Source organism: Arvicola amphibius, chromosome 3 (genome assembly GCF_903992535.2).
Source record: "Arvicola amphibius chromosome 3, mArvAmp1.2, whole genome shotgun sequence".
NCBI classification, from domain to species: Eukaryota; Metazoa; Chordata; class Mammalia; order Rodentia; family Cricetidae; genus Arvicola; species Arvicola amphibius.
This window is the reverse complement of record NC_052049.1, coordinates 187,622,416-187,766,288: the sequence shown is the minus strand read 5'-3', so window position 1 is coordinate 187,766,288 and position 143,873 is coordinate 187,622,416. Positions and strand designations below refer to the sequence as shown.

The following is a 143,873-nucleotide window of genomic DNA, read 5'->3' as shown; positions in this document are numbered from 1 at the left end:
ATGACAGAGTTAGAACTAGGAAAACAATTAGCTTTGTATCCTCTTCCATACGGCCCGCCCGTGACCTGCATTCGGCCCTTCCTCATCCTGAGACCAGCTTTCCACGTTCTCATCTGCGAGCTGGACTGCACCCACGTGGATATCTGTGGCACTTTAAACTTTGTGGGACAGGTGAGAGTAGCATTTGGGTCTTCTTTAACGATTTGTTAGAGTGTGGCAGTGAATCATTCGGTCCTGGTTTTGCTGCTTGGAATACATCTGTTGAAGCTTTCATATCATTTTTCCTTCATTTTAGTAGGACAGATTATCTAAGACTTTTTCTGTTTTTCTAGATTTTACAGGTTTTTTTTAAACATAAATTTTCAAAATATTCCCAAATGACTTTTTGGTTTCATTTGAATTTATTGATGCTTTTTTAAATTCATGTTTAATTTTTTTCAATTGAGTCTTTTTTTTCTCATTCTTGGGGTTTGTTTTTGCTAAGAATTTTTCAGTCTTTTTTTTCCCCCAAAGCAGCAGCTCTTTGTATTCTTGACTCTAGTTTGCTAATATCTTTATTATTTCTTCCTGTCTATTGTTTGGAGGTTTGACTGGTTCTTGTGTTCTCAAGACCTCGAGCAACATCATTCAGTTACGTATTTGACATGGATTCTTAGGTTTAGGTTCGTGATCATGTCCCAGAGTTCCTGGAATTGTGGTCATGCTGGTGTTTGCTGTTGCTGCTTGTTTTTCCCTTGACCTCGTTCTTCAGTCCTGGTATTCTTTCTTCTGTTTATCTGATGATGATTTCCCCCGCCCCATTTCTTAGAAAGTTTCACTGATTTTTTTTTATCCCAGACATTAGTACTTTTTTCACCTTCAAAATTTTAATTTCCCTACTGACTTTCTTATTCATGTTGCAGGCTTTCTTCTTCGTGCCCTGAATTGATTTGCTTGCTTCATTTGTGTTCTTATTTGTATCCTCTCTGAAGACATTGATAGTTTTACAAGTAAAAATTTCAATTCCTCATCTGATATCTCACCCATTTCGGTAACTTCGAACTTAGAAATTTAGATGTTAGCAATATTTAGCTAAAATTCTGCTTGCTTGATGTTTCATTTTTTCCTCCCTCCCTTCCTTTTTTTCTTGTTGGTTTTTAGAGATAGGGTCTCTCTGTGTAGTCCTGACTGTCCTGGAGTTTGCTCTGTGGACCAGGCTGAGCTTGAACACGCAGGTATCCGCCTGCTCCACCTCCGAAGTGCTGGCATTAGAGGTGCATGCCACCACACCCAGTGATTTTTTTCATTTTTTAATGTGTCTGTGCATATGTTATCTTGGATATCCATTCTGTGTTTATTTGGGAATTTTTCTCAGATAGCAGTCAGCTCTTCAGGGATCAGCCCCTAAGAATGCTCAGATAGGGCCAGGCGGTGGTGGCGCACGCCTTTAATCCCAGCACTCGGGAGGCAGAGGCAGGCGGATCTCTGTGAGTTCGAGACCAGCCTGGTCTACAAGAGCTAGTTCCAGGACAGGCTCCAAAGCCACAGAGAAACCCTGTCTCGAAAAAACAAAAAAAAAAAAAAAAAAAAAAGAATGCTCAGATAGGAGAGAGAGTATTGTAACAGCAGCAACACTGACCAAATACCATGTAGAAGTATACTCTGTGTCTTAGTTACTTCTCTGCCACTGTCACAAAGACGGTGGTAACTTACAAAAGAAAGGGTTTATTAGGGCTTATGGTTCCAGAGGGTGAGTTCAGGAGTCATCATGACTGGAAACATGGCAACAGGCTGGCAGATATGGAGTTAGAGCAATAACTGAGAGCTTATATCTGATCCATAAGCAGAAAGGGTGGGGAGGGAGCAAGAAGCAAAGTTAAATAATAAAAGGGAAGGGAAGAATGAGCATAGAGAAGAATGCAAAGGAAGGAAGGGGGGGAAAAGGTTTCCTGATAATGAAAAAGGTGCTTAGACAAAGTTAGGTAACTATAACAAGAGGAAAAAAATCTAAAACACAGAAGCTTTAAAAAAAAATAAGATGAAGTAAAAAAAATACCACTAAAAGTATAATAAAAAGAAAAGGGACAATCAAGTGATAAAGGCATTACCCAAAAAGAAAAAAAACAGTTCCCCAATAATGATGAAATACACAGCCTCAGGTAAATGTGAGAGAGGAGATAAGCAGTAAGAACATGAAAACTTCAAAGAATAAGAAAAGGCCAAAATACCACTAAAAGTATATTTAAAAAAAGAAAGAGGAAGGAAGAAGGAAAGGGAAGCACAGTATGGAAAATTAAAGACGATGTTCTGGAGAGGCCTTCTCCCTAATCCTCCAAAGCTGGAACTGCAGGTGCATGAGATGGCCTGGCTGATAAAGGTGCTTGTTGCACTCAGAATCTGAGTTCTATCCCTGAGACCCATGGTAGAAGGAGAAAAATGACTCCTAAAAATTGGCCCCTGACCTCCACATTCATGTGAACCACGGCATGCACATGCCCACACTCTGGTACAACATACACACACATACACACACCACCACCATCACCACCACCAGCAGCAACAACAACAACACATAATGACTTGATGAAATTTGTTTTTTGAAAATAATAGCACAATTAGACCCTGTTATGTGGATGTGTGTGGGGCCTCATTTGAAGCTGTAGACTTGTCTGTCCTACGGTCTGTGCTGCTGCCGCTGAGCCTGGACTGGAAGAACACAGATGTCCTCCAGAGCCGTCTTCATTTTAGTAGCTTCTTGCCTTTGAGTACCAGGGGCCATTGCTGACCAACCTTAGCTTCGCAGTCTGTGGCCTGGACAGAGTCTCCCACCCTCCCAGGATCCCCACATTTGTAAACTCTATATTTAGCTTTGTGTGTGTGTGTGTGTGTGTGTGTGTGTGTGTGTGTTGGTTCTAGCAGGAGGAACAACCACAGTTGAGATCTGTCTGAGCTTGATAAACATTAGACACCATGCTGGGGCACGCAGCTGTGCACACCTCTGGAATGTGGGAGCTTTCAGTCTCTGCATCCGTGAGCCTCATGACAGACAGGCAACTTCAGAGTCTGCAGCTGCTGACCTCAGGCTCACACTATCAAAGTCCAAAGTTACTCTCAAGTGAGGAAACCAGTCCCAAGCCATTGCCTGCGCAGTGCCACCAGCACTCTTAGGCTTCTCGGTGTGACATCCTCCTCCTGGGATTGTCTCTCACTGTGGGACTGTGTGAAGATTGACCTCTGGCTCCTGGCATTTGTGACTATGCCTGTTCTTAAGCCCTTGGGGTAACTAGGTTTTAAACAAAAGATTCCCACTCAAGATGGCACCATGACACTGTCCTATGAGTCATGGGTTATAGCAAAATAGAAATCTTCTCTCCTGATGACCCAGCCCACCTAAAGAGCCATTGCTTCACCAAAACCTGCAGCCAGATTTGAGGTTTAAAAAGCTATGGGAAGAATTTCCAGCATCCTTTTACCCAAGCTGTCTGGCTTAGCTTTTTGGGGGGTGGAGTGGGAGCCGAGACAGGGTTTCCCTGTGCATCTCTGGCTGTTTGGGAACTCACTTTGTAGTCCAGGCTGGCTTCGAACTCACAGAGATCCACCTACCTCTGCCTCCTGAGTGCTGGGATTAAAGGCGTGTTCCACCACCACCCAGCCCTGGCTTGTTTTGAATGAGGCTTCTGCTACCATCTGCCCACTAGGAAGCCAAGCAATTATAGCTGTGTGTAACATTTCTTTTCCCCCATGTTGTTCTGTTTCTCTCCACCCTCTGATTTATTAGCCCCTGGCAGTTGTACGACTCTTTCACTGTCAGAGATTTGGTATCCTGACTCACACTTCACTGTCATCTGGAGACAGCTTCAACCCCTTCGTGTTACACAGAAGCCACAGCCGAAGTCCTTTTAAAAAAAGTTTTTAATATGTGTTTATTTTGTATTTGATGCATGTGTGTTGCCTGAGTGTACGTCTGTGTACCACATGCATGCATTGCCTGCTGAGGCTTGAAGAGGGTGACAGATCCCTTGGAACTAGAGTTATGGATGGCAATGAGCTACCATGTGGGCTCTGGGAACCCAACTCTGGTCCCCTCTGCAAGAGCTGAAAGTGTTCCTAACCACTGAACTCTCTCTCCAGCCCCAAGAAGAATTTAAAACAAAATAGGGTCTCACTGTGTAAGCCTGACTTTCCTGGAATTTTCTGTGTAGATCAGGCTGGCTTCAAGCTCACAGAGATCTGCATGACTCTGCCTCTGCCATGTTGGGATTAAAGGCGTGGTCCCCACACCCAGTTTAGAGTCTTTATTGCTTGCTGCTGCACTGCAAACGTGTGGGTTTGTTTATTAGAGGCCGGCCCTGAGGGGAGCGAGGTGTCTTCTCAGTCTCCAGTCAACATCCCATGTTCTGTATGATTCTGTAGATGAAATAAATGTACATGACCAGAGTGAATCTTGAGGTAGCGTAACGTCTTCAACTAAGACATGCTGGAGAACTTCACCAGCCACTCCAGACCTTCCCCTGTGCCTCTAGTATCTATACAAATGTAGGGACAATCTGTGTGGGAACTTCCTGTCTTTGCCGGCCCACCTGCCTGGGTTTAGAGTCAGCATGGGTCTTTCCTGGGTCTGCCTGTGAGGGTCTTTTCAGAGGGGTTTAGCCAAAGAGGGAAGTCTTGCCCTGAGTGTGAGCAGCACTATTCAGGGAACCCCCCGGGGGGTGGCGGGCGGGAAAGAAAAGGGGCAAAGGATGTGGTGTGGTGTGCACCTGTGATTCTGGCTCTCAGGATGTGGTGTGGTGTGGTGTGCACCTGTGATTCTAGCTCTCAGGAGGCACAGGTACATGGATTTCTGTGAGTTAAGGCCAGCCTAGTCTACACAGGACATTTTAGACCAACCAGAGCTACATGAGACTCTATATGTGTGTGTGTATGTGTGTTTGTATGTGTTATTGTATGCACACACACATAAAGTAAATAAAGCATAAAATGAATCTCTTTTAAAAGGCGGCTGCTTAACTCTTCCTGCCCTTCTGTTACATAAGCAGAGGGCAGCTTTTGCAGGCAAACACATCTGCTCCTACCTTGACTGCTGTTGTTTGTAAGTTACCTAGGTGAATATGTTTTGGACTGTGACTCAGTTAAACCTGTTAGGGAAAAAATATTCAGGATAGGAGCTAAACCTGGCTAAAGCAGAGGACAGAGCTGGTATGAAGGGAGTAGCTGAAATCCATAAGGAGATTGACACTGTTGGGAGCTTCCAATTTTGCAATGGTGAATATTAAAGAAGGCAAGCTGTGCCTCACCTTCTCAGATGGACTATATCCCCAGGCTCCACGCCAAAATAAACCCACCCTCCTGTTAGCTGTTCCTAGTAAGTATTTGATAACAACAGAAAGAACAGTAACAAATAGACTTGGTTTCCAAGTGTGTTGTAACAAAGTAGCCAGGTTCCTCGTCTCATTGAAGTGTGTTGTTACAAAGCTGTTGCCTTTCTTGTCGCTTCCACTTACTAACTGTAGACCAAAATGAATCTCTTTCTTTCCAAACTTGTCCACCTCATTTTGTTGTAACAATGGAAGCTGAGCTAAGGCAATATTAGAACAGTCTTTCATATGTATTGCAGGCTTTTAAAATGATTTTTAATATGGAAATTATGGACATAATTTATAACCAGGTTTACTGATATTTTTTGTAACACTTCTTTTTCTGTAGTGACTTGTTTAGAAAAGCCTTTGATTCTAGATAATATAAATATTCAACTGTTCCTTCTTTCTAGGAGCTATGGTAAATCCCCAAATCCCTTCTAATCTTTATTGAATTATAATTTATAAACCACAAAATCTCCCCATAATGTACTATACACAGTGGTTTTGATTATCCATGGAGTTACACAAATGTCAACTTCACCTCATTTTTAGATTTGTGTGTATTATTGCTGCTGGTGATCCATCCAACCCTAGGTGTGTGTGTGTGTGTGTGTGTGTGTGTGTGTGTGTGTGTGTGTGTGTGTACAATTTTTTTCTGGGCCCTAGAACAGTGATTCTCAACTGGTGGGTCATGACCCCTTTGGAGTCAAATGACCCTTTCACAGAGGTCACCTAAGACTATTGGAAATATACAGATATTTACATTATGCCTCATAACAGTAATAAAATTAGTTATGAAGCAGCAACAAAAATAATTTTATGGTTGGGGGTCACCACAACATGAGGAGCTGTATTAAAGGGCTGCAGCATTAGGGAGGTTGAGAACCACTGTCCTAGAATACTTTGGTTCTGATGCTACAAAACAAAGCAAATCCAGCAGCAACTTAAGGGAGGAAATTTATTTGACTTATACTTCCAGGTCACAGTTCAGCATTGAAGTAAGTCAAGGCAGGAACCTGAAATCAAGTGTACTTGCTATTGCACACAGCAATGTCTCTGACTAGGGGACTCACTCACAGCCAAAGAAGCTCAGAGAAGGAAGCCATAGAGGAATGTTCTTGTGGCCTTGCCCACTGACTAGATCAGGTTCGTGCTGTGCAGCTTCCTGTGCAGCCCAGGACCACCCGGCCAGGGAATGGTGCTGCCCACAGAGGACCAGATCCCCTTACATTAACAGTCAAGACAGTGCCCTCACAGACATGCCCACAGAACAGCCTGGGTAAGTTTTTCAAGTTGACAGAGAATGATAACCTTAACAATTTCACCACCACAAAGGATACATTTAAATCTGTGGTTCATTTTGGGTTTTGTATTTAGGATGTTTGGAAGTGGTCCCATTTCATCCTTTTGCTTGTGAATATCTACTTTGAATATCACTTCTTGAAATGCCTACTTTCCTTTATTAGATTGTGTGGGCATTCTTGTTGACAGTCATATGCTGTCAAGCATACAGGATTCTTCAGGAGCCTCACTTCTATGCCCCTGCTCTATAAGTCTCCCTGTAGGTCACTGTTTGCTGCTTAAAGTTAGAAACCAGGAACTGCGAACCATCTACCTTTGGCTTTCTTTTGAAATATGGTTGGCTGTTGTGTCCTGGTGAAGATGCAGAGATAAGGACACTTTTGTCTTGATAAGAGTGTAAACTAGTCCAGCCATTATGAAAAACAACTCAAAGAGGCCTATAAATTTTGTTGTGAAATGTTAGTTTAAGATGTGTTAGATCCATTCATGCTGTGGGATATTTGTTTAATGATGCAAAGACGTGTTGCACTCTTTTATGTTGCATTTGTTTAGCTCTGTAAAGCTGTGTTACTTTGCCGGCCTAAATGAATGGCCAATAGCGAGGCAGGAGAGAGAAACAGATGAAGCTACCAAACAAAGAGAATAAACAGGAGGAGAGAAGAATGATGCTGGGGCCAACCACACAGCCACACAGCCAGCCATGGAGTAAGAAGGGAAGAAAGATGAAACTAGAATAAAGAAACATTAAAAGCCCAGAGAAAAAAATGTAGTTAAAGAGAAACAGGGTAATTTAAGTTAGAAAAGTGTCTAGAAAGAAGCCAAACTAAGGTCAAGGCATTCATAAGTAAGAATAAGTCTCGGTGTATTTATATGGGAGCTGGGTGGCAGGCCCCAAAAGAGAGAAACAAAACAAAACACAAACTGCAAGAATTACCATGAGACCCAACAGTTCTACCAGTGGGAATATATCTGCGCAGTACATGTTTATTACAGCACTATCACAACAGCCGCTACACAGGGTCAGCCTCTATGCCTACCAGTGGATGTACAGTTAAAGAAAATATGGTAATACACACATGAAATACCATCCATCCGTAGAAGAACATCCTGTCAGCAGCACTCACCTGGATGGAGCAAAAGGTTACAAGCCCCAGCATGGTAAGTACCACATCTCGCTCACTATGCAGTGTTAATCCAAGAACTGAATGGAACAGTGATGACCAGCCCCTGGAAGGGCAGTGAGGAGCAGAGGGGGCTCAGGAAGGGGTTCCAAGACCCTAAGGAGAAGAACAGCTTCTGGTTTTTCTGAAGCACAGCAGAATAACGTCAGTTCAAACCCTCTGTAATATTTTCAAAGTGACAGGGAAATGTTTAAAATTCCCAACACAGAATGACTGGTGTCTTGTGACAAGAATTATGGGTTAAGTCTTAAGAGCCAGTTAATAATAAGCCTAAGCTAATAGGCCAAACAGTTTATCATTAATATAAGCCTCTGTGTGTTTCTTTGGGACTGATGGCTGTGGGACTGGGTAGGACAGAGACTTTTGTCTACAGGTTTGGTGATCTGATACCTGCACACAGTGTGTAATTGCTAACCCAAGGGAACAAACCCTTTCGCCCTTTAAGACATCAGACTGGTGACTGCATCTCTGCCTTTCCTCTTCCCAGAATTCTCTTGGTCTTGTCGCCCCGCCTCTACTTCCTGTCTGGCTACTGGCCAATCACCTAGACTTCCTGTCTGGCTCCTGGCCAATCAGTGTTTTATCAGTGACAGATCTTTACAGTGTACAAGAGCATTATCCCACAGCATCTCCCCTTTTTTCTTTTCAAAACAAGACCCTGAATCTAATTTTCTTTTGTTTATCTTTTTTCCTGACCATTATCCATAACAACTTGTAAACAACATACTAAACAAAGACAGACATCTATAATCCATTTTTGGGGGGAACACGGGTATAGTTTTCTAGGCTACTTCCTGCTGACTGGGGGCGTTAATAATCTTATGGGAACCCAAAGAGAATGTAAGACTTTGGTCAAATCCTGACTGGAGTATTCTGTGAGGCTGAATCATCTCAGCCAGTGACCTTAAAATGTTTTGGATGCAGAACTCAAAAGAAATTGCAACAGAAATACTCTGAAAACATTGGGTCATCTGGGCCATCTGCTCCTATCAGAGATTTTGCAATGGGTCTTCCTTGATCAAACCTGATTTTTCTTAACCCAGAATAAATCTACAGCCTCTCATTTCCTGTGGAAACAAAAGCAAACCCTCTTCTCCAAAGTAACATATATTTTGACTTAAATTTTTGAAGTCAAGGCATTTTCAAAATATATAGGTTAGATTAATCCAGCAGCATTTAAAATCAAATGTCTTTTAGCAGCTATTGCTCCTTCCTCAGCAGTCAAACAATCCAAAGACCACACAATAACATACAGTGTCCATATTCTCTGTGTATTTTCCATTTTTAGGTGACTTTTTATTTACTCTTTTATTTTTAGTTTTTAATTTTTGGTTTTTTGAGACAGGGTTTCTCTGTGTATTTTTGACTGTCCTAAAACTCACTCTGTAGACCAGGCTGGCCTCCAACTCACAGAGATTCTCTTGCCTCTGCCTCCCAAGTGCTGGGATTAAAGGCGTGCGCCACCACACCCGACTACTCTATTTCTTTTTTTATTTTTAATGGGACTTTTTCTATTTTTCTTTTCTCTCCCAAGTGTACACATATTTTTAAACACACTGTAAACTGATTAGAGGGTTTTTTCATCTGAATCTGTCTTTATTGTATACTCTATTTTTTTTCTTTAATATACTAAGCAATATGGCTAGGATTAAAGCTGCAGCTTTGGCAGCTGCATCCACCCCCATTCCTTAGCTTTTTGAGAGTCTAGCTTCATGGAAGAGGTACTGGCAGGAACCACATTTGGTCCATGCCACCACTAAGAAGCCTAATGCCATCTGCCCATAAACACCATTTAACTATTTGGTGGGCAGAGCCTCTTAAAAGAGCTGAGAGATTTTTGCCACTAACATGGAGTCAGAAAGTCTCTCTTAAAAAGAGTTGCACCTCTGCTTGCTGCAGTAAACAGAGCCTACCCGAGAAAAGACGGTTACCAAGAAGCTGCGCTTGACTCTGTTCTTGTCTGTCTAGAATCCTTTTAAAAAATAAAAAATAAAAAATAAAGCTTTCTCAGGTTTTATGTGGAAATTCTTGCCAAATGTTTGGGTGCCATTTATATCTCATACATATGTAAAACACAGGCTCAGTAAGAAAGGAAGTTGAGCCAGGTGGTGATGGCGCACGCCTTTAATCCTGGCACTCAGGAGGCAGAGACAGGTGGATCTTTGTGAGTTTGAGGCCAGTGAGTCTACAGAGTCTGTATGGTCTATAGAGTGAGTTCCAAGACATGCTCCAAAGCTTACAGAGAAACCCTGTCTTGAAAAACAAACAAAAGGAGGTTGCCTCTCCAGAGTCCCTCTCCCCCATTTTTCTTATGAGTCTTACAATCTGTTTCTCAGTTTCTATAAAACAGGTGACTGGGGATTCAACAGATATTGCATCAAATCTATAGATCAATTTGAGGTATTGACATCCTGGCATTGCTAAGTTTCCCGACTTATGGAAGTGGGGTATCTTTCCTTTAAGACCTTCCTTAAAAGAAACACTGTCTAAAGCAGTTCACCCCTCCTCCAGATCCCCCCCCCAGCCCTTCCCCACTTCCAGTTCCCTCTCAGCCCCCAAAGAGCCAATGACAAAGGCAGGAAGTGACTTATCAGGAAGGACACTGGGTTTGGGTTCTTGCTGCACAAAAGCCGGGGTACAGGATGGAGTGTCCCTGGGTGTTATAAGTGCCTGGCAGGAGGCTCTCGTAGAATGGCTTGGAAGGGAGATTGGAACCTTTGTAATGGTTCCGTGTGTGCAACTCAGTGGGCCAAGCCATCCAAAAACCTGTTTGCTGAGAGTGATGTTTTCCTTCTGTGAATTTCATCATCCCGCCTATACCTGGGTGCGACCCTGCACCCCTCTGTATTTAATGATACGGGCAGAAGAAACCTCTTGTCCTAGATATTTCACACCCATCTTTTACAAGATCAACTCTACTGCTTGTGCCACACAAACCCTGTCCCCTTCAGAGTGGTGCTGACTGTGCCCAAGCTGCAGTACTCCTCTTAGAGGAAGCATTTTGTATGATGTCATGTCCTGATGCTGTGGACTTTGCATGCTGAACCGGCTGGCTTTGTGTGTCAACACAAGCTAGAATCATCAGAGGAAGGAACCTCAGCTGAGGAAAAGCCTCCATGAGATCCAGCTATAAGGCATTTTCTCATTTAGTGATCAATGGGGAGAGGCCAGGCCATGGTGGGTGGTGCCATCCCTGGGCTGTTGGTCCTGGGTTCTATAAGAAGGTGGGCTGAACAAGCCAGGAGAAGCAAACCAGTGAGAGTTCCCCTCCATGGCCTCTGCATCATCTTCTGCCTCCAGGACCCTACCCTGTTTAAGTTCCTGTCCTGACTTCTTTCAGTGATGAACAGCAATGCCGAAGTGTAAGCCATTAATTAGGTTTATTACAACCCTCTCCTCCCCAACTTGTCTTTAGGTCATGGTGTTTCATCGCAGCAATAAAAACCAAACTAAGACCCAGGAGCTTGTGTGCCAAATTAATAACTCCATTTTAGATTTCTGTTGGCCAGTATTAAAGCCTGTCACTTTATGGACATTTATTATTTGTAGGCTCAGGTTGGGCAGAAAGAATGAACTCATTGGAAAGACACCATGGATTGCCACTTCACCCTAAATTTCCCTTGATTTCTCATCCGTCACGTCTAGTATCACTGTCCTCTCCAAAGTGCCATCCTGGGAAACAGACGGTAATGGAAAGAACTCGTGCTTGATGGCCCATCAAGGGCAGAAAAGAGTGTGAGGCACACTTCGTGATTCCTTCTCCTCGAAGGAGGGTAAGGCTGTGGAAGGAGACGGCAGGATGAGAGTGGGCGTGGGGCAGGTGACTTCTTCAGACACAGTAAGTTGCTGACGTATTACATCAGTGCTGGGACAACACACAACCCACCAGATAACAAAGAAGAGAACCTGAACTAGCAGGAAGCCCGCAGCCGGCTTACGATGCATCCTGAGTGCTGCTGGGAGAAGCTCTGAACAGCCTCAGACCCTAACAAGAATGGTCCAGGGATTTAATTCTTGACTGGGAACGTTTCCTGGAGCCCATCTTAGTCCCTGCCCCAAGCCTTTTGATGACAGGCTTACTGTCAATCGGTTCTTTTAAAACGTCTACAAAGGTGATTCTTTACAGGTTTGTCTCATCCCTGTCAAGTTACTGTGTGTTGTTTTTAGGTTTCTTACCGTCTCTCTCTTCTGATACAAAGGCACCAGACTCAGTGTCTTTGATTTTTCTCTTTAAGTCACTTGGTGAGTTTCCTGGGTTTCTAAGTGTTTCCTTTCAGCCGCTCTTTCCCCCACATTGCACACATAAACCCGTTCAGGTTCTCAAAATGTTTCTGGTGCCTCCCACTCCCACCCAGGTCCCACCCTACCAGGTTTCCATAGTACCTGGCGAGTTCTGCACCCTCCCACCTATGCAGGGCAGGGCGCTTTTGTGACATTTGCAGTCTTCCTGTAGGTGTTTACATCCCAGGATGATGTTTATCTATGTGAGTGAGAACCTTGTGATGCTATTTTAAAATTACCCCTTAGATCATTACAGAGGGGTAGGTTTGTTTGACTCACAATGTTGGACCGGTTTTCCAGCATGTTGAGCAAGGAAGATGCTCAGTTGACAGTACTGTCATGAATGTTTGTGCACCGTGTGCATGCTGGTGCCCCCCCCCCCCAGAGGCCAAAAGACGGCATCGGATCACCTGGAGCTGGAGTCACCACAGTTGTGAGCCACTAAGTAAGTGTTGGGAAACTGGATCTGAGTCCTTTGCAAAAGCAGCCAGTGCATCTTAAACCCCGAACCACCCCTCCAACCTCTATTGTAAAAATAATTTTGGTCTTTTATTCACTATCCTATTACTGTGAAGAGACACCTTGACCAAGGCAAGTCCTACAAAAGCGTAGTTGGGGGCTTGCTCACAGTCTCGGAGGTTTATTCCATTTCTCATTGTCGCAGCATACGTGTGCTAGAGCAGTAGTCGAGGGCCACATCCTGGTCCACAGATTGTGGAGGCTGAAAAGTGCAGCCCCTTTCCACCTTGTCTGCAGGTCAGAGAGTTTGGAGACTAACAGGCTTAATTGCACCTCCTAACTCAGGAGCTGGTTGCCCGGCTCTTTTGGAGTTAAGATAGCTCGATGCCATCCTGAAGGATGGTCAGGATATGCAAATGTACTTCTGCTCCTTTCTTTTGTAGCTATGAGGGTCACTTAGGGAAGGGCGGTCTTCAGCTACATGACTTAAAGCACCTTAGTTACCTAGACGACAGAATGCTTATGATTTGATGTCTCAGAGTTGACTGTGTGAGTTATCCTTTTGTATCGTGTTAAATAAAAGTCTTTTGTTACCCTCTCCCCCAGTTTACATTGGGTATAAAACCTGTGGAAAAATAAACATGGGTGAATTTCAGGATTTCAGTCACCGGAAGGCCCTACCGATACTTTGTTTTCTGTCTTGTTATTTTTATGTGTCTTCATATTCTTTACATAATTCCCACAATCCCTACCCTGGTAGAAGTATTTTGTCATGACTGGTCCTCGACAACAGATAAAAAGAGAAAACTAGATCTAGCACGGGCTTTTGAAACTTCAAAACCCCATCCCCAGTGGCACACTGTCCTCCAAGAAGTCCACGCCTCCTAATCCTTATCAGATAGTGCCACTTCCAGTGACCGAGCACTCGGATATATGAGCTTATGGGGACCATCCTTATCCAAACCACCACAGTCAGGGGAAGAGTTAGAAGCTAAAAGCAGATTTATACTGTGCCTTATTCGGATTGGATTCACCTCGGCCCTGCTCTGTGTTATCAGGCTCATGGACAGTGCTTCATCCGAAAGGCCTCATGGGGCTTTGAGTGTTTTTTATAAAGCAGGTCTGCTCCTGATCAAGTCTCTAGGTTTTGTTCATCTAGGAGAGTCGCGGTGAAGGAGAATTTAATTTAATTTATTTAGAGGATTGTACTCTATCAATAACTGGGACAACTTCAACTATTTAAAAGCAGATCTGATGAATGTAGACCTGAGGTTCTAGAAAGGCACACACTAGATGAGAGAGGGCTGCTCAGATTTCAGCCTTGTGGTCAGAATGTAGTGTCTTTCAGAGACAGAGACGGGTGATGGGGAGGCAGCTGGTGTCCCCAGACGGGTTCCAAGTGATGCTTGGTGTTAGCATGAAGTGCGGGGCTTGCGGGTTATTTCCTGTTTGCAACACACTCTGAACCACACCAGGTGAAGACCTTGGGGCGCTGGTGGCAGATTGTTTCTCAAGCAGAAAACAGCACCTCTGACATCCTGGGAGGCTTCTACCTGGCACCTCCGAGGAAGGGCCTGAGTTCCAAAAGTCAGCCATAAATCACGACCAGAGCTGTGCACACAGCGAGTGAGCTAGGAGGATAATCAGAGAAACTGAATAAGTAGCCAAGACTCTATAATCACGATAAGTAATCAATAATCCCAACTTTCAGAGAGGAATGTGCCTACACAGGACTCTCTCTCTCCTCATTGGCACGCCCCGCTCCCCGCCCCTTTCCTTTGCTCTGTAAACGTCTTTTGAAGATTTCAGGGAAGAGCCCACAGTACTATTCCGATAGACAGTTGTGTGCTTGTGACCCCTGGGGTCAAACTCCAGCAGGTGTACCCAAGAGAGGCTTAGGACAACCACTTGGGTGGGTGACACACATATGTGTGGGTGTGCATGCGTGTGCATGGATGTGGAAGCCAGAGGAGTAACCTCAGACGTCATTCCTAAGAGGCTGCCCACTTTGTTTGAGACAGGGTCTCTCATTAACCTGGAGCTCACCAGTAGGTCAGATCTGTCGGCTCCACTCCTGGATCTCTCCTGGTCTGCTTGCCACCCCCACCCTCACCCCAATGGCCTGCTCAGTCTGCTGGCCCTTGTTCACTCTGGACCCTCCAGATGCCCCTGACTGTGCTCTCCCTCCTATTTACAATAAACCTCCTCAAACCACACCTAGGAGCAGTAGTGACCCTCATTTTTTCCCCTCTAGCTACAACAATCTGTGTATCTTCCACCCCCACCCTATCTTGAGAGGCCTCTTTACAGAAGTCTGGCAAGGTGAAAGACACATGGAGTCCCCACGAGGGAGGCAACCAGCCATAAACCTCCCTCACACACAGGAAAATGTCTGAACCACATCATTTCCAGAACCCATTTTTAGATTTAAGATGTGAGCACACAGCAGGGCCTAGAGGGAGAAGGGAGGAATTAGGTATTCCCACTGAAAACGCTTCTCTGCGGAGAATGGGGTGTGGGAGTGGGGGGGGATGAGAAGGTGATAGGGTTTGACAAGGGACACCTCTGAATCTGGTTCCTTTCTGCTCAGTTTTTAATGTGGGCACTGTGTAACATTTCACATATTCGCAACTTAAAAAGATAAAAATAAATCCTAAAACGGAAAGCAAACTGGTCCGAATGAGCCTAGCTTCATCTCAAATGTGGCAGTTAACAGACAAGCCTTGTTTCAGAAGTCTCATTATGTACCCTCGGTAGGGGATGGTCTAAGGATCAATGAAAGTCATGGCATTTCTGCTGTTTATTATTAACACAGTTAATATTACACGTAGTTCTAAACTATTATGGAAATATGTAATTCAGAATGGAAGAATGTTAGATATCATAACCCCAGATTATAAAACCAGATTTGTAAGGGGAAACAAATGCCAAACAGAAATATTGGGGCTGGGTGAGAATAGCTTGGCAGGTGAAGGTGCTGGCGGCCAAGGCTAAAGCCCGAGGTTCAGTCAAGGAAACGCACATGGAACAAACTCCTCAAGTTGTCTTCTGACTTAAATAAGCATAAAATAAAATAAGCCATTATTTGATGAAATTTGAATTGAGTCATTCTATAACAAACCATCTTTATAGGCTGTTTGCTTTTCTCAGATCTGTCTACTGGAAGGACCGGCAAAAATGACACCACGGGGAATATTATTTTAAGATGTGTCCCTTTGTTATGCTGGCATTTGTTTAACTCTGTGAAGCTGTGATTCTTGCCTGTCTAAAAAAACCCAATGGTCTAAGAAAGTGCTGAATGGCCAGTAGCAAGGAGGAGCAAGGATAGGCGGGGCTGGCAGGCACAGAGGATAAATGGAAGGAGAAATGGGGATGAGGGGTAGCAAGAGAACAAGGAGAGGAGGACATCAGGGGCCACCCAGCCACACAAGTCGTGAAGAAAGAGGAAAGTTATACAGAAATGAGAAAGATAAAAGCCCAGAGGCAAAAGGTAGATTGGGATAGTTTAAGTTAAGAAAAACTGGCTAGAAACAGGCCAGGCAAAGGCCGAACATTTATAACTAAGATAAGCCTCTGTGTATTTATTTGGGAGCCGGATGGTGGGACCCTCAAAAGAATAAACAGAGTACAACAAACATCGACAACACACCTCATTCCAGATCTTAATATCAAAGTATCATTCCTTGCCAACAAGGAACATGTCCCCGCCTGTAAGAGATGTGTGCAGAGCCATTTAGGACCAGTTTCCAGTGATTCAGCTGCACTGTGGATATGGACAAGTGGCAAGCAAACCCAGCCCATGTCCTGTGTTTGGTGTAACCTGAGCTGGCACAGGGACCTGAGCTGCACACCACTCCCTTATACACACGGGCTCCTCCTGAAGGTAAAGCCAAGAGAACACTATGGGAAGATCTAAATGACTGTGTCCATCCACTCCTTAAGATATAGAGATATTTTTAATTAATTTTATTTTGATTTTATTAGTGTTGGTGTTTTGCCTGCATGTCTGCATACCACATGCATGCCTGGTTTCCACAGAGATCAGAGAGGGCATCAGATATGCCCTGAACTAGAATTACATATGGTTGTGAGCTGCTGTGTGGGGGTTGGTGAATCAAACCCAGTCCTATGGAAGAGCAGCCATTGCTGTTAACCACTGAGCCTCCTCTTCAGCCCTGAAAGGCAGAGGCCACCAAGGTGAGCAACTCCAGGCATGTGCTGATCTGCTAAGGACTATTAACATCCTTCCAATGAGTTATTTTAATAAACCAGTGCCACTTCAGCCTTGTCAGCGGAATGCTTCATCGAAATACCATTTTCTCAGCATTTTTAATTTTTCCTTTTGTTTCTCTGGCTACTGTGGGTAGAGAGCTTTGCATTAGCTTTGCAGTGACAGCAAAACTTTACATAAAGGCCTCTGTTTGGGGATTGGGAAACACGGATGTCACGGGCCCTGTGACAGGCTCGTTCCATAGATTTAGGGAAAGTCCTTGCCACCTTTTTGGATCTTAGTTTTTCTACATTAATTATAAACTGATTGGCCCATTAGCTCAGGCTTCTATTAAACTAATTCTTATAACTTACATTAACCCATAATTCTTGTCTGTGTTAGCCATGTGGCTTGGTACCATTTTTCAGCAAGGCAGTCACATCTTGCTTGCTCTGCTGTGTCTGGCTTCCTCTGCAGCTGGGTGACAACTGCAGACTGACTATTTCCTCTTCCCAGAATTCTCCTTGCCCCGCCTCTACTTCCTGCCTGACTACTGGCCAATCAGTGTTTATTTAGAATACAAGTGACAGGGTGACCATTGTCCCATAGCAATCTATCAAACATAGGTGTGAGAGTTAATCTTCTGCCTCTGAAAACAGTGATTTGAAGCTTTCTCTAAGTAGGGCAATATGTCTGTCAGTAACAGGAGCAGCAGGAGAGACTATGAGATTGTGTCTGCAGGACGAAAAGAGCCCTGTGGTCCAGGTAAGCTCAACCCATGCTCCTTGATTTAAAGGACAGTGTTGAGGGAAGAATGGTGCTGGAGACATGGCTCGGCGGTTAATATCACTGCTTCTGTAGAACCTGAGTTCCGTTCTCCAGCCCCCACATTTGTTGCTCACAACCACCACCTTAACTCCAGTTCCAGTGGATGCAATGCCCCTTCTTCTGTACTCCAAGGCACCTTCACTTGTGTGGCACTTAGACTCAAAGACCACCATGTACAAATAAATAGAAATAATTTGTTTAAAGAACAGTATTTTGGGTATGTATTTATAACCGTTCTTAAATTCAATCACTAAGTTATTTCAGCTACTATTAAAATATTGTACTTTTGAATTATGCCTTGTAAATAGTTATTTGTTCTTGACCTCCCAGGGCAGAGATGGGTTCTGGGTGGCTCCAGCCATTCCCAGCTCCCTGTGCCTGATACTAGACATGGTGACAACAGCCATGTCAGAACTGGCTGAACTGTATTACAATCTCAGATGACACCATAGCTGCGCCTCTAAAACATAGCAAATCTGTTTACTTGCATGAACTGGGAATTAGACAACCACCCATGACCATCCCCATCAAAAACCTTAGGATCCAAAACTCAGTAAGCATGAATCTCATTGAGAACTGTTTCATTCTCTTAATCATTCATTAGGTTTCTCGAGTCGGACAGACCTTCAAGGTCATCTCTTGAACATTATCATTGTAATGTGGCAATCAAATAGGGAAGCATATTTTGGAAAAGTTCTGATTTGGTAGAATGCTACTGATAAAAGAATTCATGTCTTTATTGAGTGACTGTGAATTTATGTTTTAGTACAAACTGAAAAAATGGGAAACAAACCTTATAGAGTCTTTTTGACACTTGGTATCTCTGCCAGCCTTTAAGAATTCCTGTGCAGAGACCTGGAGGGAGAAGTGCCTGCTGACTGGGTTGTTACAGAACATGGTTTTAACTGTTATATTTGTTTATGCTGCAGAATATTACTTTAACGTTGTAAAGGTGTGTTACATTTGTTTCACCTTGCCTGCCCAAGGCATCTGATTGGTCTAATAAAAAGCTGAATGGCTAGACAGGTGAGGGATAGGCAGGGCTGGCCAGTCAGAGGAAATAAGTAGGAAAGAGAAATCTAGGCTCAGAGAAGAAGGAGAAAGAATGAGAAGGAGAAGGGACACACCTGGAACCAGATATTCCAGGCAGCCATCATCCAGTCAGACACTGAAGGAAGCAGGAAAGTAAGACATACAGAAAAGGAAGGAAGGGAGGAAGGGGGAGAGGAAGGAAGGAAGAAAGAAAGAAAGAAAGAAAGAAAGAAAGAAAGAAAGAAAGAAAGAAAGGAAAGAAGAAAGAAAGAAAGAAAGAAAGAAAGAAAGAAAGAAAGAAAGAAAGAAAGAAAGAAAGAAAGAGGGAGTAAAGTAAAAAGCCCCAAGGTAAAAGGTGGATGATCAGGTTAACTTGAGTTAAAGAGGGCTAGCCAGAAATGAGCCTAAGCTAGGCCAAGCATTCATAACCAACAAGTCCCAGTGTCATGACTTGGGAGCTGGTTAGTGCACTGGGGTGCTGATGCGGGAAGTGGGATAAGCTGGAGCCTTTGCAGGAAGTACTCTGCCCTCTTCCAAGGGATTTTCTGATTCAGTCAACAGTGACCAGATGCCTCTGTCTGTGCCGTGTTCTATGCTGTCTTGGAAACACCACAGTAGAGTTACCGAAGCAGTGGGAAGCATTAAATTCTTCCCACAATAAAAGCTACGGTACACTTTTATCTTACATATTCTCTCTCTCTCTCTCTCTCTCTCTCTCTCTCTCTCTCTCTCTCTCTGTGTGTGTGTGTGTGTGTGTTCTAGTTTGCTTTCTGTTACTGTAATAGATAACAGATCAAAGGGAATTTTCAGATGAATTTATTTCAGTTTACATCCTCAAGGGAAACTGAGGCAGGAACCGAAAGTAGAGACTGTGGAGGAACTCTGCTTAATGGTTTGGTTCTTGTTTACTTAGGCAGCTTTCTATATAGCCCACACCCACCTGCCTAGGGATGGGCGGCACTCCTGTATCAATTAGCAATTAAGAAAATGCTCCACAGACATGCTCACAAGCCAACCTGATGGGGGCAGTTCTTCAGTTGAGGTTCCTTCTTCTCTGGTAGGAATGTGTGAAGGTCCACAGATAGCCGAGGGTGTTGGTGAAGCTTCAGCCAATGGCTTACCTTGAGGTGCAGTCCGAGATGCTTGTAGGCTTCTGTAAATCCTCTCTTCTTGTTGCTCCGCTCTGTCCTACCGCACACTGTTCTCAGCACAAGGTTTGTTTAGGCCAATGACACCTCCATGAGTTCAACCACTGTGTCGATGATAACATCATCTGTAGGAACAGGGCTGCCATGGCAATGCCTCCTGTTCAGGGAAGCCCTGACACATCAGATTCTATTTTATGGAAACAGAGTCGTCTGTGCCTTCAGCGCACACCAGATTCCTTAAAGAGGCGTGGCCTTGGGGTCTAATATTTGAACCATGACCCCTGTGTAAATGGAGCCTGCTGGGTCATCTGTGTTGGGCTGTCCTACCTTGCAGCCTTGATTCGAAATGCCAGTCTTTGATGCTCCCTTCAAATAATGGAGCCCTGGAATGTGGACTGGACTTAGTGATTTGTTTTTACCAAAGGGAAAGAGGCAGAAATGATGGTGCGTGACTCGAAGATTAGCTGGTGACTGAGAATTAGCTGATTCAAAAGCATTACCACTGCCAGAGCTGCTCCCCTTCTCTCCCCTCTCTCGCCCTCTGCAGGGCTGCTATGTCATGCGTGCCCAGTGGCCGCTGAGACCTCCTACCAAGTCATGTGTGTCCGCCAGTGTGCAATCAGACCCCACAGCCTTCTGCGACTGCAGCCTCAAGTGACAATCTGAGTGGGAAAAACTCACCCCGAAGCACCAGGCTGAGCCACCCTGCCCTGTGTTTCTCAAACTCCGTAAAGCAAGCATAGATGTACTGTTTAGTTGCTTTACCTAGGAAGACTTTGTAAAGCCCCAGGAACTCTTTGGAGCGACACTGTGCTCACCTTTCCACTTGGGGGCGCTGTCGTACAGCAGCACAACCTATGAATGCCTCCTCACCAGGCTGAGAAATCCCTCCATGGGACTCACGCCCACAAACCATCAAATTGTCACTGGACACTTGAGAGTTAAGTACTTTTACCTTGTAAATATACAATTCAATTTCCATGAATAGTAAGGTTTGTCACAATATCCCATTCACATCCCATCGAGCAGATTGAGTATCCCACATGACATGTGTTAATTGCTTTGATTTTTGACAGCTAAAAATCACACCACAGTGACATATGCTTTCAAATGAGTACTTATGATTCAAAATTTCTGATTTGTAGTCCTCCTTATTAGCATGGTATTAAAATATCACAAGCAAGCTTTTCCCTTAACTTTCTCCTCAATTGTGATCAACAAAAATTTACACACACACACACACACACACACACACACACAAATATGGTTTCAGCACACACCACTTTCTTGCTGGTGAAAAATGAATGTTGTGGTGAGAACCAGAAGGTTATGAACAAATACTTTGTAGTCCAGTTAGCTAAGGATTAGTTAAACGTTTCATTTTAGAAAAGAAACCATTCACACCAAGCATAATTTGAGCTTGAGTTCCAAAAGTAACCTCATTAATAACTTTAAATGTATAATGTAATTGGAACAAGTGGCAACTCCAGGCTTACCAGCCAATGATGCTGATTTTATCTTTTGTTCTGTCATTTTTGTTGACACAAAGGATAAAAACCAGTAGATGCAGGGGGCAGCCGAGCTGGTTTAGTCCCACAAAATGGGGCATCTGAGAGTCAGTCTCTTACCACTGACAGAGTGTGTTTCATACTGGGAGGAACCACTTCACCCCGGTTCCCAATGAGAGTAAAATGCTGGACCTCTCACCTACCTTTGCCCTGATTCTCCGGCTGCTCTTCTGGGCAGGGGCCCCTTCTCAACCCAGACATAAACCAGTTGTTTTCAGTTTTGGGGGCTCTCGATAGCAGGGGAGGGAGAGGTTGCCAGAGCCGAGAACACAGGGTTAGAAAAAGCTCAGGTGTTCCGAGTGCTTCAGGCTGGGGTTCAGATGCTCAGGGAGGTTCAGGGAGACAAGGAAGGTAGTCCCAGTGAGAAGGTTGCCCAAAGACTGAGTAGCTCACCACAGGCTCCAGCTCCCTGCTCTCTTGTGGTGAGAATGTTATCCGAATGCTGAGTAGCTTGCCAAGGCTCCCGGCTCACTTGCAATAAGAACATTGACAAAGGCTGTGTAGCTTGCCACAGGCTCCCTGCTGCTTACATGCCCAGGAGAGAATCCCTGTTCCCAGCACCCACTTTGAGGTCCTCCCTTCCTCACCACCCTCTGCGGACACATACTGTGTGCCCTTCCTCTTACTAGAATGGCTGTATACGCCCCAGATCCCTAGACCAGACAGTCTGTGTGATTGTGTGATGTAACTCTTCTCATTAAGGGGTCATCAGAAGGGAATGAAGGAAATCCAAAGTCTGAATGGAATGGGTAGAAGGCAAGAGGAAAACAGTGGCAGATTGCCCTTCATCTTCATTAGTTAAAAAACAGAACAAAAAATCCTAAGGTGCACTCGGGAGGCAGAGGCAGGCGGATCTCTGAGTTCGAGGCCAGCCTGGTCTACAAGAGCTAGTTCCAGGACAGGCTCTAGAAACTACAGGGAAACCCTGTCTCGAAAAACAAAAAAAAACAAAAACAAAAAAAAAAATCCTAAGGTGATGGTCTGTCAGCTACTTTTCCTGTCACTGGGTAAAATCCCTCCCACAAAGGCAACTTAAACTGCTGTCAAACCCCAGCATCAGCCTATCAGCCAATCATATTTCCTGCTACTGAGTTTTGTTCTATGGCTAAAAACCATGTAATTTTAAAAAAAATTGAAGCAACTTAAGAAACTTTGGAGCTCAGTCGAGGGTACAGTCCATCATGGTGGGAAGTGATGGTGACAGGAATGTGAGGTACTGGTCACATTGTATCCTGAGGTGCTGGTCACATTGTATCCTGAGGTACTGGTCACATTGTATCCTGAGGTGCTGGTCACATTGTATCCTGAGGTACTGGTCACATTGTATCCTGAGGTGCTGGTCACATTGTATCCTGAGGTACTGGTCACATTGTATCCTGAAGTACTGGTCACATTGTATCCACAGTTAGGAAGGCCGCTGGAGGATTGGTGGGGTCGGGGGATACAAATGATGATCCTCTCTATTCCTCCTTTTTATTCAGTGAAGGACCTCAGCCTTGGGTTGGGGCTGTCCCCGATTTGGGTGGGTTTTCCCACCTCAATTAATCTGCCCTAGATAACCCCTTACAGACACACTCAAGGGTTGTCTCCTGTAGGACTCTAGAGCCTGTCAGTCATTTCTTGAGCCTTTTTAAATTTTAATAAAACATCAACTTTGCTTCCCACTGGTTAATTCTGCAATTCTTTTCTGCTTCAAAGCCACAAACCCCAGTTTGCATTCAATTCCTAAAAGAGAAGTCTTCTGCTGAGGATGACAGCACGGAACTGTGTGTCTGTCCATGACACAGCCAACAGGATGACCACGAGAAGCTGCCTAGATGCTCTTGGGACCCTGTGGGCAATACAGGAGCCACTATCACAAAGCCCCTGGTGACTGCCACCAGCAAAGTGAGACAATGTTCTTAGTCTCTGACCCAGTTGTCTGCTAGTGATTTTGGGCGGCGTCCATGAAGCAGAGACAGACCAGCTTCTTAGCTCACAAGTGGATAAAATTCCAAACGTTGTGTGGTTCTCAGCCCTACTGATAGCCGACTCTGCTAGTTAAGTTAGGCACTGAATGGAAACCTAGCATTGACCATGTATGTTTCTCCTCAGGTGAGCTATTCCAGGGGATTCTATCACTTCAAAGGCACGTGTTAGACACAGTGAAGATGAGAAAGACCTATGAGCCATTTAGCCTGTTCCCTGCTAAGATAAGAAATTGAAAGGGCAACTGGAACCAAACTGTGTCTCTGGTTATTCCACAGGTGAGAAACAGTCTTCACTCTATGTTAAAGGCTTTTAGTCAAAACACAGCAGAACCAAAGGAGCACATTTAGCCAGACAGTAGAGATACCTACATGGTACAACCCCATTCTAACAAAGAGGGCGCAAAGAATTTACATTCTTTCTTTCCAGACAGATGGAACAGATCTTTAAAATATGAAAATAAGCTCATGCTTTTTATTCCTCAACATCGACATGCAAAACATCACAAAAAAAACTTAATGAAAATTTAAAGGTCATTTTCTTTTCCACTTATTTCTATTTGATCTGTTGAGACATTTTAAACATTGTGCAAAATATTTGACTATAATTGATTCGGTTTAAAGGTTACTGTGAGATGTTACATTTTAAATGTAAATTTGTATAATCAGAATGGTAAATCTCCACCAACATTGCTATTTATATAGACTTTTTGTCCATCACTCTCTAGAACATTTTTTACATTGTGTTTTATGTGTGTGTTCATGTTCATGTGTACACAGATGCACGTGTGTATGTGTGCATGTGGAGGCCACAACCTGAAACATGGTTTTTGGAAATGGAACCTCTCACTTGCCTGAAACTCCATCATGGTACACTGGTCATGGGCCAGGATCTGCTTTTCTCTGCTTCTTTGGTGCTGGGATTACAAACCCACAACAACAGGCCTGGTTCTTTTCTTTTCTTTTCTTTTCTTTTCTTTTCTTTTCTTTTCTTCGATGTGAATTATGGTAATCAACTGGTTCCTCACACTTGACAGTCACGTACTTCACTGACTGGACTGTGTCCCAGCCCGAATTCCTAAATCCTCATGTTAAAGTGTACTGATTCTTAAGTGTGTGTGTGTGTTTGTGTGTGGGTGTGCTAGAGGAGGAAATGGGTTCCCTGGAGCTGGAGTCACAAACTGTTGTGAGCTACTTGATGTGTGTTCTAAGAACCAAACGCTTCTGCAGAGTGTCAGGTGTCTTAATCACTGAGCCATCGCTCCAGCACCAATTTCTACTTTTAAAAATATTTTCTTGATGCCATCCCAAGATTTTCAAACATAAATACTCCAATGGAATTCTATGTCATATCTTAGTCATGTGGGGAAGAGTTCTGTAAAAACCACAGAACTACGTGGAGAGGTCAGAGGATGTTCAGGGCAGCAAATATGGTCAGTCCCGGAAAGAACCAGCATGCAGGAGGATATTCCCTTTAAACAGACTTTGAAAGACACTGTTTCAAGAGGAATGGGCAGCGTACAGGGAAAACACAGAGGATGGTTGGCACTCTGAGTCTAGTTGTAGTGCGTGGATAAGAATGGCCTTCATAGGCTCATGTATTTGAATGCTTAGCCACCAGAGATTGGCACCATTTGAAATTAAAATGAATTAAAAGAATTAGAAGGTGTGGCCTTATTGGAGGAAGAAGTATGTCACTAGGTGTGGGCTAAATGATCAAGTCAGGCCAAGTATCGATTTCTCTTCTCACTGAGTACAGATCAGATTAGAGCTCTCAGCTTCTTCTCTAGGACCATAAGTCCATGCTCCCCACCCTGACAACAATGGACTAAACTTATAAAGCTGTAAGCAAGCCCCAGTTAGATGCTTTCTTTTAAGAGAGTTACAGTAGTCGTGGTGTCTCTTCACAGGACAGTGACTAAGACAGTAGTGAAGGCTGGGACACGGGACACCCCCTGCGACACCCCCATGCTAGGTCTAGAGCCAAGGAGCAGGAGAGTTACTCAACCATCAGGAAGGCTTCCTGGCCACAGTTGTGGCCTTCAGTGGATGACACAATCAAGTTGCCAACCTACAGTGACTCGGCACGGAGAGAGCCAAACAACAAAGCTTGTAACTGCCTCTTCCTTCCAACTGGTCTCCTGCCCAGGCCTCAGCAACCAAACCCAGCCAGAGGTAGAGGACAAGGAAATCACCACTGTAGTTCGTGGGGTGAATCCGCTTCTTGGGACATAGAGAAAAAGGAAGAAAAGCAAAGAACCTGTTTAATTTGCATCTATGAATGCCACACACAAGGAATGGGTAGTCTCAATTTTACAAATTTCTCTAAGAGACATTTTCTGTTGTTGAAAGAAATCAAGGGCTCCCTGTTTGGTTGGAAGCATCATTTCAGCCCCCTGGCATCCATATATATAAGAAGTCTGGAATGTTTGGTGGAAAGTTCTAAGCCCCCTCCTCTGGGAGTTGCCTCAGTCCAGACTCTACCTCCAAGAAAGCCCGCCAAACGATGACCCCTCCCCAGGGAGGGTCAAGACCACTCCCACAGGCTATTTAAACGCCCCCCCCCCCCCAGAGAATGAACACATGGTCCTCCTCGTTTTTTTTGTACCCCTCTCTGTGTTTTTCGGAGAGCCACCAGGGAGCGCAGGCATCCATTAAACCTGGGCTTCTTTTAATTTGGTCTGATTTGATCTGATTTGGATTATTGCATGGGCAGAGAGGTTTGTCAGGCAGAAAAAAAGCTTACTACTCCCTATGAGGACTGAGGCGCACTGGAAGTCATGTAGAATCTGAGTTGCCATGGTGGAAACAACCAGAGGTTATTTAGTGAGTCATTTTTTTTTTAATTTTTTATGGTTTATTTAACTTTATTTTATGTGCATTGGTGTGAAGGTGTCAGATCCCCTGCAACTGGATCTTCTGACAGTTGTGAGCTGCCATGTGGGTGCTGGGAATTGAACCCGGATCCTCTGGAAGAGCAGTCAGTGCTCTTAACCATCTCTCTAGCCCCTTAGTGAGTCATTCTTATATGATGAGAATATTATAAAATAACTCTTGGGGAAAAATGTATTACGATGGGTATGCCAAGTACAAAACCTTTTAAAAAGCCAGAATTCCTGCCTCAATCTTTGCTAGTAAAACCCCAACTTATAGAACTGGAAGCGGCAGCTTGAGAAGGATGGATATTAGACAATTTTTTTCATTTTTTTTCTTAGGAATCATCCAGAAGGGATAAGCACACTGTGAAACAGGACAAGAACCACTTTTGGCATCACAAGGTGAAACTCAAGCCACACAAGCTGCAGAGGGTGTGGGTCCCAGTAGGCAGGCTGGCAGTGAAGGGTGTGTTCACAGTTGCTGATTTCAGACAAGGCTGATGGACATCCCATGATAAAGAGCCTGGAGGAGAGGGTGACAGTCTGCTGAGACTGGAGGTAGGAGACGTGGGGACAAGGCTTAACAATGGTTCAGGAAAGCGCACATCTGTAGGTTGATCTCAGTCTGCCAGCAAGAAAACCATTGTGTAGCCTAGAGTTTGGCTTTAGATAGAACAGCATGACTAATAAGAACCCAGAGACAGAAACTGGGGTTCAACCTGAAGGTCAGAAAAGCAGATCAGCTAGCTACTGGCTCTTACCTCTACTACAGTCTGATATGGCGATCTTGCCTCCAGGAATCCTCAGAATGAGACTGAGAGCTGTCTCCTCCCATTTTATATTCCTCTCTAGGTGTGGGATTAAAGGCGTGCACCACTGCCGCCTGGTTTCTATGGCTAACTAGTGTGGCTACTGGGATTAAAGGTGTGTGTCACCACTGCCTGGTCTGTAAGGCTGACCAGGGTGGCTTGGCTGCTTTACTCTCCGATCTTCAGGCAAGCTTTATTTATTAAAATGCAATGAAATATCATTACCAGATGGTGAAAGCTCAGGTAATTCACTACCCAAAGCCTGATTTTTGTGTGTGTGTGGGGAGAACAGAGGAAATGGGGACGACAGGAATGGGCCAGGGACACTGTGGAATTTTCAAGGGTGTGACCCCAGTGACCTATGTCCTCCAACTAGTCTCCATCTCCTCCTTTGTCCCTCTCCCAATACTGCCACCAAATTATGATCCACTGTTAGATTCATTCATGCAGTATGTCAGAATCTCATGACACAGTGGCTTCCCTGAAGTTCTTCCCCTCAATACTGTTGCACTGGGGACCAGGCCTTCAACATGTGAGCCTTGTAGGGGACACTTCATGTCCCAACCATAATAATACATGCACAGACACACATCATGCATGTACACAAGCACATAGACATACACATGCACACACATATGCATGCAGCGTGTCCGCATGCACACGAGCACACAGAGATATACACACACATATACACACATGCCTGCAGTGTCCATATGCACAAGAGCACATGCACAAGAGCACATGCACGCATATGCACACAGACATACACATGCACACACACACGCACACATGCATGTAGTGTGTCCACATGCACATGAGCGCATGCACACACAAGCACACTAACAGACACACGCACACACATGAGGCAAAGGCTTTGTACGTGTAGCAGTAGGAGGAGGTGAAAGTGAACTGGTAAGATTGGCTAGTTAGAAATGAAGAGCATCTACACACAGAAGGAACCAGAACCAAATGCTCAGTCAGCACAGGGAAACTTAGAAGACAGGAGCTGAGGAAAGACTGAAACCTGCATTTAGGATAAAGGACTTTTTATTTTTCTATAAGAACTTCCATAATTAGGAAGAGAATTGGGCACACTGTACAGAAAATTCATAAAAATGAAATACAAATAACATTAGGAGATGTTATTAATCTGGAATAAAAGAAAGGCAACTTAAAACACTGTTTGATGCGGTGAACCCCCCTGACCAGCAGGGAAGAAACGACCACCAGTCAAGGATTCTTCTCAAATCACGCTTTATTGGAGCCTCTTGCTTGAAGGGAGAGCAGGAAGCGAGGGCCCCCCGCCCAGCACTAAACGGCAGCCGCTTATATAGGGAGAGCGGACATGGGTCGTACCTGGATTGGCTACTCGCTCGTCTTTCGATGCCCCCGGCCAATGGATTGGCCATGATTACTGCGCACTATTGCACATGCGAGAGGTTCTGTCCACAGCCTTGCCTAATATGGAGTTGTTTACTCTGTGGTGCAGGGGTTCGGTGCCATCTTGTAATGGTGGCCAGCAAATCGGCTTCCTGCACTTTGAATTTTTTATTCCTATATTTTTATGAGCATGTGTGTGTGTGTGTGTGTGTGTGTGTATGCATCCCTCTGTGTGCACTTGTGTTTGTGTATATGCTTATGGAGGCCAGATGTCAACATTACTCACTCTCCATTTTATTTTTTGAAACAATCTCTCAGTAAAACTGGGATTTCCTGACTTGGCTAGATTAGTTGCTAGCAAGCCTCAGGTCCTCCTGTGTCTGCCTCTGCTGTGCTGAGATTACACGCATGTACTGCCACTCCTACCTTTTCACGTGGGCAAAGGGATTGAATTTGGGTCCTCATGCTCGTGTGGCAAGCACTGCCAGCTAGGCCATCCCCTCAACCCTTAAAACATTCTTTAATTGGATTGACAGATTTCATTTCTGACCAAACCAGAGGAAGCCCACTTGCTACAGCTTGTGCCTTACTGCTAAAACATCTGGCAAAACACAACAGCAATGAAGTCAAGGAGAGCAGGCCGACTGGACAGGAAGCTCAAAAGTTGAAGGGTCACCATTGTGGGGTCATGAGATTCCTCATTTTTTGTTTGGTTTGTTCTGCCGCGCACCACGCCCCCGTGTCTGCGTTCGGTGCACTTTTACCCAGTTACTGAGCTTCAGGCAAGGGGCAGGAGGTTAAAATACACAAACACATACAGACAGACAGACAACAACACGGGTCATTCTTGAATTCCCCAAGAATGCCCCCTTTATTGTGTTCAGGGGCAGATTACATAGAGATAGCCCCGCCCCAGCCAAACCCACCAGAAACCACTCTCCTGTCATCAGGAACTCCTGAAGGTCTCGTGCTCAGAGCAGCTGTAGGCACTCAGATCAGGGGATTACAAGAAATTCAGGATCTGGGGTCTCACTGCTCCCAACATTGTTCCTTCCTCTGCACTGCCTTCTGGCTTTGATCTGAAGGCTGGCTGAAAGGGGAACCAGTAATCAGAGATGATCAGAAAACAGGTTGGAGAAACCTTAGCGTCCAGCAGCAGTGACAGGGCACAAGGCTGCAGGGAGCAAGACAAGCTGTTGTGAACCTACCCAAGGTTTTCCTTTCTGAGCTTAGCTTGGTCTAGAGGCTGACAGCTAAGACCGGGAGGGCAAAACTGTCCTATAGCAGTGGTCCTCAGCCTTCCTCATGTTGGGACCCTTTGGTACAGTTCCTCATGCCGCGGTGAACAGAAGGGTCTAAAGGCCGGAGCATGGCAAATGTGGCACTGACAGGTTTTGCCCTTATCCCTTCGCCTCTTCCTTGCTAAAAACCCTTAGATTACATTTCTAAAGTTAGTCCATGGTACATCCCCTTATCTGGGCACTGACTCACTCATTCCTGAGACTAAGTAGCAAGGTCCAAAAACTAAATTCATTATTTGTCTAACATGTCCAATAAGGACTTACGAACTCACTCTGGCACAGACTCGCCTTTTCTCCTTAAAAATCCACACCAGTTTGCTGCTACTGCTGCTTGCTATCTGTGTTTGCAACCCCCACCCCCATCCCCACACCCCTGCTTGCCCCTCAGGGGTAGCAAATCTTTGTGCTGAGAATTTGGTGTCCTGTACCAGTTCCAAGGGGGCTGCCCTCCCTTACAATGACCTCTATTTCATAACTGAACTTTGCTACTGTTATGAATCATAATGTAAATATATGTGTTTTCCCATGGTCTTAGACCATCCCCGTGAAAGGGTCATTTGATCTCCCAAAGGGTTTGTGACCCACAGGTTGAGAACCACTGTTCTAGTGGGAGGAACTGAAAAGGGGGGCTCCTGGGAGCTGCAGAGAGCTTTGAAAGGGGAGTTGAAGGGGCCTAATTCTGGGGGACTGTTTGTTATGTAGCAAAGGATAATAATTAAGACAATGGTTCATGCCTGTCCTAGCCTGCTTTGATAAAACATGGACCAAAAACAACTTGGGAAGGAAAGGATTTATTTGGTTTACAATCCAAGGGAAGCCAGGGCAGAGATCAAGGCAGGATCCTGTGATAGGACCTGAAGCGGAGACCATAGAAAAACACTGCTACTGCCTTGCTCAGTTTGCTTTCTTAAACTGCTAAATCCTACCCGTTTAGGATGGTACCACTCAGTGGGCCTGGTCCTCCCACATCATCAAGAAAATGCAGGCCTGTCTGACGGAGGTCATTCCTTATGTTCCTTCTTCCCAGGCAACTACAGCTGTGTCAGGGTCACAAAAACTCTTCCCTGGCATGCAAAGGCCCTGGGTTCAATCTCTAGTATAAAGATCATCTGAGCAAAGTGGATTAAAAAACTACTCCATTCAAACGATGGTTTTCGAATATTTCCAATCAAATACCAAAAGATGAAGTTATATACAAGGATGAATATAAATAAGTTCAGGGAATAAGAGAACAGGAACCTTGAACGATAACAAGTTATAGTTATAGTATAACTATAACAAGCCTACTGAGTCATCAATTGGTTCTAATTATTTATGTTCATGAACTATTTGCCTTGGTTTTCAGAGAGGAGAGAGCACCAGGGCCCTGCTGAAACAGTCAAGAACTGCTCCTTAGGGCAGAGATGGGGCTAGGAGAAACAACCTCCAACCCTGCACACCTCGGTGGGGGGTGTGGGGGGAGGGAGGGCTTGTCCCCACGGGAGACAGCAGCTATGTCTAACCTCAGCAAGAAGCACGGAATGCAACCCTACTTGGCCTGGGGCAGAAACCGGAAGGGTGTGGAGGATGGAGGTGGGAGGGTGTCTGGAGAGTTCTAGGAAGTGCAAGGGGTTGGGAAATCCCATGGATCCCTGAAGGTGAGGTTTCAGTTATAAATAAGATCTGAGCTTCTCATTACCTGGTACAACTGAAACGAGATTTGTGCTCACACTGGATTCTGGTCTAAGAGACTAAGAAAAAGGAGGAGTCAAGGAGCCTGGTCCCTTCCATTCCCTACCCCGCAAAGCAAAGAGACAGCGAATCATAGCCCTAATTCCACTACAATGACAGCCAGTCAGGCCCCGCCCCTCCCGCCGAGGCTCCGCCTCTTCCTTATTCGAATGACTGCAGGCCAGGCCCCGCCCCAAGAGCGGCCCCGCCCACCCACCGAGGCCCCGCCTCCATTCCGTCGCAGTGGCTCCATCCCCTGTCTCACCAGCGGTAGCTGGCGAGGCCCCTCCCATTTAGCTCAGCTCCACCCCACCATAGTGACAGCCCTCGGGGCCCCGCCCATCCCGCCGAGGACCCGCCCCCTGCCGAGAGACAGCCAGTGAGGTTTCGCCCTGCGCACCTCCGCCCCGCCTCCTTCGCCGTGGTCCTGCCTACTCCGACCGAGTGACCGCCGGAAGGCCCCGCCCCGTCCCGCCCGGTCGTTGACGCCCCCTGGCGGCCTAGAGCGCCACGCCCAGGTCGCGCGTCCAGTCTGCCCCGCCTCACCGCCGCAGTCGGGTTCTCCCTGCTCGGGCCGCCCCCGAGGACGCTGCGTGGGCGGCCGGTGAGTGGGGAGGGGAGCAGCGGGTGCGGGGGGCCTGCCTGGGCTTCCGCCCACGGGGAACGACTCGACTGCGCGGGGCGGGGCTGGAGCTCTGCAAGGCCGAGGGCGGGCGGAGGCAGGGGGATGCCTGCCGGCTTCGGTCCGGCGTCGGGCCTGGGGTCCGGGGGTGCAGGCGGCTCTGAGTGACACTTAGGGAGGACGCCTGGAAGCGTTCCAGGGTTGCGGACAGATCCGGTTCCACATTTCTGACCCCGGGCCTGCTGTCGCACGACTCCGGTGAATGGGTAGAGAGCCCTGTCCCCGCTGGCCGACCACCTGAAAACCCTGCTTCTTCCCATAGCTGAGGCGGTTTGCGTAGGTTGTCCTGACTTGGGTGCTCTTCAAGTTCCTTCCCACTCCAAACTGCGGTGTCGCACGCCTATAAACCCTGGATATGTAATCGAATCCTGTGCGTTTTAAAAGTTTCCAGCGCACTGCGAGCCGCCTGGTTTCCATTTAAAGTCACACTAACCTTAGAGGACCAGACGTTTCTAAAGGCACATTCTGTCTTTCAACAGTTGTAACTGCAGCCGTGGATAAGCAAGTGTGAGATGCTCGCTGAGGCGTCTTTACCTGGTGTGAACAGCCCAGTACAGTCACACAGACTAACAGGCTGTGACTTCACCAGGCATATTGTTTATTTTTTAAACTTTGCGCGTGTTCACGTGTGAGTGCAGGCACGAGGATGCCACACAGGCTTGTGGAGGTCAGAGGACCACAGGTGCCAGCCCTTGCCTTCCTTCTTTTCATTCTTGGCGGCTGCGCTGCCTGCTCTAGGGCTAGGCTATTGGGCTTTACAGCACCTCGCCCTAAAAGCTGGGATTACAGAAGCGCTCTATGGCCTGGCTGAAGGTGCATTCTGGGGGTCCAAATTTAGGTCCCCTTGATGAGACATGAGAGATCCAGAATAATGGACAGACCCAGACAAGACCTGGTAAAGTGTAGCGTGAGTGTGTGTTTGTGAGTTCGTGCATGTGTTTGGGTAAACTGTAGTGTGTGTGAGAGAGGAAAACCAGAAAAGCTGACCACAGAAAAGAGGATAGAGTTGAAAATATAAATGCTCTGATTTGTATGGCTTCTGCTGACATTCTGATGATTTCCTTCCTAATTTGTGTTTTTACTGTGGTGTGAATATAGGTGTGCACAGGCCGTTAAACGTGTGCAGGAGTCAGAGCCAGTTCTCTCTTTTCATCCCCGTGTGAGCTCCGGGGGGGATAGAACTCAGTCAAGTTTGCATACCCAGCACTTTTTACCACCCGCATCCCACCGTCTCACCAAACCAATCCTTCTGTCTATAAGTACACTCGTTACATAATGGGGTACCATTTCCGTATTGTAACTCTTCCAGCTTAGCGTTTTCTCACTTTGTATTCTCCTTGATCCCTAAAAATTCACATTGAACAACTAATTACTTGTTTTAAAAATAATATTAGCATTTCAACTCTGTTTAATACATGCTTGGAAGTGAAAAATTAGGGCTGATCAAGGCAGTTATATTTTCCAAGTGTTTACTCACCAATTCCTTATCAGTATATTCATATATCCATAAATTATCTGTACCTTTCTGCTTTTACAAAGTGACACCTTTGCTTTTGGATGATGCTCATTTGACCTGGTTGTTGGTTCTTATTTTTTTTCATATTTTTTTTGTGGTTATTGATTTCAGCTTGACACAAGCTGTTCTCCAAATTGATAGGCACACAAGTCTGTGGGACGTTCTTCTTGATTAATGAATAATGGGGGAGGGCCCAGCCCACTGAAGGTAGAACCATCCCTACGCAGGTGGCCCTAGGTTGTATAAAAAAGCAGGCTGACCAAGCCCAGAAGCAGTATTCCTCCATGGTCCCTACTTCAGTTCCTGTCTTGGGTTCTTCCCTGATGATGGGAGCCAAGTTAACCCTTTTCTACCCACGCTGCTTTTGGTCACAGTACTGATCCAAGCAGTAGAAACTCTGAGACGGTTCTCCATGTGATCCGAAGCTGTTGTGCTGAATGTGCGGGAGTTTTTATGTGTACTGGAAAGGGGAAAATAAGGGGTTTTGGTGGGAAAAGATATCTTAAATTACTTTTATTTTGAAATAATTTGGATTTTTAAAAGTCTGCAAAAATATTGAGTTCTCATGTGCCAGCTTCCTTGTATGTTCTTAGTACAATTCCTGAACAGAGAAACCACACTGACACCATTCCCTTAGTGACCTGCAGACCTTGGTCGGAGCGCACCAGGCTCCCACACACTCCAGGATCCAGTCCTTAGCTTTGAACAGAGAAACCACACTGACACCATTCCCTTAGTGACCTGCAGACCTTGGTCGGAGCACACCAGGCTCCCACACACTCCAGGATCCAGTCCTTAGCTTTGAACAAAGGCGTCCTCCCAGACAAGATGACCGGGTACAGAGCTGCAATTAGTATACATTTTATATGGAGTCAGTGTGTATAGTTTTCTTAATTGTGTGAGGAGTTAGCATCTGTATTAGTAACTAAGTATAATTTTTAATGAATGTAGTTGGATCTGTGTCCTATTATGGGTGGTCCTGTCGTACCACATAGTATACAGTCGTCTATTGGTGGATGTTTGAATAGTAGGTTGTTTCTTTTGTTGTTGTTTTCATAAGTACACAAATAAATACAATAAAATCTGTAATGACTTTTATATTCACATTGGTTCAGAGATCCTTTAGAGACAAGTGGTAATAAACATCTAGATAAATTTTGTTTAATTTTCTTCTTGGGACAAACTCATGAAAATAATACTGTGATGTCAGTGTGTGGACATTTGCATATCTTATTGCTGGTTTGCTTTCTGGAAGGTGGTGGGTTTCAGAGTCCGTCCATGGTGTATGAAAATGCCTGATTTTCCAGACGTGTTCACAGCTGAGTTCTTCCCGTCTTTCAGCTTTGGTAAATTGGAAATAGGGATGTCTCTTGTTAATTTTTGTTTTCTTAGTGGCCTTGGACATCTTTTCCGATGTGGTTGGTGTGCTTCTTTTGAGAGTTGTTTGCTGCCTGTGGTGGTTTGTTGTTGTTTTGTTTGTCCCCGCCCCTTGAGCCCTAGTAACTCTGCAGCTGAGGGACATTAACTCTTGCTTGCCATGTGTTGCCAGTACTGATGAAGGTCTGCTTTGGATAGCGAATGGCACAGAGTCTCTTAAGTGAGAGTAAGTAGTGAGCAATGTTTATTATGGGTTTCTGAGTGAAAACCTGAAATGCTGGCGATGCTGAAGTGTGCATGGGCAGCCCGGATATGGTGGTTCTGTTCAACTTGTCCATGTTGGGTTTATGGTCTAAGTTTATGAGGACAACTGGCAAGGTCTCTTCCTCATTATGGATTTCTATAAGTTCTCCTGTACCTGCTTGAAGAGAAGCCTGCTCTGGCTTTCTTGACAAGATTGTTTTATGACCTGATAATTATTAATAAGGTAGACTATTAACCACATCAGTGTAGACATGTTCAGTTGCGCTGAGCTTTGATGCATGTCCACACATTCTGAACACTGCTCTTTCTCGTCCCGGAGTTCTCCCCAACTCCAGTGGGAAGCCTTGTGGTCATGTGTGACGAACAGAGGCTGTCATTCCCCAGCCGCCGTTAATAGCTGTTTGGAAGCACGAGCTGATGCCGTCGTAGATCTCAGCCTCTTGGTCCAGACCATTGCTAACACAGCCGATCTGCTCTGATCTTAGAAGCCAAGCAGGTCCAGACCATTGTTAACACAGCCGATCTGCTCTGATCTTAGAAGCCAAGCAGGTCCAGACCATTGCTAACACAGCCGATCTGCTCTGATCTTAGAAGCTGAGCAGGTCCAGCTTTGCATGAAAAAATGATGATGACCTTGGTCTCCATGGATCTTCACAGGGTATCCTGATGCATCTGGAGATCAAACACCCTGACCAAAGCAGCTTAGAGGAGGCTGAGGTTGGAGCCTGAGGCAGCTGGTCACATGACATCCACAGCCAAGAGCACAGAGACACAAATGGGCCCAAGCTGCATGCTGGCCGCTTAAGCTCAGTTAGCTTCCTTCACTCTGCACATTTCATGGCCCAGCCTAGGTGCCACCCACAGTGAGCTGCATCTCCTACACCAGTTCACAGCTGGGAATCTCCCACCACCTTAGCTGCAGCCAACCTATCCAGACACTTCCTAAGTTGAGACTCTTCTCTAAGCAGCATCTGAACTGTGGCAAGTTGACTTTTAAAACTATCACACAGACATTTCCAAGACATTGTTAGCCAGGCAGTGGTGGTGAGTTCAAGGCCAACCTGGTGTACAAAGCCAGTTCCAGGACAACCAAGGCTACAAAGAAAAACCTGAAAAACAAACAAAACAAAACAAAACAAAATCCAAGACATTGTTGTGGAAGTTAGTATTTGAGCATCGATGGAGAAGGCAGCTCCAGTGGGGAGAGCGTGTATAATTTAAACCCTAAATTGCTCTCAAAAGCCTGTTAAAGGCCAGACCCAAACAAAGCCTACACCATTTCCAGGGCAGGGAGAGAGGTTGATCAGTTCATACCAGACAATCTGTGTCTGTTCGGATGCTTTGCTGCTGGAGGGCAGGTCCATGGGCAGGAAGCTGTGCTGCTGGAGCAGTGCTGTGTGCGTGCATGCTTTCAGACTTTGGAGTCTTTGAAACTGATGGAGGCACACACAGTCTTTTAAGAGTTAGTAAAGTATCGGGTTTGCCCTGGAGAATCCTGGCTCACCGGTGAAGGGAGACAACACACCATGCTTGGGAGGTCCAGTAGTGGGAGTATGAGACGGGGTCACACACCATCTCAAGTCCAGACGCAGAGACTGACCAGTGCTGCCTAGGCTCCCTCGCCCATGGAGCTGATGCTTTCCCCACCATGAGGGACTGGGAGCCAGAGTCAGTACTTTCTCCCTCAAGTTGTTTCCTGTCAGACACTCAGTCACAGCCACGAGGAAAATAACTGCTGCAGAATGTAAAAGTCATTGCTTCCCCACAGTCCCAACTAAGGAGCCAAGCCTGGGCTGTAGCAGTGGGAGGAGGCCGAGCTCTCCGTGCGTGTGACCAGTAGCCGCGCATGGGGTGTTGGGCAGTGCAACTCCTGTCTGTGCTCTAGGAGACTGGACTTTCCCTGTCTCTACCATCCCAGGGGGCCCTGGAAAGGGAGAAGAAGCGTGGGGGGGGGGGGCTGGTTCTTCCCCTGAGGGGCTGGCCTGGAGTTGAATTCCTGATTTCTTACATACCTGGAATTTAGTCTGTGTCCACGCAGCACAAGCAGACTGGGCAAGCAGGTCCAGTGACTGCAAGGATGAAGACAGGGAATGTCCGTTCAGTCTGACAGGCCTGCCAGTGGCTGCACTTTCTTGGTCTTTGGTCTTTTGTCAGAGCTGGTAAGTGTGCATAAATTACAGACTCACCTACAGTATCCTGAAGTGTGAACTCTGCCCCTCAGCCCTTTGTTTACTCCCCTGGGAGGAATATCTCCTCCTGCCCAAGGAATGCTTCAGCAAGGACTTCTAGTTTAACATTCAAAGATATGCACACAGCCGCCATTCAGCCCCACACTGTGAGACCCTCCGCCTCTCAGCACATCTAGTGAAAGTGATGAGAACCACTGTGTTTATCATTGCTTCTCTGTCCCTACCTTGCAATAAAAAGTTTAGGAGAAGCCCAGGATCCCTTCACCTCAGTCTGTCGGATCTCTAATCTGATTCAGTTCCTCTGCACTGGAGAGAAAGTGGAAACACTGATCAAGGTTGTTTGCTTTGTGACTGCTGAGTAGTTTATTTTGTTTTTTTTTTTTTGTTGTTGTTGTTGTTTTTGTTCTCTTATCTTTGAAACATTTAATTTTGCCGAATTAAATGTCAGACCCCAGCCTCTACAATATAACAAACTTGGGCCCCACAAGCACTTGTAACTCTGAAGAATACAAAGAATACAAAGACTTGCTTTCATGCACAACACAGCACAGCACAACTCACACACACACACACACACACACGTACGAACACACCCATGCATGCAAATGCACACACACATGCATATAGTCATACAGATACATACAAGTTAATTCGTTCTTTTTTGAAAAAAAAAACAAGATGGAGAAAGTAATAAATTGTGTATCTACTAGTAAATAGGATTTGGTGGAATTAGGTGAGGAGATGCTTAGGCCAGCCCCTCCTGTGCAGTGGGCAGTCAGTAAAGTGAGCCTTTCCCTGCTGATCGGAGCCCTGCCTGCCTCTCTTTGTTCCTTAACCTAGTTTGGCAGCTGCTCCCAGGAAACACAGCTCTACCCTGCTTCCTTTAACTGTGGTTGTCATTGTTCTTGCTGCATCACTAGCAGTGGAATTCAGACAGATTTCTATTTCAGTTGTGTGTGTATAGACGTGTAGTGCACACCTTTAGTCCCAGCCCTTGTAGGGTCCAACCAGGACGGGCTCAACAGAGACCACCCAGGCACCACCTAGGGACAGATCAGCCAAGGGAAATGTACCTATTGTTCCAAAGGAAATCCCTTACATACCAACCACTGTAGATAGAATCACCTACCAGCACACACTCATCCCGACAAATGCCAGCCAACCAGGAGTCCTGAACCTTAGAAATCCCTCACCCCAACCTCTGCTATTATAAAAACCCCACCCCAACTGAGCCTGAGATTCTCTGATTGTGCCAATGCCTTGGACACGTGGAGAGTCCAAGTTCAAATTTGAATAAGAATAAAGACTCTTTGCTTTTGACTTGGTTTCCTTGTTGGGTTTTGGGGGACTCTAGGATTTGGTCATAACAGCCCCCAGGAGGCAGAGGCATGTAGATGGATCTTAATGAGTGTGAAGCCAGCTTGGTTTATCTACATAAAAAGTTCCAAGTCAGCCAGGGCTATATAGTGAGATCTTGTCTAAAAAAATGATATATATAAAATTTATTATTTGTATAAATTTATTTATATTTCTATAAGGTTAATTATATATTAAGTTTATATAATTTATTTTATATATACTTTTATATAGTAAATTTATAATTCATATAATTATATAATATGGAAACATGTTTTTACATATATATGAGAGAAAATGCGCGCGCGCGCGCGTGTGTGTGTGTGTGTGTGTGTGTGTGTGTGCGTGCGCGTGCGCGCGTGCAGTGTCTGGTCTTCAGCAGAAGCATTTGTCTGAGTCCCTCATCCGCCGTCCTGGAAGAAGTCCTGGCTTGGGTTCTTACTCGGGTGTCACTTTTAGCATGTTTAGTTTGAGCAAAAGTTTCTGCAGTGGCTCTGCCTAGCAGGGATAGTGCAGCGGCTAGCATATTGCTTTCTTCCCAGAATAACTGACTTTTGGTTTTTGTTTTAATTTTCAGTAAGCTAGTCAAAGATGAGAGTGACTTTATCAACTTTGGACACTTGTGAAAGCTCCTTCACACCCCTGGTGGTCATAGAACTTGCCCAGGATGTCAAAGAAGAAACCAAAGAATGGCTCAAAAGCAGAATTGTCGCTAAAAAGAAAGATGGAGGTCAGTGCAATAGTCCTCCACCAGCCTGGCCATGGTCAGCCCTGATGTGTGTCGGCAAATGTGTTTACATGCTCTCTTGGCTCTGGATCGCCTGTCTGTGGCTTGAAAGATGATCTTAAATCAGCACTAGACTAAAAACCCCACTAGACTGTGGGCCATGGGAGTGGCTTTCCTCATGTTTCTAAAGGCCACACCTAACACTTGGCACACGTATGGTAGGAGTGTCATATGTACTTCTCATGTGAGCAGACATTACGTGCTGAGCACCATGGGTTGTTGTGACCCCAAGGGAAGGATACATCTGGTACCTGCCTGTAGACACTGCTGTCCAGATGGGGAAAATGGACGCTGATTCCTAAGCTGTTGAGCGAACATCCTGTTAGAGGATGAATTGTCTGAGCTGTGCACAGCACACACATGTGAACCTTAAATGTGGCTGCCGTAGTAAAGGGAGGGAAAGCAAGGGGTTGGGGACACTGACAACTTCTGACACTGTGGCTTAGCAGGACCTGGGCTGGAGAAAAAGTCGAGGGCTTTGACCAACCAGACGGCTCCTAGAATACACAGGACCACTAGCTGTCCCAGATGAGGACTGAAGTCAGGCCCCGAACAGTGCTGTAAACCAACGTCTTCAGAATAGACTTTTCAAATCAAAGTGCTTTCAGAAGTAATTGAACCAAAAGGAAAGACTACTTGCTTGCTGAAGTTTGAACTATTTCCAGCCCAGCTTCCTTTGCTTTGCCCTATGTCCTCAGGGACTCTCCGGAGAAGGAAGGGACAGTTGCACTTCCCCACTTGGGCAGTTATAGGAGAGGGTACTTTGGATCCCTTGGGGAGGATGTGCGTTTATCATTTTATCATTATTATTTATATTTGTTATTTATCATTTTATTATTTCTAAACTGCTGTTTTAACTGTGGTAAACAAAACAAACAAAAACCAGAACTACTTTAAAAAATATAACAGTGAGGGACCTGTCAGATTTGAGATGGCTCAGACCAAATGGGAGAGCACTGGGCTCCTGAAGAAAATGCAGGGTCTCCCCAGCCTCCACCAGTGCTTCCCAGGAGCCTTAGCTTCACTCCTGGTGGAAGGCCGGGTGCTGAGATGGTGGGGCCAGGCTTCTGTGGAGGTCTGCAGGGAGATCCCACCCCATGTTTCACATCTAACTCAGTTTATAAAGTGCAAGAACAAGGCTTCCAATAATCCAGGCGGCATACTGAATTCCTCGGGGCATCTGACCCATTTAGAAGAGTGAATTGTAAAGAATCCAGGGGGTTATCTAGGCAGTGACGTGTTGAGGCTGTGCTTGATGAATCCACCTGAGCTCTGAACCAGCCCCTTGGGGTCCCTTTCTTAAACAAGAGCCAAAAGAAGAAAGATTGTCACATGCCTGATACGAGGGAGATGGAGAAGCAGATGAAGGGTAGCACGTGCCAGGAGGAGGATGAAGAGCTCAGCCCTCAGAGGCAGAAAGAGATGTCACCCACAAATGAAGACTGTGTTAGAAAGACCGTCTTGTAGGAAAAGCAGCTTTTACAAAGTGAAAACATAAAATGCTGTGTGAAAAATCAAAGTGGTTGAGATAACATTAGTAAGACCTCCAAGAACAAAGAGCAGAATGTGCAGGCAAAGAAAGTACCAGCAACCCAGAGGTTCACACCACCTAGAAGGATGGGTACGGGAGAAATCAGTAGAGATGGTCTCAGGGCCCATTCTGGCTTTCAGGGAGAGAGATGCCCTGTGACCAGCTGCACCAGTGAAAGTTCCGGAGCCCTGGTGATTAAGATGCAACAGTCCTATAGGAACAAAGAGAGCAGTCAGGTGTCAGGTCCAGTGCAAGGGTCACTTCTCAGAGTGTCTAGTGCAGAGCGGTGGGGTCCTCTCAGTTCTGCAGGAATTCTGGACATACCTGGCCAACAGTGGAAGGGCAGAGTACAGAGGGGCTGCCCCAGCAAAGCCAGTGACAGGTCCCCCTTACGGCAGTGTGTCTAGGGGAGACTTAGCAGAGCGCAGGAAAGAGCATTGATAAGTGCAGTAGGCTAGACGGTGGTAAGACAGACTTTGGTGAGGGTCACCAGCTAGCCTGACTTGTCACAGCAGCAGTGGCAGGCAGGTCCTCTTGGAGGCTACACCACGTCTCCTCCCATCGAGGGGCTTTGCTCACACTCAGGATCAGCTTTGGTTTTCCATGCAAACGGCACTCACTCAGCTAGGACTTGAAGGTGTGTTGGGGAAAGACACACAGAGCAGAGTGTGTAGGTAGCTGCAGCCTGGTGAAAGCGTGACACTTGTGCAAGCTTGTGCAAGCCTTGAACACACTCCAGCTCTACAAAAGCATCAGGCGGAGGGACTCTGCTCACAAGAGTGGCCTTGTTGCCCACCTCCAGCTCAGTGCTCGTGTTAGTAGGGGCTACAGAGATGGTTCGTGTAGGAGATAGAAAGATGGCTCAGTAGGGGCTGGGGAGACGAGATGGGTCAGTGGGGAAAGTGCTTGGCATGTAAGCAGGAGGATCTCGTTTTATCTCTGACACATTGGTGATAATTCTGTAATCCCAGAAAGGAGCTGCAGATCCAGGTGAATCCCTGTGAGCTACTGGCCAGACATTCTAGCTAAATTGGTGAATTTCGGTTCAGTAAGAGATTGCGCCTCAAAAAGTAAGGAGAACAATTGAGGCCGACAATCGACATCAACCTCTGGCCCGCATGTGCACATCCATACATGTCCGTGTTCACATGTGCACTCGTGTGCATACATATGCACAAACACAAGCATTAACTTCTATCCCAACTTCCTTATGTTCCTTTTTACTTGGATAACAGATTTAAATTGCTAATATAATTTCATTTCCTTATACCAAGAAGAAACATTGTATTTTTATAGATTTTCATTTTTTGAAAATTTGTGTCTGCTTTGTTCTGTACTGCGCTGTCTTGTGTTTGACAGGTGCCCAGTTGCTGTTTAGACCACTGTTAAGTAAGTGTGAAAAGGAAACAGTAGGAAACCAGAATTTGTACCTCGTTGGTGCCTCCAACGTCAGACTGTTGCTTGGGGCGGAAGCGGTGGGGCTGGTGAAGGAGTGCACAGATGCTGCCATGCGGGCCTTCACCTACGGGACCCGCCACAGCTTCAAAGGCTTCCATGGTAAGCACAGGGTTGGTTTGCTGTAGAGACGTGTTTGATGGGAGGGGGTCCACCAGCACCGGGTAGCCGATATCTAGGCTGTGTGGGCCTTACTCTGCCCGCATTTACTCTGCTCTGCTGTTTTGAGCAAAACAGTAGCCCTGGACCGTAAGCAGGTGATGAACTGGCTGTGTGGAGTCCTTGAACCATAACTTACCCTCCCTGGGGTGGATGAACACAAGTTAGAATGGATGCCTTGTTTACATTGTTCTAATTTCAGTAATAAATATGCGTGGGCAAATATAGGAGTTCAGGGTTTAGGAACCTCACTTCTTAAGTTTTCTGGCTCCTTCTGATGTGGCAGGATGATGGGCATGTCCTGGCATTTAAGGGCATCTTAAAGAGAATATTCTGGAGAGAATCGGGACCTTGGGCTGTCTGAAGGAGGGGCTCTTGTTTCAAGTGCGTGGGCTCCTGGCAGCGCTGATGGAGTTCGGACATGGACTTAAGCCTTTGGTACTAACTCACTGTAAAGCTTTTCGCCTCAGTGATACTGTGATCTGGGTAACATTTTCCTCAGTAAAAAGATTTATCTGTCAGAGGTGCTGTTTTCTTACAGACTTTATTCTCCATGGTGCTTGGTTCCAGGATGGAGTGAGGCCAATGTGACAGTTTGGTAGGGGCTTTCCCATTTAAGTCCGCTTGTCCACCTGTGTTAGAAACATGGGTACAGTTCAAAATGTGCAAGCTTAGACAACTCCCCCGACACACACACACACTCTACCTCCCCCATTAAACACGTCCTGCATTCAAAGAGTGTAGCCTCTGACCATTGGCTTCAAGTAAGGTCAGGGCAATGTGTGCTAATGGACTTTGGTGCCAGAGAAACTTTGAAATGACTGAAGGCTGAGTTAGAAATCAGAGCGGACGCGGTACCCTCATGTCTAAAGTGCTTTGCCGCCTGTCAACTTTCCAGTTGTACTTTGGCAGCTCCGTAGGTTGTTTATGTTTATGGCATTTCTGTATCCACAAGCGTAAGTTAATAACATAATTAACGCTATTACTTTTACATTGCTACTAGAAAGTAACCAGAAAGTTTTGCTGTATTTTAGATAACAATGGCGACTTCCTCACAATGGCCGAGAGTCAGTTCATCATCAAACATGAACTTGAGAATCTCAGAGCTAGAGATGAGAAGATGATCCCCGGTTACCCGCAGGCCAAACTGTACCCCGGGAAGTCACTGAGTAAGTCTCTGCCAGCCAGCTTCTCAGCTATCTACTCTTGACACTCATTATTAACCATGATTGTTCAGAGAATTACAGCCTCCTGTTGCCTGTAAGTCGCCTGCTTTGTCCTGTTGCTACACACCAGGTTCTTGCAACATCTAGCCAGCTTGAAGTTTCATGTAAATCGGGCTCTTATTGGCCACGTCAAGTCAGCAAAATTCACTTTATAGTCAATGAAAATCTGTGTGGGCGGGGCATGAAAGGCAGGCAAGGTCTCATCCTGGAATCCTGCTCTTGTTCTCCCAGACCTCACTGAGGTGACCTTAAACAGAGTAACATAGGGCATCCTAACAGAGCAGGTAGCGTGGGTGAGCATTGGTGTAACAGTCCCTTGATGGGGATGGTGGCTTCAGAATGGAGCACACCAGTGTACTGCAGCAAGGTCTTGGAACTCTGGTTCCAGGCTCCCAGCTCTGGTCCCTGCATCTGGTTTTCTTTTTAACTCCACCCCCATCTCCCACCCTCCCACTCCCCAACTCCCCACAACCTCATGATACAGAGTTTCACTCTAGACCAGGCTGGCCTCAAACTCACAGAGATCACCTGACTCTGTGTCACAAGCGCTGGGATTACAGGCATGTGTCCCTGCTCCTGGCCTGGTTTCAGCCTCCATGCAGAAGAGCAGAGCCTCAAGACCCACTCCACATTTCCTAGATGCCACCAGGTGTGCTGTCAGCCTGTCTGCTCAAAGCAAGGTCCAGGCAAAGGCTGCCTGCCTGGTTTGCTGCTGTGTGCCTTCCCGCCTGGTTTGCTGCTGTGTGCCTTCAGGCTCTGTGGATAGGACAGGCTCTCATTTGCATTTTTTTCACAGTATTGATTTCTGCGGACATCAGGCCTTTTCATCTGTTTGTGATAAAGTGTTCAGAGGTTGGGTCTCTGCCTGCCTTGGCCTCTGTTCTGAACCCACGTGACACTGTCCTCCATAGAAAGGGCAGGCCTCCCATGGGCTTCAGCAAAGCCTGGCGTATCAACCTGCTATACGACTGAGCACATCCCGCTGTATACAGGATGTACGGAGCAATCCAGTATGGGGAACAGGTTCCCAAGAGCCAGTCAAAGAACTGGGGAGAACCCCTGCTCCTGTAGCCGGGGGAGTCCCACATCTAGACCAAGCTATTCAACTGTTACATATTTGCAGAGGGCCTCGGTCGGTCCCATGCTCCCTGGTTGTTGGCTCAGATTTCAGTGGCTTATACTTTTTAGTCTTCAAACAATCTTTTAAAATTTACACACCATAAAGCAAGAAAACACTTCCCTGGGGCAATTTGCACATTTCATGTTTATTTTCTCTAAAGGGAGATCATGAGAAGAAGAGAGACATAATTTTTCTGTGTCTGAATTTGAGGATGGGTTGAATTTTTGTTAGCTTTCCTTTCTGTCTCATGGTGCAGTCTCTCCAGTACTTCTCTTCCTTACTGTACACTCTCAGAAAGGTATTGCTCAAGAGAACACTCTTCACACACGGGGACTGTAGAGACACACCCACCATCTCAAGAGAACACTTCACACATGGGGACTGTAGAGACACACCCGCCATCTCAAGAGAACACCCTTCACACATGGGAACTATAGAGACACACCCACAATCTCAAGAGAACACTTTTTTTAAAAAAATTACTTATTATTATGTATACAATATTCTGTCTGCATTTATGCCTGCAGGCCAGAAGAGGGCACCAGACCTCATTACAGATGGTTGTAAGCCACCACGTGGTTGCCAGGAATTGAACTCAGGACCTTTGGAAGAGCAGGCAATGCTCTTAACCACTGAGCCATCTCTCCAGCCCCAAGAGAATACTCTTCACACACAGGAACTGTAGAGCCACACTTGCCATCTTACATCTTAACTGTTGTGGATGTTTGCTCATCTAGATTTCCTAGTTAATTCTTGTGTGTTCCTTTTGCAGGGCACTTGGTATTCCACCATGTGTCTGTCATCATATTGCCGAATAATACATTTCCTCCATTTTTTGAATCATAGAGAAAGTAGGAAGAGTACCAGGGGTAGCCTTTAGATCCCAGGTCTCGGGATAGACACTAACAAGCTGTCCTTCCTGTGCCCATTGTCTTCGAGTCGTACACTGGCTTTTACGTGAGGTCATCATCAGGTCTAGAAAGCATCTGTGCTCCTGCTCAGTTTAGGTTGTGTGTCTGGGCTGTGGCTGTTACCTGACTCTCAGCATCTGTGAGGTTGTGGTTTTGTCTGTATCTTCGGTACAGTGAATGGTACTCTAGTGTGAGCCACTTTTGGTGCCTTCTGCCAAGCTCTGCCCATCTAATTAACTTTCCTGCAGAACACCACTTACTGCTTTTTCAAATGATAGGAATACTTTATTTTTATTGTGTTTCTGACCATTTATTTGTATTTTGTCTATAATTAATTTTTCCATTTTTTATCATTTGTATTTTGTTGCTATTTTCTTGATCAATCATAATCCTAGAGGTTGTCAACTATGGGAATTTCATCATGTTTCTGCCAATTTGCTCTCTATAGGGTGTGTTGTTTGCTTTTTGCCTTGCAGCTTTGTTGTTGGTTGTATAAAGATTTTGACAGGTTTCCAGTTAGACTGTACCTTTTATAATCATTAAGTACTATTTGTTTTTTTTTGTTTACCTTTGTGTAAGGTTGAACCCAGTCTTATCTTGGAGTTCTTGCTTCATTGTGTGCCTGTTTTTATTTACCTTTTGCTTTTAGTGTCTCTGAGGGTCATCTTAGCTGGATTTCCTATTAGAATATGTTTAGGTTTTGCATGCAGCCTCATCTGCAGACTTTTTTTCCCCTAAGAGGATATTTCTTTGTTGATGTCATTTGGTTCTGTGGTTCTGATGGTCAAGCCTTGGGCTTTATACCCACCAGACAAGCCTTCTACCACCGAACCATAAATCAGATGAAAACTGTTTATTACTGGCCTACTTTGTATTGAGCTGTCTTATCTGGTGTTATAGCTCCTGTTGAATTGCATTTTTCTGTGCTTAAGGAAAGAAGTGTATCTCGTGGTGTGTCTCATTTCTCTCTTTCAGTTAAAAAAAAAAAAGCTGGGAAATACCTATTTTTAAAAATACAGCCAGTCAAGTTTAACATAAAATTTGATCAATTTCTTTGACTTCATATTTGTATCTTTTTAAACTTAAAAGTAAAAATTGTCCTTTTCTATTCATTAAATTTTAGTTGTGCAGAATATGAATGTTGTGATATTTTCATATGTATGTATGACTGACCTCATGTTCTCTCCTCCGTGGCCCTCCTTTGCCACCTCCTCCTGCTGCTCCCCTTCTCAACTGAAATACCCCTTATGCGTTCACATTAAATCTAGATCTGCGTATGAAAGAAAATATCAGATATTTTGTCATCTCCCCCGACTCTGTGACCTTTTCTTGCCCCTTTCCATGTTGACCCCTCCCTACCCCACACGGTCCCTTCCGCTGTGTGTCCTGTTATGTCTCTGGCCTCTGAGCCATGCTGGGCTTTTGTGACAGGTGCATTTTGTTGTTCTCATTGTTCTATGTGGCTCCTAGGAAATGAATGCGACATTTCTTTCTTCTCGCCCACACTTCAGTTACCTGTGATGTCTTCGGTTTTTCTTTTTAGAAGCAGGGTCTCACTCTGTACTCTTGGGTGACCTAGAACTCGCTGTGCAGAGTTTGGTTGCTCTTCCCTCTCTCTTCCACTTGCTGGGAAGGCACACACTGGCACCTCTGGCTCTGTCTGTCTGATGGTGAGTGTTTTTTAGTTTAGTTTTGCTTTTTTATGAATGAGGCAATTTATTAGCCCAGCATCCTTTGTCTATTGCTTCTTGTTGGCAGCTACCACATGTCTATATCTTGCAGGCAACAAGAAGTTGACTGAGACACTATATAGTATCCTGAGCATAGGAAACCTCAAAGCCTGAACCCATAGTGACACACTTCTTTCAACAAGGCCATACCCACTCCAGCAAAGCCACACCTCCTAATAGTACCACTCCCTATGAGATTTTGGGAGTCAAAGTTCCACACCCTGATACCAAACAGCCACAGGGAATGAGGGCTGTGCTGGTCATGCCTTGCCATGGAACCCTCCATTCCTCTGGCATCTGTTCTCTGATCAGATCCAGGAGGAGTGGCCTGCTGCTCCCCCTGCACAGAGCCACTGTCAGGGTTCCCCAGCCTCCTTTCGAGGTGAGCACATCCCATCAGCCAAAGGCAGCTGCACCTTTAGCCGTGTTGCTGCCTTTCCCAGCTGCAGTGTCCTGCAGACAGGGTCAGATTTTATTTGTTTGCTAGTTATTCAGTGGCTCTCATAGTCACTGCAATACTGATGGGCATTGTTGGCACCCTGGAAAGAGGGAATCTGGCTGAAGTCCCTGCCTTCTTTTGTTAGGCCCAAGCACCCTCCTATTTTCCCTTCAAGGTAAGAGTCCTTCCTTGTAATTGCAGTCAAGCAGACACAAGGAGGCTGAGGGTTTTAAAGAAGCCAGCCTCTATTTTTAGAGCTGAAACCAGAACCATGCTCTGGCATTGATGGTCACCAGAAGCTGGCAATTTAGGACTCGAAGCCTCTCCAGAGGCTTCACTTACTGCCCTATTTTTTAGAGATAAATAAGCGGGGTCCTGTGCCTTCTAGGGAGCCTTGCACGGTGGAGTCACCTCTTATAGGAGAACCTGGGACTTCAGTGCCACAAGCCAACCCAGGGTTTAAACACCGGTGCCGCAGCAGGGAGAAACTGTGATGGGGAGGCCCTGCTGCCGCTGTGCACCCCCACACTGGGGCCAGGACTGGGCGTGAGGGCAACTGACTTAAGTCATATTAGCCAAAGAAAAGTCCTCAGAAATTCCAACATAAAGAACTTAGAAAATGGCCTTGACAGCACCCAAAGCTGATGTAACTCAAACCATATGTCTTCTCACCCTAGCACCTGGTATTTTGGGCTGGTACCTTTTCCAGTCATTAAGAAGGGTTATTCTTCACAGAGGAGGAGAGGATTTAAAACATATTGGAGCGACGTAACTGTAAGAGGACTGGATTCTTTTCCCTCCAATGAGCACAGCTAAGATCCTACCGTAGGCCTGTCTTTCTTAATGCAAATTCCATCGTACAAACAGCCGTGCTAAAGAAACTCATGGGAAAAGTAGCCCAGCTCCCCAGTGTGCCTTTAGGACAGAAGACCCCTTCACTAGTGGTCAGTCACAGTACCTACAGCAGATCAGAGGTCTGGGTCCGTCAGGCACTGCCAGGAAACGCTGTTCTGCTTGTGTTTGTCTTTTCCACGTTGTGTGTGATTTTCCAACCATGTTTGTCACCCAGCTGCATAGAAAGGGAAGGAGCTCAATGTGATTTTTGAAGTTTCTGTTTGTGGCCGTCTTTGTCATTCTGTTAGAAAGAAACAAGTGAAAGTGCTTGCTGTGCAGAGACGGAGGAACGGCAGTGTGGGGGCTGGAGCAGGGGCGGCAGTGCGGGGGCTGGAGCAGGGCCAGCAATGCAAGATGGGTCCAGATTTCAGATTCATCTGCTGTTGGCCCCGGATGAGAAAAGTTGAAGGGGTGAGATAATGTATGTGTACAATAATTTCAGGATTTGGAGGAACTGGAGAGATGGCTCAGAGATTAAAAGTGTGCTTTACTCTTACAGAGAACCTGGGTTTGGTCCTAGCACCCACATGGCTGCTCACAACCATCTGTAATAACTCCAGTTCCAGGAATCCAGACCCTCTTCTGACCTCTGAGGGTCCTAGGTGCTCACATGCTTCAGTGCATATATGCAGGCAAATATTCACACACATAAAATAGATATCTAAAGAATTTCAGTATAATTCGCTGTGGCAAAACTCAGAAACAGTTATTCTGGGAGAGGTTACAGCTGTAAAAGAATTCCTCTAGGTCCATGGTAACACTGAAAGGTTGTAGCAGACACTGTGGCTCCAATGATCAAGAGCACTATGAAGTGTATATGATGTTTCCTGGCTTGTATTTAAGCATCAGTGTATTTGAGTATAAATTTCAGTGTATATTTTGACATCTGGTTATACATTAAATTACTGTTTGTAGTGGCTATTTTTATATAGAGAGAAGAATGGAAAATTTGCATGCTTCTGATTTGTACAGTTTGTTTGGTTTAGAATTTCACTCAACTTGCACTGCTTTCATACTGAGAGAAAAATAGTGAAGATATTTATATTCTGAAATACATTGTTTATATTCAGAACTGGCAGGGAAGTATGACATGACCCCGTGTACCAAACCACTGCTCTGTAGCACGATTAATAAAAACCCAGAGATAGAAATTGGGATTCAACGTGAAGGTCAGAAAAGCAAAACAGCCAGCCACTGGCTCTTACCTCTACCTCAGTCCGACATGGCGATCCTGCCTCCAGGAATCTCAGAGTGAGGCTGTGTCTGAGAGCTGTCTCCTCCTGTCTATATTCCTCTGCGGTGCTGGGGTTAAAGTTACCACTCTCTGGTCTGTAAGATTGACCAGTGGGGCTGTTTTACTTTTTGATCTTCAAGCAAGTTTTATTTATTAAAATGCAAATGAAATCACTGCACCATTCCCATGCTGGGGCACCCTGCACTGCTTGCTGGACCGTCCTCAGCCAGCCCCGTGTTTTAGGCAACTCTCGTGCTTCTCTCCACAGTGAGGAGACTGCTCACGTCCGGCATCGTGACCCAGGTGTTTCCACTGCACGACAGTGAGGCCCTGAAGAAGCTTGAGGACGCCTGGTATACTCGCTTTGCTCTGAAGTACCAGCCCATAGGTATGTGTCTCTGCCCGTGCCCCACTGAGAGAGCCCTGACGACGTCACTGTCCTGCGACTCAGTGCTCTCATGGCCAGTACTCAGCTCTTGCAAGGGCAAGAGGATGGCTTGATGACCTTGTTCCTTTAAATCTCATTCGGGCTTTGGCTAAATTTGATCTACAGAATAGGTAGTCGAGAGTAGCCTTTGTGAATACGTCTCTTAAAAAAAGATCTTATCTATTTTTAGTTGTGTGTGTGTGTGTGTGTGTGTGTAATACATGTGGCAGTGGGATTGAGGGTTGTGCATGTGAGTGTACGTGTCTGCAAAGGCCAGAAGAGGATATCGGATCCTAGAGCAGTTGTGAGCTGCCTGAGGTGGTTTGGTTTGAGCTTGAGTCGGGCTCCCACCTGCTAAGCCATCTCTCCAGCACAGGTGAATCTGCTTCCTCCTGTAAGTGTAGCTTGTCTGTTAACATTTTGTGCCTGAAATCTTCTGTTCCCACAAAGCTGGCCAAACCAGGCTTGAGGTGAGGCAGACTCAATGGCCCAAACATCTTTTCTGAGGGATCCATCTATTTTCTCTGAATAAGAATAATTTCACTGGTATGTATTGAACGTTACTTTACGGAAAGTTACATCAATATTAATGTTCAAACATTTTTGGTTGGTTATATGCTTGAAAAACCTTTTTTTTAAAAAAAAATATTTATTTATTTATTATATATACAGTATTCTGTCTGTGTGTATGCCTGCAGGCCAGAAGAGGGCACAAGACCCCATTACAGATGGTTGTGAGCCACCATGTGGTTGCTGGGAATTGAACTCAGGACCTTTGGAAGAACAGGCAATGCTCTTAACCTCTGAGCCATCTCTCCAGCCCCTTGGAAAACCTTTTTGTCAGTGTTGGAGACTAAACCTTGAACCTGCTAGGCAAGTGCTCTCCCACTCAGCCACACCCTAGCCTTCCTTCAGTTTTTAAGCATAAGGATGATATTCAGACTAGAACTTCACTAAGTGTTGCTGCCATAGTTTTTCTTTAAAGGACATTTCTTTATTTTTCTTCCTTTTATTTTAAGGGAAGCCTTCTTTCTATATTTTCCTTCTAATTGCCATTTCCATAAACAACTGTTACATTGTTGAACAAGAAGCAAGATTGGAGGCCGAGAGTCAGCTCAGGGCTCAGGCCCTTCCTGCTCTTGCAGGACTTGAGTGCAGGTCTCAGCACACATGGGTGACTCACACCACCTGCACCTCCAGCTCTCTTCCTGTTCGGAAGAAGTTTTATTTCCTTCTTTAATATTTTAAAGATTTTCTTGTAGCCTCTGAAAGAAAAAGCTTTATTTTGATAATTCCAGGTACACAGCACTCATTTTTATGTTGCACGTAAGGGAGTTGTTCACTGAATGATATTTAAGTGGAGTAATTTAGATATTGCTTGTGGGACCACAGCTGACTGGCTCTATTAACTAGTTAAAGGGAACAAGCCTGGGCTGGGGCATACTAAACCTCCTGGGAAGGCGGGGCCTGCTGAGAGAGCTGGCAAAGAAGAAAGCCACTGACTTGGAGACCAGGACACATGGGTCCTTGTGTTTTGTGCAGAGTGGGCATGCAGCAGCCTGATCACATTTAAGATGACCACATCACACTTATGTTTACTACCCTCCCTCCCAGAACAGCTGGGAGAACCAAGCATGGGAGGAAATAGTTCATGATCACGCCAACCTGTCTCCATAGGCAGATCTGATCACAGTGTCTCCAGAACAAGTGAGTTAAGGGTGCAGAGACGGCTTCCCGGTGAAGGGTGCTCGCTGCTCCTGCAGGACCCAGTTCAGTCCCATCACTCACGTCGGGCAGCTCAGGACTGCCTGCACCTCCAGCTCCGGGAACCCAGTGTCCACTAGTTCTGTGGGTACCTGCATGCACATGGCACATACAAATGTCAGATGCACACACATACCCAGAAGTTTTAAAAAATACTAATATTTTTAAATACTAGTGGTGCTGGAGAAATGACTCTTGCAGAAGACTTGGATTTGGCCCCTGGAACTCACACAGTGATTTCCAACCACCTATAACTCCAGTTCCAGGGGATCTGCTGATACCCTATTCTGACTTCTGTGGGTTCTGTATGCATGTAGTAAACATGCCTATACTCAGGTAACACACATAAATAAACTAAAATAAATTAAAATCTAATGTATAATTAAGAACCAGTTACTCTGACTAGTCCCCTGTCCCTCCTGTCCCCTCATCCCGTTCTTGTCTCAGCCTGGCCGCTCTAAGGCCCAGGGAGTCCCCGTGTGACCAAGGCTAGCGGAGGTACCGTATAGTATAAATGGCCTTTTGGTTGGTTACTGTGTTGCAGTCTGCAGCCTGTCAGCAGGCTCTCGGACTTCCTCCTGTCCACAGGAAGGTATGCATGGATGTTTTCAGTAGGATGTGCTGGAGCTGGAAGTGGATGTGTGGAGTCTTGTTTCAAGTCTGCGAATAGTTTGTGCTGAGTGCACTGGGAAGTTGTCACATCTCACTGATGTCTGACTTAGGTGGGAGATGAAGATCTGTGGATGTGGGTCATCTTTACAGACAGCTGCACGGAGCAACATGGATGGGGAGGAAAGCAGGGCATACATGACGGCCACTCAGGGCTCAGTGTCCATGGCTGAGAGAGTAAGCCGACCCCAAGATGATCTGTCTTTGGCAGTAGAGTGAGTTAGATGAACGGAAGTAAGGGGGAAACTGAGCCACAGTTCCCAACAGTCACGTCCACAGCCGACGCCTGAACTGTGAGCTGGGGGACATCAAGGTTTGTCTTACTGACAGGTGGGGTCTTTGTATTGTGTGCAGGACAGAGATGGAACCCCACATGGAATAGAAATGGAGGCATTAAAGATCCCCAACCACCAAAACGTGCACCTGCGTGTGCCGTGGTTAAATGGCGGTCTTCGGTAGCCCATGCCTCATTTCTTCCTTCTTTCCCTGCAGACAGCATTCGCAGCTACTTTGGGGAGACAATCGCTCTGTACTTTGGGTTTTTGGAGTATTTCACCTTTGCCTTAATCCCCATGGCCGTCATCGGGGTGCCCTACTACCTGTTTGTGTGGGAAGACTACGACAAGTACGTCATCTTTGCCTCGTTCAACCTCATCTGGTCCACAGTGATCCTGGAGGTTTGGAAGCGTGGCTGTGCCAACATGACCTACCGCTGGGGGACACTGGTCATGAAGCGGCAGTTTGAGGAGCCCCGGCCTGGGTTTCATGGGGTCCTGGGCATCAATTCTGTCACGGGCAGGGAAGAACCCCTCTACTCCAGCTACAAGAGACAGCTGCGCATCTACCTGGTCTCCCTGCCGTTTGTGTGCCTCTGCCTCTACTTCTCCCTCTATGTCATGATGATCTACTTCGACATGGAGGACTGGGTCTTGAGTCTCCACGAGGACAATGAGTCTGTGTGGACCAGCCTTCTGCTGTATGTGCCCAGTATTGTGTATGCCATTGTGATCGAGGTCATGAACCGCCTCTACCGGTACGCTGCTGAGTTTCTGACATCTTGGGGTAAGCCTCCTCCACATGTCTCCTTTGCCTGTAAGAAGTTTTGCTTGAGGTTCAAGGGCTCAAGGCTGGTAAAGGCACCTACCCTCAAGTCTGAGGACCTGAGTTTCGTCCCTGAGACCCACATAGTTGAAGGAGAGAGCCACCTCTGACCTACGCACATCGTACACGCGTGCACACACACAGAGTGGAACCTATGTACCTACACGTGTATTCACACATATTCAACACTCATACACAGCACACAAAATAAAAAAAAATTGTTACTTAAATCGTTGGGCTCACATGGCCACTGTCCTGCAGAGTAGATGGCAGTCCTCTGGGCTTGCTACTAAGGCCTGAGACCAGCTCACCAGCTCTGACCTCCACTGACCACCTTATCATGGCTGCCATTGCGCTCACTTATCCAGTGTAACATTCTAGGTCTGGCTGCCCCACCAAGTACTTGTTTTCTTGTTTTCACCTTTCGGGGCACCATGAGCCATGAGCGAGCAGACTCTTCTATGACTAGGAGGTCGTGATGCTCACCAAGTAACCCACAATACAGTAAGAACAGTCAGGTGGTTCAGGACAGTAACAGTGTGTTCTATGCTGGGGCAAAATACATAGAAAGTCTACAGAGGAACCGAGGCTGGGGTCCTCCCTTGTTGAGGATGGCCCAAGGATGGTAGCTCATGCATGCATCTGTGGAGACGACCTGAGTAGAATTTAAAAGTGGAGTTCATAGGCTGTTCAGCATTTATCCATTCAAACAAATACATTGTGTTATCCTATGGGAAGAAGTCTTGGCCTTTACTTCATTGGACCTAACATTTTAAGTTTTTATCTGTTCTGTGGTAGCAGCAGCCAGTTTGCTGAGGGCTTTCTTTGTACTGGGTCATTGTTCTGATCTCCGCAGCCATGCAGACAGTGGTCAGTCCTTACAGTAGGGCAGGAGGTAGCTCGGTGGCCTGAGGTCAGGTAGCATGCACCGGTGCAGACCAATCCTCACTGCAGGAGCCCCTCATGGTGCTTTTTGCTCTTGTTCCTGCTGCCTTGGGGTCACTGTACTGTGTCCCCATTTCTCCATGAGGCTCGAATCTGAATTCTCTTCAGGCTAATCCTTGTCCAGGGCCCCTGCACAGAATCTGTGTTGATTTCCCCTTAACCATCTTACTGTGAGAGGGCACAGCCTCTTCTTTGGGGTGGCTGGGTATAGGCTCATTTGCTGACACTTCCCAGAATTTTTTTTTTCCGTATTTAGAGAAAAAATTGTTCCCAGCCACAGTGCTGCTGCCGTGGAGGAGAGTGCTCTCACTGGCGTTGTTGGTAGCAAGGGATGACTGTGACTGACAGCTGAGATCCAGAGACTTCAGCTCTGGTGCTGGGTGCCTCTGCCGAGCACAGTCTCGCTGATGTACCCCGTGACAGCACACCGGCATTGCCTCTTGTCTGAGAGATGTCTCCTCTCCCCCTTGATATTGTAGAGAATCACAGATTGGAATCTGCCTACCAGAATCATCTTGTCCTGAAAGTGTTGGTGGTAAGCGGCCAGTGCCACTCTGCTGCCCCCTGGTGTGCGGTGAGGCTTTGAGTCTGTCGGCACAAAGCAGCTGCTAGGTCTGGGCTGCTCAGTGTAGTGGGGTCTTTCTGCTGTGGTTGCCTGGCACCAGCATCTCCATGGGGCAGTCAGCCTTAGGCTCCATGGGAGGAAAAGGAGACCCCTTCCCCTGCATGTGAGTCTTGGTACAGGTGGGCTTTGCTGATTAGTAGCAGTGGGGAGCCTGGCTGTCCTGATGTGGGACAGGATGCAGGGCTGCATCTCCTTCTGGATGGGGACTGTGAGACGTGTGGGGTTCTGTGCAGTTCCTACTCCTCTTGGCTGCTGCCTCTCCTCTCACTTCCAGAGTTGATAATTGAGTGCAGGCCTCAGGGGAAAGGGAAGCAGTTCCAAGCCACGGTCTGCAGCAGTGGTCCCTCAGTTTTAAATGTGCAGGTTGCTAACATTGCCGTCTTCTCTGGCAGTTCAACTTTCTGAATTGTTTCGCCTCGCTCTTCTACATCGCCTTCGTCCTGAAGGACATGAAGCTCCTGCGCCAGGTGAGTGTGTGTGTGTGTGTGTGTGTGTGTGTGTGCCAGCAGAATGCCGAGGGGAGGGGCCACAGCGAATCTCCAGCCTTAGAAATGACTGCGCTAGGGGCTGGAGAGAGGGCTCAGCAGTTAAGAGCACTGACTGCTCTTCCAGAGGACCAGGGTTCAGTTCCCAGCACCCACATGGCAGCTCACAGCTGTCTGTGACTCCAGTTCCAGGGGATCCGATACCCTCACACAGATATATATCAGGGCAAAACCACCAATGCATAGGAAATAAATAAATTTTAAAAAAGAAATGAGTGTGCTTTATGCCTTTACTTTGTCTGTTTTTCCCCCTTTAAATAATAAGCATTCATACCTGAATGATGTGTCATGCTCAACGGAGAAGTTAGCTAATTCAAATTCTCTTGCAAAGTGAGTTATGCCAGGGGCAAAGCTGTCCTGCTGTCCTGTGGCAGTCCTGACGGCACAGGTGCCTGCAGTCTGTGGACGTCCATCAGTGACTGCTGTGGATGATCCTCTTGTGTGCTGTGAAGATTTGTCACTCATGTTGTTTAATAAAATGCTGATTGGCCAGTAGCCAGGCAGGAAGTATAGGCAGGGTGACCAGACCAGGAGAATTCTGGGAAGGGAAAAGGCTCAGTCTGCAGTCAGCACCCAGACACAGAGGAAGCAATGAGAATGCTGACTGAGAAAAGGTACCAAGACACATGGCTAAACATAGTTAAGAATTATGGGTTAGCCGGGCGGCGGTGGCACACGCCTTTAATCCCAGCACTCAGGAGGCAGAGGCAGGCGGATCTCTGTGAGTTCGAGACCAGCCTGGTCTACAAGAGCTAGCTCCAGGACAGGCTCCAAAGCCACAGAGAAACCTTGTCTCGAAAAACCAAAAAAAAAAAAAAAAAAAGAATTATGGGTTAATTTAAGTTGTAAGAGTTAGTTAATAATAAGCCTTAGCTAATAAGCCAAACAATGTTGTAATTAATATAGTTTCTATGTGATTATTCGGGTCTGAGAAGCCAGGAAATGAAAAAAACAGTTTCTGTTTACAAGTGATGCGGGTGGTTATAGGATAACCTTTAATAGGTCTTGCAAATTTCATTTTTACATTGATAACATGTTACACTTGAGAGGCTAGCAGATTCATGTCTGAAATGCTTAAGAAAGTCCTGCCTACATTTGTAGTATTATAGTTTCTGGACCATATAAAACCAGTATCCAATAAATTGAATTCAAAGAATTAATTACTTTTCTCTTAAAAGTATTTTTATATGATGGGTGTTCTGCCCACATGTATGACTATGCATCAAGTACCTGATACCAACGGGCAGGAAGAGGGAGCATCAGATTTCGTGGAGCTGGAGTTAGGGATTTTGAGCTGACATGTGGGTGCTGGAAATCAAGCCTTTATCCTCCGGAAGAACAGCCAGTGGTCTTAACCATTGAGCCATCTGTCCAGTCCTTCAGAGTATTGATTTCTGGTGTGTGTGCATGCACATGACATTGACTGTCTTTCCTGATTGCTCTCCACTTTATTTTTTGAGACAGCATCTTTCACTAACCTGGGTGTTGACCGTTCGGCAGGACCAGCTGCCCAGTGTCTGCCTCCCTGGTACTGGGATGCAGACACTAACCATGCCGTCTCTTTCCATGGGTGCTGTAAAGGAACTCAGTGCTCGCATAGTGAATGGCACTCTACTGATGGAGTTATGTCCACAGTTAGAAACTATAAAGTGTTTCAGTCACAGGGATTCCTCTGCCCCAGCCTGACAGTGCTGTTTTATAGTAACATGCTATAAAATATATAGTAGAGTAAGTACAGTATACAATATAGTAGGATGTTGAGATCACAGTCACAGTGTCAGGTTAACTTCCTCTCTGAAGGACTCTGGATGGGCTTGCTCTGTCTGTCTGTCTATCTATCTATCTGTCTCTCTGTCTGTCTGTCTGTCATCTTTAAAGACAAGGTCTCACCACGTAGAGTCCTGGGTGGTCTGGAACTCAGTATGTAGATCAAGCCTCCCTCTGCCTCCAAAGTGTGACCCACCACATCCAGCCCGGCTAATTTCTTCTGATATTATTCTTGAATTAGAACATTGCGCTCACACCCAGCTTTCTAATGTTTGTGTTTATGACACCATACGACCATTTTGAGCACTGAGGACCATGTGTGTTGTGGCTTTGTTTCGATCTTGCTAAACATGATGCTTACGTTTCTCCTCAGAGCTTGGCCACACTCCTGATCACCTCCCAGATCCTGAACCAGGCTGTGGAATCTCTTCTTCCTTACTGGCTCCAACGGAAGCATTGTGCCGTGGTGAAGAGGAAGGTGCGGGCTTTAAAGGTGGACATGGATACAACCTTGTATGAGCAAGTCCTCCTGGAGAAGGAAATGGGAACTTACCTGGTGAGTTTAGTGAGTGTGTGTACGGGTCACACAAGTTCATGGTGTGTGCTGTGTGCGCTGTAAGCGTTCTGCAGCGGGCTCCCTCAGCACGAACCACTTTGAAGTTAGAAGGAGAGAACTATGAATTAAGATGCCTCTGTCATGATTCCTTAACAGCAGAAGGTGAGGGTAGAGGATTGTTTGATTGTTTCACAGAGATGGGTGCCCGGATGTGTGCTCCGGCATGGCAGTACACAGGGGAGATGGTTCCTGAGGCAGCCCACCTAAGATGGCTTGAATGTCAGATCACTGCTATTAGAGCTGCAGGTTGGTTCCTTTAGAATGATTTATTGTGTGCAAGAGAGCCTGTGCACATGGAGTCAGAGGGCCCACTGAGGCAGAGTGTCTCGTACCCACTGCTCTGCAGACCCCAGGTTAGAGTCTCCTGTCTCTGCCCTAAGTTACGGATATGTGTCATGGCGTCCCGCTTTCTGGGTGGGGTGAGTTTGGGGTTGAGTGATTGATAGAGCCTGTGCCCTCCCCTGCTGCTGAGCCCTCTGTCTGCCCCAGGTACATTTCTTTTGACTAGAAGACTTCTCAGTTAACTTGAGGAAATACATATGGATTACTAGAGGTAATGAAAACCTGACTCTTCCTTCAGTCTTAGCTCTGATGAGCTCCAAGTCAGAGTCTCTCTGCTGCTTTTCCTATGCTTGCTGTGTACTGCATGGACCTCTCTCTCTCTGTCTCTCTCTCTCTGTCTCGTGTGTGTGTGTGTGTGTGTGTGTGTGTGTGTCTCCCTCCTTCCCTCCCTTCATCCCCCTCAGTTCTTACTCATCTAAGAATGTTCCCCCTGAGGGACACCGCCAGAATCTTAGCTCTGGTTTCTCCAGTGCTCCACATCTTCTTCCTTGGTGAAGCATGGCAGGAGCAGCAGTGTGATCACAGTCCTCTCTTGTGTGTGACAGCACCAGCTCTAGTGTTTCTGAGCAGCAGGTGGTGCAGTGTTATTGGTTGGTAATGAGTCAGGGAGGAGTTCTAGGCTCTCCCCTGGCCGAGAGTCCGTGCTGTGAGCCTGAGCTCTGAGGATGAAGTGAGAGCCTAGCAGGCATTTTTTCTCGTGGGTGTGGGGACTGTGGGTGAGCACTGTGCTAACAGAGCACCCCTCGAGTTGTCTATACAGCCCAGCCACTTTCTCCTCGTCTACTATAGCGGTTATATTATTTGTGTTTTAATAAATAAAGCTTGCCTGAAGATCAGAGGGCAAAGCAGCCACATTAGCCAGCCATACAGGTCAGGCAGTGGTGGCACACACCTTTAATCCCAGGACTCTGGAGACACAGGCAGACAGATCTCTGAGTTCAAAGCTTCCCTGGCTACACAAGATCTATCCAGAAACTGATCCAGGTGGTGGTGGTTCCTACCTTTAATCCCAGTGTTTGGGAGTCACATGTCTTTAATCCCAGCACTAGGGAGGTGGAGACAGGAGCAATGTGGCTGGGTGGAGAGAGGAATATATAAACAGAAGAGATGGGAACTCAGTGGAGTGTGGAGTCTGAGTATTCGTGGAGACAGGATCTAGCTCTTTTAGTCTGGGAGAGGTAAAAAGACTCTCTAGTGGCTGGCTGCTTCACTCTTATGATCTTCAGGCTGAACTTTAATATCTGTCTCTGGGTTTTCATTATTTGTGCAACAATCTCGTTTCTCTGTTCACTGTCTCCATGGAGGTGACCTGGGACAGGTTCTGAATGTCTGCAGGCATTGGGAAGGAAGAGCCCAGCAGTCCCATTCTCTGGACGGTCTCTGGAGCCCTGCCCTTTCCAGGCCCCTTTGCTCCCCACTGAAGTCCGTGGTCTTGGAACTGCATGCTCCACTGTCTGAAAATGTGGCCCAATTTTGGAAGAAGTCAGTTTGTCAGATTGCAAAATTATGGGAGGGAGTTTCCTGAGCAGGGACCCTAGCATACCAGAGAACACCTAGTTAGCTCTTTTGAGGGAAATCACACATCTGTATGAAGATTTGACTGTTGTGATCATAAAAACACAATTCCAGATGTGAAAACACACACACACACACACACACACAAAAACACCGTGATGTCTTGCAGTGGTTGAGTCTCCTCTTCTCTGAGGTGTGTTGTCTTTGTTTTGGGTTGGGGCCATTGGTGCTCAGTCAGCACGTTGGCAGCTCTGCCTCAGCCTTTCCTTCCCTCTCGCAGAGGTCAATAAAGGTGAGGTCACCAAGCCCTTTAGGTTCCTCACTCCTGGTGCCTACACGGAGTAGGCTCGTGGGAATACTGCAGCTTTCCGGTAGCCCGTGGGCATCTTGCTGCTCAATCCTGCCTTGAGCTCCCGGTCCACCCGTTGTCCCTGACAGACATGATGTAAGAACATTTAACAAAGACCCAGGAGGAGTTTTTTGACCTGGAAGGAAATCTGGAAGTCCACAAAAGGCAGCCGTTTTGTGTGGGGTGTTTGAGTACCCAGCCAGGTCAGTTAGTGACTTCCCTTTGGGATGAGGCTTTGGGAGAGCTGCAGCCACTTTGTCCCTCGTGACTGATAACAGTGCACGCTATTCTACTCCATGCTACTACATGAATGAGTAGGGATGAAGTCAAGCTAAAATGCCACAAAATGCAGTTTTCTCCTTGCTAAATGCTGTCAGCTTACAATTAGACTCCAGAGAACCACTGCAACCAAAGATAATCATGACAACTGTTGCTGCTCCCATGGAGGGTTGTAATGATTTTACCGGTGTCGTTATTTTCAGTTTAAAAAATCATTCTGACCTCAATCTCTTATTATCTTTATTATATATGCATGCGTGTGTATGCTCATGTGGAGGCCAGAGTACACCTGGTTGGTCCTCTCCTTCCACCATGTGGATCTTGGAATCAAATGCAGGTCTTTGAGCTTGGCAGCAGTCTTTACCCAATGAAGCGTCTTGCCAGCTCATCAGCTTTATAGTCTAAGGCCAAGGCATCCTGGGTGCCTTCAGATAAGGATACCCCCCTCTCTCTAAGACACTGTTTCCCTATTGTCACCCTGCCTGTCCTGGAACTCTCTGCAGACCAGGCTGGCCTCAAACTCAGAAATTCGTCTGCCTCTGCCTCCTGAGTGCTGAGATTAAAGGTGTGCACCACCACCACCCATTAGGGATAGCTCTTAACTGGATCATTAAAAGCAACTGTGTTTAGATTTTTTGTTGTTTGCCTTGGGGTGGTAGTGATGGGAGGTGGGTATTAATTAGTTCAGTGATTTGTACATGAGGAAAATAGGCAACTAAATAACTTTTGATTCCTGATTTCAGCAACTTAGTGCAAAATCATCTTTCAGTTTGTCTGAACTTGTGGTTGGGAAGAAAGGATTGGAGTAGACCCTGAGTTTTTAGTAGCTGAAGACCACCCTTTCCAAGCGTTGGTTGTGGATTTCTGTGTGACCCTGAGCACTGCCTCCTGTCTACACCCTTTCCAAGCGTTGCGGATTTCTGTGTAACTCTGAGCCTTCTGTCCACATTGCAGGGAACCTTCGATGATTACTTGGAGCTCTTCCTGCAGTTTGGCTATGTGAGCCTTTTCTCCTGCGTCTACCCATTAGCAGCTGCCTTTGCTGTGCTAAATAACTTCACGGAAGTCAACTCAGATGCCTTGAAAATGTGCAGGGTCTTCAAACGGCCGTTTGCAGAACCTTCAGCCAGTATTGGTGTATGGCAGGTAACTACACGGAGAATAATGTAAAAGCTATTAGTCATTGCTGGGGGAAGGAAAAACTCTAAGAGCAGAAAATATATAATACCCAGAGTACCCCTAAACGTTACCAGACAATAACCTCAAAATTATTATCAATAAGAAAAACAGTAAAACCAGGGATCAGGTAGAAAACAAGTGTCTGACTTAAGTCCCAGCATGCTAGCAGTTAGTTACACTAACTATAAATGGCCTAAAGCCACAGATTAGAGACAGATTGGCAGAGTGATTGAAACAGTTCACAAAGGGGGATGTAGACAGGTGGAAGTCAACGGGGGTGGAGGGTGGAGGGTGGGGGGGGGGATAAGGAAACGTTCCTGAAAGGAAAAGAAAAGAAAAGAGGGCAAGCAGAGGAGGCTGTGATACGGTCTGATAAAGCAGAGGAGGTTATGTTACGGTCTGATAAAGCAGAGGAGGTTATGATACAGTCTGATAAAGCAGAGGAGGTTATGATACAGTCTGATAAAGCAGAGGAGGCTGTGATACAGTCTGATAAAGCAGAGGAGGCTGTGATATGGTCTGATAAAGCAGAGGAGGTTATGATACAGTCTGATAAAGGATACTTCTGGGGCTAGGTTACCAGAGAGGAGCAATCTGCCACAAAAAAGGAGACAAATTCTCAGAAAAACATCAAACTGAAATGTATATGTATCAAACAACAGTGAGAGAGAGAGAGAGAGAGAGAGAGAGAGAGAGAGAGAGAGAACAAACTTGGAAGGAGAACTAGAGGAACCCTGTAGTTAGAGATGAAAATACTGCGTTCCCCAAGATGGAAGAAGAAAATCACCAAGAGTAGAAAAGGCTCAGTGGTCCATCAGCAGGCTGGGTCTGACAGGACAGAAAACACTTCAGCAAGTGGGGATTGTTCACAGTACACCCGAGACAATGAGGTCAAGCCAGAGTTAGTGACAGGAGGTAACAACAGCAAGACCTCCCAACACTGGGAAACTAGCAGCATAGAGTATCCATGGGAAAAAAAATCTCAGATGCAGTCCAAAGACACTAAACCGAAAGAGGCTTTTGTGGGATGCGGCTGGTAAGGAGACTGGCAGGACTCACGGATGTTTATGCTGGAGCAGTACCTCAGGTACTGAGTGCTTGTTAAACTAAAAAAGACAAGCAGGATAAACCCACAGCCAATAGAAGAAAGGAAACAGGAAAGAGAACAAATCAGATAAATTGAAAACAGAAATAAGAGCACTGAGTCAAGGATGTAGGTCCTAGAAAAGACTAACACAATGGCAGTGTCCAGCAGGAGTGGATCAGTTGTCTGCAGGCTTGTAGCCTTGGGGAAGGGGGCAGGGGTGTGTGTGCGTGTGTGCACATGTGTGTATGGGTATGTGTGTATGTGTGTATGTGTATTTGTGTACATGTGTATGTGTGTACATGTGTATGTGTGCGTGCGTGCACATGTGTGTACGTGTGTGCACGTGTGTTTGTGTGTGTATGTGTGCACACATGTGTATATGTGTGCTGTGTACATGTGTGTATGTGTGTACATATGTGTGTGCATGTGCACGTGTGTGTGTATATGTGTGTGACCACAGGACTTGACAACTAGTGGGGAGGACCTTCTCTTCTCTGCAGCTCAGCTAGTATGTGGGGGGAGGAGAAGATGGGGAGGAAGTCACTAGGGCATCTCTGTGATTGTGAAGGAAGCTGAGTCTAGAGTCCACATCTCCAGAGAAAGGTCCTGGCTCAGGTAACCATACCACAAGTTCCACCATTTAAAAAGAAGTCACACCAGTCATAACACTCTAGAAAGTAGAGGGTTTCCCTTTATGTGACCTGACCAGCAGGTCATTCTTCAGTGAGAGGTCCCGAGGAGGAAGATAGGACAGGGGTTCAGGAGGTCCTGCATGTGCTGTGCCCTGTGCCAAGCAGTCTTATAAGGAGTGCAGCATCTTTCATATTACTTCCAGGGAAGAAATGGGACAGCGTCAGCAGCAGGCTAAACCATGCTGCCTGCCCAAGGGACACAGTTGTGTCTTGAGCATCACAGGTCCAGCACACAGTGACCTTGGCTCTGAGAAGTCAAGTCCTAGGGTGGGAGCAGTTGGGTTCTCAGGACCCAAGGCTTAGTCAAAGGCTGCTTGTTCATTTCCCAGCTGCCCAGACCCAAAATAATCACACAGAAACTATTTTAATTACAACACTATTCGGCCAATGATTCAGGCATATTTTAGCTAGCTCTTACATCTTGAATTAGCTCATTTCTATTAATCTATGTGTCGGCACGAGGCTTTGACTCACTGGTAAGGATCCGGCATCTGTCTCCTTAGGCAGCAGCATGGTGTCTCCTTGACTCTGCCTACTTTTCTCCTCTATCTCTGCTTGGAATTTCCGCCTCGCTCTATTCTGCCCTGTAATAGGCCCAAAGCAACTTCTTTATTAACCAGTGGCAACAAAACACATTCACAGAATACAGAGGGGATCCCACATCACAAAGCTGCAGCTCCCTCCAGGCCCTGGGCCCAGGCATGGCTCCTTCTCCATACATCAGAGCACCTTGGAACAGTCTAGCCCTCAGTACTTAGGAAGCCAAAATTAGTGTGATGGCAAAACCAGACACACAGAGAATCGAGGAACAAATAGTGTCTCTCATGTATGGCAGAAAACCTGAAGCAGTTTGCGTATTAAAACGGTGAAACAAGTTGAGCGTGGTGGCTCACACTTTTAATCCCAGCACTTGGGAGGCAGAGGTAGGTAGATCTTCATGAGTTCAAGGCCAGCGTGGTTTACAAAGTGAGTTCCAGGATAGCCAGGGCTACACAGAGAAACTCTGTCTTTGAAAACACCTCCCATCCCAAAACACTGTGGGACAAGTGTCCTTGGGAAAACCCAGAGAATAACTGGAAAATTGGCACAAGTAACAAGAAAACAGAGCAACTCACAAAATTACTCTATGGGACAAAGCAGCTACTGTATACATCATAACCATTGGAAGAAGAGGCAGAGCACAGCCCTTGTGCTTGTTAGGAGTGGTGTCAGTCATTGGGAGGCAGCCATCAAGAGCGTACAGTAGCAGAGGGAGAACGTGGAGGTTCCCACTGTTACCCAGCAACACGCGGTAGGACACATGGACCTCCTGTGGGAGCCCCATCAGTGTTCTGGGAGTGCCAGGGAAGCCCGGCTTCCGTATTTGCTAACACTCTACAGGGGCTTTGGTTCATGTCCTCAGGAAGGGGCCATGCATAACTGGAGAGTGTTATAGCTCAGCCACATGGGGCGAGTGCCTTATCAAAGCAAGGGCAGTCTTGTAAAATAGCTTTTCTTGAAGATGTTGCCCGACTTGGGGTGTGAAGAGCTTTTCTTTAGTGGTCTTTAAATTCCCCCTGTAAACAAGCAAAGACCATAACACAGACGGAGCTGCGGGCGTTCCACACTCCAAGCCAGGCCGTCCTCAGGTGGGAAGGCCGAACATACTGCACAGGAGGGGTCAAGCCGAAGGGATCTAAAATGTCTGCTAATGGGCCAGTTTTCTCAGGTGAGAAGAACCCTGCCAGGAGGGACAGAGGTTTAAAATGTGTGTGGGTTGCATAGAACCCGGAGAAGGGCTTTCCCTTGGGCTCAGATAGCGGACATGGGACATGGCTGTTGCCACCATTAACACCACAACCTTTTTTTCTTTCAGTTGGCCTTTGAAACGATGAGTGTTATATCTGTGGTCACTAACTGTGCTCTGATCGGAATGTCGCCACAAGTGAATGCAGTCTTCCCAGAATCCAAAACAGACCTGGTTTTGATCGTAGTGGCTGTGGAGGTGAGTGAAAGTGTTCACACCACTGGCCTCTGCTGTCCTCAGTGAGAGTGTTCACACCATAGGCCTCTGCTGTCCTCAGAGTGTTCACACCATAGGCCTCTGCTGTCCTCAGTGAGAGTGTTCACACCATAGGCCTCTGCTGTCCTCAGTGAGAGTGTTCACACCACTGGCCTCTGCTGTCCTCAGTGAGAGTGTTCACACCATAGGCCTCTGCTGTCCTCAGAGTGTTCACACCATAGGCCTCTGCTGTCCTCAGTGAGAGTGTTCACACCATAGGCCTCTGTTGTCCTTAGTGAGAGTGTTCACACCACTGGCCTCTGCTGTCCTCAGTGAGAGTGTTCACACCATAGGCCTCTGCTGTCCTCAGTGAGAGTGTTCACACCATAGGCCTCTGCTGTCCTCAGTGAGAGTGTTCACACCACTGGCCTCTGCTGTCCTCAGTGAGAGTGTTCACACCATAGGCCTCTGCTGTCCTCAGTGAGAGTGTTCACACCACTGGCCTCTGCTGTCCTCAGTGAGAGTGTTCACACCATAGGCCTCTGCTGTCCTCAGAGTGTTCACACCATAGGCCTCTGCTGTCCTCAGTGAGAGTGTTCACACCATAGGCCTCTGTTGTCCTCAGTGAGAGTGTTCACACCACTGGCCTCTGCTGTCCTCAGTGAGAGTGTTCACACCATAGGCCTCTGCTGTCCTCAGTGAGAGTGTTCACACCATAGGCCTCTGCTGTCCTCAGTGAGAGTGTTCACACCACTGGCCTCTGCTGTCCTCAGTGAGAGTGTTCACACCATAGGCCTCTGCTGTCCTCAGTGAGAGTGTTCACACCATAGGCCTCTGCTGTCCTCAGTGAGAGTGTTCACACCACTGGCCTCTGCTGTCCTCAGTGAGAGTGTTCACACCATAGGCCTCTGCTGTCCTCAGTGAGAGTGTTCACACCATAGGCCTCTGCTGTCCTCAGTGAGAGTGTTCACACCACTGGCCTCTGCTGTCCTCAGTGAGTGTTCACACCACAGGCCTCTGCTGTCCTCCAGCCAAGCTGCTGCATGCCTGAGTAGTAAGAAGACAAATCCTGTCAGCATAAAGAGTGCGGTCTGTGCACTTCCATTCCTGCCCAGCTCACAGGAAGAGGCCTTTCCAGACACTGTGGGTTGTGTTCATTTGGAATAGACGTCTGTGGATTTAGCATGTGTTTTTAGCTTGTTCTAGGAAAATGTCGTCTCTGTTTTCTTGAGTGGTTCCTAAGAAACTTTTGTTGTAGATGTAAGTGTTACAGTTCTGAGGGGAAAGGCTTCCCCAGTGGAAGTGTTACAGGTCTGAAGAGAAAGGTCTCCTGGCAATCAGGAGCCAAGGAATCCCACAAAGTCACACAAGCGGTTTACTGGGAGGGGAAAGGCCCAGGAGGGTGGCCACCTCTGCTTGGGTGAGCAGCAGCTAAGAACTGAGCGGAAGACAGACCTTATATAGGGGTTGGGGGCAGGTAGTATGGAGCCTTCCAGGGTGGCCTGTTATTGGAGGGATTATATGATCTGATTTTAGGGCAAGCTGAGGGATTGGTGGGATTTTGTGGTCAGACTCTGGGGCAAGCTCAGGGATTGGTGAACTTTTGTGGCCTGATCTTGCACTTTCCCCCTCTTTCTAAGGAGTGGGGCTTGTCCATTTCACTACCTTGAGGGTTGAAGTCTGGAGATGGGGCCTGGCCATTGGAGCTCCTGAGACCCGAGCCTCAAGGTGTCAGGCCTGACTGCCAGAGTGGTCTAGGAGTAGAACCAGGCAGCAGAGGTTTCCACGGGTGGGGATTACAATGAGCTTGGATAGACTCAGAGACTGGCTGGATTTTATGATCAGGGATTGGTTGGTTTCTAGGATGAGTGGTTCAGGGCCAAGGTGTGTTTCTTGGCTCTGGTTTCAGGTCCAGGAGGTCCAGGGTGTTTTTTTTTTTCTGGCCCTTTTTAACCTTTTGGCTCTGGTCTTAGGGTCAGGGTGTGTTTCTTTGGCTTCTCTTTTACCCTACATCCATAGTCCTTCACAGTCTCAACAATGTTTTAAAGTCCAAAGTTCAAAGTTTCTTCTGAGATTCATGCAATCTCTTAACTGTAATCACATATAAAAATCAAAATCAAAAAACAGATCACACACTTCCAACATATAATGGCACAGGATATACATCACCATTTCAAAATGCAGGGAAGGGAGCACAGTGAGGAAACCCTGGACCAAAGCAAGACAGAAAACCAGCTGGGCAAACTCCAAACTCTGCATCTCCATGTCTGATGTCAAAAAACTCTTTAGATCTCCAACTCCTTTTACTTTTGTTGACTGCAGTACACTTCTGTCTCTTGGCCTGGTTCTACTCCCTGTTAGCAGCTCTCCTTGGCAGGTATCCTATGACTCTGGTATCTCCAACATCTTGGGGTTCTCCAAGGCAATCCAGGTTCACCTTCACAGATTCCCATAATGGCCTCTGGGCCTCCATGCAGGGACACTTGTGACACATGCCTGGTCCCAGTGGCTTTCTGTAGTCCTCAGGACAAATTCCATAGCCCCTTCCTTCTATGCTTAACTCTACAGCCAGAACCACGTGGCCAAAGCGGCCAAGTTCTGCTGCTTTCTGGGGCTGGAACATGGTCCTCTTGTTCAATTATATCTTCATCAACTTTCTGTCCTTCACTGCCTGCTCTTGGCTGTCCTGGAACTGGATCTCTAGACCAGGCTGGCCTCAAACTTAAACCTCACCAGCCTCTGCCTTCCCAGTGCTGGGATTAAAGGCATGCACCACCACATCAGGCTCTAAATTTTTCTTTAGTTCCTTTTCACAAATTGGAAATTTAGCTGGGTGGGACCTTGCCCTGAGGTCACCACTCCCTTTATTCCATTTCTTAATTCATTTATCTCTGTGAACATAGGATTTAGCTCTATTCCTCTTCCTGGTGCCCCCATTTTCCATCTGTATATTTTATATTTTTATTTGCTCAGCTTGCACCTTTTCATTATAAATATTTATTAGTGTTACCAATAATAACCACATGACAGTCTATACTAGGCTGTTTTTTGATTTCCTCTGCCAACAAAATGAATCAAAAACCCCTCACTTTAGCCTCAGGCAGACTCTTTAGAGAAGGGCAAAAGGCAGCCATTTTCTTCACCAAAATATCACAAGAATGATCTCTAGGCAAAATAATAAAATTCTTCTTTAAACCTCTTGAGGTAGGCTCCTCCCGCCCCTGCCCCAGTGCGTCAAATCACACTCAGGATCACTGTCTTCCATGCTCCTACTAGTATGGCCCATTAAAAAATTCTTAAGACATTCTACTGCTTTCCTAACCCAAAGTACCAGTGTCCAAATTCCTCCAAACAAAAACAGCAATACCCCAGTCTCTGGTACCAACTTTGTTGCTGAGTCTGGAGTTAACCAGCCTTTGGGACTGGCTGGAGTAGTGGCAGGCAGTTTACACAGGGGATGCTTTCCCAGGGACTGAGGACCTGTGGGCCTGTCTGTCAGGAGGGGTGGCAGTCCTGAGGCACAGGAAGCCTGACAGCAGTCCTGTCTGGGCAGGAGGGGTGGCAGTCCTGAGGCACAGGAAGCCTGACAGCAGTCCTATCTGGGCAGGAGGGGTGGCAGTCCCAAGGCACAGGAAGCCTGACAGCAGTCCTATCTGGGCAGGAGGGGTGGCAGTCCTGAGGCACAGGAAGCCTGACAGCAGTCCTATCTGGGCAGGAGGGGTGGCAGTCCCAAGGCACAGGAAGCCTGACAGCAGACCCCTCTGGGCAGGAGCAGTGAGTGCAGCCGCCTCCCCAGGTCTCTCCCAGGCTCAGTCTATTCTGCTCACAGCTGCTGCTTCCCTTGGTGTTTGATTCTGCTCCACTCGGGTGACCAGGGCAGCTCTGCACAGCACCCAAGAGTTCCCCAGCTGTGGTTGATAAGTTGAGTATTTTTCTATTTCAGTAAAAAATCAACTTCAGAAGAAATGTTAGAAATAACATTATAACAACAAAAAGTGGTTACCCAATTTTACTCTAGCATTACTGAGACCTCAGCTGAACACCATGTGGCCTTCTCATTAAAATAAAAACAAAAACAAAAACTGGAGCATTTAGAAATAAATTAGAAAACTTAAGTTTTGGATGTGTGACCGTAAACGTTTATAAAGTCATGCTGAAGTTCAGGTTCAGGTTTAGAAGGTAGCTTTGGTGGTGGGTATGCTGGTCAGCTTGGCTGTGCCAACGCTGTGAGTGACTCGCATTGACCCTCAAGTGTGGACTGCTTCTGTTTGTCAGCTCTAGTCAATGAAGAACTATCACTGGGTCAAACTAATTTTTTAAATAAGATTTTTCTCATAAATCTTAAACATTTTAAAGAAAGGAAATGAAGTCTCAGATCTTCTATAAAGTGAAACAATGTATTTATATTATTCTCTGTTTCCCCAGAGTCTAGATAGTTTTACTGTTTACTGAAGCTTTTGTTGTTCTGGTACTTTGAGACAGGGTCTCCTGTAGCTCAGGCTGGTCCCAAACTCTGCATGTAGCTGAGGCTGCCCAGAGTCCTGGTCCTCTTCCTCTCCCCCCAGTTGCTGGATTGCAAGGGTGCTTCACCAAGCGCAGCTTTCACCAGATTTAAAAATGTCTTTCTCACAGATAACTGCATATTGTACTTTAGTGTATTTGTTTATGGCCTCGAGGTAAAATTTTGCTAATACAAAAAGCCACCGTGAACTATAAAAATACATACATTATTTTTAAATAAAATTTAACATTGATGGGAAAAGAATTTTAAAATGTTAACATTTCTCTTCAAACTCATTAGCTTCTCAGTATTTGTCACAGAAAATAATCCTGATTTTATAAAGTAGGGGCTTTGTTTGTGTTCTCATGATGTCGAATTTCTAGCTCTAGGTAATGCCAGTGAACTTCTTCTTGATGCCTTGATTTTTTTTTTCCTCCTTAGAGTTGAATTTGCTGCAACCTTCAATTGAATAAGGGCAAAAAAAAGAGAAAAAAAGCTGTTGTGGCATCTGTGTGCTTACTGCCCCCTAGCGTTGCCTTTGAATTATGGCTCCTGACACAGCTTTGTAAAATAGATTCGTTGGGAACAGACAAGAACCTGAGCATGAGGGGAAAGCATACCGAATGTGCCAGTTTTATGGGTCAGAAGTTAGATATTAAAAATGCCGTGAAGTTCAGCCCACAGATCCAGTTGGCATCCACAGGTGCCCTCAGAAGCCACTTCACTGAGACATCCCCTCGAGTCTCTAAAGTTTCCAGCAGGGAGCCACACCTGAGAATGCAAAATCACGGTGAAAGTGCAGTCCGTGAAGACAGCAAGGGGCCGCACAGCCCAAACATGCAGTGTTGGGTAACGTTCCTCGTTTCCCGTGTGTGTCCAACATCCTGAATGCTAGTGGTTCCCCTGGACGAGGCAGGGCGGGGAGTGTCCCTAAGGCGGGAGTAAGCCGACTACTCTCACTGGGGGTGTGCCTGCATCTCTAGTTTTTAGGTTCTAGTGACCAGTGAGTGTTGGCGCTGTTCATATTTAATTGCTAGTTTGGAAAAATATCCCTTAAAAGCAGGTTTTTTTGTTTTGTTTTGTTTTTGTGGGTGCGGGGAGAGTAAGTTATATGATATACTCGCCCCCTACTGGCTAGAAACGGAACTGCCTGCCGTCTGCTTGTGGCATTGTAGGCCCTCTGAGAGTGGATGGGGCTCTCAGGGCTTTCTTTCCTAGTCTCAGACATAAAAATGGTAAGCTCACTGCAGAGAACTGCCCTTTACCTTATATCAGGACTTACTTTATTTGTTGCTGTATGTGTTCTCCCGCTCTGGAGTGTGGACTGAGGTAACAGATTGGAGTTCACCGCTGAGCTTCCTCTCAGAGCGCTCACGCTGTCCGGCTGCAGATGGAGGCACCCGCAGTCTGCCCTGCAGGAGCGCCCTGGAAATAACCCACGAGTGTCGGGGTGGGCGGGACTTGCTGCCAAAGGTGAGGTCCGAGTGAGACTCCCAGTGTGAGACAGCAAGCGTGGATCCGAGACTTGTCACGGGACACACGGGTGTGATCCCGGCTGGTGTGGCAAAGCACACTGAAGCTCTTGCGCGCCTGTTGCCGTCGTTCCTTCCTAAGGTCATCATGGCAAACATAGCTGAGTCAGAGTGTGGCTGAGTGGGAACCTCGGTTTGTGAGTTCCAGCCCTCAGGTGTGAAGTCGGGACACTGATGATGCAGAACAGGAAGTTGGCGGCCTCACCTTTAGCGGTTAGCACACAGGCCTGCAAGGGCTAATGTACCCCTAGTTGTGTGTCTCCACAGGCACACTCGCCTGCTTGGGCTGTGTCAGTTTGCTCCTCAAATCAGTCTCCCACTCCTCTCCACCTGGCTTTGTCTCCACACCTCAGTCCACCCCGCCCCCTGTTGCTGCTTCTGCCTAGTCAGTCTGTCAGCACCAGGGTGGCGTGAGCGCAGGGTCCCACACTTCCCACCCACACTCTGCTGAGTGTGGTTCACGTACACCTCACTCTTTGAAGTGCAGGGCTCTCGCCCCCTGCTGGCTCTTCTTTGACCGCAGTAATTCTTTGACTTCATTGTCAGCTTGACTGGGTAGAAAAGCCTAGACTTGGTAACACACACTCCGGGTGTGTCTGCGAGGGCGTCTCCTAGACTTGGTAAGACACACTCTGGGTGTGTCTGCGAGGGCGTCTCCAGACAGGATGAGATCAGGAGGGCCCTGGTGTGAAGAGTGGATTTGTAATGTGCTGGCATTCTGGGAGGTGGTGAAGATTGGAGATGAGGCCAAGTTAGTGCAGGTAGGTCCCCGGGGTCACGTCCTTAGGTCATAGCTTGTTGTAGCTTCTTCTTGTGTGACCCTTTCTCTGTTTCCTGCTTACCAAGAAGTGGAGAACAGCTTCTGCTTTGTGTTCCTGCTGCCAGGATGCTCCCCACAAGTTCGTGGACTCGGGGAACACGAGCTGAACCCTCTAAACCATGAGCTGAAGCCAGTCCCTCCTCCCTTAACCCATTACATCAGGCACCCATCACAGCAGTGAGAAAGTAGCAGCACACCCTTGCAGTCTGTTCTTGGGCCATTCTTTCAGGATATTCTGACCATGGTCATCCTCTGTGATGGGAGAGGTGCCGCAGTGGATGACAAAGCCCTCCCCCTTGCCCTGCTTTCCGTTCTGTTGTAGGACACCCTGGCGCCTTTCATGGCAAGTTAGCAGGAACACTCACAGAACTGTGTAGGCCACACTGTTTCCTCTCCAGGATGGGGCTCCCAAGCCTGGGCAAGGAGAGCAGACCCCCCGGAGCTGAGAGGTACGTGGGGTCACTTCATGAGTGGTTTCACAATGGAGCACTTCTTTCAGAGGGTTTGCTCATGAGCAAATGAATCCCATCTTTTTCCCCTAGTGCTCTTTGTGACAGTTATTTGAGAATTCCAGATTTATAGTTGATAAACTTGGTGGCTTGTTACAGAGAGGGGGCTGCTTGCTTCTGAGTGTAGTAGGCCAGCTTACACTCGAAATAAGCACACAGAAACTGTACCAATTAAACCACTGCTTGGCCCATTAGCTCTAACTTCTTACTGGATAACTCTTACATATTAATTTAACCCATTTCTATTAATCTGTATATCGCCATGAAGTTGTGGCTTACCAGCAAAATTTTAGCACGTCTATCTCTGGCGGCAGTGGGTCCATGTACCCCGCCAGCGGGTCAGCTATTCAGGGTCCTCTGAAGGGGCGCTACCTGAAAGAACATGGGCTGGAGAGAGAAACAAGACCAAGCAAGTTTCTATTGTCAAGGTCTCCTTTATTAGGGTGAAGGTTACAGCTTATATAGCCCTTGAATGGGGTGGAGGTAGGGGAAGGAAGGAACTTTGCCAGGGTAGCAAAGGTCATCAGTCAGCACCCCTGGTGTAAGCTGAAACATGTGATTCCATTAACATTTTTCAAGATAGTTGGAATATGGGGCGGGTTCCGTAAACAAATAGTTCTCAAGATAGTTGGGATGTGGGGCAGGTTCTCTGCAAACATCCTTAGGGCAATGACCCATGCTATCTTTTTTTTTTAGGACAATGGTCCCCAACAGGTCCATGGCTTCTCACTGACTCCGCCCTTCTTTCTCCTATCATTCAGTTCTGTCTTCCCTTCCTACCTAAGTTCTGCCCTATATGCAGGCCAAGGCAGTTTCTTTATTCATTAACCAATAAAAGCAACACACAGACAGAAGGACCAAGCACCTAAGACCCACCTCTGGCTCCACAAATGCATGCATAGGTTCATGCACAGCTGTGCCCATCCATACACAAATGCACGAACCATACATACTCACTTATATTTTAAATATTTAAAGAAGCTAGTAGTTAAAATCCTACCACCTCCATGATATTCTGTTCAAAGTTTGTTTCTTTCTTAGTGTGTCAGTATAAGCATTTCCCCATTCGCTAATCTGAAAACAAGGTTTTAAAGTTTTTAATAATATATCATTAATATACACATATAGCACACTTTATCATTTAAGTGATTCTATGTATTTAGATGATTTTCTACAAAAGCTAATGAATGAATGTATATATGAGTATGTGACATAATAATGTCCTTTTGCATCTTAAATAATGGTTGGTGTTTAGCTTTGCTACTAATGAACCTGGTTCTCTTTTGTTTGCTCAGATTATTGCTTGTTTATTTCTGCTTTAGTTTTCTCCAGCCTGCAAACATTGACCCAGATTTGACCCATGATCTGGTTCTGGATGATGCATGAACTAAGAATAGATTTGGTGTTTCTAAAGCAGTGTTTTAAATAATACAGTTTCTGTGTGGTTATTTTGGTTCTGGGAAGCTGGGAAGAACAAGCTCCCCTCCTTTGCAACAATGGCTATACTTTTGGAAAGTACATTAAGAAAACCTTGGCAGGGGCTGGAAAGGTGGCTCAATGGTTAAGAGCACTGTCTGCTCTTTTAGAGGTCCTAAGTTCAATTCCCAGCAACCACGTGGCGGCTCACAGCCCATCTATAGTGGGCTCTGATGCCTTCTTTTGGCATAAAGGCGTGCATGCAAATAGAGCACTCATGCATGAATAAATACATTTTAATAAAAAACGGCAAAATCTTAAAATTCTATTATTTGTAAGACTATACTATAGAGCTAAGATTATGATGTGGGGGCTGAAGAGATGGCTCAGAGGTTAGTTAGCAGCACACCCTGCTCTTGCGGAGGATGCAAGTTCAGTTCCCAGCACCTACACTGGGCATCCCCATCAATCCTCAGCTCTTTGTCTTGTGTGGAGTTCATGTGCATTCTTCGCTTATGAAGGATCGACCCACAGTGCCTGCAGGGTTTGCTGCTCAGTGCTTGTTGGCTGATGTTGTTCTCTTCAGAAACAAATTCTGAGAATTTCATTGCAGGCTTGACCAGGATGGAGCCCCCAATCGGCTGTGCTGTTCATGGTCTTCCTTCTAGTGTTTTGAAGTTTGGGATTTGGCTCTTCGATTTGGGTACTCCTGAATGGAACCATGGGCTGGGTTCCCCACACACATTTGTGCCTGTGGTTTTGAGATGGGGTCATGAGATCACCCAGACTGGGTTTGAACTCTGAATGCCCCTGCCTCACTATCCTTCCTGAGGACTAGGTTACAAGTGTGAGCTGCCACACCCAGCCTGTGTTCCTGTTCTGTTGTTTGTTCCTGCTGGTCTTTTTTGATGTTTCCTGGTCTTACTCTAGGTTGCCCCCATCTCCAGTTTTTATTCAGTTAAAGTGAATCTGTGCTCTGTGGCTGGTGTGGGGATAAATTAAAGGCAGTCAGGGAGGATTATTGCATTGGATATGTATTTATTTTATGCTGACCCGTACCAGATACTAGAAAAATACGGTACTAGCTTTGCAATCATCTATCAACTTGTCCAAGAGAGAAATTCCAGGATGGTAGAAAGCCTCTTCCCTAACCTCACCCCCAGTCAGATGGCGCTGATTGTGTCCCCCTGGAGGGTGCTGTGCAGGCTCTCCCGGCTTCTAGAAATGGTTGGGATTTAGGCTCTGTGGACCGTATCTGCTTGTGAAGTGCTTATGAGGACAGATTCCCCCAAAAAATAATTTATTTATAGATTGCATTCTCATTACTGTAATTGATATAATTTAATTAAATGAAATGAAAACTGGTGAACACCATGCACTAAAGCAAAGCCGTCGCATCTATGAAAACCTTTGTAAAGGCTCCCATGAAGACATGGCTGGTTTCAGACGGGATAAGGAGGAGACAGTTAAATGACAAGGGCAAATGATAAAAATAGGGCATGTTCCAGATTTGGCTTTCACTTTGCTCCCAAGTGTCTTAAATTTTTTACCCTTCAGAGAAAACAAACCTGGGAAATTCAGTCGTTGTCTGGGTTGTGATGGCTAATCCCAGCTGGCTGGGATTTAGACTCAGCCCTTCTCTGAGTGTGGGCTGCACCATCGTGAGCTGGTAGCGACTGAGCACGGACGTTCCTCTCTGCTTTGTGACTGCAGAGGCGATGTGACCAGCTGCTGTTTGCTCCTGCTGCCATGCCCCCACCTCCCCCCACCATGTTCTCCCCACCATCACCCCCACTCCCCTCCATAATGACCTCCAAACTGAGCAAAACAAGCAAACCTTTCTTCCTTCCTTCTATCCGTCTGTCTGTCTGTCCGTAGCTTTTCTTGGATATTTTGTCACAACAGCAAAGTAACTAACACAGGGTCTGATTTGTACACAGCAGACAGGAGGACACTTTTGCATGCATGTGCCACCCAGTGCAGAAGGGTACACCGCTCTGTCATCCTCTGTCTGAGTAGACTGCTTGTTTCCTTGTGTCATCTGACTGGAGTCCCTGGGGACTGCTGAATTAGAGGGTTAGCCTGTAGTCCTGTCAGCAAATGGCAGGTGTTTGCTTTTTTGAAGATCCAGACCTGGAAACTTAAGGTTACTGCATATTCTTTTTAAGGATGATTTTGACGACAACCGTTTTACAGATTGTTTGGCACTTTTAAGGTATCATAGTGGTTAACATTTCTGCCCTAAAATACAGGCAAAGGCGGGCTGCCCACTTAGGAAGCGATCATTTTCCTTCATTCACTGCATTGGTGGAGAAAATATTGAGGTGAGGTCAGAACTAGGAGGCTGGCAGCCCCCAGTGTCGGAGTCCTGTGTGAGTCACAGGGCATCAGATGGATCTGCAGAGAACACAGAGCTTCTGGACTGGCCAGCTGTGAGGACACTCACTGGTCACTGCCTCTGCTCTGCCCTTTCTGGGTGCCTTTGTCCGTGTCTACCCTCTTCCTCTGCAGCCGCTCTCTGCAGAGCAGCTTCCAGTTCTTCCCCTCACGTACCGCAGGCCTCATGACTCTTGGCCACGCTCGCCTGCTGTATCATTCTGGGGAATGGACAAAAGAAATGCATTTTGGGTTTCAGGATTTTTCCTGAGGGTAGGAATCACTTTTTATTTCAGAAAACTGAAAGAAGACTTGAGGCCAGCAAGAATGTTCTGTCCTTTGTAGTCGTGCTGCGGTGTTGAGGGACTTTGTGTGGTCAGGGACACTTGGAGAAGGTGCAGGAGTGAGGGGCCTGTGGCATCAGAGCCTAGGGCGAGGTGGGATGAGGAGTGGGCGGAGTGATGAGCTGGGGGATGAGGAGTGGGCGGGGCCACCTCCTACAGTCTGGCTTTTCATGACATGAGCTCAGCATCCACCTTCCCCATGTGCAGCCATGAGAGGTGCATCTGGGTAGGCTGACAGCCATCAGGCTCCCCAGCTCTGTCCCTTCCCTCTGCATTAGATCAAGAGACCCCCATTCCCTGGGGGCTCCGTTTCTGTGGTCTCAGCTCTTGGCAGGGGCCACCCAGGCTGCAGAGCTGCCGTGACAGCACTGATAACCAGGAGCGGCTACTAAAGAGCAGGCATTTCCTGTTGCAGGCGTCTGCGCTTCTGCATCCTGGGAGATTTCACTAGAGACCCGGCTGAGGTTCTGTTCTAGAGGAGAGATGACCAGCTTCTTCCCTTTTCAGGAAGGCTGGTGCTTCAAAAGGATCACCTCAGGGCTTGTTTTGAGGATTTCATCTTGGTTGAAAATGCTCTTTAAACTGGGTTTTGTCGGAGTCTGGTCAGACACCACTTCAGGAACTCATGATGACCCCACTGCTTGACATGTTGGGTTTGCTTTGCTGTGCTTTGCCGATCAGTTAATAGCTTCAGAGGGACTTTGGTTTCTTTTGTGGTCCCTAAGATGCCACAATGCAGACAGGATCAACCCAGAAGCTAAGGAGAGCGGCAGCGTAAACTGCTGCTGCAGTCTCTCCCTAGTTAATAAAATGCATTCAGGGTTATTAAAAATGGACTGCATCTTTCTAATGTTGTTAAGTGCCATGTGGGGCAAAGTGTTTGAATTTCTTGATTTATGTATATGGGGTAAAAAAATGAATATTTCAGCTGCAAGTGTGTGTGTGTGCTAGAGTGTGTGTGTGCACGTGTGCCTAAGTGTGTGTATGTGAGTGTGTATATGTGTGTGCGTGTAAGTGGGGCTCAAGCTGAGCCTGAAAGTCAAGACTGCCTTCTGGCAGATTGAGCCCAGGTGGATGACGAGGTACAGAAGGCAAAGGCACTGCTGTCCCTAAGCTTCTGATGGGCACGGGTGCCCAAGTGACCACACACAGGCTCCTTGCTCTTTCCGTGTCAGTGTCTCACACAGAAGCTGATTGGCACCATCTGTGCTGATAATGAAGCCCATGATGTGGCTATTGGAGCGAGGCCCTCGCTGGAGGAGCTCACAGTTGGGGTGAGAGGGAGCAGGGAGTTATTTCTGTGGATGTTCTGTGCTAACCAGCCGTAGAAAGAGAGCTGAGAGAGAGGGAGTTGCCAGAGGCTGCCCCACGCTGGGTGCTCCATAAGGGCATGTGGCTGGCTTACATAGGAGAGCGCTTCACATCTGAATTGTCTGCTGTGTGTCAGAGTTGCCCGTGACTGCTGTCACATTTGTTCTGCCTGAATTGGGTGCCTTTCTTTCAGCGCTTCTGTCTGGTATGGTTTGCCCTCTGCCTCTCTTACTGTGGGCTGGTAATGCGACCAGCAGCGTTCCGAGCCCCAGAGGCTGGCAGTGCTGCCACGTGCACCTTGTCCTTGGGCCTCCAGCACAGCTCCTGGACTTGGCGTCTTCTGTGTCACTCCCGTTCCAGAGTTCCAGGGAGCTCATCACTGTTGAAGTGTCTAGGTTGCAACTACATTTACATATACACACATACATCCCCTACGCAGATACATACATACCCACAGACACACATACACACTCGTACGCACAAGCCCTCACACATGTACACACTCACAAGTGGAAATACCAGAGGGTATAAGCTGGTCATATGTCCATTGAGAGAAAGGACCATTTCTGTCATTCTCTCTCAACTCTTGCCTTGAACATATTTCCAGTCTAGTTTGTAGAGAAATGTGCTGAAAGGAACCCTCTGCATGTGTGAGTGCAGGCTTGCACACCATGGCACGTGTGTGGATGTCAGGAGACAGTTACAGGTGTCTGTCATCACCTCCACCTCACTTGAGCCAGGGTCTCTTGTTCACTGCTGTATACCCCAGGTTAGCTCATCTGCAAGCTAGCTGATCTGTCTCTGCTGGTAGGCATGCAGGGATTGCAGGCGTGTGCTCCCCAGGTTAGCTCATCTGCAAGCCAGCTGATCTGTCTCTGCTGGTAGGCATGCAGGGATTGCAGGCGTGTGCTCCCATGTGTCTGGTAGGAGTGCAGGGATTACAGGCGTGTGCTCCCCAGGTTAGCTCATCTGCAAGCCAGCTGATCTGTCTCTGCTGGTAGGCATGCAGGGATTGCAGGCGTGTGCTCCCATGTGTCTGGTAAGAGTGCAGGGATTACAGGCGTGTGCTCCCACGTGTCTTTAGGTTTGTTGTGGGGTTTGAACTTAGGTGCTCACACTTGCACAACAGTGGGAAACTTCATTTCCATGTTTCTTGATCTCTGTCTTTTGTTATCATTTTAGTTTTCTGTTAGTGCACAGCGCATGGAAGCTAGAAAGACGGTTCCTGACAGGAGGGTGCCCCTCTTTGTGTATTTCACGGGTGTCGTCTTTGACTAGTAGCTGTGCATCACATGGTTCAGAACTCCAAAGGCGCAAAGCTGAGTTTGTGTCTGCTACAGAGTCCCTGCTGCACACAGTGTGTGCGGTCCAGTCCCTGTCTGGGCGTTCGCATTATTTAAAGTACAAATAGCAGGCATGGTTAATAGCGGTGAGTAGAGAGCAGGCCATAGTGGGCTTGTTTTATACCTAATTGTCAGTACAGATGATGATGATGATGATGTTACACACACCAGCTGACGGATGCTGTCCAGTGTTAAAATGTGCAGCTATGCTGGTGGACAAAACAGTTTTCACCTTTTCTAGGAAATTCTCGTACCATGAATGATTGACAGGCCAAGGAAGGTGGCTGGCATACCTGTCATCTCAAGTCTGGCCAGTTGCACCTTCAGTTTGACAAGAGCAGAAATTGCTTACGGATAACAAATATTCTGCCTCGCTTTCCCTGTCATTAGGATTGGACTGGGATCAAAGCAAAGGACAGTCTGCTTGTAGGTTTATTAGATTTAAAAACTAAAACAGACCGTTTAGAACTGTCCTAAGGCCGTCATGCAGCTTTGGCCCAGGATCCTTTTTTTTTCCAGTATAGCTCAGCCAAGGTGCTGTTATCAGAGAGCCTTTGAGGCTTTTACAACTAAGCTTCAAGGTTAATGGATCTGCTCTCTGACCTTCAGATTCCTCTTCCAGTGGCTCAGGCCTCACTCTTTAAGCCCCACCCACACTCTTTTAGCCCCGCCCTCACTCTTTTAGCCCCGCCCTCGCTCCCTTCTCTGCTATAGCTTGTCCCCAGCTTCCTACATGGTTTATCTTGATTCTGCCATATTTACTTCTTCCAGTGTGACGGTGCCCCTTGTGGGCCTCCGTCTTGTTATCCTCCCAGGCATTTTGATGATGGCTTGGCCTGGGAATGACCAAAGGCACTTTGAGCCCTTCGGGTTCAGGCCCCGACCTCACTACAGAGCACATAGGCAGAGTACAGGGGATGTCGTCCAGGGGAATGGGACACCCAGACACAGGACTCAGTACGGAGTGTGGTGCGTTTTTCACCAAGGACAGGATGAGCGTAGAGCTCCACTATGCCCTGATCTTTTGACTGGCTCCGTGATCGCAGCTGCTTGAGAGGGGTTGAGCAGTTCCGGGGCCTCCTTTACAAGTTGGAGGCTGCTCCCTCTCCTGGTGCACACCACTTACCTTTTCATGTTCAATGTGAGGTCAGTCCTAACCTCAGTGATGGCGACAAAGCAGAGATGGTTGGTTACTGTGCCCTCTGACTCCTTGGTGGAATTTGAGGTTTCCATGCTGGGCGTTCAAAGTGAGGGTAAAGTGTGACCATCCATACCCTCCGACTTCGGGGCCTGTTGCCTCTGTCCTGAACCTGGGTGGAATATTGACGCTGATCTTGGCTGGTTGCGATGGCATTCCCGTCCTTGTTGGCCAGGCACAGGCGAGTTGACGGCACTGACAGTGCCACATCTGCGGTGACTCCTGGTGGATGTTCCTGCTTCCTGGGTGAAACACCGGACTTAGGCAGCTGTCGGCTCCTTCATTATATTTTAATTGCCATGGAAACGACAGAATTTTGAGATCACACATATTTTTATTTTGAGACCTGCTATATATATGTGTAAATATATATATATATGTATATCTATATTTACACAAATTAGGAAGCAGAAGCACCACACAGTAACTTTCATTTCGCATTTTAAGACATTAGTGTCAGGAAAGCCCTGGGCGTGCACGTCTGAAGATGAAGCGCATCCCAGACGTGAAAGCCCACTCTGCCTTGTTCTCACTAAACAGTGCTGAAAAGCTATGCTGAGTATAAACTAATATTGCAATGGCATAGATCTCGCTGAATTCACAGAATTAAATAAGCCAGGGCTTAAAATTTAAAGACGGTTCAGGCCAGGGATGGAGGCTTTCACACTGCTGAGCCCAGGACAGGGGAGGCTGAGGTAGAAGGATTGTGAGTTCAAGGCCGGCTTGGTCTACATAGTGAGTCCCAGGTCAGCCTGGGCCATATAATGAGATTCTGTCTCAAAGGATGGGGGGAGGGGAAGTTGGGATAGTTTCTCAATGTAGGGATACAGTTTGCTATAGATGCTGGTCCCAGGAACCTGCCATCCTGTTTTGTCTTCAAAATAGTAGAATATGGTGGGGTGTGATCAGAAGTTAGAATGCCGTACTGCGACCACAGATCTGTGTGTGTGTGTGTGTGTGTGTGTGTGTGTGAGAGAGAGAGAGAGAGAGAGAGAGAGAGAGAGAGAGAGAGACTGCATGCATCTGTGTGTCTTCAGCCACACTGCGTATGCAGCTTCAGTTCCATGTGGCTCTGAGCACGCCGGCTCCAAGAGGTTGTGACCCATGGCTTCCCAGTGGCATGTCACTGTCTAGGGTGACTTTCTGGGGTCCCCTTACTTCTACAGCTGTTGAAGTAAGTTGAGTTCCCCTTTAAATGTGGGCCCAGAGCTGTTCTTGCTAGATTTGGGTGTTGATCTGCATTTGCAGGGAGCCAGAGTTCCAGGCCACCCTGTCTCAGTCTTGTGGCAGGCCGAGGGGTGGGGCCTTTCACAGCCCTCTGGCTGTGGGTCTGGCTTTGTTTCTGAGTTTCTGTCTTTCAAGGCTGTGCACTGTAAGCTATATGAGTGGCTCCATTATCTCGACTGCAATCCAGAGCTCTGTGACAATATTTTTATGTCTGGAAAATGTATTTATTTTGGTGGTTTTGGATAATTTTGATTTCAACATAATTTATTCACTGATGGATCAAGACAAGTGCTTCCTTTTCTGTTTAGTTTATATTTTTAACGGTATGTGAATGGCACTTGCTCTGTTCTATGCCTAGGTCTTCTCACAACTGTTTTTGCTAATGTCATAGTAAGTCTAGATATTGTCCACAGTGCACATGCCAGACATAGTCTAGATATTGTCCACAGTGCACATGCCAGACATAGTCTAGATATTGTCCACAGTGCACATGCCAGACATAGTCTAGATATTGTCTACAGTGCACATGCCAGACGTAGTCTAGATATTGTCCACAGTGCACATGCCAGACGTAGTCTAGATATTGTCCACAGTGCACATGCCAGACGTAGTCTAGATATTGTCCACAGTGCACATGACAGACATAGTCTAGATATATTGTCCACAGTGTACATGCCAAACATAGTCTAGAGATATTGTCCACAGTGCACATGCCAGATATAGTCTAGATATTGTCCACAGTGCACATGCCAGACATGGTGCGGTGATTTGACTGGATAAAGAGCATTCTGAAATTGAACTTTTATAAATACACAGCCATTGACAAATGTAAAAACCCTCCCTCAAAATCCATCACTCAGATGAGTTCATAAGTCTGTGATTTAAATCCTGTAACAGTGTGCCCCAAGCCATCAAGAGCTGCAGTGTGTGTGTGTGCATGCATGTGTGTGCTATGTATGTGTGCATGCATGTATATTCATTGCATGTAATGTGCACATGCATACATATGTATATGTGTGCTTTAGAAGTATATTGTTTACATTGTTGGAGTAAAATATCAGAATTTTAGACCCTGAGAGAATATAAAGATCTTTATTTTTACTTAAAATGAGGCTCAGAAAAGAATTCAGTGCTGTATTTTGTAACATTTATGGGCAGTGTAAGTAAATACTCATATTGTTTTGAACTGAAGTGTAGCACAGATAGGTAGGAAGATAGATAGATAGATAGATAGATAGATAGATAGATAGATAGATAGATGATAGGTAAGTAGATGATAGACAGACAGACCACATGATTATATACTAGTTGTGGATGTCAAGCTTGATAAATTTTAGAAGTGTACACATTTGTCCAACAGACATTTTCTGGAAGCCCCTGTGTATCTTTGCTGGCCACCACCACCCAACAGTAACTTCTGTCCCAAACTCGCCATTTTGGTTTTTTTTTGTTTTTTTTTTTTTTTTTTGGCACTGTAGGATAGGTTCTCTATGTGGTTTTTCAGTTAGCCCGTGTTGGAATTATTTCCCCACCAAGATGCTCTCAGTGGGTTTTCTTCTTGCTGGTTAGTTCATCATCTTGTCCTGCCCAGTGATTTAGCACTCTTCAGGACTGGTAGTGAGGGCAGAGCTCCCGAAATAATCACACATAGTATGTCTCTAAATCTAGAGAAAACGCCGTCAAAAGTGATGGTTAATGAGTGAGACTTTATAAAGATTTATAGATATGGTGACTGACCAGGACAGTGACTGTCGCTAATTCTGAAAGCAAACCTCAAATGGAAGAGATTGTTTTATGTGTCCGCTGTCTTCCCATCATTTCTCCCTGGGTGGAGTGTGAGTGTGTACTGCCTGTGTGTTCACCAACAGGAGCAGTAATTCTGTCCTAAAATGACAGAACAAATGGCTGCTGGTGGATAGGCTGTGCTGGCACCACGAGCAAGCGGGAGACCTGGGCAGGAAGAGGTGGCCCCTGGAAGAGCTGAGGCCTGACGTAGAGTCGGCCGTGTTGATCTTGACAGCAGCGAGGGGCGGGCGTGAAAAGGCCGCAGTTCTCACCATGCTCCTGTCCCTCCACCATCACAAGACTGTTTTTAGGAATCTATACAAAGGGGTTTCTCTATCAAAAAAAAAATGGCAAAAATGCTGCTACAACTAAGGTCATAATCAGTGGTTAAAGCTGGACACTGTCTGGGGTCAGGACCAGAAGGAAGGCATCTCAAGGCTGAGCACTCCTGCAAGGTTAGTTGAATCATTTGATGAAAGAGCCAGGAAAGAACACAACCTGCACTGCAAAGAAGTGAACGCTGTCTGCCTCGAATGGATGATAATACCCTCTTCTGTAGAGAAAACCCAGCTCACCCACTAAAAAGCAGTTGGGGTGTGGCAAGATGTCAGGAAGTTTACAGACTCTAGGAACAGCGTGGGAAACAGGGCTGTGGTTCTCTGTGGTGTCCATCAGCAGACCTGAGTGAAATGAACACACTTCCCTGGCTGCTCTTCCCAAGGACACAGGTTCAATTCCTAGCCCCTATATGAAGACTACAACCATCTCTGAGCTCAGTTTTAGAAGACCCAGTGTCATCCTCTGGCCTCTGCTGACACTGAACACACGTGGTACATGGACATACATTGAGGCTAAATACACATAAACATAAAATAGAAAGGAAAATAAAAATAAGTGTTTAAAAATTAAAAAAGAATATAGTCCTATTTCATATGCCATTAGAAAGACTAAACAGCTGTCTCGAAAAACCAAAAAAAGCCGGGCGGTGGTGGCACACGCCTTTAATCCCAGCACTTGGGAGGCAGAGGCAGGCGGATCTCTGTGAGTTTGAGGCCAGTCTGGTCTACAAGAGCTAGTTCCAGGACAGGCTCTAAAAAAGCTGCAGAGAAACCCTGTCTCGAAAAAAAAAAAAAAAAAAAAAAAAAAAAGAAAGACTAAACAGCCATTGGGGTGCTGCGCCAGCAGTTCCTGTCTGGGAGCCGAGTTCAAGGCCACCCTGGGCTGCAGGAGGTCCTGTCTCAGGAAGGAAGAAATGGGGGTGGGGACTAGACACAAGTCCTGTGGTTAAGCTGGTCTGGCCCTGGTAAGCCACCTGTGTGTCCCCATTCTGTTACTACAACCAAGTCCCTGTGACATTACCGTGCAGGAGAACAGGCCACAGATAGACAAGGAAACCCACTTTAAGAGTGTTTATTAATAAAGAGAAAGGAAAGGGGGATGCACACGTCTGTCTGAAGGAAACGTGGTGAGAGAGAACGTGTGACAGGAACGTCCACTTTTTAAAGGTAGTTCAGCGCATGCATACAGGAGCTTACTAGCCATGCTACACAAATATGGCCATGCTGCGCTTCGATTACGTAGAACATAAGGCCCTAGGATGACTAGGCAATTTGCCTGAATGCGGATGGTACATGCATGGCTGTGGGACCCCGGAAATGCTAGAATCTAGGGTGGCTAAGCATTTTGCCTGAATATTGATGTCTGTGGAACCCATATGGGATGGAAACACCTGGGGTGAGAAAAGGCTTTTTTTTTTTTAAACACAGAGAAAGAAAAGGCTTATTTTTTTTTTCCCACAGAGAAAAGGCTTATTTTGGTTTATGTTTCAGGGATTCCCGTTCTAAGTCAGTTGTCCCTGTGACTTTGGGCTTATGGGCAGCACCTTGTGGCATGAAGAAAGAAGCCAGGTTACATTCTCATCTTCAAGGGCGTCTGACAGTCCCACAGCTGCCCTGTAGGGCTCTGCTTTTTCAGGGGTTCCACTGTTCCCAGTAGCCCCACTGCAGGAGTACACTCTTCACTGGTCTCTGGGGGGACGCTCAAGAGCCAAACTGTAGAGTCAGCTAACTTACTGGCATCCTGAAATTCATATGCAAATATAAGAAACCAAGAATAACCAAAACAATCCTAAAAAACAAAGTATACAGATTTGTATTTTCTAACTCTCTGCAAACTGTAGCAGGTGGGCACAGACACCATCCTGAGACCTCTTCCCTGAGTGGGTCTGTTATCCCATCAAAGTGCTAGGGTTAGGCTTAGAGTCAGCAAAACTGCCTTGCCCCTCGCCCACGTGAGGACTCGGAAGGAGCAGCTCTACCAGACACTGGGCCTGCCAGCAACGTCCACAATAAGTTTTCCACCTCATTTTGCTTTCCTTATGGAGTTCTTAGATGACGTCTCACCATAAAGCCCAGACTGGTCTGGATAATTATAATCACAACTGTAGAAATCAGCCGTACAATTCCGAGAGGCTTGAGGCTTGACGCGAGTTCCACTTCCATCCAGAAGGAAGAAGAAATGACTAGCATTCCAGGCCCTCTACCAATCTGCCCCGTCTCCACATGAGCTGGCGGGAGAACCATCAGCTGTCTGAGGTGGGAAGCCTACTGGGTGTAGATTTCGAGAATGAGTAGAGGTGAAGGCACACCCATAACGACTCAGTGAAGACCAAATGCAGGCTCCATGGAGGGGGGGGGGGGCGTTCTCCAGAGCAACCAGCAAGGAGTCAGATAGCTCCTCACATGGACCTGAAGATCTTCCCTTGTGGCAGAATGAGAAGAGTGGCTTTGTTCCTCTGACTGTGTCAACCCCTAAGGCAGTGCTTCTCAACCTGTGGGTCGTGACCCCCTTCGTGTGTGTGTGTGTGTGTGTGTGTGTGTCGCCTATCAGATATCCTGCATATTACATTATGATTCATAACAGTAGCAAAATTACAGTTATGAAGTAAAAATGCAATAATTTTATGATTGGGGTCACTTTTTAAGCATGAGAAACTATTAAAGGGTCACAGCGTTAGGAAGGCTGAGAGCCACTGCCTGCCCTAAGGGAACTTGTTTTGTGAGGTCAGCAGAACTACTGAAGGAGATGTGATTGTCCAGCCGTGAGGTAGTAATCCAATTGCTGTGTGTGCATTGGCTGTCAGTACGGAGTCTGATGGAGGAGCTGAAGGGAAACAGAACCGTGGGTGCCATAAGCAAGGCTCAGGGCTGTCCATTCTGCAGAGTCCACGCTTGGCATTGTCTCAGGGGGTTCTTTCAGAAATGACAAGAGCAGGGCTTGTGTGTTACTCCTTATCCCACAGCACGTGTCTGCCTTCTAGTGTAAGAAATTAATGCCTTTGTTTGAGGTTCTGTGCTCAATGTTGAATGTTGCTTTTTTTCTGAGACACCCACGGACTCTCTGTGGACTGCATGCCATCTTTGCTGTAGGTGCAGTCTGCAGACAGGTTCATACATACAGAAAGCATTCATTTCCAAGGCTTTGAGAGAAACACATAGGTGAAAATGAGCATTTTGGGAGCTTCTGAAGTCTGACGCTGCTGTGATGTTTAGCACATTGGCCATTGTCCTATCAGGGTGGTGCTCTGTGCAATGGGCTGCACACTGCTGCCAGGAAGTTATCCATTCACTGTTCCAGAGACTGGAGTCCAGGTACAGGGGGTCTCAGTCCTGCACATCTCCTGACGTCTGTCTGCTCACACCCCCAGAGCAAGCTGAGTGCATGAGCTTCCTGACGTCCCGTCACTGTATCAGGGCTGCACTACTGTGAATGTATGTAGCTGTAATCACATTGATGGCTGTTTTCACACACAGTCACATGGGGTCCTGAGGCTTCAACATTTTTCAACAGTGCCTACTCTGGAGCACTGTAGGACCCCAGGGGACTGAAAGCAATTTAAATGTGTCCTTCATTACACCATCTGAGAAGGATTGCTGCACATTGAAGCAGCAGGCTGCTTTAAGTTAAAATCAATATTGATCAACTTACGTAACCTTAACATTGAGCAGAATTGTTCTGTATGGAATGTTGGATCTTTGGAAGAAAACAGATTTTAAACTGGATTGGACACTAGAAAATTAATCAGGTAGCCGATTCCTGTGGAAGCCTAGGCATGAGCTTGGTGTGATAAAGCATGGAACTGTGTTTAAGATGTGTCTGAGTGCTCTGGCCTGGTTGCCTCAAGACTTTCATGGTTCCTCCACAGACACTACCGCCTCAGAGAAAGCTGGGCAGCTCTCCCCTGGCCTCCCCGTGGGTGTAGTTTTGCTGATATTCACTTGGAAACCACACAATACGTGAAGTTCTCTCTTCTCTTTGGTGATTGCTCCTTTCCAGCTGCCCCTTCTGCCACCATATTAGCTGCCCTTTGGTCCCGCCTCTGAGATGTTTCTGTCTGTCTTCCTCTTGCTCTACCGTCCTGTAGCATTCAGACCTTGCAAGGGCATCGCCATTTTTATCTCCTGTCTACGTGTCTTGGGTTGGGTTTCTTGTGGCTGGGAATTTTCTCCCACCCATTTGTTGCTCGTCAGAGGACTCCTTGAAGATCCCTGCTTCTCAAGATCTGCTCCAAACATGGCGTTTCCCGTTTTCCCTGCCCTTCCCACCCTGTGATGAGATGCTCTGTTACCAGCATCCTCTCCTTCTGCTGAGGAGTTCTCGGCGACTGGGAGGTCTGCTGTGTTCAGGGTTGGCATCACCACATTCTGGATCAAATGGCAGACAAGTCAGGCTGCAGCGACGTCGCCTGCAGATAGAGCAGAGCGTCTCTGTCCGCTTCCTCTGAGAACTGGACATGTATCTATCACCACACCCTCCGGAACACACCAGCCTTGCCTGGACTTGGAAGCTAAGCAGGGATGGACCTGGTTAGTCCTCGGATGGGAGGGTAAGACATGAGCAGGAGAGTGAGCTCCTCTTCTTGCCTCTGTTAATCTCAGACATGGCGTATACACCAAGGGAGGGAGAGATTTGGCTTTATAAAGTACAGGGTGGTTTTAGGCAGATATAGGTGCTGGATGTCAGGCCAACATCAGTCTCATAAGAGGGAGTAGATAAATGTCCACAGGAAGGAGGTGTCGCCTGAAGGCAGGACTCCCTGAAGCTTCAGACACTGCCCAGTCAGCAAATACCCCGATGTATGGTCTCTATTTTGTTTGTTTTCTCTGTCGCCAGAGAGCTGCAGCAAGAAGCTCTACAGCATGGTGTGGCACTCCATTTCTGTATTGAATTAACTCTGCCTTAACTGTCTCTCTGATTTAACTGAACGATGTAAACCCTCAAATGAAATCAGTAAAGAGCTCATGAAATTTTACAGGTTGCGTATAAAAATTCACTAATTGGTCACAATCAAATAGTGCTATCTTCTTATTAGTCTTCAAATGAAGCTAGATAGAATAGTAGTTGATTTTGCCTTGAGAGCAGTATGATAGTGTTAGCCCTAAATATAATTTCTCCTATTATAAGATAGATAATCTCCTATGTCTTTGTCTACCTACCAAACAGAATAAGTAAACCCCAACCAACTGTCACCTTAATAAGAGGACTATTATTGGCAGGCTTTTATGTGAACTTGATAGGTTTTAATTAGGCATTCACTGAACTAAGTGCATTTTTTTTTACATAGCTCCCTCCTTTCCCCTCTCTCCCTGTGTCTAACAGCACATAAGGGATTTGCAGAAAGGCACCCACGTCAGTGTAGTGTCTCATAGACTTTAAGTCGAGTTTTTATTATAATAATTAGACTCACTTGTGGTTGTAATTATATGTGCAAGCTTGCATGGATGGCTTTATCCAGTTTCCTCTAATGGGAATGTTCACAAAACCATGGCATGTCAGTCATAGAATCCACTGTCTTGTACTCTCCATGTATCTGTGTGTTTGTGCATGTGTCTGTACATGTCTGTCTCTGTGTGTACATATCTGATTCTGTGTGTATGTATCTTGTTTGTGCATGTGTGTATGTGTGTCTGTATGTGTACATGTCTGGTTCTCTGTGTGTGTATCATCTGTGTATATGTGTGTGTTTGTGTGTCTGTGTATATGTGTGTATGTGTCTGTATCTGTGTCTGTGTGTGTGGCTGTATCTGCGTGTGTATCTATGTGTGTGTATGTGACTGGGGTTACTCTGGTACCTCAGAAGAGTGTGGTGGAGAGGAGAGCTGTTATTTCTGCGATGACATGATCCATTGTCTAATGCAGGCAAGGTCTGGATAATGCTGGGAGCGTGCTGGACCAGTGCTGAGAGTTGAAGGTTGTGCAGTATCACATGCATTGAATGCATTGAACTGCTGACAGTTTTTCAGGTTTGGGACTCAAATACATTTATTACCAAATTTGGGGAAACAGTCTCCTCCCTCCTCCATTTTCCCTTAATTACTGGCATCTTAAATCTCTTGCTACTTCTAGCTATTCTGAGAAGGAAGGCATGTCTGCTGCATGCTGAAATGTGATATTCATGTGCTCCACAGGACACTTGTCTGTTCTGAGCACTCAGTGTCAGTCTGAGGACGGAGAGCTGGTTTATTGTCCTTGCAGAGGACCCAAGTTCAGTTCCTAACACCACATCTGGAGGCTCTGGACTCTGAGGGAGGTACCTGTGCTCATGTGCACACCCCACACACATATACATAATTAAGAATAGTATGGTAAATGTTTTTGAAGTCCAGCCTCAGCTCTTGGGGACCATATCATGTGGCTGGATGTGGACTGGATGTGTGGTTGTCTACCTGGAATTGCGTGCTTCGGAGGCAGGGGCGGGGACTCCCCAGAGCAAACTCACTAGTCGGATCAGTTGGGACAGCTGGTTCCAGGTTTGTCGGGAGATTCTGCCTCGGTGTGTACACCAGAGAGTGAATAAGGATAGCACCTGATGCTAACATTAAGACTCTGCTCACATGCACACACGTAGTGAGGAGGCAAGCAGGCCGGCTTTTTGTCCTGCCTGGCTTCCACACAGCTAGCTTTACACCTGAAATAACAACACACAAATTGTACTCTTTTAAACACTGCCTGGCCTATTAGCTCTAGCCTCTTACTGGCTAACTCACACATCTTGATTAACCCATTTCTATTAATGTATGTAGCACCACGAGGTGGTGGCTTACCGGGAAAGATCTTAACCTGCCTCCATCTCAGAGAGGAGAGCTATGGCATCTGCCTCACTGCCTTCTTCCTCCCAGAATTCTGTTCTGTCTTCCCCACCTACCTATGTTCTGACCTATCAGGCCAAGCAGTTTTCTTTATTGATTAACCAATGAAAGCAACAGATAGAAGATCCACCTACATCACACGCACACATCTGCACATACACATGTACCTATACATGCAAAATGCATAGTTACACCTGCATATACACATGTATCTATACATGCAAACATGCATACACACATATACACACATAGGAAAAATGATTTACTCTCATCTGTGTTAAAACCTTTGGGAGTAGTGCATGATTTTGTGTGTTTGAATATGCACATGTGTGCAATGTACACACTTGTGCCTTCATGTGCAGAGGACAAAGGCTCTGGAGCCTTCTCTGTCACTTCCCCCCTTCTTGAGAGAGGGTCTCTCACTTATCCTTGGTAGATCAACTGATGAGCCAGCCCTCAGGATCTGTCTCTCCCACGTCTCAGCACGGGTTACAGATGCACATGGTAGCACCTGTCTTTCCTGTGGGTTCTGGGGATCTGAACTCTGGTCCCCACGCGTGCACAGCAAGTGATTGACACTAGTCCACATTGTACAGACACTGGCTTGAGAATGATTTTCTGTAATTTCTTGTTTTTCCTTCTAAACTGAGAGAACACAGTAGGATCAGCTGTGGTGGGAACACAGTAGGATCAGCTGTGGTGGGAACACAGTAGGATCAGCTGTGGTGCGAACACAGTAGGATCAGTTGTGGTGGGAACACAGTAGGATCAGCTGTGGTGTGAACAGCAGCCTTGTTTGGGTTTGCAGAACAGAGAATCCTTCTCAGTGAGCTGTAGGACCATTTGAGCAGAGGCAGTTTTAATAAAACAGGTCGCTGAGGCTGCAAGGCCTAATGGGTCCTCGCTGGGAGAGCAACCCTGGCTTCCCAAATCCTAGGCAGAACTTGTCCTAAAACTGAACCAAGTTATTGGTTTTCTCCCTGAATGCAGTTTCACAGCACAGGAGGAAACTGATTTCTTACCTCAGGTCTGAGGCTCAATTTTCCTTTGCTTTTGGCCTCTCTTCCTCTTCCAGACTCTTGGGTCACTGACTGCCCTAGCTCTGTCCCCTCCCCTTCATTCCTTCCTTACTGGCTGGGCTTTCCATGGCTCCTGAAGGAAGCAGCTTTGCTGGCTCTGTGCCTTCACATTTGCTGTCTCTGCCCACCCTGCTCCCCTCAAGATCAAAAGTCAGGAGCAAGTCTCTGAGTTCACCGGGTTGGGGGCCTGGGAGGCAGGGGTAGGAGCGGATGGCAGTATGTTTTGCACCACTAGAGGGAGCCCTGTTGTTCAGTTTTTGACTCTTGAACCCATAACGCCTATGGCTGTGGTGGTGTCGCCTGGCAAGCGTGTCCTGGGTTTAGCTTACTCTCCGTGTCACCAGATGCTGCTTGTAGCATGGTTGGGAGTATAAGACACAGCATAGAAAACGCAAGGGCAGCCCAGGCTGGCTTCTTCTCCAGCCAAGTGAGTGTCTAGGTGAGGGCTGGCTATGGAGAACTGACCCAGGCTCCTTCTCCCCGTTGCAGGTATGAGGGAACAGAAACTGTCCTCACACATTGCCCATAGTAGGCTTATTGTCTCCACTTAATTCAAACTCATGGAAATCCTTTAAGGTGTGACAGAATCCTAAACAAGCAAACAGCTTATATGCACCCCTGCATCCCACCTGCTGAACGAGTCTGCCACAGGACAGTCTCAGCTCCCACCCAGGATCTGAAGCAGGGCGGTTCTTCGACTTTGATGGTGCCAGAAATAAAGACAGGGGAGTGTGTGGGATTGCAGAGCCTCAGGGGACAGGACTTGAACCAGAGAGGGGAGCCATGAGCCATGTGTCTTCCGATGCAGGAGAAACAGAGGGCAGAACCCAGGGCAGGGTCTGGGTTTCTGCTGGACTTGTTTTTGCCAGATGCTGCCTGCCTTTGATGCCAGAGGGGGTGAAGGGTGAGTTAGAGGGATCGGGTGTGAGGGAGTGGGGCAGTTGTTAAATATTGTGCAAGAAGTGTGGATAAAGGGTAGAATTGCTCATGAGGTACATTTGGTTTCTGTTCTGTGCTTCTGAAGCTTGGCACCCCTTAGGGACAGACTAATGGGAGTTGTGTTATGGCTACATCTGGTACACACATGCCAGACTGTATAGAAACACATCCCCCCACCCCTCCTTACAACCACAAGGTGTTCACAGGCCTACCCTTCCTTGTTGTCGGGCCTTCTGGTTATTTTCCGGTATTTTGAACGCTCCCAGTGCTAACCTGTGTGTACCGCTCTTTCTTCCAAAGGGCGTACATCCCCAAAGCAAGATGGCTGGCTCAGAGAATAAGCACAAGCTTTACTGTAGTGGCTGCAGCAAGATAACTGTACACAAAGTACCCGGGCCAGAGCCCTATTTCCCTATACCTTATAATCTTATATATATTCCCCTTCCCTTTCTTCAGCCCCTCCCTTGGCTCCACACTCTCAAATTGATAGTCCCCTTTTCTCTGGTTATTACTGTTTTACACATACACATGATCTGTGTGCACACATACATACATATAACCTGCTAAGTGCACTTTTGTTTTTATATAACTGGTTTCATGGCTGACAACTTTGTACTGGAGAACCAATCAGGGGCCTCATCCCTGGGAAAGGGTAACTCTCCTTCCCAGCATTCATCAGTTGCTTATAGCTCTTTGTCTAGAGGTGGGGACCCAGTGAAAACTGCCCGCTTCCACACTGGCTATCTGCTGATTGTTCTGGTCTCACTTATGCAGCCATTTTTAGGGACTTTGTTTCACAGCGGATTTCCTGGCATTCTTGCCCTTTCAATCTTTCTTCCCTCTCCTCTGGGTGTTCCCTGAGCCACAGGTAGAGGAGCAGCCACGGAGAATATCTGGGAATCCACCGGGGCTGGGCTCCTCACGGTCTGTTGATCTCTGCGTTTGTCCAGCTGTGGTTTTCGGAGGTCGTCTCCATTTGCTGCCCTTCGGTGTGAGGTGGTAGCTGTACTTATCTGTGGGTGTAAGGACAAGACCTAGAGTGTACCTAGAAATTATGTTGGTCCAGCAAAGTGGTGGCAATACGTTCTCTTCTGAAAGCCATGACTTCCCTAGCTCCAGGACACGGCTCCATCTCTAGTACCAGGCTGTTCCCACCAACATGTGCAAGTGCCACTTACTGACACCACACACTCAGGACACGTGTCTCAGGTGCTTGGCGCTGGATCCAGCCCGAAGGTGGTCTTTCTGTGCTCTAGCTTCCAGGGACCAGCAAATGTCATACCAGTGGTCAAGAGAGGGAAGCTGTTGTCCTTCCCAACTGCAACACCTATGGAGCTCAGCACTGACCAGCTTGGCAAGATGCCCGTTTAGGTTCATTTCTGACCTGCAAGGAGAATGAACTCTTACCTGTCAGGTCAAGGGCTATTTTCCATTTTCCTTTTGAGTGGTTTGTCTTTCCCCATCCACTGCATCTGAAAATGTTTTTAAAATAGAAGACAAAGCAATTTTGGTAGTGTTGGTAAATGAGCCGGCAGCCAGTCCACCATATGAAAGAAGAGACGGCAGTCAGGCAGGGAGCTGGCCGCCGTGAGGGTACTTCCTTCCCCTCAGATGGAGAGCTAAATCAGAAGCTCCATCAAACTGAGGAGCAGTCTCATCCCCAGGTGCTAGGCAGCTGTTGATTATTGTGAGGTTTTTCTCCTCCCCATTCCTTCCCTATCTTGCTCTTCAAGTCAGGACCACGAGAAAATAGACTTTAAATTAGGTTCAGCCATCTCAGCTTGAAGGCCCCTTGTATCCTGATGAGCTAGCCTTTTGTTTGTCACCAAGAGAAGGTGTCGTTTTGTAAAATAGTCCTCCAGTTCAAAGAAAAGAACACCCGCTTCCTCTGGCGTGCATCTCCCATCCCCGCTGGCTGAACTGCACCCAGGGAGTTGTGAAGACCTCTCTACCAGATTCTGGTCTCCGCTTAGGGGAGAGCTGTTGGGCTCACTGTGTCTTCTCCCTGGGTAGTCAGCCCGAAGTGCATATCCTCAGTGCTGTGGCGGGACACAAACACGCCAACCACAAGTGCGTGGTTGATTAGCACCCTGCCTCCAACAGCCACGGAGAAATCTGTGGCTTTGGCATGTTGTGAGCAGTAAGCATGCCAGGCTAGTTGCTTTTAGTCTTTTTTTTTTTTAAGTTTTAATATTTGTTGTATGTGTGTTTGTGTGTATGTATAGTTTAGGCACATGTTTCTCACAAAACCTGGAGCTCGACTGGAAGCCAGCAAGCCCCAGAAAAATTTCCTGTCGCTGCCTACTACAGCATGTGTGCATATGGCCATGCCTGGCCTTTTACAGAGTTGCTGGGGATTTGAACTCAGGTCTCTTATCCACTGAGCCCTCTCTCCAGCCTGCTTTTAATGTTCCTTGCCTGTGGCACAGTTAGGAACCTGGCCAAGTGCTGTGCCTTGCTCTAGGCCACACCAGGACGGCCTCTCACAAGGGAACCTATTTCCAGCAGCATGGCCCCCCCTTCGCGGCACAAACATCAATAACAAAGCCATAGCAGCTGGACTAGAGCTGCCTGCCATCACCAAAGCACCACAAACCCGCTGAGAACGGAAGGCCAGGCGATCACACAGCCACAGATGAGTGACAAGAGAAAGGGACTCGTTTGCTGGACCCTCAGTCAGTGCATCCTGTGCTGACCACCGTCAGGGTCCCATGTCAGGAAGCAGCGTGCATACATTATTAGTTTATAAGAGAGGATGTAATTGAATAGCGCTTAAACATGACCAAAAATCTAATCTCTTAGGAGACAAATTTAATAAGGAGTCTCTGTCTTCAACACTGGCGTCCTGTTGATTGGATTGCCTGCCCATTACCCGTGTTTTTTTGGAAACTGCCCCCCCCACCCCGCCAGCAGATGGCAATGGGTGTTCTCATGGCTCCTGTAGGAGCTGTGTTGTGTGCCACCCTGTTCCCCGCCAGGAGTAAGCACCCGGCCTCCAGCCTTTTGGAGGTGTGGGCTGCAGCCTTGGCCGGGGCCTGCTGGGCCGTAAGGTCTGGGAAGCAGAGTGGCCTGGGGGTCTCACAGATGGCCAGGGGTTAGCACTGAACACTCATCTCCGAGTGTAGAGAAGGTTTGCCTGTGTACGCCAGCGTCTCAAGTCCCAGCACCACACTTTCCCTTAAGCATTTGCAGTGACTCCCTCCTGCTTGGTGTGCATGATGCTCAGCTCACACTTGACTAGTGGCCGTCTCGGCTTTGGCTCCTTTTCCAGTCTCTGAGTCCTGTGAGTATGATCAGTTCTACTGGCTGCTGAACTTGAAGTTTACGTCTGAAGTGATGTCAGGGAAATACTTCTTTTTAATTTTTGTTTTTCCCTGCTTTAGGAAAATAACAAGGAATGAATACAAGTAGGGTGACCTAGTATGGACTATGCATCAGGACAGGGCCGCCGTGTGCGCACACTGTGGAGTGCTGCAGGAGCTGGGCCTGCTCTGTCTGCAGTTTGCCTTCCAGCTTAGGGAGAAATGTGGAACGTCTTGGGTTTCTGTTTTAGATTTTAATTGTTTTAGCATGTGTGTGTGTGCATGCATGTGACATGCGTGTGGGTACCAAGAAGGCGATAAAAGGGAGTCAGATCCCTGGGTCTGTGAGTCCCCAGTGGATGCTGAGAACAGCACTCAGGTCCTCTGTAAGAGCAGCACACCTATTCTAACCAGTGAGCCGTTTCTCCAGCCAGTGCCCCAGCCATGGAGGTGTTTCTCCAGGTCCATAAGAAAACTTAAACTTCATCTTTAGAAGTACATTATCAAAAATTTAAAGGAATTTTAATTTATTTATTTTTATCTTATGTGCACTGATATTTTGCCATGGGTGTCAGGTCCCCCAGAACTGGCGTTAAGGACAGTTAGGAGCTGCTGTGTGGGTGCTGGGAACTGAACCCAGGGCCTCTGGAAGAGCAGCCAGTGCTCCTAACCTCTGAGCCATCTCTACTGCCTCCAGAAGTACGTTTTTTATTTAAACTCAAATCTGCATTTATATAATTCTTTGGCTGGGAGCTTTGATTTGCATGATGATATCCACTGTCAGGGGCCCTAAACAAGTGTGAAGAAGCCAGCCAGATGTTTCTGTGCAGCAGAGGCTGTGGCAGCCCTACCTGGGTCCTTGGCTTTGCTTTTAAATGCTTTAATGTGGAGGGGTCGGGGAAGATAATTTGGTTTCCTAATGATCTATTAAACTTTAAAAAAATGGTTTGATTCCTCCAGCCTTTACGAAATGTTGGATCACACATTCAGTAATGTGCTATCCGCTGCACGTGCAGAGTGTATGCTCTGTGTTTAAAGCGGCGGAGCAGCGGCTGAAAGGGTGAGCTTGCGTAGCCAGGGGGAACTCTCACTACAGGGCACAGTTTTCCCGAGCACCAAATTTTATGCTACTTTGACTTCTCACATGTAGAGAATGGTGTCTGTTATACCCTTAGGGTTAGAACATGCAAAAGAAAGAAAGACAAGATAGCTCATCTTCAGGAGGACACAAAGAGCCAGCCCACGTTCCCATCCTGAGTAAGGTGTGTCTGTGCCCTGAGCGTTAAATGCCGTGGATATGAGTAGATCAGACTGCTCACTGGACAGCGGAAATGGGTCTAGGAGAGGTAAGGACACTTCCCAGGGCTCAGTGGTACCCGGGGACCAGGCAGAAGGATGCTCCAATGGGGAACTGCAGCTCAAGAGCCCTTACGCCGCTGCCAGTTATTTTGTGGGGTTTTCTTCTGAATACCTTTGCTTTTGAACTCGATATGATTGATCACATAGTAACCAGGCAGAAGATTTCCAAGGAGAGACAGGCACTGTAGGAGTTGTCATACATGCAGACAGCACTCATACCAAAAAAAAAATATATATTTAGGGATAGTAAGTTGGGGGAAGTATTTATATCTAATGGCCTTTTTAATTGGGTGCACTTCTGCTGTTAGTTAAACCTGAGGCTGTTGTTTCTGTAAATAGGTTTCCAACTGGGAAAACGCATTTTTCTGAGTACTTGCAGGTCATCCCAGTGTGTTATAGAAGAGAATCCATTAGTGCTTCTTCTAAAAACACTTAATGAAAATTATTGTATAATCAGAGTATGTCTGTTTAGAGATGGAGCCTTAAAATTCTTCAAACTTGACTCACCGAATAAGTTAATTAACTTGCATTTTTAGAGCAAACTTATTTTTGCAAAAACTTACAGAAAAGTGGATCTGCCCTTTGTTCATTCCCCACTCAGAGCTGCTCCATTGCTTGCATCTTAGGAAGCAGTGTCTGCTTCCATACTGGCAGACTCCATTGACAGGTTATTACCAGCTGAGCTCCAGTTGACAAGGAAGTTTATTTTTTATGCCATATACTTCCTGGATTTTGACAAATTCAGAGTGTTGCATTCCACCATTACTGTAGCACCGAAAGCTTCTCCGGCCTTCTGTGGGTCACCGTTGGCGCTGCCTTCTCCCCCTCAAGGTACCTTCTCATCACCATGCTTGTTGCTGTCCCTGACGTGTCTGGAGCCATTTAGACTTTGCTCCTTTTGTATATCAGCATCCACTAAGACTCTCTGTGACTTTCATGGCTCAGTAATTCATTTCCTCCTCTCACTGAGGCAATATCCCGTTGCGAAGTGTAATGACGTTTATCCCTTCACCACTGCAAGGGTTTTCTTCTGGTGGTTTCTGGTTTTGGTAATCATGGATAAAGTTATTAACTATGATTCAATTTGAAGTATGTTGTTCTGTTGATCATTCCTCAGGGTGGGAACCACCCACACCTGTTAGCCACCGTTGGCTGTTGCCCTTTTGTGCAGAAGGATGCTTCTAGACTGTTGGCCATCAGGTTCTTGGTTTCCTGGAGTTTTCTAGGCTGATCTGGGAAAGAGCCTGGGTTATGATTAAGATAAGTTTGTGTGCACATACAGAGAGTAATACAATAACTGACATGTGAATGCCTGTAAGATTTTTTGGATACTGTCATCAGTGGGTGAAGGTTAACAGTACTTACCTTGCTGTGTATTGAATATGAAATGTTGCCCACACGCTCCTGTTTTGAATGCATGCTCCTCAGCCAGTGGTGGGAACTGGGGAAGGCTGAAGTTAGTAAGTGGTGGGAACTGGGAAAGGCTGAAGGAACTTTATACGTGGTGGGAACTGGGGAAGGCTGGAGGAACTTTATAAGTGGTGGGAACTGGGAAAGGCTGTGGAAACTTTATAAGTGGTGGGAACTGGGGACGGCTGAAGGACCTTTATAAGTGGTGGGAACTGGGGAAGGCTGAAGAACCTTTATAAGTGGTCCACACAGGAGGACAAGGATCACTGAGGCTTCTGGGAGTGCCCCCTGGCCACTATTTGTTTCACTCTCTGCTTCTGAGCTGGCTGTGATGTGGCTTGATGTGGCTCACTGTGAATGACCCACCATGATGACTAACCCCCTGAATGCATGAGCCAAGTAAACATTTCCTCTCTCAAACGGCCTATATCACAGCAGCAGGAAAGTAACTAATACAGAAAACAGGTTTCAGGTGCTCATTTCTGTGCCCAAACCCGAGACTGTGTGGTTCCTGGGCCTGTTTTACGGGAGGATTTGGAAGCACTCTGAGAATGCCTGGGTTGCTGAGTAGGTGGATCTGGGGGAGTTCAGAAGAACCAGGGCAAGGTGGCAGCACAGACACTCAGGACCGCACTGTGGGACGGCCAATGGACCGCAGCAAGCCTTCTGGCAGAATCTGTCTACACTGTGCCCACGTCCTGAAACCTTGTGGGAAATGAATTTGGGATGCAATGGGCTAATTGATTTGGCAGAGGAAATTTCATGTCAGCACACAGTTCAGGCTGTGGCATAGATATTGCCAGCTGCTTTTAGCTGTGCAACCTCCCAGAACTCTAGAATCTTCTTCCTTCTTTATCAGCCAGGTGCCACTCAGGTCCTCCACTCAGCCCGTGCGCCTCAGTGCAACCCCAGACCTCCAGAGCTCACTAGCAGCAGGCCTGACTGAGTCAAACAAAGGTGGGCCCATGGGCTAGCACTGGAACTCACCCCGGAATGTGAGGCCCATGGGCTAGCACTGGAACTCACCGTGGACATGAGGACCATGGGCTAGCACTGGAACTCACCCTGGGACAGGAGGCCCATGGACTAGCACTGGAACTCACCCTGGGACAGGAGGCCCATGGGCTAGCACTGGAACTCACCCTGGGACAGGAGGCCCATGGGCTAGCGCTGGAACTCACCCTGGGACACGATGGTGACCAGAGCAGTAGTGGAATCACTGAGCAAACTTGTGGGATAGACTGATCACTGTTCAAATCCCTGAGAACTGCTTGCACCACACCCTGCAGATTTACTTGAAAACAACACACAATGTCTGCACACATGAAAGCCAGTGCACATGACGGCCAGAACAGGTAAGTTGTTAACTCTGCTGTGAGAAAAGCAGCTTGTGTGGCAAGCAGGCACAATTAGAGCCTGAGGTGTGGCCTAGCGTGCTTGTGTTTCATCTCCTCGTGCACTGACGAGACCTGCACTGCAGAATGCTGGCACTGTGAGGGGATAGGGAAGTGTGCTGTTTCTCCTTGGAGTCATGACATCATGTGGATGGACTATGACATCATGTGGATGGGCTATGATGTCGTGTGATGGGCTATGGTGACAACATGTGGATGGGCTGTGACATCATATGATGGGCCCATTCCAGCATGACTCCAGGGGTTCCCCACATCCCCAGACAGTCTAAACACACCTAGAGCATTCAGCATCACTCCAGGGCTTTCCCCACATCCCCAGACAGTCTAAACACACCTAGAACATTCCAGCATGACTCCAGGGGTTCCCCACATCCCCAGACAGTCTAAACACACCTAGAACATTCCAGCATGACTCCAGGGGTTCCCCACATCCGTAGACAGTCTAAACACACCTAGAACATTCCAGAATGACTCCAGGGATTCCCCACATCCCCAGACAGTCTAAACACACATAGAACATTCCAGCATCACTCCAGGGGTTCCCCACATCCCTAGACAGTCTAAACACACCTAGAACATTCCAGCATCACTCCAGGGGTTCCCCACATCCCCAGACAGTCTAAACACACCTAGAACATTCCAGCATGACTCCAGGGATTCCCCACATCCACAGACAATCTAAACACACCTAGAACATTCCAGCATCACTCCAGGGGTTTCCCCACATCCCTAGACAGTCTAAACACACCTAGAACATTCCAGCATGACTCCAGGGGTTCCCCACATCCCCAGACAGTCTAAACACACCTAGAACATTCCAGCATCACTCCAGGGGTTCCCCACATCCCTAGACAGTCTAAACACACCTAGAACATTCCAGAATGACTCCAGGGGTTCCCCACATCCCCAGACAGTCTAAACACACCTAGAACATTCCAGCATGACTCCAGGGGTTCCCCACATCCCCAGACAGTCTAAACACACCTAGAACATTCCAGCATCACTCCAGGGGTTCCCCACATCCCTAGACAGCCTCAGCACAGGTTGTCACTGTCAGGTGATGTCTTTTTTTGTTTTTGTCTTGTTTTGTTTTTTTAAAATACTGTAGAGAACAATCACTTTTTCTACAATTCTTATTAATGGAATAACAACACATGTAGTCCTTATATCTGATCTGACTTTTTTATTCAGTGTGAGGCTTTGGAAATCCATCAATGTGTGTAGTTCGATTATATTCTAAATAGCCGATGGTGTTGTATGAACACACCGTCATTTTCTCATTCATTCTTCCCATATGGAACTCTCAGATGTTTGTGCCACTGTAGATGAGGCTGCAGAGAATGCACCCTCTGTACTGTCCATGTGCCTACTTCTCCACAGTGGAATTGTCATACTTCACGGTAAATCTACCCTCAGCTCAGTGGTAACCTGCCAGACTGCTTCCCAAGGTGTCTTTAGCATTTTCCACCAACAATCAAGAGTGCTGTGGTCTCTAAACCTTGCCAGTATTTGCTCATCCTTTCCTTTTGCTTTGTTTGGATGTCAGCCTTTCTTGTGGGTAGGTAGTGATTGTCCTTGCGGTGTTAGTTTATATTGGCTTGTTGGCAGTGTTGGTGACGAAGAGTGTTGCATGTCTTTCCATATTCTCACTAGCGTTTTGTATGCTGTGAATGCAGTCATCAACCACCCTTGCCACCTTAGACAGTTCTTCCCATAATTGAGGTCTTAGAGTTCTTGTTTATTCTGTTAGCATGACCAGAGCCAAAGAAGACATTGTGCATATGTCCCCAGTCTGTGGCTGGGCATCTCACGAACTTGATGCTATGTTTTGAAGACAAGTTTTTAATTGTTAGTAAACTTTAATTTGTCATTCCCTGTGTGTGATTATTGTTTGATGACATCTTGCTCTATACCCTCAGTCCCTCAGTACCTGTCTTCCCGTAGCCCCACAGTCGTAGGAACTGTATTCTTCCCGTAGCCCCACAGTCGTAGGAACTGTATTCTTCCCGTAGCCCCACAGTCGTAGGAACTGTATTATGAGCTGTTTCCTGTTCACTTTTGCTTGTACCTGGGATAGGGGTTGGGCTGTGTTTTATCTGGTTATTTCTGTCATTTGTTGAAAAGACCCTTTGTACTCAGTATTAGAACTTTCTCTCTCTTAGTTCTTTTTTTAATGTATATGGGTGTTTTTCCTGCATGTATGTCTGTATATTGTGTGGATACATGTCTCCGTGGAGGACAAAAGAAGGCGTTGGATGCCCTGGAACTAGAGTTACAGACTGTCGTTAGCCACAGTGTGGGGAATCGAACTGGGGTCCTCAGGGAAGGCAGACAGTGCTCTATCCACTGAGCAGTCTCTCCAGACCCAATTTTAGGACTGTCTAACATATTCTACTGTTTGGGTCTTTCCCTTGTGTTATGGTTATTGTGGCTTTTGGTCTTCATATCAAAGGGTGTAACCCCTCCTGCACTTTGTTGTTTTCTCTGGTTGTTTCTCTAGGTCACATTCTCTGCATTTTCATGTGAATCTTAGAGTTACTATGCCTACTTTCACCCCAAAATATTTTTAGGATTGCATGGATTCAGCAGTTCCATTTGGAGAACTGTTCACTTTTGCTTGTAGCTGGGATTGACATTTTAACAACACCAAACCTTTCAATCCAAGGAAATTGTTCTCTTTCCATAGGGCCCTTAGCCACACAGCAGTGCGTCATAGATTTTAATGTGCTATGGTTTTGTGCGTGTGCGCTGTGAGAGAAAGGGGGTGAGTGTGACTGTGGAGGTCAGAGGACAACTTTGAGGAGTCACTTCCTTCCCCAGCGAGGTCTGGGGCTCCAGCTCGGGTGGTCAGGCTTGTGTAGCACCTTTGCCCACCAGCCATTTCTTTGGTTTTATAGTTTTTTCTTCGGTACTGGTAATAAACTCACCAGTCCTTTTCATAGATGAGTACATCTTAATTTTCAATTTTAATTGCTTGGCTAAAGATTTTATTTTTGTGTTGACTTTGCGTTTCACAGCTCTGCTGGCCCTGCCAGCCAGCGACAGTCATGTGATCTCTGTGGGGTGAGAAGCCTAATGGGCACCGTCTATTTGTATGCAGACAAAGACCATTTCTCTCCTCCTCTCCTTGCTCGCCTGGCCACAATGGCTAGCACCTCTAGTGGAATGCTGATGCCCTTGCTTGTTCCTGGTTTTAAAGGAAACACAGTGACATAATGCCATTTATATATGACACTAAGCTATGGAGTTTTGTTGCTGATGGTTTGTGGAGGTTGATATATGTTTGTATATATGTTTGTGGATACATTTGCATGTGCATACATGCACATGTGTCTCTGTGTGTGCATCCACCTCTGTGTGTGTGTGTGTCTGTGGATGCATTCACCTGTGTGTGTATGGATGCATCCACCTGTGTGTGTGCCTATGTGTCTGGGTGCATCCGCTTGTGTGTGCACCTATATTTGGGTGCATCTGCTTGCGTGTGTGCATGTTTGTCTGTGGGTGCATCTACCTGTGTGTATGCACGCGTGTCTGTGGATGCATCTCTCTCTCTCTCTCTCTCTCTCTCTCTCTCTCTCTCTCTCTCTCTCTCTGTGTGTGTGTGTGTGTGTGTGTGTGTGTGTGTGTGTGTGTATGCGTGTATGCGTGTATGCCAGGAGTCCACATCAGGAGCTTTTTCTTGTCCATTCTCCATCGTGGTCTTTGAGGCAGGGCTCTCACTGGTTTAGCTAGACTGGCTGGTCAGCAAGCCCCAGGACCTGCCCTGCACCTTGAATGTTGTAATCACAGATATGCAGGACCATGGGTGTTTGGGACCTGAACTTGGATCCTCATGTCCACACAACAATTATTTTCTCCACTAAGCCACCCGGGTCTGACTAGCTAGTTTCACCGTTGGCGGCCTACCCTAGCTCCCATTAAATGCCATCCCCAAATAGAGATGATAGTGCCAACACATGCCAAACTTAAAAATGGTGACATTCTGTTGTGTGCCTCATCATGGTATGTTATAAATGACTGTAAGCAAGACTTACAGACAGCCTGGACCCTTCTCTTTCCTTCCCAAGAATGCCGTGTGGACGGCTCCCTTAGACAACCTCCTCAGGTTGCTGACCTGGCTGGTTCTGCTCCTTGATCCGTGGCACAGGCACTTCTACCTATGCTCCATTGGTCCCCACTTCTGCAGTCCTCTCCCTATGGGCACCCACACAGGTGCACATAGTGCACATCCTTCTCTATCATCCATGCGTTTAAGTTCTGTGGAGGCAGGGAAGATGGGATGTGCGACCGGGGTTTGGAGCTCTGAGTGGCTCATCCTTCTTCACCCTGTGTGGTGGTTACCATGTACACATCACTGTGTAGATGTCTGGTTCGCTGCTTCTCTTGATTGCACATTTCCATGTTAGTGCTCCACAGTGTCTACCCTTTCTGCATGAGCACAGCCTGTGCACCTCCTTATGGCTGTGAGCAGAGCTTAGCTCTGAGCTCAGTGAGGAGATGCTCTTGGTGAATAGACTTTAGCCTCTCCGAGGTGAACCTGTGTGTTGTAAAATTTTGGAGCTTTAAAATATTCATGTTTTAACTAAAAGATGGCATTCAGAAGTGAGGTAGAAATTGCCATTAATAATAACCCCGGCGTCTGTGAGTCTATTTTTATAGTGTCCTTTCCTCTTCTCCTAATGACTCTGCAGGTGTTGGCGGCTTTTCTGCACCTGCTGAGCACCAGGTTGCCAGGGCGAGAGCCAACTGAGTTATCTGAGGAGCAGGCAAAGGAGGCACATCCATTTCTATTTAAAGAAATTAATTACTTCAGCATATAGCAGGCATTTAAGTGGTTTTTAAAATGGTAAACATACCTCTTGGCTTTTCTCTCATCCCAGGGTCATGAGTTAGCAGCTCTGTGCTTTGAACTCACCTGAGAGCAGCAGTGCCCAGAAGACATTAGAGAGCACATCCTCCTGTGTGATGCTTGTGGGTTTTCCTCTTGCTCAGTATGGAATACAAAAATGAATAAATTGACATTGTGTGTGCAGATGCCCAGGTTGAAGACTTTCAAAGGTGGAGCTTAGGAGGCAGTTCAGTCAGTGTGGTGCTTGCCTTGCAATTAGGACGAGTTCAATCCCTGTAGCCCACATGGAAAACCAGGTGTGTAGGAATGACCCCAGCAGTGGGGAGGTGGAGATCGGCAGATCCTTGGGGCTCCCTTGTAAGCCAGCCCAGTCTACTTGGCGAGCTGCAAGCCAGTGACCTATACAGTCTCAAAAAAAAATGGTGGACAGTCTGAGGAAGACACTGAGGTTATCCTTCCCATGTGCACATACATGTACACACAAGCACACATATGAAAACATACAAACAAGCTCACACATGTACCCCTCTCACACAGAAACTCAGAGAAGGTGATTTTTCATCTCATTTTCTTGAAGCACTCAGGATCAGATCCAGGGTTTCATGCATGTTGAATAAGCACAGTGAGCTGTGTCTCTGGCCCACTTTCTCTTTATGTATAAGCAGACATGCTCTGATTTTTAGGGGTGAATCTGAAGGGCGTAAACACTCATCCTGATAGTAGTTCTCGTCTAAAAATAGACGGCAGGCCAACCACTGTCACCAGAGTCTAGAGGCCCAAACTGACCTGAAGTGTCATGGGGGCAGATTTGACAAGATGACCACACCTGCATGTTATACCATGTGGGAATGACAGGCACACGAGAAAAAGAAGACTCCTGGGTTACAGTGTCTTGTGGGAGGAACCTTTGCTCTCCTGTGATCACTGGTCACTGTCCACTGGGTGTCACCCACAGCTTCAGGAAGACGTGCAGGGAGAATGAGGGACCGCCATGCCCGGTTGTGCAGCCTGTGGAAACGCTCAGCTCAGACATGCAGCAGTGTGCTTCGCATGAAAGGCGCTGCCCTGCTTCCCTCCCTGCACGCTCCTCAGCTTCTTGGGCTCTGTCCTGTCCTGGAGTGAAGGGAGACGCTGGGGGGAAGGGGATGCAGGAGTCACAGGACTAGCTTCCTTGAGAGGACAGACTCCTTGTAAACCCCGAAGGATCTCCTATACATTATCTCACTGAAACAAAGACAAACTGTGTGATGTTTCCTTGTGCGGCTTTTCCTGGGGAGATGTGAGCAAACCCAGGGACCGGAGAGAACGTTCTGCTCTAGCGGAGGACCTTGGTTCAGTTCTCAGCACCACACGGTGGCTCACACCATCTGTTATTTAGTATCTGGGCATCTGATGCCCTTTTCCGACCTCTGGGGGCACCAGACCTGTATGTGGTATACATACATTTATGCAGACAAAACACTTATGGATATTAAAATAAATCTAATGGAATTAAAAGATAAAATAATTACAAAACATTACCAATGGGTAAAGAAAAAAGTAACCCATTTATTGTTGTTTTTCAAGCTCTTTTCCGTGACTGTTTTTATGAATTAGCGTTTGGTAGTTTTTCTGATGATCAGACGATTTTTATTTTTCTGAGGAAGTTTCTGAGGTTGGGTTGAGGCCGCTGCACACACAAGCTCTGTAGGAGTCAAATTCCCTTCTCAGGATCCTAAGATTTCGACTCTGATTTGCATTCTGTTTCAGAAGCCAAGGGCTGGGCACATGCTGCTAGGAAAACACAGCCTGCTGCCCTTGATTACCCCAGAGTTCCTAGTTTTCACAAAACCAAAGACCCCTCTCCTTGTGCTCCTGGCTTGAGACTCCAAGGGTTACCCATCCCTGCCGCGAACAGAGGCCACCTGCTGGCTGCTGGTCAGCAGAGGTCCTGCTCCCCGCCCTGGAGGTGCTGAACTCAGAGCTGATTTCCTGTGGCCCCAGCTCTCTTTGCTTTTCCCTGTAAACACTGCTTAATCAAACTGTTGTGTTGAACTGGATTTTTGTTTATTAGTTTAAAATTCCCACTCGACCCCTTTACACATTACTACTTTTCTCTTTTGTTTTGGATACAGTTTTGTGAGTTTTACTTTTAAGGAAATGCTGCTGGCGTCTGGTGTGGTGCACACCTATCCAACGCTCGAAACCCTCAAGTCATGAGTTTGAGGCCAACATGGCTGCATAGTAAAACCTTGTCTCTAAAACATCAAAGCACCCAACTTAAAAACAAAGCATATCACTGATGAATAACCGCAGTCGTGGCTCTAAGACCGCCTTCCCTTCCGTGGACAGGCGCTTCCACCCAGCTCCCCATTCAAATCTGTGTCCTGATCCACGTCAGCCCTCTGATAAGCAAGTCAGAATGTCTGCGGTGCTGATGCAGGAGAGGGTCCCTGCAGGAGGGAGTCCTGGCAGATCAGGACAGAAGAGGGTAGAGGTGCTATCTCGGCAGCAGCTAGTCAGGTGACCCATTCCAGAGCTGTTTCATTCCTGGGCCCCAGATCCTGAAAGCTGTAGGTTGTTTTCTGGGCAAATGGACAGGCTTGATCAGGTAACACAAGGAGCCTGGCAGAGTATTTCCTTCTTATGTAAACTTTCCTCCTTTCTAAAAGTGGTGTCAAAGTCTAAAGATGGGGAGCTGGCAGCTGGCTCCATGTCCCTTCCAAATGCTCTGCACGGAAATGAGGCTCAGAGGGACTTTGTTTCCATGTTTGAACTGATTCCCACCAAGACTCCAAGAGGCACAAATAGGGTGCAGGTTTTAGAGAGATGGGATGGGCCAGGGGTGGGTGCGACTCCTGCCACAAACTCCGGAAGGTTCCTTCTCATCCACTAACTTGTTTCTTATGTAACACATTTAATGATGTTATATAGAATTGTGCCCCCTCCTCCCGGGAGTCACTGTTTATTTCTCCTCCATCTTTTGAAATCTTCCAGGAAAGACTCATTCATTTCCCTCCCCCTGTCTTCTTCCCCATCAACAGTACGTGTACCCATCTTCAGTGTCCGTCTCCGGCGACGTCCTCACCACCTTCTAACTCTCTTCTCTTTAAGACTGAGAATGTCAGCCACACTCTCCCACACGGGTTTTGTTCTTTGGTGGTTCAGATAAGCCTTTTGGGTGGGGCTGTGCTCTGCGTCTGCTGTGTGGTGTTCATAGAGGCAATGCTCTCTCCATCTCATGTCATGTCATAAGGCACTTACTTCCTAATGGTGCTGGAGGGGAAGGGAATGGCCCTTGAGTGCTGATGTCTGAACGGGCACACCGTAGCCAGTGCCTCACTGCCGTGTGTGGAGAGGACAGTTTAAGATGACAGCCAGCCCATCAGTGTGTAACGGTTATCATGCTGTGAGAGAAACCACACCAGGCACCGCAGGGGTGTGGAGAATTCAGCTCGCACTGACTGTAACTCAGGCCACAGACACTGAGGAGGATGCTGTGCACCCAGCACACTGCTCAGCAATGCAGCAGGTAACTGAGGAGGATGCTGTGCACCCAGCACACTGCTCAGCAATGCAGCAGGTAACTGAGGAGGATGCTGTGCACCCAGCACACTGCTCAGCAATGCAGCAGGTAACTGAGGAGGATGCTGTGCACCCAGCACACTGCTCAGCAATGCAGCAGGTAACTGAGGAGGATGCTGTGCACCCAGCACACTGCTCAGCAATGCAGCAGGTAACTGAGGAGGATGCTGTGCACCCAGCACACTGCTCAGCAATGCAGCAGGTAACTGAGGAGGATGCTGTGCACCCAGCACACTGCTCAGCAATGCACTAGTCAGACATTCTGTGCAAGACTTTGCAATAAACTTTACTTTTCTACAAAGCTCTAAGAGCCGCACATGGTATCAATTTATTATATTAACTTGTTTTAAAAGAATACATCAAAATAAGCAGTAACTGTGGGTTGACCACATCAGAGCGGGCTGGTACAACTCCTGGCCTGGTCGGTCTCTTATGTCAGAGGCCATTCATTCAAGAGTCCCTGAAAATTAGCAGAAAGGGCCCAGGTACTTTAGGATGGCCACCGGTTGGTGATGGTGTCATCATGAGGTCTTTCTCTTCACAGCATGCCCTCTTGGCTTTGAAGTTCATCCTTGCCTTTGCCATCCCTGATAAACCACGGCACATCCAGATGAAACTGGCCAGATTGGAATTCGAATCTTTGGAGGCCCTCAAGCAGCAGGTAAGCCAGATGCCTGGAAACACTGGGGTCAGGTCTCCCCGTGCTTTCCTTCAGCATTGAATTGTTAAATGAACACGTGGGCTCCACAGAGGATGGGACAGCCCCACCCAGGTCCGACAGTGTCAGCAGGAAATGCAGGCAGGAGCCTGCAGGCCACGGGAAAGGATGAGTGGAGAGGAGTACAGAGCAGGTGTCCAAGAACCAGGCCCGAGCGGCTCCCACCATTTCTAACTGTGCCCTTTATAGAAACACGAGGGAGGGGAAGCCAGTACACAGGATCCTGAATAGTATCTTACAGACTGAGGGAGACTGAAAACCTGTGGGCAGAGCCACAAAGAATGCCCTGAAGATTATTTTCATGTTCTACTAGCTGAGAGAGAGAAGGGGGGGGGTAGGATGAGAATGGAGGGAGGGGAGCTCACTGGCGTTCACCGCTGTTGGCTTTCTGACTGTGAGGAGAGCGAGCAGGCCGTGCACACCATTTACCTGCAGTGAGATACCTCATCTCAGGGACCAGCCTAGGCTCAGCGCCTCTCGGACCACACAGTCCCTGGAGGACTGGAGGTGGACATGTGAAAAGCTGACCCTCTGATAGATTGAGGACTCTCAGGGCAGTGTGCGGATGGAGACCCTATGTCAGTGCTGTGCCTGATATGGGGGTTCAACCCATGAGATGAGACAAGAGAGTCTGGGCCCCAGACAGCTGGGCTCCTTGTCCCATGGCAGGTGACAAGACTCAGTTCCTGGGTCTGTTAAAGAGATGGGTCTGGGGCATCTTCACCTTCAGTTCAGCCTTATTCTGCTCCTGGTGTCCCCTGTGAAGCAGCCCTGTGATGGTGAGCTTCATGCTGGAGAACTAAGACGGGTACACACCGGGAGAGGCAGACATATCGTGGCTGCAGACATAGAGGCTCGCATATTTAAAGCCCATAAGGTGAATATTAAAAGCAATAGGAAGCTGGACATTGTGGCTAGGTGGGTCTGTGATTGTTAGGTCATCCTGGACTATATAACAGGTTTTAAAACAGCCAGGGCTACAGAACAGTGAAATCCTGTCTTAAGAAAAAGTCAGGAGGCATATTGTAAATTTTATATAAAATCATGTTTTCTTTCATAAGAATAAATACTCTTAAATATTGAAAATTTCCCATTTACAGGAAAAATTAGAATATAAAGTCTTTAGACAGTAACTTATCTAACAATATGGATAATCTATATGAAAAGTGTTTTTAAATTCTCTTGGAATCAGAAAATTCTACTGTCTGGGGAGATGGGTCAGTAGTGAGAGCATGGGACCCAGAGTTCATATCCGTAGAACCCACATGGCAAACACCTGTAATTCTAGCCTCAGGAGGCAGAGACAGGGACCCCCAGAGCGAGCTGGCCAGCACCGTGAGCCATAAGGAGGTCTGGGCTTGACTGAGAGACTCCGCCTCTGTGAATAGGTAGAAGGGTAGTTCCTGACATGAACCTCTGCATGCACTCACACACTCGTGCACCAACACACGTACATATACGGCACACGCACACACACGCACATATACATATGTTCTCCCACATACATACACATACTTGAAAATAGAAAAAGGAAAAAGCATCCAGTATTGTGGAAATGTGGTGTCAGCCAAATGTGCAGAAGCAAACGAGGGACAGGTCAGCTTTCCTTCACCTTCCCCAGTTAGCCTGGTGCTGGGGAAGAGGATGCCCCATGTGTTCAGATCACCCTTCCAGTAGTTCTGCCATGACTCAGCTCCGCAGTCTGCAAGGGCCATTCCCACTTAGCCTGGTGCTGGGGAAGAGGTCGTCCTGTGTGTTCAGATCGCCCTTCCCGCTCCTCAGCACCGCAGTCTGCAAGGGCCATTCCCAGAGCTCGTGTTTTCTGCCTCTGTCAGCCTGGCATTCCACCATCTCTGCCTTGTGTCTAACTGTGGCCTCAGCTCCCTGCTCTGCCGTTTGCCACGGCCAGTTTCTGGGTCCTGGTTTAAAATGGAGCTATGAGCTGGGCGATGGTGGCTCACACCTTTAATACCAACACTCAGGAGGCAGAGGCAGGAGGATCTCCGCGAGTTCGAGGACAGCCTGGTCTACAAGGGCTAGTTCCAGGACTGCCCTTCACTTCCCTTGTGAAGTGATTACAAGTTAGTGGTCAGGGCTGGAGAGGTGGCTCAGCAGTTTAGAGCATTGACTGCTCTTCTAGAGGACCCAGGTTCAATTCCAGACACCTACATGGCAACTCACAACTGTCTGTGAGTCCAGTACCAGGGGATCAGGCACCCTCACACAGACATATATACAGGAAAAACACCAATAAAATAAAAATAAAAGAAAATGTAAAAAGAGAAATTGTTAGTTTATAATAAAAGTTCTGCTATGCCCAGATGGCTATTATATTATTCTAGTTTACATCAACCCAATTCCCATTTTAAAAGCAAAATGTCTTAAGTATTCCTAAAGAAGGCTACACATTTTAGGCATGGAACTTTAAAAACACACGTGTGCCTGGGCCAAGGGCCTGGTTTCCTGAATCTGAGGTGACATCTCAGGACCTACTTGTTAAAGCCCCTACTGTTGTCTCTCCTCCTCCCCAGTTCCCATCCCAGAGCTAAGCACAGCCGAGGGCCTAGATGAGCAAGCTTAAGCAGCTTCTGCCACCATGCCTGTCAGGTGATCCACTCACACTCCGCCTGGGGTCTGAGATTGACCCTTTAAGCAGCATGCCAGTGACCCTGACTTGGAGACCGGGATACTGCGGTTAGAGGGCTCAGAGTCCTCCACTGCACCTTCCAGGTAGTAGCAGAGCTCTGTCCTTCACAGGGGGTGATTGGCATTCCTAAACACACAGGCAAATTAGACCTCCGTAGGGTGAGAGCAAGCAGGGGCTCATTTGCGTGGGCGTTTGAAAGGACGGGAGAGCTGGGTGGAGTCTGCTGCCACAGGATGCGCTTATGTCTCCACAGACTGGCGTGTTCAGTGTCCAGTAATCTGAAGACCAAATTAAAAATAGAAAGGAGCATTAGCTAAGAACCATTTGGTAACTGGAGTTCAGTACATACCTGGAGCAATCAGTAGCCACTCTGGGCAGCCAGGCCTTGTTGAGTCCAGAGCAAACTCATGAGCCAGGGAGCAGGGATAGATGCCTAGAGCCTCCCAGAAAGAGGGAAGCCTCTGAAATCAACCCAGAGAACAAGACAACAACCAAAATCAGCACAGGGCATGGCTCAGAAGGGCTGGAGATCGGTCCTCAGCAGACACTGCCTGTCTAGCTGGGACAGCTGGGGAACAGGAAGAATGAACATTGTCTTGGTTTCCTGGGGTTAAATATATTTTAATAATTTCTCCATCATCTCCTGAGAGCTTCTGAACGTACCCTTTCCCCACTTCTCTGTCCTCACACAATGGGAAACAGACAACGTTTTTAATGGCGCATGTAAGAGTTCACAGCAGAGAATGAGGATGTGTATGTGTTTGACTCTCACACAACGGTGCGATGATCTGCCAACACCTGGCTCAGAGTGACATGTTTGGAACGGTGTGTGGGGACTCCGCGCTGCCTGCTACATCATTCTGGAAATCTAAGACTTCCAAATGCTCAAGTTTCTTAACTGAAAAATTTTTGTTTTGATCTGAATAAAGAAATGGCAGTTGTGAGAGCAGGGAACTCAGAGTGCTGATCCCAGGGCCTTGGCAGATCCACATCCAGCAGGTGAGCCGGTTCATCCCTCTCTTCCTGGGTCACACAGCTCATCCCAGAGCCCTGTGAGGCTGTGGGGCAAGCGGCTCAACCTGCCTGTGCTCTGATTGTCTTCCCATTGTTCCACTGGGGCCAGGGGAGATGGTGCCCACCACAGTGGCTTGCTCTAATGACTGGTCCAGCCTGCTTTCTTACGCCAGAACCAACCCAAAGGTAGCCCTGGAGCTAGACCCTCCCACAATAGTCATCAACCAATAAAATGCACCACAGCTTTATCCACAGGCCAAGTTGGTTGGGCATTTTCTCAGGTGAGGCTTGTATCAGATCAACACAAAACTAGCCAGTGGAGAGGCAGATAGGACTGTGCCTTGGGAGCAGCCCCACCTGCTTCCATGGCTCCACAACTGGGGGAATTCTAGGTGTTGGCTGTAGCAGGTGGTGTCTGAGGAGAATGAGTTGTACACCTTTGCACACCAGTGACTTCACAGAGGTCACCAGAGTGGGATCTGTTAGCCATATGCAGGTGATTCTTCCAACTTTGTCCTAGCTGATGAATCAACCTTGATCCTCCTGCCTCAGCCTCTTCAGCACCAGCGATAACTCCCCAGACAGGAGAGGTGGCTCAGCAGGTGCTTGGTATGGAAACACAGCCTGTGTCCAGATCAAAGCACCCACAGGAACAAAAGGCCAGGTGTGGCCATGTCAGGCTTGTATCCCAGCACTGTGGGGTTCAGAGACAGGATCACCAAGGCTAGCTGGCTGCCACCCTAACTCCTTGTTCAGTAGGGGGGGGGGATGCTGTCTCAAGGGAATAAGGTAGGGAGTGATAGAGCAGGACGCCCCCTCCTCTGGCTTCCATGTGTTTAGGGTGGGAAGGGGGCGGGGAAGGGATGCTCCAGCGGATGCTGACTCCTGGCATCATGTTCACTTCCTCCGCTGCCATTCCTCTCTCAACTAGGGTCTAGTTTCAGGGTCTGCATCTCCTGCCGCTGTGGGGTGTGGGCCACTGGATCACCTAGGGTCTGGTCTCGGGGTCTCCATCTGTGGACCTCTTCGGCTCTTCTGAGAGCTGTGACATCCTCAGGGCCAGGCAGTGTCCTACAGGACAAGGCCTGGCGTCCAGTAGCCTCTTGATAAACATCTCAGATTTGTTGACTCGCACATAGTTCAGAAGCCAGTGTATTATAAATGACAAACGATGTCCTTGGACAAAGCGAGAGTCTTAAAATAGAACAGGCGAAAATGGAAACAAGTCATTTGCTTTTCTGGGATCACAGGGAAAGAATGTGCTCTGAGGGCTCACGTGAGCCCCGCAGAAGGACCCCAGTGCTGGCTTCGTACAGCTCAGATCCTCCAACCCCGTCAGTAATGGGGAAGCTCGGGAGGTCTACAGTGTAGCCCCAGACTAAGCCAGGTGGAGTTCTAAAGCATCGCCCTGAGTCCTTGTGCTGAAAACTAGCAAATTCCGGCTCTGGAACAGCCCATGCCCTGCTCTGACCCCTTGCCTCTGTATTTTCCACTCTCACCAGAGAAGTCTTCAGAGTGCAAGCATGCTTTCAGATGTGCTACAGCTCCTAAGAGCTTTAGAACTGTTTGTCTTTCCCAGTGAGCAGCCTGTGTCAGTGGCCACTGACCTCACTGTTTTCTAAACAAAAGATAAAATATATGTCTTAGCTTTCCCACCAGATATAAGACACATGGCCAAGGTGAAAAGCTTTGCTGCATCTATTTTACTATGGTAAGAAGGAAGCTATTCAAGAAAAAGATTTACTGTTGGTGATCATCGCTCAGAGATGATTTGCCTGTGACTGTCGGGCTTGAAGCTTCCTAGGAAGTGATCACCCCAGACACCAGCTCTCTGACCCTCACGGGTTAGCATAAAGTGAGCACCAGTGGGGTCAGAGCCATGCCTGAATGTTTCTTTAAACTCCCAAGTGCTTGTCCTGGACTTCTGAATTACCCTCCGCACTTCTGAATTACCCTCTGCTCATTATATCTGCATAGAGGATTTAATAGCCACTTCTGACCCCTGTACATGTGTAGGACACACATTTCATTGTTGTTTGGAGAAGGAGTCTCAGTGTGCAGCCCAGGCTACCCCCAACTCACCGCAGTCCAGGCTGCCCCCCAACTCACCTTAGTCCAGGTTGCCCTCCAACTCACCTTAGTCCAGGCCACCCCCAGCTCACCTTAGTCCAGGCTGCCCCCCAGCTCACCATAGTCCAGGCTGCCTCAGCCTGCCAAGGCTGGGGTTACAGATGGGCTCAACACACCCTGTGAAAAACATATTTTTAAACTTCTAATTGCTAAGATTGGAGATCCTTTAACATAGAATAAGCTATACTGATTCACATTGCCTGGGGTCTCGGAGAGATGACTGGATATTATGACCAGAGATGGTGACAAACGTGGTGATCGACTAGGGACCAATGGGGTCTGGAGGAGCCTTTAGGAACTGCACATTTGTTCCTCTCTCCTAAGAATAGAAGGCAGAACACAGGGAATGCTCGAATTCAATAATTATTTGAAATCCCACTAAGGGGAAATGATCACACTAATAATGGTTCTAAAAGCATAAATGACAATATTGTAATGCAAAATGAAAATACGGGTAATTTAAATTCATTCCCAAAGATACTCATTCACTCAGCCCTCTGTGTCTGTGGGTTCAGTGTTTCCCTCGTCATTGTTCCTGAAGCCGTACTACACAGCTGTTTCTGTGGTGTTCTCATTGTATTGGGTGCTGGTGGCTGACTGGGAGGATGTGTGGGTCAGGTGCTGATAATTTGTGCATGGACTCTGGTGTCCATGAAACAAATCCTCACTGACACTAAGGGATAACCATACGTGAGGACCAACGCTTAAACATAAAGTAGATCAGACGGTATCTGCACTGTATGACTGGCAAGTGATTAGAGCAGAAAAGCCCTGTTGAAATGACCATGACTCAGCCCCCGACTTTACAGAGTAAGAGCGTGTCTCTGGCTATGTTTGTGAGCTTCTGGGGTAGTCCCAGCAATTTACGCCCCCCAGTGTTTATACTTTTGTGGCGTTCCCTTGTCCTTGTGGTTCTGTGTGTCATGTCTCTTCAGAGGCAGGGTTATTAAAGCAGAGGGCTCTTGTTTTCTGCCTCCTCAATCACTTGCTCTTGGGAAGTGATAGCTGCCATGACACTCAAGTAGCCAGCAGAGAGACCCATGTGACAAAGAACACATTGCTGGGCACTGGTGGCGCAGGCCTTTAATCCCAGCACTCAGGAGGTAGAGGCAGGCAGATCTCTGTGAGTTTGAGGCCAGCCTGGTCTACAAGAGGTAGTTCCAGGACAGGCTGGCTCCAAAGCTGCAGAGAAACCCTGTCTTGGGGAAAAAAAAAAAAAAAAAAAAGACAAGGAAGATGGCCTGCTACCAACAGTCCCTGAGCATCTCAGAATGCACCAGAAGTTGGCAGCATTTTCTCTGCAAAAAACCAGATAGTGAACATGTGGACCCTGAAGCCTCTGTCACAGTTTGTCAATGGGAAACGTGGCACACTTCTGAGAGCAGATTGCATACCGATTGTCTGGTCATAGTCGCCCCCTTCAGCCTCGTGCCAACTTGGATGCCTGCACTCTGAGTCCACTCAGACTCTGCCGGGGCTCTGACCAACGCTTCCCCGCTGGGCCCATCCCCAACCCACCTTAACTCTAAGTTTTGATTTGTTAAGCCACTGAATTTTGGAGTGTTTTGTTATGCACCAGTAATCCAGAAAAAAAAGAGGCTCTGGGTGATCCATGACCCAAGTTCAGCCATAAGTTATCTGTTGATGAAGCTGGACAGTGGGTACACTGAAGTTTTTTTCTCTTTGTAATTAAGACAGAAAGGTTTGTTTGAAATCAAACACCCCACCCCAGGCCTGTGACTCTGAGGCCTGTATTCTCTTAGCTCCCTCTCTCTTCATAATATAAAAAAGATTACATAAAGGCATATGTAATTGCTGTAGTGTTTTGGATGCACAGATCACAGAGACACAGTGGACAGACATACCACTGAGGCATAAATACCAAGAGGCACTGACTGCTGGGGACCACCTTGGAAGTGGGCAAACAGCCAGAAATGTGTTCTTACTCTGTGAAGTCAAGAATTGGGACAACTGTTGACTGCACTTCCCCCACCGCTCACTTCCATCCAGTGGAGGCCTTTGTTCATAGATGCCAGGGCTGCTCTTGAGTCCTCTTGAGCCTGTCCCTGCCTCTCTATGCTGTGATAGTGTTTCGATTAGAGACAGATTAAATCTAGGCTGCTTTTTGGTGGGAGGGGGATGTGAGGAAATGGAACTAATGTGTTGACTTTTTCCAAGTATGCACTACACAAAAGTTTGGCATTTACTTATTTACTTATTTGTATGTTAATGTGTATGTGTGGGCTTTTCTCCTGGTAATAGCAGGCAAGGTGAAGGTTGACAGAGCCAACCCTGATCCTCCTGTTGGGTTCAGCCCATTGATTTAAATGACTGTTCTCAAAAGAAAGCATTCTTCCTCTATGAATGACAATGATATGTATGTGTGTGTGTTGTACATGCATGCGTGTTCATGTGTGCATACATGAGTGTGCATGTGTGTTTATATGTGATTGCATATGTGAATGTATGTGTGTTCATGTGTGAGTGCATGTGTGTGTAGGTACATGTGCATACGTACATGGGCATAGACCTGTGGTACTGAGGATGGAACTGCTACACGGGGCCTCTTCACTCTGAGACAGGGTCTTGCTAAGCTGTTCATGCTGGCCTCTGAATGAAAGTAGCTGGGTCTAGGTGGGCACAGCCTCTCCTGGCCCAATTCACTTCTAAATGTTGCTGTGCTATAGGGTCACAAAGTAAATGTCCCTCCGGCGTTGAGAGAAGCAGTGGGGAGTGGAGAGAGGAGCAGGTGAGCACCCAGGTGCCACTCCTGCCCTGCCTGAGCGCAGCCCCTTTCCTCTTACTTCACTGTTAGGTTTGGGAGTCTTGGCCACGCTCTTGACAAGTGCAGACAAGAAAGGAAAATTCCTGCGTGTGGTTTCTTTCCTCAAAGAACCCTCCAGCTATGATGAGAAGTAAGGCGTGCAGGCATATCTGTGGGTCATCCTCCCCCTTGACCTGGTGAGGTGACCCTCCCCCAAAGGAGAGTAACTGTTGCTTCCACAGCCCAGTTCTGTTCTCCAGAGAGATTCCAAGCCTGCACTGAAAGTCACAGTCAGTCTGCTAAGGGGAAAGGACCTGCCTTCTTTGGCAGCATCCTTAGGCAAGGGATTCTGGGCGTGTCCTTGAGCTTGTGACTCCGAGGACGGGGGCATGGCTACAGTGTGGGAGAGACATGTAAACTCAGCAAGTCAAACAGCCTTGGTTTGCCCAGGTGATCCCTGCGGAATCCCCATGGCTAGACTCAACATATGCATTGTGGGTGGGGTGACCCAGAGGTGGTCACAGGCGGTCAGCCTGGGAGAAGCCAGCGCCATCCTTACAGGTGCCATGTTCCCAAAGGTGGGGATGGAGTTGGGGATGCTGTGATGGGGTTAGCATTAGTGCCATGTTCCCAAAGGTGGGGACAGAGCTGGGGATGCTGTGATGGAGTTAGCATTGGATTTCCAGGCCAGTGGGGGTAGATAGGAGGTTTCCAAACTGTGCAAGCCCGCCAGCGCACAGCTGTGCACAGAGCAGTTCTCCTCGCTACTGACTGTCAGTGTAGCAGCGTGACTCCTCTTCACCTCAGGGAAGCTGAGGTCCTCGGCATTTTACACAGCCTCCTAATACGCGGCGACTGTTTAAACCAGTTAGCTTTAGCTGACTTCACTGTTTGCAGACGTGTTGGGTATGGGGAATGAAAGTGGCTGCATGTTCTGGCTTTTGATATGTGGTGGCCGTGTCCTGTGCGCTGAGTCAGTATGGACCACACAGTCCTCAAGACTCAGCCTGGGGACAGAGCCCCATGCCACCCAGGCTACCCAGGAGCCATGAGAAGGTGGCATGGGGTTTCCAGGAAGATGGGGTTTGTCCTAGGGACCAAGAGCTGCATTTCTGTAATTCTGAATGTGTCCATGCTCGTCACAGAAGCATGTGGAGATTAGCCTTTGTTTATCCTGATGGTGAGTCAGAGGCAGAAGGATGGCTTTAAGTTCCAGGCTAGCTTGAACTACATAGTGAGTTCCATGCCAATCCAGGCTGAAGAGTGAGTGCCTGTCTAAAAAGATGAGAGGAAGGAGACGGAAGGAAAGGTGGGGAAACGGAGGAGGGAATTCAGGATAGATAGGCAGGAAAAGCTCCTCATTCCAGAATTCAGCCGGGAGAGCCTGGATCTTTAACAAAGCTGAGGAAATGAAAATTGACTGTGGAGCCAATGCTTAAAGAAAAATTCACCAAGGACCTGAAAAACACAAACTGCCCACCACGCCTCTCTCATCTCTGAATTTAACAGTGTATTTCATTTAAAATTTAAAATCCTCCCTCCCTTTCTCCCTCCTTCCCTCTCTCCCTCCCTCCCATCCCCCCATCCCTCTGTTCCCCTTCTTCCTCCCCATTCCATCATCACTTGCTCCTGATAAACAATGCTTTGCTTCACTCTGGTTCCTCCTTAGACTCAATCTATCTGCACAGTTAGGGGGCTTTGTTTCATGGTCCCCAAGAGGACCCTGTGTCCTCAGGCTGCTGAGGGCAGAGCTGGACTGAGCTGGGGAGCTGACAGTGGAGCCAACTCTGATTTATGGTTTCATTGTATTTTCCCATCTTTTTTCACATCACACCTTCAACTAGATATTCCAGCTTAACTTCAACTAGATATTCCACCTTAACTTCAACTAGATATTCCACCTTAACTTCAACTAGATATTCCACCTTAACTTCAACTAGATATTCCACCTTAACTTCAACTAGATATTCCACCTTAACTTCAACTAGATATTCCACCTTAACTTCAACTAGATATTCCACCTTAACTTCAACTAGATATTCCACCTTAACTTCAACTAGATATTCCACCTTAACTTCAACTAGATATTCCACCTTAACTTCAACTAGATATTCCACCTTAACTTCAACTAGATATTCCACCTTAACTACTGTGCTGCTTGATGCAGGTAAAAGAAAATTGTTCCGGTTCCAAAGAAGTAGGCAGTTCCCTCTGGCAGGTGGCTGTTGAGAATCCAGTGTCACATGGATTTGTCAGTAATCAGGCGGTGAGAACCGTATGTTTTAGGCTAAAATTTTAGCTTTGAACAAAAGCCTAGACATGAAAACGTGCTAAGGAATAATTTGTCAGTTCCTTGTGAACTGAAGGAACTGGCGTCCATGACGTCACCACGCAGTGAGTTCCGGGAAAGCCAGCGACACTGCCTCTGCCCCTTCAGGGCTGTGACAAAGTGCCTTAGTCTGAATAATTCATGAGCGATACATGGGTATTGCTTGTAGTTCTACAGACCAGGAAACCCAAGGTTGAGGCTCTACTGGGCTCTGTATCTGGAGAGGCCTTGCTTACTGCTTCAAAGACAGAGCCTTGCTACTGCAAGCTCACATAGGAGAGGGCAGAGGGGGCATGCTCAGATGTGTGTGTCTGTGTGTCTGTGTCTCTCTTGTGTGTGTGTCTGTGTCTGTGTCTTGCCCCCTCCTCTGTGTGTGTATTGCTGTGAATTCAGGGCTTTGGCCCTCACGCATGCCTGGGATGCACTCTACCACTGGCACTTAGCCGTGTTCCCAACCTGTCCAGTCTGTTTTGTGAGACTACTAATCCCTTTCATGAAGTTCCAGCTCCTGATAGCTCAGCCACTTCCCCAAAGCCACAGTGCTGTCTGGTTTCAACTTGAATGGTGGGACACTGGCATTCAGCCCTGTGGACTTCCTGGGTGGAGGTGGCCACCATTACCATCACCACTCTAGTTCTGTGGGAACTCATGTAACCTCCTAAATAAGTATGTCAGTCTGTTTCCCTAGGACTCCCACCCTCGACACACACCCCATGAGAGCCTGTGCCTCTGGTGTTTAGAGTTCACCGAGTGGCAAAATTTGTTGAGGTGGGAGCACCGGAATCTTGAAAACCTAGACAGCTTGCCAGAAGATCCAGGCAATGGGAGTTGGGGTTTGTTCAAAGTTAGAACATATTAGATCAGTTTGCAGTAAAAACTATGGGTCAAATCTTAGCCATTTTTTAAAAGTCCACATTTATTTAGAACTGCAAGAAATTTTGGAGCTGTTGTTTGCTTCACTATTTGATGTGTTTGCTGCATCCAATGTGTAGGACGGGGCGTGGCAATGCAGGTGTCCAACACTCAGAAGCCTGAGGCAGGGGAATCACAACTATGGGGCCAGCCTGGCTATACACTGAGACCCTGCCTCAAAAATCAAACCAAGAAAGAATATGGGGGAGAGAGCCTGACACCTGAAAGGACTGAACAGTCTCAGTCTGGCTTTACGCTCTTGTTATACTAGCAACAGGCATCATGTTAGAGATGCACACCGGGTTCACTTTCCGCCCAAGACACAGGCAGGCAGATTGAGCCACTGTGAAAGGTGGTTAGGAAGAGAAGAGCCTCTGGGCAAGCCAGATGTGACTCAGCTCTCAGCAGCATCAGCAGCCCTGACTGTGGTCTGGCCTAGTACCACCCCAACTTTTCCCTCTGTGGGGTTTGTGTTCCTCAGAATATCTATCCTCTTGCTACTTCTGGGCAGCGGAAGGAGGATCCTCCTCTATAAAACATTCTGTTTTAAAAGATAAAACATATAAAAATATAAATCCATTAAGAATGTTGAAAACAGTTGGGTGGTGGTGGCGGCGCATGCCTTTAATCCCAGCACTCAGGAGCCAGAGGCAGGCAGATCTCTGTGAGTTCAAGGCCACCCTGATCTACAAGAGCTAGTTCCAGGACAGGCTCTAAAGCTACAGAAAAACCCTGTCTCGAAGCCCCCCATGTCTCCCCCCCAAAAAAACATATTCACCGCGTACAGAGGCGTTGTGAGGAGGCTGCTTGTTTGTTTCCCCTGCCCAGCCTCCTGAAATAACCACACAGAAACCGTATTAATTAAATCACTGCTTGGCCGATCACTATAGCATATTCCTAGCAAACTCTTACATATTAAATTAACCCATTTCTATTATTTTATATTTTACCATGAGGTTCGTGGCCTACCTACCAGCTGGCAGCTCATATCTGTCCCCTCTGGCAGCTACATAGCATCTCCTGACTCCACCTTCCTTCTCCCAGCATTCAGTTTAGTTTTCCCACCTAGCTCTATTCCTGCAAAGCCACTGGCCAAAACAGATTTATTCATTAACCAATAAAAGCAACACAGACAGATGGACTTCCCTCACCACAGAGGGGAATCCCACATTACCTCTCCTTTTCTGTCTAAACAAAAAGAAAGGTTTTAACTTTAACATAGCAAGATTACATACAACAAAATAGTTATTAAGCAAAAATTATAGTTATTTATTCCATTTACATTTGGCAAATTAAGGAACATACTCCATCTATCTTAACTTTGTGAGTCTAAAGTTTTATATCTAATCTATCTTTTATAATTATAACTATCTTTCTTCAATTCCATCAAAGACTCCAGAAGGATATAATGTTACCTAAGTAAACAGGAAGTGCATTGTAAGCAACTTCCAAAACTCTAGAATTGGCAGAGATATCTTGCTGCCTGGATAGTCACCCAAAGTTCTTCTGTAACATTGGGGCACCCATCTTCAGCCTACAGGCCCATAGTATCCAGCAGACTTTTCCATGAAGCAGGAAATTTCGAAGACAGTTCCGTCTGTATTGGCAGTGTGTCAGTCACTTCCTTCTGTGTCCTGTAGAATGTCTGACAGACTCCTTCATGAAGCAGGAACCCTGTAGGACTGTCTCACCTTTAGGAAAGTTCAGCAGTCATTTTTCTGTAGTTCCTGCATGTCCAGCTCATATAGCATACCCAGTCCAAGCAAGAGCAGTTTCTTGCCCAAATGGCTAACAAACTCCATAAGGAAAGCCTCTTGGATGCCCAACATCCTCCCAAAGTAGATTGGTGCTGCCAGGAGCAGACGTGTCTCGTTGTCATTAAAAGTCCTAAATTCTTAAAACATTTTAAATGCCATATTCTGTTAGTCTTTGAAAGGCTTGAAGAATAACTATCCATCCGAAATATATCTCTGTACATCTAGAAAACCTAACATGACTACAAGCTTGACTGTTATAGATGACTATTTATTAACCTGTATTTCTTTTTTAATTGATTTTATTGAGATATGCATTTTTCTCTGCTCCCCTCCCTTCTCTCATCCCTTTCAATCTGCTCCCATGGTCCCCATGCTCCCAATTTGCTCATTAGATATTGTCTTTTTCAACTTCCCATGTAGATTAGATCCATATATGTCTCTCTTAGGGTTCTCATTGTTGTCTAGTTTCTCTGGGATTGTGAGTTGTAGGTTGGTTTTCTTTGCTTTATGTTTAAAAGCCACTTAGGATAATTGTCTTTCTGGGTCTGGGTTACCTCACTCAATATGATGTTTTCTAGCTCCATCCATTTGCCTGCAAATTTCAAGATGTCATTTTTCCTGCTGTGCAGTACTCCATGGTGTAAATGTACCACATTTTCCTTATCATTCTTCAGTCGAGGGGCATTTACGTTGTTTCCAGGTTCTGGCTATCACAAACAATGCTGCTGTGAACATAGTTGAGCACACATCCTTGTACGATTGAGCATCCTTTGGGCATATACCCAAAAGTGGTATTGCTGGGTCTTGAGGAAGGTTGTTTGCTAATTTTCTGAGATATCGCCATACTGATATCCAAAGGGGCTGTACCAGCTTGAAATCCCACCAGCAATGCAGGAGTGTTCCCTTTTCCCCACAACCTCTCCAGCATAAGTTGTCATCAGTGTTTTTGATCTTGGCCACTTTTACAGGTGTAAGAATCTCAGAGTTGCTTTGATTTGCATTTCTCTGATGGCTAAGGATGTTGAACATTTCCTTAAGTATCTTTCAGCCATTTTAGATTCCTCTATTGAGAGTTCTCTGTTTAGGTCTGTACCCCATTTTTATTCCCATTTTTATTGGATTATTTGTTCTTTGGATGACCGATTTCTTGAGTTCTTTGTATATTTTGGAGATCAGCCCTCTGTCTGATGTGGGGTTGGTGAAGATCTTTTCCCATTCTGTAGGTTGTGTCTAGTTGACCGTGTCCTTTGCTTTACAGAAGCTTTTCAGTTTCAGGAGGCCCCATATATTAATTGTTTCTCTCAGTGTCTGTGCTACTGGGGTTATATTTAGGAAATGGTCTCCTGTGCCAATGCATTTAAGTGTACTTCCCACTTCCTGTTCTATGAGTTTCAGTGTGGTTGGATTTATGTTGAGGTCTTTGATCTATTTGGACTTGAGTTTTGTGCATGGTGATAGATACGGATTTATTTTCATTCTTATACATGTTGATATCCAGTTATGCAAGCGCCGTTTGTTAAAAATGCTTCCTTTTTCCATTTTACAGTTTTTGCTTCTTTGTAAAAAATCAGTTAACCTGTATTTCTTAATTATAGATTACATTTTTAAATGAGATATACAAGCACAATACTTTAATCAAGAGCAGAAATATACATATAACAAAATTGACCTTAAATTTGTATAAGTAGACCAAGATCCATACCAATGCAAAGTATTCATCTCTATAGCATATCTCCCTTTAAATGTAAACAAACATTCATAAACAATCATTTAGGGAATTTGGGCATAGTTCTCTCTAAACTGCTTCCTGCTTTTTGTTGGGTGAAGTATTTTGGGAGGTATATGGAGACCTTTTGTGTTAAACCACAACAGTCTGGAAAGAATCCATAGGTTCTCGTCCTCTGTGGAAACAAAAGCAGAACCTCTTTTCCAAAGCAACGTATTCTCAGGCCCAAATGTTGACGTCAAGGTGCCCTTTAAGTGTGTGTGCTGGTTCAGCTTAGCAGCCTCCAGACCCGAGCGCCTCTCTGTACTTAGCTCTTTCACAGTCAAAAACTCCAAAGGAAACACAATAATATACAAATCCAAACTCTGCGTATTTTCCATCCTTGTGTGGCTTATTTTTTTACTCTATTACTTTTTCTACAAGTTTAATATTTGTTTTATTATCTTTACTCTTTTAATCTATGACTCTGTACTCTTTTATATTATAACTGTCTATACTCCTTTCCTCTCTGTCTCTCTCAAGCCTACATTTATGTAACACTGTGACCTATTTACAGGTCTTTTTATCTGAATTTTTCTTTATTGTGTGCATATCTATAATTATTTTTTTATCAGGAGCACTTTTTTTTAATGCTAAGTAGGCATGGCTAGGACCAACCCTGCCTGTTGGCTCCCCCCGGCCCAATATGGCAGAGGCATGTTCATTGCCTCTGAGAGCCATGCACACTGCCTCAGCTCCAGGGTCACAGTGTGTCTGTGTCACCATTAAGCAAGGTTTGTTTGTTTGTTTGTTTTGAGACAGGGTTTCACTGTAGCTTTGGAGCCTGTCCTGGAACTAGCTCTTGTAGACCAGGCTGACCTTAAACTCACAGAGATCCACCTGTCTCTGCCTCCTGAGTGCTGGGGTTAAAGGTGTGCACTACCAGCGCCTAGCCTACCATTAAGCAACTTGTAACACACTGCTCACAGACATCTTTAAGTGCTCTAACTTCTGAAAGAGCCAGAGCTGTTTGCACAGCTAGCACAAGCCAGGAAGCCCAATGCTGAGTCAAGAAGACCTCTCTTAAAGGAGACGCAGCACCCCACTTGCCACCAGCAAACAGAGCTCATCTGAAAAAAAAAATGTGGCTACCAAGAAGCTAGGCTAAATTCTGTTCTTTTGTGTCTAGAATTTTTTTCCAAGCTCTCAGGTTTTATGTGGATGTAGCTGCCCCACATTGGGTACCAATTTGTAGATGGAGGCTCCTTTTTTATTTCCCGACCACCCAGACCCAAAATAATCATATAGAAACTCTATTAATTAAAATGCTGCTTGGCCTATTAGCTCAGACTTCTTATTAACTAACTCTTACATCTTAAATTAACACATTTGTATTATTTTTTATTTTACCATGAGGGCCGTGGTTTACTGATAAGGTTCCAGTTCTTTCTCCTTCAGCAGCTACATGGTATCTCTTTGACTCTACCTTCTTTTCTCCTCTGTCTCTACTTGGAATTCCAGCCTTGCTCTATTCTGCAATGCCATAGGCCTAAAGCAGCTTCTTTATTAACCAATGGTAATAAAACATGAATCCCACATCACTCACTCCCCTTAATCTATCTGAACACAGGTTTGCCACCTTGAGGAGTCAGGAAGGCAAGGGCCATAAGGGATCCCAGGACAAACAGAACCAGGGAAGAATGGAGGATATAGAATGCCAGTCCCAGAGGTCTACCAAGACTGTTTCATGTCCAGTAGGGCATGTGCATGTGAGCAAACTGACTAGGGAAAGAACCATCAGAGTCGAGGCCACTAAGCCTGGTGTGCAGGGTTGGACAGTGTGTTCCTGTAGCAGACAGAAAACTCAGAATTCATGGGGAGATGGGAGGACACTCAGGAAAGTCTGCCCCATTAGTAGGGAATAACTCCGAGCTGAGCCCTCCTGTGGACTCACCCAACAAACCATAAAGACATGACCTTTTTTTCATCCCAGAACAATACAAAACTTCCCATGAATATAGACAAGAACATACATAATGGTAAGGAGAGCCAGGCATCAGTTTGAACTGACCCAAGGCCGAGGCACATGACAGAATTAGTCAGCAAGGATGCTGATAGAATCATTAAGCTATAGTCCATGTGTTCTAACAGTCACATAAGACATGGATGATTAAACATGTGCATCTGATGTCTAAAGATTAAAGCCTCAGATTGGAAAACACATTAAATAGGATTAATGGCAGACAAGATGTTAGACTGGGAAAAAATTAGTAAATTTAAGAACACGTCAGTAAACATTAAATGCAGCCTAAAGAGAGAACAAAATTTTAGAAGTGAAGAACAGTTCATCACTGCGCTGCAGGATGCCCAGCACCTGGGGCTTTCTCAGCCTGATGAAGGACATGGATGGCCGATCTATAATGATCTCATTAAGGAGTGGGTGACTGCTGGCCCCTTGCTGTGAGGACTACAAGAGGAAAGTCCACATTGTGCTGAAGACTCTGGCGGAGTCAAGCCAAGAAATGTGTGTGTGTGTGTGTGTGTGTGTGTGTGTGTGTGTCTGTCTGTCTGTCTGTCTGACCGTGTCTGTGTGTGTAGCCCCTTATAGGAATGGGAACAGCTTCTTGTAGACCAGAGCAAGCTGGGAAATGTGGTCTTTCAGCAGGGACATGCAGGGGTTGGTTGGTTATTATTCCCCTTAAATTCTAGCCAATCTTGTACAGCAGGGTGTGCAGCCACTGTTTTGAGAAGATTATGAATTCCTTTGCAAGATGGAAAAAGTTCAAAGAGGAAGCCAGGAAAACAAACATCCAGAAGAAGCTGGGGGTCAAGAGGCCAGGGAAGAAGAATTCTACACAGGGAAAGAGAAAATCCAGAACTACTGTGAGGGCAGCTGCTTAGTCTGTAAGGGAAGGCTGAGGACAGAGAGAGAGGCCCACAACCCCTGCTGAAGGAAGCCTGGGCATGACCACTGGGGCCTGTCTGGGGACAGGGACAAAGGCTTCCAAGAAAGGCCCAGAGGGAGGGCAGCTGGCTCCTGGCAGGATTTCCAGAGTTGACAGCTCCTTTGCCAGTCTATCTCACCACTGACAAATGGGGTAGGAGAAAGTTTGTGCCTGGTTTTTGCCCCCGGGAACTCAGCCTGCTGGTGAGGCTGGGTGGGGGCAGGTGCTGAGCCGGGCTTCATCTGGGTGGGGGCACCCAGCTCACTAGTGAGGACCAGAAGTACTTAACCCTGCAGGAAAGGGGACATGGAACAGATGGCAAAGAGCACAGCTTAGGTTTCTAAGCCAGGCTCAAGACCAGTGAGTAGACAGTATCTCGGAATCCCCAGGACGGGCTTGGTAAAGCCGGCAGTGTGACTGGGGGCTTTCACGTTCTGATGTGGGCAGGAAGAGCACAGTGCCCAGACAGGCCTTCCCACTCCATGGATTGTGTACCCACGGGCTCAGTAGGGAGGCTACCCAGTAATTTCCAGAAGAATGAGAGGTTTTAGGGCTTTGACAGCCTGGAATAGCTCTGAGTGGTTTCCATATAAAGAGTCAAAATCATTAGGCAAACCTGCCTGGAAACAAGACCACACCCCGCCCTGCCCAGGGTTGGAGAGCAGCTGAGCTAGGCCATTCAAGGCCTCGCGGGCTCTTTCTGTTCTCACATCCAGACGGCCTTGACAAGTTCGCTTCATCACGGTGCTCCAGGCGGCATACGCGCAGCCCATCTCCTACGACCGAGAGGAGGGAACCTGGCAGACCCTCACTTGAACACCATCATCCAGGGCCCATTGACCGGGCAGGTCCCTGACAGTGTGACAGGAGTGAGACGTGGGCTCTTACCACCAGGGGGCGAGCAGCGGGAGCAGCGGCTTGTTCTGAGAGGCACACGTTGGTCAGAAGTCGTGTACACAGTGGGGAAAACCTGAACCGGAGGACAGAATGGTGGGGCACATCCAGCAGGAAAAGCGGGAAACTAGAGACTTTGGATTGCAGGCTCGTGCAGAGTGAAGGACAGGGATTTCCTCACAGCTCCCTGTGAAGCTCTGTGTCAGAGAACAGTAGTGCACCCAGCAGGAGAAGCCTAGGCCTGGAGACCAAATGCCGCACATGCAGAGGGGAGGAAGAGCGGGCAGGCTCCAGGAGGACCAGAGCAGAGCTAGTCAAAGTCAGCCAGGAGGACCAGACATCCTGTACGTCATTTAATTTTCTTTATCAGTCACAAAAGTAAAAGGAAGGAAGGGAGAGAGGATGGAAGACAGAGGAAGGAAGGGAAGGGAAGGAAGCCCGGGTAAGGCAGGTGTGTGGGCAGCAGCTTCTGCGCTGCAAGGACACCAGAGTCAGAAGGGAGGCCTGGCCAGCCAACCTGGCCCCATCGCCCACACTGACCGCGGCTTCCTCTGTTTCTACTCCCTGCTTGGAGACCGTCCCAGCTGCGCTGACACACTCCTTTGCTTGTCTGTCTGCTTGCTTCTCCTCCCCCTCCTTCCGTCTGTCCTTTCTTTCCTTCCTCCCGTCCTTCCTGGTCAGGGTCTCTCTATGTACCCCTGGCTGTCTTGGAGCTCACTCTGGAGACCAGGCTGGCCTCAAACTCTGAGATCAGCCTGTCTCAGGCCACCACAGGCTTCTTCTCCAGGCTCCATGTTGCTGTTGAGCCAAACCTGGCCCTGTGTTCCCAGCGAGTTCCTGGGCGCAGGCCCTCAGCCTCACTCCTCCCTGCTGGGCTCCAGACTCCACACCGAGGGACTTGGGGACCCTGACAGGGTATACATAGGAACTACTTAGTGCCCTTTGGGTGGTCGGTCTAAAGACTCTGAGAATCTTGTTGAAATGGAGATTCTGATTCAGGGTCTAGGTGAACTGCACGCCATGTGTCAGGCTCCCAGGCCCCAGTGAGGGCCCAGGCCGTGGAGCATGCCTGACATGGCTGGTGAGTCCCAGACCTGCCTTTCTCTGCCAAGGCATTCAGGATAGGTGGGCCTTCTCTGAGACAGAGGCCAAACACTGTCCCTCTAAAGCAGAGAAACAATAATGGGATCCACCTCACGGAGTTAGGAGAGGAGGGTCAGTGGTCTCAAAGAGGGCTGAGTACAGACGGTGGGAGCTGCTGTCACCAAATCTGGGACATATGGCAAAATATTGAATACCTTTCTTATCACGTTGGCCAAACCTGCTTTGGTTTGGGGGTCCTGCTTTGGGACAGTCCCCCCTCAACTGGAAGCATTCAAGGAGCCATGCTGCAGGAGGGCTGGTGGAAGACAGGTTTCAGGTCCCTCCTAGTGTGGCCTTGGCAGGGCAAGTTACCTTATTGGGAGCCATTTCATTGAATTAATAAGGTCAGGAGGTGATCTGAAGAGGCTTTGGGACCTAGAAAGAAGAAAACACTCCAAGTGGATGGAAGTATCTGTGCATTTGTCTGGTAAGAACAGGCAGGAGGGCAGCAAGGGACTTAGGACACAGCCCAGTGTCTCAGGACCCACTGTACGTATCTCACTTTTTTTAGGTTAAAAATAAGTGGCTTGGTTTGGCTCACACTGCAGGAGAGGAAGCTCCGCAAAGCCTTGAACCCCAGGGCTGGGTCATAATGGTCATGAGAATCATGAGGGACACATGATCCATGTCCTAAAACCTAGCTGTGGAAACCAGTCCTCAGGGGATCCTGTTTGTTCCAGCCAGTTCACCACGGGAACTAGTGTAGCGGCTCCCAGTCTTTCTGGGTCCTTCTTCTGCAGGGTGATTTCAGGGATATTGGTCTGGAGTGTGTGTGTGTGTGTGTGTGTGTGTGTGTGTGTGTCTAGGTCTGGTTTGTTTAGTTTGGTGTGGGGTTTTTTTTGGTTGTTTTGGGAGAAGGGCCTGCTATGTGGTCCAGGCTGGCCTTGAACGCTCCACCCTCATTTCCCTAGTGCTGGTCCATGGCCGTGTGCCACACCTGGCCTCACATTTGCTCTGTTTTGTTCTTCACTTTCTGAATTCTGACAGTGTGGAAAGTGTAATACTGTAGGAATCACTAAGTGAACAATTCCTTGTGAATATAAAAGTCTCGGTTTTCAGATTCTACACCAACCCATGTAGTGGGTGTAGCCACGGTGGTGACTCACTTAGTGGGTTCAGATGCAATAAAATGGAGCACGAGGCTGGCACATCCACGTGCAGAAGGTGGGGCTCCTTGCACTATGTCGGCAGTTTGTACCTTTGAAACGATACCAAAATTTAAGTTGTGAAGATACACTCTTGAACTGTTTGCTAAAAGAGCATTATAAACAGGATGCCTGTTTTACAGGGTTTGCCTCTCTCAGTGTAAAAACTGTCCCCTGAGATCGTGTGAATTTCCCGGTTGCCACCCTGATCCTCCTCCAGGGAAGCATTGGTCTCTAGGAAGCAGGAAATGGGTGGATCAGAGAAGCAAACTTATCAGCATCCTGTGGGAGAAAGGGGTGCCACTGGCAGCCATGTGAAGGAAGAGCAGGGGCGGTTGTTCATGGCACATGGCTCACCGTCCTCTTTGGTCTGCTCGCTGCCAGCTCTGGGCTATGCTTCAGGTGTGAGAAGGTCAGCACCTCGGCAGCAGGCACCCTGTCACCCTGCACCCAGGACAGAGGACACAGCATGGCCGTGAGGGCACGGAGGAAAGTGTGTGTGGCCCCATCTCAAGCACAGTTTTCGGAGTTGGGGTCAATGGTTTCTGCGCAGACAGAGAGCCCAGGGGCCCTCGGTCTGCAGTGCTGCTGGTGGCCAGCAAGGAGCAGGGTGAGAAGGTGAGAGGAGGCCCAGGAGGGAGCTGGAGTCCATTCTCGCTGTGTCCGTGTGGTGGCTGTATATGTGAAGGAGTCTTCAGTAACTCCTCACAGCTCCTGTTAAAATACCACTGTGGTCTGTGGGATGAGACCCATCCCTGGAGCTGAACCCCAGGGACTTTAGCACAGAAGTCCCTGCCCGTGTGTGAGTGTGTGTGTGTATGTGTGTGTGCGCGCGCGCGTGCACATGCGTGTGTGAGCATGTGTATGCATGTGTGCGTGCACACGTATGCTTTTGTATGCACGTGTGTGCATGTGTGTATGCGCATGTGTATGTGTGTATGCACATGTGTACTTGTGCATGCATGTGTGCACATGTGCGCATGTGTGTACATGCTTGTGTGTGTGTTTTACATGACCTTTGTACCCAGAGGACTCTGGAAAGAGGTGTGGATGTGTGGCGGCTTTGGGTCTGGCTCACCTTGCTGGACTTTTTTGTCCCGTTTCTGCCTGGGTCATGTTGCTCTGTAATCAGCCATCACCCTGCCTGGGCTACTGGACACTGCTGTGTGTTGTGTCCATTTCCTGTTGAAGAAAAGGGCAGTGGGATTTTCCTTGAGTCCCCTCATCAGGTACTCTTCCCTTCAGTCACACCTTTGAATTGAGGCTGCACGAGGAGGAAACATGTCCACGTGCTGTGCTACATGCTAATGTCCACATGCTGTGCTACATGCTAATGTCCACGTGCTGTGCTACATGCTAATGTCCACGTGCTATGCTACATGCTAATGTTCACGTGCTGTGCTACATGCTAATGTTCATGTGCTCTACTACATGCTGATGTCCACGTGCTCTACTACATGCTAATCTGGGCCACTTAGTTCAAAGGGAAGGAAAGGAGACACCCAGGGCTTGGTAAGGGTGCCTGGTTATTTGTGTGGCCTGTGGCTGACCCCACAGGACTCTGAGAAACATGGTCTCCATTTCATTTGCTAAGGACATATGAGTTAACCATGAATCTGCCAGAGGCTTTGCTCAGTGACACAGGATCACTCCACAATACCCTGGCCCTAGGTTCCTGAAGCATTTATCCCACATCCTCATTAAAATGGCTTTCAGGTCGTTCCAGGCAACAGCTACATATTTATCAGAGGAGCTCTTAATCCTGCCAGTTGAGAATAAAAAGCCAAATTCGAAGCAAGCTTTAATTAAACACTAGCCAGGTAGATGGGCTCTAGCCAGGCCCATGCCCAGGTTCCCAGGAAGTGGCCCCAAAACACAGTCACATTTTGCAGGAGCTTAAGAAAGCCAAACTTAAGTTCACATCTCCCAGTCAGGCCAAGCATACATCCTGACATACTTTCTGCTTTATCCACCCAGGAGCAAGAGTACATCCTGATGTATTTCCTGCCCGTGACCTCCCACCCACGTGTGATCAGGGCAGATGTGTCAAACAAACTTGTCTAGGGGAGTGAGAACGTGTGGCTTGTCACCCCACAAACAGCAGCCTCAGCATTTCCGGAACTATCTGTCCTTGGGCAAGGGGCTTGCAGATAGAGGCATTTTTGTTTCATGGGTCTCTTAGGCATAGTTGTTAAAATTTAAAATGTACCTTTGGCTCTCACAGAACCCCGGCTGGGTAACAACCAGCCTTATGCCTGTGCTGTCTGCTATTTCTGGCTCCACACAGGAACACAGAAATAACGTTAGAAGGACAAACTCTAAAGGTGTATTTAATTCAGCATCTATTAGATGAATCAGCTCACCCTTCTGAAAAGCAAGGTGGAACAAGAACTGGGGGCTGGGCATTGTGGCTTCTGTTTGGAAATCTCTTACCTGCAGCCCGTAGCTGCTGACAGCACTGGCCAGGGCAGAACCCAAAGTGTGACTGTGATCTCTTGGCCAAAGAGCAGGTCAAAGACAGCACTCTTCACATGGCTGAGGCGCCATTCTAGAATGTCCCAGCTTCACAGAGCATGGAATGGGAGCAGAAAGGAAGCTATCAGATGTCAGCTCAGGACATCTCCGCCCTGGCCAGGATTGGGGGTGTGGCTCCTGCTGTGTGCTAGAGGGAAGGTACAGTAGCGTGGCTACCAGGACATCAGTGTTACGTTTCCTTAAGAAGCTAAAAATAGATATCACTCCTGAGCATAGACTCAAGAAATCAGTCAGTGGACACACCTGCACAGCCATGTAGATACCGTCAAGTAATGGGATTTTCACAGGAGCCATCAACATACGAATGAGAGAAAGTGTTTTATACACACACACACACACACACACACACACACACACACACGGGGTGGGAGCAGAGAAAGGAAGATCCCTAAAACAGAATGACATTGTCATTTACAGGCCAGGGAGTGGAATTAAGTCATTAAGCAAACAAGCCAGACACAGAAGGACAGATGTACATTTTCCTCACATATGGACTCCAGCTTTTCACAAAGCAGGAGGATCGAGGTGTTACTGAGGGGCTGCTGTTGGGACCGGTGGTTTAGGGTCTTGGTGGTCATCAAAGATGGACTCCATTCCGAAGAGCAGAGCCGGGCAGCTTACACAGTGCAGGGGAGCAGTGGGCTCCTGAGGGGTCATGAGAGGTTAAGAGCATTGCCTGCTCTTCCAAAGGTCCTGAGTTCAATTCCCAGCAACCACATGGTGGCTCACAACCATCTGTAATGGGGTCTGGTGCCCTCTTCTGGCCTGCAGGCATACAGACAGACAGAATGTTGTATACAAAATAAATAAATAATTTTTTTTTTTTTAAAAAAAGTGCTTCTCTTAAAAAAAAAAAAGACTTACTGTTTGGGGCTTCTTTTAATGGGGTCCAGGAGGAGGAGCTGGTTGCTATGGGGTGTGTGTGTGTGTGGTTCTCTTTTTTGATTTACAGGTTTGGTTTATGCAAGTTTTTGTTTAGTAAGGATGTCTTTTACCATGATGCATCTGATTTTACTGATATGCACATCCAGTTGTGCACAGGCATATGATGCTAAATGGGGAGCAGGCGTTCCCTAAAAGTGTGCTCAGAGGATGCAGATAGTCTTACTGTGTAGACACCTCAAATTAATTCAGGCTTACCCCCACCCCTCGCCATACATGCAAGTAGGATTCTCAGAACATGTCTGATGGAAGCTGACCAGAAAAGGGTGCTTGCTGGAGGTTGCTAGGGAAGGGAGAGCATTGCACTGCTGGAGGGGAGGTGTGCGCACAGACTAGGAGAGTGTGTGCACAGATGAAGAGAGTGTGCGAACAGATGAGGAGTGTGTGTGAACAGATGAGGAGAGTGTGCGCACAGGTGAGGAGAGTGTGCACACAGGTGAGGGTCACTGTTGGAGGAAAGTGTGCACGCAGATGAGGAGAGTGTGTGCACAGATGAGGAGAGTGTGCAAACAGATGAGGGTCACTGTTGGAGGAGAGTGTGCGCACAGATGAGGAGAGTGTGTGCACAGACGAGGAGAGTGTGCGCACAGACGAGGAGAGTGTGCACACAGACAAGGAGAGTGTGCACACAGAAGAGGAGAGTGCACACAGATGAAGAGAGTGTGCACACAGGTGAGAGTGCACACAGATGAGGAGAGTGTGTGCACAGATGAGGGTCACTGTTGGAGGATAGTGTGCACACAGATGAGGAGAGTGTGTGCACAGACGAGGAGAGTGTGTGCACAGATGAGAATCCAGCCAAGAGGAGCCTCAGAGAGGGACCAGCATAAGAGGGCTGAGAGGCAAAGTGAGGGGGTTGTGTGTGATCAAAGCATATCGCATCGTCTGTGAAACCGGTAAAATGAAAGCCGGTGTTTAAGCTGATGATGGACACTAGGAGGATGAATAGCTTCTGACAGTGGGGTTGCGGCTGACTGGCTTCAGTCCTCCAGCAGCTTTAGAGCCTTTGAATCACAGCTCAGCACTGCTCTTCCTATGGTCTTCATCCTGCTTCTAATTATTCTGAATTTATAATACTTTATTTTTAGTCATACCAAAGTTTGGTGATCCTGGCATCACCTGTATTCACTGTGGATAAGGAATATCCCAACACTCCTGTCTCTCTCAGGTGGGCAAGGGTGGGTGTGTGATGTCTAATCTAGAATACTAACTAGCTGCCATTGTGATAGTTTTTGAGAAGGAATCACAGGAGCCCAGACAGTTGTCCTGCCCAGATGAGTTAAACCAGGACTGAGGTGAGCATTGAGTAAGTGTGAACTGGGATCAGACCAGTTAAACCAGGACTGAGGTGAGCATTGAGTAAGTGTGAACTGGGATCAGACCAGTTAAACCAGGACTGAGGTGAGCATTGAGCGAGTGTGAACTGGAATCATGCTATCCCAGGCCACTGTCCTTGCTCCTGGGAAGCCTTGGGCAGGGGAGCCAGATGTCATGGCTCAATTAAGGAAGCCACTGCAAGGACCTCCTTCAGTGTCTGCTGTTCACCCAGGTCCTGGAGACCAGATGCCCAGCTCCATGTAGCCACAGCCTAGGGTTGCTTAGGCTCCTTCCGAGTGAGATTGTTGGGGCCCAGGGTTCGGGTGCAGAGAGCTTTTAAGCCCGGCAATATCTGACGGGAAGCAAATTTCCAAGCGCTTCTAAGAGAGGGGTCCTGAAGTTTTACTGTGGGCTTAGCTAGGGAAGAGTCTGAGTAAAGGAGGCCAAAGGGGCTGAGATCAGCAGGATCTGTTGTAGCCATGCCAAGTCTGGGGAATATATGAGCAGTCTTGGAAGATCTTTCTGTAGTTCCTCACGGTGGGGGAGGGGGCGGGACCAGCTATACAGCTCCCCCAGGTTCAGCTTAGGTAGAGGACTATTTGGGACCTAAGTGTTTGGATGAGTCACAACTTAAAACAAATTCATTGTTTCTTCACTCTGCCGATATTTTATAGGGAAAGGTCAACTCTATTGTGCTGCTTGCTGTTTATGCAGGTTCTAATTTCAGGGTCCTCAGAGTCCAGCTGATGTCTAAAGGGGTAACTTTACTCCCATCCTCCCCACACAGAGAAACTGAAGAGCTTAAGAATGACCCAGAGATGCCCTTCAGCTAGGGCCCGACTCAGTCAGGAGTCTCCAGAGAGGGTGACCTAATCCTGAAGGTCCAGCCACAGAGGGAGGCACAGGGTGACCCTGTCTCAGCTGGCTAAGTCACTGGGCTCCATTGCTCCACGGCAGATAAAGGCCACACTGCCTGTGGAACAAGACCACCCTCCTACTTGCCCTAGCAGAACAGCGTGGCCCTGAGGCCTCAGACCCCTCTGGTCTCTAGAGCAGTACTGAGCCGGGCAGGCTGTAGAACTCAGCCTGTCAGGTCTGAGCCGACCCTGGGCCTGAGAGTGATCCCTGGGGGGTAACCCCACGGCACAGCAATTACAAGGTGGGGGGGTGGTCATTCTAGGAAGAAATCCCATTTGCTTGGGCGAATCCCCGCAGGTGCTCCTTCTGGGAGAGCTGTGGATTCCCTCCCGGGTGTCCTGCTACTGTCTGTCCAATCAGCAGCACCATGAGGCCTCCAGTGTAGCCACGGATACACGAGGAACAGCTTGCACCTCACGGGAGTGAAGCCTCAGAGCCTTCCTAGTTCTCTCCCTTCCTAAAAGGCTCAGATTCAACACCACTTGACTCTAACGCAATCTTCCATTTCTTGTGGTTACTCGTCAACCAGGAAATAGATGCTCTCCACTTGTCCGTTCATTCTTTCGGTCATAAAGACATTTTAAATGTTCGTGGTTATTCACTGACACCAGCTGGCGGGGTCCCGGTGAGGTCATGGTGGACTCTGATTGTAGTGTCCGTCTCCATGATTAGGGCTGGCAGGGCCATGTGAACCCGGGCTGTTGGGCTGGTCTGCTGACCGGAGCAGTTTCGCGTCCATGGCCGATAGGTGTGCTGGACTGAGAAGCTGAATGCTGGTAATGGAAGGGGTGACAGACCAGAAGGGGCCCAAAATGTTGTGGCCTGTTTCTGCAGGTTTGTGAACTAACTCAAACCAGCTACATCACTCTGCTGGGGACACTCCATAACTGTGGGGCCCTGGGCAGGGATGGCCCTGAGCCAGCCCTAAGCCAGCCCTAAGCCTGTGTCTACCCAGTGCCCAGGCCCTTGCAGAAAACACATGCCCTGCACTGCCTGCCCCTCCCCCACCTAAAGCTCCTCTGTCCCTGGGTAGAGGTAGCACAGGGCTAGGGAGCCTCCAGAGCCATCTCTGGATCACGTGGAAGGAGACGGACCAGGCTACAAAGGGCAGTAGCCCTCAGAGAAGCAAACTCCATAGATCTGCGGCCTTGGGAGGGCCCTTCTGCCTGCACGTGTCAACCCGAAGGCCCTGGGCACAGCCTGGCGCATGCAGGCCAGCACTGTTGATGCGTGGGCTAAGGCTGTCACCAGCATCCTCTGCTTTAAGCCACATGCCAGTGTGTGCTCACTGACTAGCAAGCTGGGCAGAGCCGAGGAGACCATGCTCTCTCTCCCATGCTGCAGGAGGAGGTGTCCCCAGGGAGGCTGTGGGTGGCTGTGGACACGGGACCTGAGAAAGGTGGTGGACCTGTCTGGAACCTGGAGTCTCTCAGCTCGTAAGGACAGGACTTGGCCTCACTTTGCTGCCCTGTCTGTCCTGGGCCCGCCCTCCTATTCCATCCAGGAAGAGCCAGGTGCTTCCAGGGCCCCCAGGATCCGGGCTCACGGGAGCATTCTGCCTATACCAGTCATTCCCTCCGAGCCTGGTGAGGAATGCAGGAAGTAAGCCATGGGCAGTGGCCGAGGGGCACCTCCTTCCTGGAGTTCCACTTGGATCTGCATGGTTCACCTGGTGCCCTGTGTTCTCTCAACAGCAAATGAAACTGGTGGCGGAAAACCTGAAGGAGGAGTCCCAGGAAGACAGAAGGGAAGCTACCTGAGCCCCAGAGTGCTGGCCGTCCTGTCCCCAGCCTCCTGAGGAACACCTGCATCACACCTGCACAGGGCGGAGTACCACCTGAACTCGGGCCAGGTGCTCGGCTGTGTGAAGTGATGGACACAGTGGGCACCCTGACCCTGCAAGGACTGGTTCTGTGGGAGAAGAGGCTGGGACCCTTGGTGGCTCCCTGGTGCCCTCTCATCTGGACCCTCCCAGGGCCCCATGCCCCCCTCCGGCTGCCTCACTTCACTCCAGAGCCTCGGCTGCCCTTGAGCTCCTTCCCTATGGAGTCGCCAGCTTTCCACATGGCATCCACAGGGCCCACGGTGGGGTGGTGGCTTACGGTCTGTGCCCACTATACCAATTCTCAGAAGCCATGCTGAGGGGTCCCCACACCTGAGCGCCTCTTGGTTCTCTATGGCAGTGTGTTAACTGACTCTGAGCTATTAAAGGCGGCCCTCACCCGACTCCTACTCCCTCCCAGACTCTGCAGACGCTTCAGCTGCCCCTAGAGCTAGGTGGTGTGGTGGGGATCCCAGGAGCCAAGCCTCAAAGCTCCCAGCCAGGCCCAGGTTTTCTGCCAGGTTTTCAGCTGCTGCTGCTGACACCCAGGAGAAGCCCGGAATGGGCCAGGACCTGTAGCAGAGTGTGCAGAGTGGCGTTGGTGCCAGGTGCTGTCGGCCATCCCAGCTGAGCCTACGGCATTCACGGATGCAAGTGTGACAGCCGACCCGGGGAAGCAAGTTCTCCAAGAGTGGGCACTGATGCCTTTGCTGGCCCGTGAGCTCTCCTGGCTGCTGTCGAACTCTTCCCCAGTAAGAGCTGGGATAGCCAGCTCCACACAGCTCGGGGATGGAGGGTCAGCAAGAGCTGGGATAGCCTGCTCTACACAGCTCAGGGGTCAGCAAGAGCTGGGATAGCCTGCTCCAAACATCTCAGGGGCTGCACCTGTGTGCCCCACTTTATCAGAGAAGAGGTGGCAGCTCGCTCAGGATCACTTGTTTTTACGAGCCCTGCTCCCGCTTTTGTCCTAATCTTGGAAGCAGAGACACTTCAGGTCACGGTACTGCAGTGGGGTTTGTGGGGTTCCTGATGGAACTTCCTAGATCAGAAAATAGCCACCAAAGAAGACCTGAGCCCTGGGACCCCAAGGTCTCCCCTTAGTCCAGTCTGGGCTCTTGTGTGTGCTGGGAAAGGAAAGGATTCAAATCGAGTCCCTGGCCCTGGCTCCTGGTCCCCCACAGAGCCTGAACCAGGGGAACAGTCACAGGAACATGGCTGGCTGTGAACAAGTGACTCCTCTGCCCACATGCAGCCCCAGCTGCCGCCTTTGCTGGTGGATTCCCCTCTGTAAGGGGCTGTGCGAACGTAGCCAGGCTTCCCTGTGCTCACGACTGATGTTCCTGTGTTCCCACTTGCTTAGCACCAGGGAGAACAGGAGCCTGCCCTGGGCCTGTGACCACGGAGAAGATGGATTTAGGAGTACAGCAGGTCTGACAGACTGGCCGGGCTGTAAGTGTCCCCAGGACTGAGCAGATGGGTGGTCTGTTGTACACAACAGCCATTCCAGACACCGTGGTTTGAATGAAAGAAGGTGTGGGTGACCCTCTAGCTGTTCCCCATCCTGGTGTCTTTGTCTGGGAAGGTGCTGTCCCACTTTGCCCCGCCCCTCCCCACCCCGCCCCACAAGGCCCCGCCCCACCCCGCCCCACCAGGCCCCGCCCCACTCCGCCCCACCAGGCCCCGCCCCACTCCGCCCCACCAGGCCCCGCCCCACTCCGCCCCACCAGGCCCCGCCCCGCCCCGCCCGGCCCACTCCCTCTTGACCCCTCACCCACTTCACCTCATTCTCCGCTAATGTTCTAGTCACTGATCCACCAGCCTGTTCATTGCTGGTGTCACCTCAGCCCTCAGACGAGCCATGGCATTGCCCTGTGAGCCTGGGGGTCCCTACCCACTCCACCTGCCACCCTCAGCCCCCATGATGACTCACCCCAAGGAGAAACCTGCCCATCTGCCATCCTACCTGGCTGCTGAGAAGCCCTTGGCTGGTCACCCTCTGCTTCCAGTTTCTTGACCCTCCTGATTACCAAGAGCTGTGGGACTCCAGCTCTTCTCAAGTGCTCAGACAACCGTGACGTCGGCCCCCACCTGGCGGGCTAAGGAGTACCGTGAGTCAGTGCCCAGGGCAGTGGTGGCTACCAGGGATGGGCCTATAAAGGCCAGAATAAAGTTCAAACCATTTTCCTCAGAACGGAATGGTTGAGGCCCAAGGAGGAAAAGGGGAAGCTCCACCCCGGGAAATGAGAGGAGCCTTTGGATACCATGTACCTGGTCTTCTCCTCACCATCCAGAGGCTTCCACAAAGGTCACTGGGAGGCACACTGCATAGACTGATCGTGGGAAAAGAGCCTTGGCTTCAAGAACCCCAGGCCCAAGGGAGCCAAGTGTCAGCTCAGTCTCTCACACAAGCCTGGTCCCACAGGCCCTGCTGGAAGGCTTCCCAGCAAGACGTGACATAAAGCATGACATGGAGCAGCCGAGCCTGGCTGCAGCCCTCACCAGGAGGGAGGCACTCCAGGGACAGCTACCTCAGTGTTCAAGTTCTCGTACCAGCAGCTTCCAGAAGCAGCCAGGGCTGTATCCAGGGATCCAGGCTCAGGGAGACCTAACCTACTGTCCCAGAGGCTGTGGAGCCTGGGCCTCACTCTGCCAAAGGAAGGTTTGGAGGGCTGGTTCCTCCCACCACATGCAAGGCAAACTTGCCTCCCTCCAGTGCGAGATACAACTGCCACCAAGTCCCAACGGCCAGTAGAACTGGAGGGCAGTGGGGTTGGCCCTAGGCCAGTCACTCGCAGTCACATTCCATAGCCTGAGATGCATGGCCAGCTCTAGTTCTGAGCCACCGACACCCCGGGCACCGCCCTCACACCCTCTCCTGGAGCTCTAGTGGGCGTTCCAGTGCAAGCCAGAGCACCCTGTGCCGGCAGCCCCGGGCGGCCCTAGGGCGGGAAGGGTGTCAGGTGGGGTGTCCCCCACCCCCTTTTCCATTTGTGTCTGTCTGTCTATGGCGCACTATTAACCCCTCTTAGCAGCTAAGTATCTCAGACTCAGAACAAACTTCGAAAGAAATCCAGCCAGGCTTCAAAGTAGAAATCCAGCCCCCCGACCCCCTGCTTCCTTTACACTGGCTCCATTCGATGGGCAAGGAAGCAGGTACACAGAACTTGAGAGACCCGCCCTTTGCCAGCTACCAGGATGGTGCCCATTGCCCATACCCCCCACCTCACAGATCTCCTTCCCAGCATCTAGCATGGTGTCCCCAACCCTAAGCCCTGCAGCTCCTGCCTGCCTCCTTCCAGCAGGAAACAAGTATCAGGGAAAAGGCTAAAGGTCACAGGGTGAAGGCCAGGCAGGTCTGGAGTTTACAAACCCTGCAGCCTCTGAAGGTGCATGCCTGATGCAGTGACCAGATGGCATGGGCCGTGGGGACTCTATGCCTTCATGTTCCACCCAAGGGTGATCTGAGGAGAAGGGGACCCGACAATCTGTCCTCAGGTAAGGGAGCAACGTGGAACAGGTGAGCTGATAGAGGACAGGGAAGGATGGGGCAAAGAACCGACTGAGGTGCAGGGCACCCAGTGGTGCTCACAGAACATTTACCAAAAACAGGCTGTGCACTGTGCCCAAAAACAAATCTTGTACATTTCCAAAGACTGAAGTGATTGCATTCTGATGAAAAGACAGAATCCAGATAGAAAATTCAGCAGGGCCTGACATGGGAAATCCCTACTTGGAAATTAAGCACTTCATAAAACATCACAGTTTAAAGATTTATTTTTATGTGTACGAAGTATTTGCCTACATGTGTATCTGCACACCATGTGGGTGTCTTATCCAAGGAGGCCAGAAGGGGGTGTTGGATCCTCTAGAATTGGAGTCACTGATGGTTGAGAACCACCGTGTACTGGGTGCTAGGAACCCAGTCATCTGCAAGAGCAGCCAGTGCTTCTAACCATAGAGCAATCCCTCCATCCTTGTGCTTCAGTTTAAAAGGATCTCACATTTCTGAGTAGAGAAAAGACAACAGAAATAGAGAAACCTGAAGGAACTCTCAGGGAGTGATGGTGGAGTCACAGACCAGAGTGACCACAAAGTGAGAGCATCACACACACGCTCATGGAATGCGGGATGATAGAGGTGTGTTATGCTAATTGATCACGTTCATGGGATGCAGGATGACAGAGAGGCGTGTGATGTAACTGATTATTAACACAGTCTAGGATCCGGAGGAGCCTAGAGAACAATGAATGCCAGTGCTCAGCTGTCAAGGGGGTCTTCCCACCTCGTGTGAGGGGTCCTCTAGGTTAGGGTGAGGTGGGACATCCACTGTAACTGCTTTAAGCTCCTGAGGTCAGAGACATCACTGCCAGGACAGTGAGCTGAAATAAGCCTTCATCTAAAACCATCTTTATCAGACTCAGGCGACTACAGAAAACCAGGGCTGAGAAGTGGGCTCACTGCTACGGTCCACCTTTCAGTGTGCCGCTTAGGATTCTGGGACTGCTCTGTGAGAGGAATGCGAGTCTGGAACTTTGGGCCAGGAAATCTCTCAAATCCCGTAAGCAGAGATCAGTGGGCTATTCTGGAAGGAACCCGGAAGACATGCATACTGAGGGCATGTGGAGGCCCCTTCATGAGGTCCCAGAGGGACAAGGACTCTTAGGAGCA

The 143,873-nt window shown here is 47.5% G+C and overlaps 1 protein-coding gene across 2 annotated transcripts; it reads left to right on the top strand.

Moving 5' to 3' along the window:
* The first annotated feature begins 31,863 nt into the window (after nt 1-31,863).
* Nucleotides 31,864-139,609, top strand: Ano10 (anoctamin 10). 2 transcript variants are annotated; one of them, XM_038322742.2, is made up of 13 exons: nt 31,864-31,992; nt 39,350-39,502; nt 42,450-42,647; nt 43,739-43,873; nt 50,527-50,646; nt 53,611-54,180; nt 55,644-55,699; nt 56,182-56,256; nt 58,475-58,657; nt 62,157-62,348; nt 66,016-66,144; nt 110,113-110,229; nt 139,078-139,609. In XM_038322742.2, the coding sequence occupies exons 2-13, from the start codon at nt 39,364-39,366 to the stop codon at nt 139,141-139,143; spliced, it is 1,980 nt and encodes a 659-aa protein (XP_038178670.1). In that variant the 5' UTR covers nt 31,864-31,992; nt 39,350-39,363; the 3' UTR covers nt 139,144-139,609. The 2 variants fall into 2 exon arrangements, with proteins under 2 accessions (XP_038178670.1, XP_038178671.1); XM_038322743.2 differs by lacking the exon at nt 31,864-31,992 and adding an exon at nt 37,367-37,386.
* Nucleotides 139,610-143,873: the final 4,264 nt, after the last annotated feature.

What these genes read in the sequence shown, in the direction of transcription:
- Ano10 (XM_038322742.2), top strand. Translation starts at nt 39,364, where the DNA reads ATGAGAGTGACTTTATCAACTTTGGACACTTGTGAAAGCTCCTTCACA. An exon ending in CCAGTATTGGTGTATGGCAG is followed by an intron (nt 62,349 to 66,015) that starts GTAACTACACGG and finishes TTTTTCTTTCAG; the next exon opens with TTGGCCTTTGAAACGATGAG. An exon ending in TGGAGGCCCTCAAGCAGCAG is followed by an intron (nt 110,230 to 139,077) that starts GTAAGCCAGATG and finishes TTCTCTCAACAG; the next exon opens with CAAATGAAACTGGTGGCGGA.